The sequence below is a fragment of the Panulirus ornatus genome, chromosome 18, assembly GCF_036320965.1.
Source record: "Panulirus ornatus isolate Po-2019 chromosome 18, ASM3632096v1, whole genome shotgun sequence".
In the NCBI taxonomy this organism is placed as follows: Eukaryota; Metazoa; Arthropoda; class Malacostraca; order Decapoda; family Palinuridae; genus Panulirus; species Panulirus ornatus.
In genome coordinates, this window is record NC_092241.1 from 56,240,417 (window position 1) to 56,345,416 (window position 105,000).

The 105,000-nt window shown below is 41.1% G+C and overlaps 1 protein-coding gene across 2 annotated transcripts; it reads left to right on the forward strand.

Annotated features, from left to right (window-relative positions):
* The first annotated feature begins 18,591 nt into the window (after nucleotides 1-18,591).
* Nucleotides 18,592-97,212, forward strand: 14-3-3zeta (tyrosine 3-monooxygenase/tryptophan 5-monooxygenase activation protein zeta). Of its 2 annotated transcripts, none has more exons than XM_071673268.1 (7): nucleotides 18,592-18,727; nucleotides 53,098-53,202; nucleotides 73,037-73,194; nucleotides 73,417-73,455; nucleotides 87,700-87,823; nucleotides 93,815-93,978; nucleotides 95,350-97,212. In XM_071673268.1, the coding sequence occupies exons 2-7, from the start codon at nucleotides 53,103-53,105 to the stop codon at nucleotides 95,506-95,508; spliced, it is 744 nt and encodes a 247-aa protein (XP_071529369.1). In that variant the 5' UTR covers nucleotides 18,592-18,727; nucleotides 53,098-53,102; the 3' UTR covers nucleotides 95,509-97,212. The 2 variants fall into 2 exon arrangements, with proteins under 2 accessions (XP_071529369.1, XP_071529370.1); XM_071673269.1 differs by lacking the exon at nucleotides 93,815-93,978 and adding an exon at nucleotides 94,133-94,296.
* Nucleotides 97,213-105,000: the final 7,788 nt, after the last annotated feature.

Here is a 105,000-nt window from a genome sequence, read left to right on the forward strand (position 1 = left end):
GCACAACTCTATCCATAGCCCACGCCTCGCAACCATACAACATTGTTGGAACCACTATTCCTTCAAACATACCCATTTTTGCTTTCCGAGATAATGTTCTCGACTTCCACACATTCTTCAAGGCCCCCAGAATTTTCGCCCCCTCCCCCACCCTATGATCCACTTCCGCTTCCATGGTTCCATCCGCTGCCAGATCCACTCCCAGATATCTAAAACACTTTACTTCCTCCAGTTTTTCTCCATTCAAACTCACCTCCCAATTGACTTGACCCTCAACCCTACTGTACCTAATAACCTTGCTCTTATTCACATTTACTCTTAACTTTCTTCTTCCACACACTTTACCAAACTCAGTCACCAGCTTCTGCAGTTTCTCACATGAATCAGCCACCAGCGCTGTATCATCAGCGAACAACAACTGACTCACTTCCCAAGCTCTCTCATCCCCAACAGACTTCATACTTGCCCCTCTTTCCAAAACTCTTGCATTTACCTCCATAACAACCCCATCCATAAACAAATTAAACAACCATGGAGACATCACACACTCCTACCGCAAAATTACATTCATTGAGAACCAATCACTTTCCTCTCTTCCTACACGTACACATGCCTTACATCCTCGATAAAAACTTTTCACTGCTTCTAACAACTTGCCTCACACACCATATACTCTTAATACCTTCCACAGAGCATCTCTATCAACTCTATCATATGCCTTCTCCAGATCCATAAATGCTACATACAAATCCATTTGCTTTTCTAAGTATTTCTCACATACATTCTTCAAAGCAAACACCTGATCCACACATCCTCTACCACTTCTGAAACCACACTGCTCTTCCCCAATCTGATGCTCTGTACATGCCTTCACCCTCTCAATCAATACCCTCCCATATAATTTACCAGGAATACTCAACAAACTTATACCTCTGTAATTTGAGCACTCACTCTTATCCCCTTTGCCTTTGTACAATGGCACTATGCATGCATTCCGCCAATCCTCAGGCACCTCACCATGAGTCATACATACATTAAATATTTTTTCCCCTCTTGCCCCCTTTCTTTTTTGACCCTTCTTTTTTCTTTCTTTTATACTTCCCCCACTCAATTGCTTTTTTTTTCCCTTTGAAAAAACCCCTTTTCCAAATGCCTCCCCCTCTTCTCTTTCACTTTTTACTCTTTATTTCTTCATCCCACCACTCACTACCCTTTCAAAATTAAAAACCCCACCTCCCATTTTCCCTCATGCCACAAGCATTTTTTGCCCCAAAACCCCATCATGATTCCCAAAATACACCCCCAATTCCCCCCCCCCACCCCCCTTACTTCCATTGTTCTCCCCTTTTTCCCAATTCTGTACTCAAGTTTTCTCCTGGTACTTCCTCACAGGGGGTCCCCTTCCCAAGCCCCTTTAAACTCTCCCCACCTCTTCACCCCAACTTTCACTTTTCCTTTTTCTAAAAAAACCCATACAAATTTTCCCACCTTAGCCTCCACAAGATAATGTTTTTCAGACATCCCTCCAGTTGAAACCTCTCAGCCCCATTAACACCCAAAAGTCTCTTTCCACGCCTGGGGTGAGAGAGTATTTTTTGGGGTTTTAAGGAAAAAAGGGGAAGGGGAGGGGGTTGGAAGGGAAGGGGGGTATTGGGGGGGAAAAGGAGTAGTATATTTTGGGGGTTTTTGAAGGTTTTAAAAAGTTTGGGTTTTTTGGGGAGGGGTGGGGTAATTAAAAAGGGGTTTTTAAACAAGGGAGGAAAAGGCTTTAAGTTGAAAGGGAAACCGGTTTTGGTTTTGGTTTTTAAAAAAAAGGGGGGAACGAATTTTTGGGGGGAAGGGAAAGAAGTTATTGGTGGGGCCCTGGGGTTGGGGGGAAATTGGTGGGGTGATTGAAAAAAAGGGGAAAAGGGAGGGGAAAATTGGGGAAAAGTTTTTTGGTTTTGGTTTTTTGGGATTTGTTGAGGGGGGAAGGAAGTGGGAAAATTAAAATGTTTTAAATTTAAAGGGGAGTGGGATAGGTGTTTGCTTTTTTTAAGAATGTATGTGAGAAATACTTAGAAAAGCAAAAGGATTTGTATTAGCATTTTGGATCTGGGAAGGAAAAGGCATATGATAGAGTTGATAAAAGATGCTCTGTGGAAGGTATTAAGAATTTTATGGTGTGTGAGGGGAAGTTGTTAGAAGCAGTGAAAAGTTTTTATCGAGGATGTTTAAAGGGATGTGTACGTGTAGGAAGAGAGGAAAGTGATTGGTTCTCAGTGAATGTAGGTTTGCGGGAAGGGGGTTTTGTGATGTCTCCCTGGTTTTTTTAATTTTTTTATGGATGGGGTTGTTAGGGAGGTGAATGCAAGAGTTTTGGAAAAAGGGGGAAGTATGAAGTCTGTTGGGGATGAGAGAGCTTGGGAAGTGAGTCAGTTGTTGTTCGGATGATACCCGCGTTTGGGGGCTGATTCATGTGGGGAAAATGCAGAAGCTGGTGACTGAGTTTGGAAAAATGTGTGGAAGAAAAAAAAATTAAGAGTAAATGGGGAATAAGAGCAAGGTTATTAGGGACAGTAGGGTTGAGGTCAAATTTAATTGGGAGGTGAGTTTGAATGGAGAAAAACTGGAGGAAGTGAAGTGTTTTGATAAACTGGGGGTGGATCTGGCAGCGGATGGAACCATGGAAGCGGAAGTGGATCAAAAGGGTGGGGGGGGGGCGAAAAAATTCCCGGGGGGCCCTTTAAAAATGTGTGGAAGTCGGAACATTATCTCTTGAAAGCAAAAAAGGGTTTGTTTGAAGGAATAGTGGTTCCAAAAAATGTTGTATGGGGTTTCGAGGCGTGGGCTATGGATAGAGTTGTGCCAGGAGGTGGATGTGTGGGAAATGAGATGTTTTTGGGGCAAATTTTGTGGTGTGAGGTGGTTTTATTTGAGTGAGTAAAGTAAGGGTAAGAGAGGGTGTGTGGAAATAAAAAGAGCGTGGTTTTAGAGAGCAGAAGAGGGTGTTTTTAAGTGGTTTGGGCACATGGAGAGGTTTGAGTGAGGAAAGTTTTGACCAAGAGGATATATGTGTCGGAGGTGGAGGGAACAAGGAGAAGAGGGAGCCCAAATTGGAGGTGGAAAAAAGGGAGTAAAAAAGATTTTGTGTAAATGGGGGCCCTGAACATGCGGGGGTGAAAGGAGGGCAAGGAATAGAGTGATTTGGGAAAGCGATGTGGTTACCGGGGTTGACGTGCTGTCAGTGGATTGAATCAGGGCATGTGAAGCGTCTGGGGTAAACCGGGGAAAAGGGGATTGTTTTTTTTAGGTATATTTTTTGGGGGGGGTGGGGACCGTTTGTTTCCTTGGGGGGGGGGGGGGGGGGGGGGGGCGGGGGGGGGGGGTACCTCGAAACGCGGAGACAGCGAAAAAGCAAAATAAAATAAATGAAATATATAAAAATATATATATTTTTTAATTTTTATATATTTATATATATATTTTTAATTTATATTTTTTAATATATATAATATATATAATATATTATTATATAAATTATATATATTAATATTTATAAAAAATTTTTATATTATTTTTATTATTTTTTTTTTTTAATTATATATATATATGTTTTTTTTTTTTTTTTTTTTTTTTGCTTTGTCGCGTCTCCCGCTTTTTGCGAGGTAGCCCCAAGGAAACAGACGAAAAAAAAGGGCCCCAACCCCACCCCCATACACATGTATTATACATACGCCACCACGCAAATATACATACCTATACAGCTTTCAGGGTTTTCCCCCAGACGCTTCACATCCCCTGATTCAATCCACGGGCACCCGTAAACCCCCGGTACACCACATCGACCCAAATTTCACTCTTTTCCTTGCCCCCCTTTTTCCCCTCCTGCATTTTTCGGCCCCGGTCACAAAAAAATCTTTTTCACCCCATCTTTCCACCCCCAAATTTTGGGTCCCCCAACTTCTCCTCGTTCCCTCCCCCTCCGACACATTATCCTCTTGGTCAATCTTTCCTCACTCATTTCTCCATGTGCCCAAACCATTTCAAAACACCCTTTTGCTCTTTTCAACCCGCTCTTTTTTTTTTCCCAACCTCTATTTTACCCTTCGTTACTTACTCGATAAATACCTCACCCCCAAACACATTGTCCTCAAAAACTCTTTTTCCAGCACATCCATTTTCCCTGCGCACAACTCTATCCTAGCCCCCGCCTCGCAACCCTACAAAAATTTTTGGAAAACCCCTATTCCTTCAAACATCCCTTTTTTTCTTTCCGAGATTTAAAGTTCTCGACTTACACACATTCTTTAAGGCTCCAGGATTTTCGCCTCCTCCCCCACCCTATGATCCACTTCCGCTTTCCCTGGTTCCATCCGCGCCAGATCCACTCCCAGATATCTTAAAAAACCCTTTTTCTTCCTCCAGTTTTTTCCAAATTTAAACTTACCTCCCCCAATTGCTTGACCCCCAACCCTACTGTAACTAATTTAAACCCTTTCTCTTATTCACATTTACTCTTAACTTTTTTCTTTCACACACTTTCCCCAAAATCAGTCCCAGCTTCTGCAGTTTCTCACATGAATCAGCTTCCAGGCTGTCCATCAGCTAAAAATGACTCACTTCCCCAAACTCTCCCCAAACCCCAACGACTTCATACTTGCCCCTCTTTCCAAAACTCTTGCAAATTTTCCCCCTAAAAACCCATCCATAAACAAATTAAACAAAAACCCTGGAGACATCACCCAATCCTACCGCAAAATTTTCTTTTATTTGAGAACCCAAACACTTTCCTCTCTTCCTACACGTACACATGCCATACATCCTCGATAAAAAATTTTCATGCTTCCAAAAACTTGCCCCCACACCCATAAATTTTTTAAAACCTTTTCCCCGAGCCTCTCTTCAAATCTATCTATGCCCTTTCCCGATCCATAAATGCTTCTACAAAAACCCTTTGCTTTTTAAGTTTTTCACAACATTCTTCAAAACAAACCCTGATCCAAACATCCCCTACCCCTTCTGAAACCCCCTGCTCTTCCCCAATCTGTGCTATGTACATGCCTTTACCCTCTCAATCAATACCCTCCCATATAATTTACCAGGGAAAAATCAACAAACTTTTACCTCCCGTAATTTGAGCCCCTCACTCTTTTCCCCTTTGCCTTTGTTTTTTCAAATTGGCATATGGGACGCGTTCCGCCCCAAACCTCAGGCACCTCACCTTTAGTTAGTACATTTTAAAAAACCTTACCAACCCGTCAATAATACAGTCACCCCCTTTTTTTTTAAAAAATTCCACTGCAATACCATCCAAACCTGCTGCCTTTTCCCGGGTTTCATCTTTCCCCAAAGCTTTTACTCCCTCTTCTCTGTTTCCCAAAAATCTTTTTTTCCCAAACCCTCTCATTTTGCACCCCACCTATATATTTTTATAATATATATAAAATTAATATAAATCTATTATATATATATATTATATATTTTTATTTTAATTTATAAGGGGAAAATTAAAAATTTTATATATTTTTTTTAATTTTTCCAAAAAGAAGGAACAGAGAAGGGGGCCAGGGGGGGGTTATTCCCTAAAAGGGCCCCAGCCCTCTGTTTTTAAACGCTACCTCGCTATCGGGGGGGAAATGGTAAATTAGTATGAAATATTTTAATATATATATATATAAAAAATATATATATATTATATATAATATATATATTTTTTTTTTATTTATATATATCTATTATATATATTTCCCCCTGGGGTTGGGGGAAAAAGGAAACTTCCCGGGTTTCCCCTGCGTGTCGTAGACGGCGACTAAAAGGGGGGGAGCGGCGGGCTGGAAATCCTCCCCTCTTTTTTTTTTTTTTTTTCTTTTTCCCAAAAAGAAGGAACAGAAAAGGGGGGCCCAAAGGGGGAGGATTTTTCCCCCCAAAGGCCCAGTCCTCTTTTCCTAAGGGCTACCTTGCTGATGGGGGAAATGGCAAATTTAGTATGAAAGAAAAGAAAAAAAAAGAATATTATATATTAATATATTATATATATATATATTATATTTTATTATTATATATATTATTTTATAAATATAAAATATTATTTTATTTATTTTTAAACTTTGTCGCTGTCTCCTGCGTTTGCGGGTAGCGAAAGGGAAAAACAGAAAAAGAAATGCCCCCCCCATACACATGTATTACATACGTCCACACACGCAAATTTTACATACCTACACAGCTTTCCATGGCTTACCCCGGGGCCCTTCACTTGCCTTGATTCAATCCATTGACAGCACGTCAACCCCGGTAAACCACATCGTCCAATTCATCTTTTCCCTTTTCCCCTCCTTTCACCCTCCTGCATGTTCGGGCCCCCGGGTAACAAAAAAATCTTTTTCACTCCATCTTTCCACCTCCAATTTGGTCTCCCCTTCTCCTGTTCCCTCCACCCGACACATATTTCCTCTTGGTCAATCTTTCCTCACTAAATCCTTTCCATGTCCCCAAAACCCTTAAAAAACCCCTTTCTGCTCTCTAAACCCCACGCTCTTTTTATTTCCACACATCTTTTCTTCCCCCTACTTTAAACTCACTCGAGGGAAACCCCCTCACCCCACACATTGTCCTCAAACTTTCTCTTTTCCCAGAAAACCCACCCTTCCTGCGCACAACTCTATCCATAGCCCACCCCCTCGCAACCATACAACATTTTTGGAATCCTTTTCCTTTAAAAACATACCCTTTTTTTGTTTTTCCGAGATAATTTTCCCGGGGACTTCCACAATTCTTCAAGGCCCCCGAATTTTCCCCCCCTCCCCCCCCCTATGATCCATTTCCCGCTTCCATGGTTCCTTCCGCTGCCAGATCCCCCTCCCAGATATCTAAAACACTTTACTTCCTCCAGTTTTTTCCATTAAAACTCACCTCCCAATTGACTTGCCCCTAAACCCTATGTACCTAAAAAATTGCTCTTATTCACATTTACTTTTAAACTTTTTCTTCCACACATTTTACCAAACTCAGTCACCGCTTCTGCGTTTCTCACATGAATCCCGCCACCCGCGCTGTATCATCAGCGAACAACAAATGGGCTCACTTCCCAAGCTCTCTCACCCCCAAAAGACTTCCCTAATTGCCCCTCTTTCCAAAAAAATTTTGCATTTTCCTCCATAACAACCCCATCCATAAACAAATTAAACAACCATGGAGACATCACACACCCCCCGCCCAAAATTTCATTCATTTAAAAACCAATCATTTCCCCTTTCCTCCCCGTACACATGCCTTACATCCCCCGATAAAAACTTTTCACTGCTTTTTAACAACTTTCCTCCCCCACCATATATTCTTAATACCTTCCCCAGAGCATCTCTATCCCAACTCTATCATATTTCCTTCTCCAGATCCAAAAAATGCTAAATAAAAAATCCAAATTTTCTTTTTAAAATATTTCTCAATACATTCTTCAAAACAAAAAACCCGATCCACACATCCTCTACCACTTTTGAAACCACACTGCCCCTTCCCCCAAACTGATGCTTTTTTACATGCCTTCACCCTCTTCCCAAAAACAAAACCCTCCCCTATTTAAATTTTCCAGGGAAAATCAAAAACTTATAAACCTTTTGTAATTTGAGCACTCACTCTTTTTCCCCCCTTTTCCCCTTTTTACAATGGCACTATGCAGCCCTTTTCCCCCAATCCTCAGGACCTCCCCATGAGTCATACATACATTAAATAACCTTTCCCAACCCGTCAAAATACAGTCACCCCCTTTTTTAATAAATTCCACTGCAATTTCCCTCCAAACCCGCTGCCTTGCCGGGTTTCTCTTCCGCAAAGCTTTTTTATACCTTTTTCTTTGTTTTTCCAAATCATTTTTTCCCCAACCCTCTCACTTTGCACCCCCACCTCGACCAAAACACCCTATATCTTCCCCTCTTTTCATCAACACATTCAACAAACCTTGAAAAAAACTCACTCCATCTCCTTCTCACTTCACTACTTGTTTTTTACCTCCCCTTTGCCCCCTTCAGATGTTCCCATTTGTTTTCCCCCTCTTACGACTTTATTTACCTCCCTTCCCAAAACTTTTTTATTTTCCCCAAAATTTTTTGATGATACTCTCTCACCCAACTCTCATTTGCCCTTTTTTTTTACCTCTTGCACCTTTCTCTTGACCTCCTGTCTCTTTCTTTTATAAATCTCCCCCCTCAATTTCATTTTTTCCCAGCAAAAAAAACGTCCAAATCCCCTCTTTCTCTTTCACTAATACTCTTACTTCTTCATCCCCCCATCACTACCTTTCTAATCAACCCACCTCCCACTTTCCCCATGCCCAAGCATCTTTTGCGCAATCCCTACTGTTCCCTTAAAAACATCCCCTTCCTCCCCCCCTCCCCCTTTCTTCCCCCTTTTTCCACCTTTTTCCATTTTTGTACTCAGTCTCTCCCGGTACTTCCCACAAGGTTCCTTCCCCAAACTCACTTTTTCTCTCACCCCTCTTTTACCCCAAAATTCACTCTTCTTTTCTGAAAAACCCATACAAATTTCACCTTAGCCTCCCCAAGATAATGATCAACATCCCCCCAGTTGCACCTCTCAGCAAAATTAAAAATCCAAAAGTCTCTCTTTCGCACCCGCCTGTCAATTTTTAAAACGTAATCCCGTAACGCTCTCTGGCCATCTCTCCTACTTACATAAAATTACTTATGTATATCTCGCTTTTTAAACCCCGGTATTCCCCAAACATCAGTCCTTTTTCGCACATAAATCTCAAGCTCTTCACCATTTCCATTTACAACACTGAAAACCCCATGTTTTACCTTTTTTCCCCCAATGCCACATTATCCCTTTGCATTCAAATCACCCCTCACTATAAAAAAGGTCTCGTGCATCAAAACCATAACACATCATTTTAGCTGCTTCCCCAAAAAACTTGCTCTCTTGATGTAAGGCATGTGTACGTGTAGGAAGAGAGGAAAGTGATTGGTTCTCAGTGAATGTAGGTTTGCGGTAGGGGTGTGTGATGTCTCCATGGTTGTTTAATTTGTTTATGGATGGGGTTGTTAGGGAGGTGAATGCAAGAGTTTTGGAAAGAGGGGCAAGTATGAAGTCTGTTGGGGATGAGAGAGCTTGGGAAGTGAGTCAGTTGTTGTTCGCTGATGATACAGCGCTGGTGGCTGATTCATGTGAGAAACTGCAGAAGCTGGTGACTGAGTTTGGAAAAGTGTGTGGAAGAAAAAAGTTAAGAGTAAATGTGAATAAGAGCAAGGTTATTAGGTACAGTAGGGTTGAGGGTCAAGTCAATTGGGAGGTGAGTTTGAATGGAGAAAAACTGGAGGAAGTGAAGTGTTTTAGATATCTGGGAGTGGATCTGGCAGCGGATGGAACCATGGAAGCGGAAGTGGATCATAGGGTGGGGGAGGGGGCGAAAATTCTGGGGGCCTTGAAGAATGTGTGGAAGTCGAGAACATTATCTCTGAAAGCAAAAATGGGTATGTTTGAAGGAATAGTGGTTCCAACAATGTTGTATGGTTGCGAGGCGTGGGCTATGGATAGAGTTGTGCGCAGGAGGATGGATGTGCTGGAAGTGAGATGTTTGAGGACAATGTGTGGTGTGAGGTGGTTTGATCGAGTGAGTAACGTAAGGGTAAGAGAGATGTGTGGAAATAAAAAGAGCGTGGTTGAGAGAGCAGAAGAGGGTGTTTTGAAGTGGTTTGGGCACATGGAGAGGATGAGTGAGGAAAGATTGACCAAGAGGATATATGTGTCGGAGGTGGAGGGAACAAGGAGAAGAGGGAGACCAAATTGGAGGTGGAAAGATGGAGTGAAAAAGATTTTGTGTGACCGGGGCCTGAACATGCAGGAGGGTGAAAGGAGGGCAAGGAATAGAGTGAATTGGATCGATGTGGTGTACCGGGGTTGACGTGCTGTCAGTGGATTGAATCAGGGCATGTGAAGCGTCTGGGGTAAACCATGGAAAGCTGTATAGGTATGTATATTTGCGTGTGTGGACGTATGTATATACATGTGTATGGGGGTGGGTTGGGCCATTTCTTTCGTCTGTTTCCTTGCGCTACCTCGCAAACGCGGGAGACAGCGACAAAGCAAAATAAAATAAATGAAATATATATATATATATATATATATATATATATATATATATATATATATATATATATATATATATATATATATATATATATATGTATATATATATATATATATATATATATATATATATATATATATATGTATTGTTTTTTTTTTTTTTTTTTTTTTGCTTTGTCGCTGTCTCCCGCGTTTGCGAGGTAGCGCAAGGAAACAGACGAAAGAAATGGCCCAACCCACCCCCATACACATGTATATACATACGTCCACACACGCAAATATACATACCTATACAGCTTTCCATGGTTTACCCCAGACGCTTCACATGCCCTGATTCAATCCACTGACAGCACGTCAACCCCGGTACACCACATCGATCCAATTCACTCTATTCCTTGCCCTCCTTTCACCCTCCTGCATGTTCAGGCCCCGGTCACACAAAATCTTTTTCACTCCATCTTTCCACCTCCAATTTGGTCTCCCACTTCTCCTCGTTCCCTCCACCTCCGACACATATATCCTCTTGGTCAATCTTTCCTCACTCATTCTCTCCATGTGCCCAAACCATTTCAAAACACCCTCTTCTGCTCTCTCAACCACGCTCTTTTTTTATTTCCACACATCTATCTTACCCTTACGTTACTTACTCGATCAAACCACCTCACACCACACATTGTCCTCAAACATCTCATTTCCAGCACATCCATCTTCCTGCGCACAACTCTATCCATAGCCCACGCCTCGCAACCATACAACATTGTTGGAACCACTATTCCTTCAAACATACCCATTTTTGCTTTCCGAGATAATGTTCTCGACTTACACACATTCTTCAAGGCTCCCAGGATTTTCGCCTCCTCCCCCACCCTATGATCCACTTCCGCTTCCATGGTTCCATCCGCTGCCAGATCCACTCCCAGATATCTAAAACACTTTACTTCCTCCAGTTTTTCTCCATTCAAACTTACCTCCCAATTGACTTGACCCTCAACCCTACTGTAACTAATAACCTTGCTCTTATTCACATTTACTCTTAACTTTCTTCTTTCACACACTTTACCAAACTCAGTCACCAGCTTCTGCAGTTTCTCACATGAATCAGCTACCAGCGCTGTACCATCAGCTAAAAACTGACTCACTTCCCAAGCTCTCTCATCCCCAACAGACTTCATACTTGCCCCTCTTTCCAAAACTCTTGCATTTACCACCCTAACAAACCCATCCATAAACAAATTAAACAACCATGGAGACATCACACACTCCTACCGCAAAATTACATTCATTGAGAACCAATCACTTTCCTCTCTTCCTACACGTACACATGCCATACATCCTCGATAAAAACTTTTCACTGCTTCTAACAACTTGCCTCACACACCATATACTCTTAATACCTTCCACAGAGCATCTCTATCAACTCTATCATATGCCTTATCCAGATCCATAAATGCTACATACAAATCCATTTGCTTTTCTAAGTATTTCTCACATACATTCTTCCAAGCAAACACCTGATCCACACATCCTCTACCACTTCTGAAACCACACTGCTCTTCCCCAATCTGATGCTATGTACATGCCTTCACCCTCTCAATCAATACCCTCCCATATAATTTACCAGGAATACTCAACAAACTTATACCTCTATAATTTGAGCACTCACTCTTATCCCCTTTGCCTTTGTACAATGGCACTATGCACGCGTTCCGCCAATCCTCAGGCACCTCACCATGAGTCATACGTACATTAAATAACCTTACCAACCAGTCAATAATACAGTCACCCCCTTTTTTAATAAATTCCACTGCAATACCATCCAAACCTGCTGCCTTGCCGGCTTTCATCTTCCGCAAAGCTTTTACTACCTCTTCTCTGTTTACCAAATCATTTTCCCTAACCCTCTCACTTTGCACACCACCTATATATATATATATATATATATATATATATATATATATATATATATATATATATATATATATATATATATATATATATATATATATGGAAAATTATAAATTATATATTCTTTTAATTTTCCAAAAGAAGGAACAGAGAAGGGGGCCAGGTGAGGGTATTCCCTCAAAGGCCCAGTCCTCTGTTCTTAACGCTACCTCGCTATCGCGGGAAATGGTGAATAGTATGAAATATATATATATATATATATATATATATATATATATATATATATTCTCCCTGGGGTTAGGGGAGAAAGAATACTTCCCAGGTATTCCCTGCGTGTCGTAGACGGCGACTAAAAGGGGAGGGAGCGGGTGGCTGGAAATCCTCCCCTCTCTTTTTTTTTTTTTTTCATTTTCCAAAAGAAGGAACAGAGAAGGGGGCCAGGTGAGGATATTCCCTCAAAGGCCCAGTCCTCTGTTCCTAACGCTACCTTGCTGATGCGGGAAATGGCGAATAGTATGAAAGAAAAGAAAGAAAAAGAATATATATATATATATATATATATATATATATATATATATATATATATATATATATATATATATATATATATTATTTATTATTATACTTTGTCGCTGTCTCCTGCGTTTGCGAGGTAGCGCAAGGAAACAGACGAAAGAAATGCCCCCCCCCATACACATGTATATACATACGTCCACACACGCAAATATACATACCTACACAGCTTTCCATGGCTTACCCCAGACGCTTCACATGCCTTGATTCAATCCATTGACAGCACGTCAACCCCGGTATACCACATCGCTCCAATTCACTCTATTCCTTGCCCTCCTTTCACCCTCCTGCATGTTCAGGCCCCGATCACACAAAATCTTTTTCACTCCATCTTTCCACCTCCAATTTGGTCTCCCTCTTCTCCTTGTTCCCTCCACCTCCGACACATATATCCTCTTGGTCAATCTTTCCTCACTCATCCTCTCCATGTGCCCAAACCACTTCAAAACACCCTCTTCTGCTCTCTCAACCACGCTCTTTTTATTTCCACACATCTCTCTTACCCCTACGTTACTCACTCGATCAAACCACCTCACACCACACATTGTCCTCAAACATCTCATTTCCAGCACATCCATCCTCCTGCGCACAACTCTATCCATAGCCCACGCCTCGCAACCATACAACATTGTTGGAATCACTATTCCTTCAAACATACCCATTTTTGCTTTCCGAGATAATGTTCTCGACTTCCACACATTCTTCAAGGCCCCCAGAATTTTCGCCCCCTCCCCCACCCTATGATCCACTTCCGCTTCCATGGTTCCATCCGCTGCCAGATCCACTCCCAGATATCTAAAACACTTTACTTCCTCCAGTTTTTCTCCATTCAAACTCACCTCCCAATTGACTTGACCCTCAACCCTACTGTACCTAATAACCTTGCTCTTATTCACATTTACTCTTAACTTTCTTCTTCCACACACTTTACCAAACTCAGTCACCAGCTTCTGCAGTTTCTCACATGAATCAGCCACCAGCGCTGTATCATCAGCGAACAACAACTGACTCACTTCCCAAGCTCTCTCATCCCCAACAGACTTCATACTTGCCCCTCTTTCCAAAACTCTTGCATTTACCTCCATAACAACCCCATCCATAAACAAATTAAACAACCATGGAGACATCACACACCCCTGCCGCAAACCTACATTCACTGAGAACCAATCACTTTCCTCTCTTCCTACACGTACACATGCCTTACATCCTCGATAAAAACTTTTCACTGCTTCTAACAACTTTCCTCCCACACCATATATTCTTAATACCTTCCACAGAGCATCTCTATCAACTCTATCATATGCCTTCTCCAGATCCATAAATGCTACATACAAATCCATTTGCTTTTCTAAGTATTTCTCACATACATTCTTCAAAGCAAACACCTGATCCACACATCCTCTACCACTTCTGAAACCACACTGCTCTTCCCCAATCTGATGCTCTGTACATGCCTTCACCCTCTCAATCAATACCCTCCCATATAATTTACCAGGAATACTCAACAAACTTATACCTCTGTAATTTGAGCACTCACTCTTATCCCCTTTGCCTTTGTACAATGGCACTATGCACGCATTCCGCCAATCCTCAGGCACCTCACCATGAGTCATACATACATTAAATAACCTTACCAACCAGTCAACAATACAGTCACCCTCTTTTTTAATAAATTCCACTGCAATACCATCCAAACCTGCTGCCTTGCCGGCTTTCATCTTCCGCAAAGCTTTCACTACCTCTTCTCTGTTTACCAAATCATTTTCCCTAACCCTCTCACTTTGCACACCACCTCGACCAAAACACCCTATATCTGCCACTGTATCATCAAACACATTCAACAAACCTTGAAAATACTCACTCCATCTCCTTCTCACATCACCACTACTTGTTATCACCTCCCCATTTGCGCCCTTCACTGAAGTTCCCATTTGCTCCCTTGTCTTACGCACTTTATGTACCTCCTTCCAGAACATCTTTTTATTCTCCCTAAAATTTAATGATACTCTCTCACCCAACTCTCATTTGCCCTTTTTTTCACCTCTTGCACCTTTCTCTTGACCTCCTGTCTCTTTCTTTTATACATCTCCCACTCAATTGCATTTTTTCCCAGCAAAAATCGTCCAAATGCCTCTCTCTTCTCTTTCACTAATACTCTTACTTCTTCATCCCACCACTCACTACCCTTTCTAATCAACCCACCTCCCACTCTTCTCATGCCACAAGCATCTTTTGCGCAATCCATCACTGATTCCCTAAATACATCCCATTCCTCCCCCACTCCCCTTACTTCCACTGTTCTCACCTTTTTCCATTCTGTACTCAGTCTCTCCTGGTACTTCCTCACACAGGTCTCCTTCCCAAGCTCACTTACTCTCACCACCCTCTTCACCCCAACATTCACTCTTCTTTTCTGAAAACCCATACAAATCTTCACCTTAGCCTCCACAAGATAATGATCAGACATCCCTCCAGTTGCACCTCTCAGCACATTAACATCCAAAAGTCTCTCTTTCGCACGCCTGTCAATTAACACGTAATCCAGTAACGCTCTCTGGCCATCTCTCCTACTTACATAAGTATACTTATGTATATCTCGCTTTTTAAACCAGGTATTCCCAATCATCAGTCCTTTTTCAGCACATAAATCTACAAGCTCTTCACCATTTCCATTTACAACACTGAACACCCCATGTATACCAATTATTCCCTCAACTGCCACATTACTCACCTTTGCATTCAAATCACCCATCACTATAACCCGGTCTCGTGCATCAAAACCACTAACACACTCATTCAGCTGCTCCCAAAACACTTGCCTCTCTTGATCTTTCTTCTCATGCCCAGGTGCATATGCACCAATAATCACCCACCTCTCTCCATCAACTTTCAGTTTTACCCATATTAATCGAGAATTTACTTTCTTACACTCTATCACATACTCCCACAACTCCTGTTTCAGGAGTATTGCTACTCCTTCCCTTGCTCTTGTCCTCTCACTAACCCCTGACTTTACTCCCCAGACATTCCCAAACCATATATCTGTTTCCCATTTTAGAAAGTTAAAAAAATACAAGGAGGGGAGGATTTCTGGCCCCCCGCTCCCGTCCCCTCTAGTCGCTTTCTACGACACGCGAGGAATGCGTGGGAAGTATTCTTTCACCCCTATCCCCAGGGATGATATACATATATATATACACATACACACACATGGACAATGACATGTTTACCAAATGGCGTCCTAGCTTCGCCTCTTCGATGTATATCAATTGACTGTTATAGTTCTCTCTTTTGTCTCCCCTGATGATGTGATTATTACACGAAAGTGCACTTGGGAACTTTTCGTGTTTCATTTTCCCCGTGGACTCATAGGAATATCTTGATCACGCGCAAAATTGTGATCCTTTCCTATATATATATATATATATATATATATATATATATATATATATATATATGTAAGGCATGTGTACGTGTAGGAAGAGAGGAAAGTGATTGGTTCTCAGTGAATGTAGGTTTGCGGCAGGGGTGTGTGAGGTCTCCATGGTTGTTTAATTTGTTTATGGATGGGGTTGTTAGGGAGGTGAATGCAAGAGTTTTGGAAAGAGGGGCAAGTATGAAGTCTGTTGGGGATGAGAGAGCTTGGGAAGTGAGTCAGTTGTTGTTCGCTGATGATAAAGCGCTGGTGGCTGATTCATGTGAGAAACTGCAGAAGCTGGTGACTGAGTTTGGTAAAGTGTGTGAAAGAAGAAAGTTAAGAGTAAATGTGAATAAAAGCAAGGTTATTAGGTACAGTAGGGTTGAGGGTCAAGGCAATTGGGAGGTAAGTTTGAATGGAGAAAAACTGGAGGAAGTAAAGTGTTTTAGATATCTGGGGGTGGATCTGGCAGCGGATGGAACCATGGAAGCGGAAGTGGATCATAGGGTGGGGGAGGAGGCGAAAATCCTGGGAGCCTTGAAGAATGTGTGGAAGTCGAGAACATTATCTCGGAAAGCAAAAATGGGTATGTTTGAAGGAATAGTGGTTCCAACAATGTTGTATGGTTGCGAGGCGTGGGCTATGTATAGAGTGGTGCGCAGGAGGGTGGATGTGCTGGAAATGAGATGTTTGAGGACAATGTGTGGTGTGAGGTGGTTTGATCGAGTAAGTAACGTAAGGGTAAGAGAGATGTGTGGAAATAAAAAGAGCGTGGTTGAGAGAGCAGAAGAGGGTGTTTTGAAATGGTTTGGGCACATGGAGAGAATGAGTGAGGAAAGATTGACCAAGAGGATATATGTGTCGGAGGTGGAGGGAACGAGGAGAAGAGGGAGACCAAATTGGAGGTGGAAAGATGGAGTGAAAAAGATTTTGTGTGATCGGGGCCTGAACATGCAGGAGGGTGAAAGGAGGGCAAGGAATAGAGTGAATTGGAGCGATGTGGTATACCGGGGTTGACGTGCTGTCAGTGGATTGAATCAGGGTATGTGGAGCGTCTGGGGTAAACCATGGAAAGATGTGTAGGTATATATATTTGCGTGTGTGGACGTGTATGTATATAAATGTGTATGGGGGTGGGTTGAGCCATTTCTTTCGTCTGTTTCCTTGCGCTACCTCGCAAACGCGGGAGACAGCGGCAAAGAAATATATATATATATATATATATATATATATATATATATATATATATATATATATATATATATATTATCCCTAGGGATAGGGGATTAAGAATACTTCCCACGTATTCCCTGCGTGTCGTAGAAGGCGACTAAAAGGGGAGGGAGCGGGGGGCTGGAAATCCTCCCCTCTCTTTTTTTTTTTTTAATTTTCGAAAAGAAGGAACAGAGGGGGCCAGGTGAGGATATTCCAAAAAAGGCACAGTCCTCTGTTCTTAGCGCTACCTCGCTAACGCGGGAAATGGCGAATAGTTTAAAAGAAAGATATATATATATATATATATATATATATATATATATATATATATATATATATATATATATATATATATATATATATATATATATATATATATATATATATATATATATATATATATATATATATATATATATATATATATATATATATATATATGTGTGTGTGTGTGTGTGTGTGTGTGTGTGTGTGTGTGCCGACCTAACTCCTCCCTACTAACTTACATCCACCAAATATTAGCCTCCCGTCTAGTATATTGTAGTTCCTGGGGAATGAAAGTAAAGTATACATATTCCTTCATATATCAGTAAATCCTTTTTTGCATATCGTGAGTGAAAAGATCTTCATAGAATACATCATGTCACGTGACATCCCATTAGTAATTTTTCTAATGACTCGAAAGACAAGGAACTACAAATTCATTTACTCTGATTCATTGCTTGGGAAAGTTGATTCTATTCACGGTACTTCACGTAAGCAATCAAATGGTCTTATGCGTTCATGAAAGTTTTGTAGCTATTGGCTGCAAGCCACGGTAGGGTAAATAAAAGAAATAAAGGGGACGAGGGAAATTGTTAAGATTGTTGTCCGAATAACCCGTTACATGTAACCAAATTCATAGCACATCTTAGGAAAGTAGTTTTCCACGACAGTCGTGTAACGGTTAGCAATAAGAAATGACATCTTTTCATGTATAGTCAATTACGATGAACGATATATATATTTTCTGTCTATTTTACGTGGATATTGCATACAGTCTGATAAAAACAGAATCTCCCGCCTTCTGGTGCGCACGCGCAGGTGCTGTAGTATTTTGTATACATTACACTTCAGCTAATGAAATCTTTTAAACGATATTTTTGAAATTGAAATATTTTGAATTTTATCTTCATTTTTCTATATGAAACTAGTAAGGTTGATTATTTCACAAATAGATAAATCAATAAACATGAGTATGGAATAGTTTCATGAATATAATAGACAAAAATCTAAATCTTTTTTATATGGAAATAAACATATATTACTGTGATAAGAAATGAAAAAAATCACAAATTGTTTTCTAATTTTATTGTAAATTGTAAGAATTAAAAGTTAGGTTGGGAGCTCATTTGAAGGGTGGAGTCCGTGGGCGACCAATGAGAACCCCGTAGACCGGGAAGATTCCAGTCGTCAAGAGGGTTTGGTAGTGAGTGGGTCGCTCTACCCTGGGATATACTTTATATTTGTGTAAATAGCACCTATTTTATAAAACAGGTAAGACTGAACTTCTCTTGTTCTTGCCATAGTATAGAGTTGATGATAAAATGGTTTGTGGGTTTCTTAATACATTTTCAGCAGCTTGGAAAGTTCAGGTAGGTGTGGCAGGGGTCGGCAGCCGGCGAGGGACTATGCCGGTACTCGTACCCATATCTTGATATATTACGTAACTTGGAGAAATTCTTGTCTATTAGTACATTACTATTACGAAATTGATTATGTAAAAGTGTATTTTGCTGGAGGTTGTGGGCGTGGCGCGGGCGGTTGTGGAGGGGAACCATGTGATCGTGGGGAGGGCCAGGCCAGGCACGGCCCAGGCCGCCATGTCTTTTAAGTTGTAGCCATCACAGCTGATCCCCTTTCTGCATGTCCCATGACGAATGGAATAAGCTATTATGCTCGATCACGACGGTACGACTTTTGAATACATTAACGACCATTTGGGATGATGGCGTGGCTTATTTGCGTAATCCTTAAGGGCTGGGTCAAAGGTCACTCCATACCGTGTGAGATAAATGGTTTTGAAAGTCATGGTATGTGTAGCTAATATCTCCAAGCGGCGATAGTTATGCTAGAGGGTAATAGTTCCCTTCGGCAGGTAACGTGGTCGTCAGTAGATGTCTGCAGCGGGAAATGATAGGTAAGGGAATAACGAAAGCTTTAGTTTAGACCAGAGAGCTATGCGGAGTAGATAGATGTACCTAGGGAGGGGCTAGTGAAAAGGCGAACTCTCGGGCAACTACTGCGTTATGTAGGTGTTGCAGGAATTGGAAAGGAAAAATCTGATAAGGCGTTTCACGAATTTATGCGTGGTGATTTGTCATTGGTACGAAGTATGTCGGTTGGAGGATGAGCATTAGTTGTGTTGAATGTGCTCGCAGAGTAGAGCATGAAGGGTGAACGAGATCCAAAGATATTTTTTGGCGGCGTAAGTGGTTATTTAGTCATAATTTCGTCGTAGACAGCAAGTATAGTATAATATATATATTACAAAAGTCTGTTCTAAATGCTTTTGATGCTGGATTTAGAAATAGTTGAAATAGGTATATAATTGTCAAAACTTAAAACTCGTATATCAGTACAATTGCTATCCTTCGGTAGATAAATGTTAAACTACAAATTTAAAATCATAATCATGGATTTGAAAATCCGTTTTTTTTTTTTTTATTATTGGGAGCCAGTTTATGTAGTGTCCCATCCTTAGACTGTTCTAGCAATGTACAGACATTTTTGGCGAGAAAAACAGTAAAGTAGTCTAAGATGAAAATGTTTTTTATGTGGGGCAAAGGGAATGCCTGTTCATGTAAGGAGGGTGAAGGAGAAATACAAAAATGTGTACATAATAAGGGAAACCTTTTTACATGTGGGGAGGATGAAGGGAAAATGTCTAGTTTTTGGGATGGTTAAGGGACATTTTTTGAACATACAGGGGAAGGTGAAGGGAAATCCTGATTACACATGGGGAAGATGAAGGGAAAGCTTCATTACAAGGCAAAATCTCCTTATTCATGGGGAGGGTGAAGGGAAAACCTGTTTGCAGATGGTGGTGACAGGAAAGCATGGTGGCATATGGATGAAGGAAAGACTTAATAAATGTTAAGGCTTGAAGGGAGAACCGGTGTATGTGTGGGGAGGGTGAAGGGAAACCGTTAATATGTTGAGGGTGGGGATGTACCTCTTTATGCATGATGGGGGTGAAGGGGAAAAAACGGAATTCTTATGCCCCACAGTTTATATTTTTTTATATACAGTTGATAATTTTTTTTTAAAGCTCTGCTAGGAACTCATATCCTTGGTTAGGATATTAGTTGATTACATGAGGTTCTTCACAGTAGGATGAATACCGTTGCTTACCAGAAAATCTCTATCGTGTTGAAACTAAAACTTCCTGGAAAACTTAAGGGAAGGGTCCAAGTAAATCTTGAGAGGGCTAAGGGAAAGAAAGAAGGTGAGTGTCCTGCAGATGGCTAACCAAAAACATGCACCTGGCACTTGTTCGAATTCTAGTGATATCTACCCAGTTTGTATTCTGATATTCAAAGGGTCTGATGCCTTAATAAAAAAAAAAGTACTTTCCTGTAGAGAGTAGAAATTTCTAGTATCTTTTTATTTATGTATGCATTCCAGTGAACGGTACCATGCCTCGTAACATTTTATCTGACAATCATATTTGTGCAGATTGGTGAGTTCATATATGTGCATTGATTTAGGGCTAATATGATCCTTCCTGCTCAGGATCAGATTCTTGCATATCTCAAGACATATGAACTTTGGTTACATTGCTAACTAAAGGAAAGAACTTGGAGGCATGTGAAATGCATTATGAATTTTGCAAGTGTGTAAGAATAAAAAGATGGTATCATAGATGGTCTTTAAATGTAAAAAGTGTATTTAATGTCTTAGTATTGTTAAACCCCACTTTTTCCTTATCCCTCATGACCCAAATAAGAAAGAGGCAATGTAGTAAGATATTTTTTTAAGGTTCTAAAGCAAAATTTCGTATCATTTCTTGTATCATTCCTTCTCCCTCATGACCCTAATAAGAAAGAGGCATCGTAGTAAGACATTTTTTTAAGGTTCTAAAGCAAAATTTGGTATTTCTTGTAAGAGTAAACTTGAAGATATCAAACCAATATAAGTGTTCTCGAAACTAGCCTTGCTTTACCTAAATCTGATAAAATTGTAGCTTTCTTCATTAGTGTCAACTGAGGATGTATTGCAGTGCAATTAAACTTACTGCATTATGTCCACAAATATACAATCTCAATTTTACACAATGCTTAACTCGCACAACTTATTCTTCGTAACTAGATTTTCCTGCAGTGAGCGTTATGCGCTAGCCCAGCCTTTTGGTAAAATATCAGGAACATTCAGGCTTGAGCATTAGGAAGATGTTATGTAGTAGTAGCAGTAGTAGTAGTATGAAGGAACATTAGGTGGGAGCATAATGTAGTAGCAGTAGGTTGGAACATTATGTAGACCCAATAGGAAGCAGTAGTTAGTAGGAGCCTTTGCAAACACTGGACTGGAGTTGCCTTCTGCCAGTGGCCTGTTAAGGGTAAAGCATTAAAAGCCAAGAAGTGGCATTGGAGTTGATTTGAGGTTAATGCACTAAAGGCCTAGAAGTTGCGTTGGAGTTTGCTAGTTAGATACACTTCAACCCCCACTCCCCAGAGTTCCATGAGGGAAAGGCATTAGTGATATAGATAGAGCTGAGCATGAATGTAAGCATTATATTTTATTGAATGTAAAGGCGATAATAGTATAAAGATGTAGGGCTGATGTAAGAGTTGCCAAGTTGAAAATCAGAACCTACAGAAACTTCATCTTGTTTGCTCTGCACTCATTTTAACTAGTTAGGTTTTTTGTGGATGATTTTAGAATGTTAGGTTAGATTAACGCATTTGTTTTCATAAGCATAGTCCATATTAACTTTTTTTGATAATTGTAATGCTTGTATGCTCTGCAGCAGTTGTCAGAAACTGTATTATCACTGACCAAAATCAGTAATATCCAGGGCTACTGAAAGTAAAACTAGGGGATATAGGATTAATTTAGTTAAGTTTACTGAAGGGAAATTACATATACATTCCCCATAAATGAAGATATTTGCATGAATTGGGCTAACTTACATGGGTATATAACCATTGAAGAAGTATTAACTTTGAGTTGTTAAAAACTTGATCATGGTCAGAAAATAGTAATAGTGAAAAAGGTTAGCATTTGTTGAATGTTCATAGTAAACTAGTATGTAATGTGACAAGCAATTTTGTGTTCCATGACAATTTATTGATTAATGCTACATTCCGATTTTCTCTTGCTTTTTTGGCTCGTAATTTCAGCAGTCAAGCAGACTTTACAATCAGTGGCTATTGGTCAGCAGGTGAAATAACTTAATTTGGGTTCATTGTGCTTTCATGAGTGTACAGTTACTTTTTTTTTAGCTAGTTTGATTCCTGGAAGATTCAGTGACTGACCTTTTAGCTAACAGTGATGGGGAAGCAGGTGATGTAAATGATTCTGTAGATTATATACTACAAAATATATATGTAATGTAGTCCAGTGCATGTAAGTAATGACATTCCCATTGTGCCCACATTTACGTAATGTTGATAGGAACTACTTTCACCATAGATTTACCAGTTGGAACGGTTGATTAATGGGTTGCATTCTTGCTCTGGAACACAATTACAGGATGGTCTTGCTTGCATTTTTGCTGAAAGATTTACATGCTGAGTGATTGCACCCAAGCATATGTCTTGCAATGGATCAATACTATCACCGTGTGATGGAATGCAGCAAATGCCATTGATGTTAGTGTATTTTAACTGCAGCACTAAAGTTAAGGGTTAATCTCTTCAAATAGCTGTTAGGTTTTCAAGAGGCTCTGTTGATAGCTAGTAGTATTGTATATCATGTGTGTCACATTTTCTTTAACTTTCTCCCCTCCTCACAGGATTGTGGTCATTCAGTTTTTAAAATTATTTCTTGTAAGTTTGTGCCCATAGGTATGTAACTAACAATGCTTTTGGCTTACAACATAAAGCCAAACATTACTGGCATTGATGAAATTTCTTCAATATTAGGAAGTGTGTATTGCCTCAATTACAGATTACCATTTACCTATGTATTAAGACAAGTTTTTCTGTTGTGAAGTTGTTCTCCATTGGTAATGTGTTGTTTTTAGAACCAAGTGAAAGCTGCAGAGCTTGATTTGGAGTATCGTATAATGTACATTTGTAAATGTGATTGTAGAGTGGTTTTTATATAATGAGGAAAATGTGTTTAATCTGCTCAAAGTTAGGTTAGACCTTTCGGAAATTACAACAAACCCATGAAAACTGTCTTATTCTCCTCTGGCTGTAGAGGTTTATAGAAATACCAGCAATGTGGTCTGCTGTTAGGAACTGATGGAGTTGTTGCATGTAGGGAGGTTAGGCAAGGACACATGAAGGATGTCTGGAATATTGAAAATTAATTGGAATTTCGGCATAATAGTTTGGGTAAGGTTTTCATGGATTTCATTGATTTAAAAGTTTTCCTTGAGATTTTTAAGCCATATTGCCCCTTTAATAGTAAAGAATAAAATGTTCAAAATCTTGCTTTGATATTCTCCAAACCCTGTTTTACAACCATTGGAACAAAGTTCATAACCAGAGATAGTAATAATGTATATAATATGGTAGCTAAATTGTTTAATTTCTGGCTTCGTTGATGATATTGTTTGATCTCCAGGTGGCCAACAAATGTATATATAACTTACCATCAATATAGCTATGTATCTTTGATGCCTGTTCCCTCTGGGAACTCGCATTAAGGGGGTGTCCATGGCAGAAGAGTATCATCTGAAAAGTCTTTGCATGCCTAATACATTGGAAATATAATTAAACCATGAAAAGTTCCTAGAATGCTAAAGGAAATGAGAATTTGTGTATAACAAAGATAAAGTATAGCCACTTTACGACATGGCAATTCCTATACATCATGCAACAAGTATTTAAAGAATTTGATGGCTAGGTCATTAGTTTATTTAAAATGAGACTGTAACTACCCAAAACATAACCTAACATTGTTTAAAAGGATTGCAGCAGTTGAAATACAGTTCATACAACTGTTATGGTTCGAATAAGATTTTTCAGTACTTTAGTATTGGCAAGTTAGTTGCCTTCCTTGTAAAGTAAATGATTTCAGCTGGATTTTGATATATGTATGGCAAATTTTTGTAAATATTTGATTATGAATTTTATTTCTATAGTAACAGGATATTTGGGTGATTCCAGACTTTGAAAACTTAAACCTTGGATGAGTTCTCTTAGCCACTTAACCCTACAGTATTGAATATATTTGGAGGAAACATTGTGCTATTAGTTTAGCTAGGTTTAGTGTAGGATTTTTAAATGTTTTATGTGCAAATTTTTGCGAATGGGTTTATTGATCTGGGATTAGTTCGTCAGAATAGACCTTTTTAAAAATGCTTTGAGACCATGGCAATTTTGTTTGTTCTATATCAGAATCTAGGTAACTACATACATGATTACCATGGCCTCTCATTTTGACATTGTATGGTTATACAAATCATTAGAATGGATTAATTAATGTCCAAAAGATGAAACTGAATGTTTAGATAAATGATGTATATTGTACATGGTGAAACTTCTGTAACTTTGAAATTGTACCATGCATTGAGAATAACTAGCTGAGGAGTTATTTAGGGTCTTAAAGTTAAAGCATTGGGATTGAAGGAAAAAAAATTGGAAACATAATGTCTTCAGAACATATTTTGTTTAAATGGAAATTTTAGAAGTGTTATATTCTCGTAACACTAACATGCTAATTATATTTTTGCATTTGGGAAAGTTTCCCCCATTGTGCAAAATTCAGAAATTGCATGCCATAAATGTCCACATGATTTTAAAACTTTATCAGTCTTGTTACAAGGGAACATTGCCCCAGAAACCCCAGGGCTAGCCTTTTTTAGCATAATTCAACCAGGAATAATGTAGCAGATCACATGAAAGGTAATGCATTAAAGCTCTAAGTGGCCCACCCAACAAGGTCCTTTTTTCAGTTTTTTTTCTGACTGGTAAGTTAGGCAGTGATTGTTTTTTTTGTGGTTGATTAGCATCTAGTATTGCAGTAAAGGTGTACCATTTTACCCAAGATTACAATGAACTTCTTTGAGGTGGTGAAAAAGCTTCAGTATGGCTGGATTTAGTACTTTTGTTTTGAATTGACTTAGTATGACCCATTGTGGAGAAAGCATCCAGGAATTGTTCCTAAGAAAAAAAGGTTTAGGTATAGCAGCATGTGGCATATGAAGCAAAATTGATAGTGAAACTGAAGTTAAATGTATGTTGGGAATGGTTTGTGTTCAAGGAAATGGATTTTGTAATGAATTGGTTGGCTACAGTTTGTAGTATGCTGTATGGACTAGGATATTGTAGCTGATATTAATGAATAGAACATAGTATGTTCTGTGATGTAAGGTTCAGGACTATGTGGATGGTATTAGTTTGATAATCATAGTATGTTTTCTTTAGAAAAGATTTATGAAGGCTGCTTGCATTAGCACCTTGTACAGCTACCGTACTTTTGGCAGAGCATACTGATTGCAATATGTTTTAAATGAGTATTCCTTAAAGGTCTATGAATGGTGTATAGTTGTGTCTTATGGTTTGAAGTGTGTTCCAGCCAGGAATGATATTGGAGAGTCGTCTATCCCTCGCAGCCCAGTTGGGCCCAGGCTGCTGGGTTGATTTGTTGATCGACAAAGCTATAGTAAGCCTTGGTCAGCTGACTTGCAATATGTAGCCACCGCAGACTGGTTGGTCTGATACTTATTGAGTATTTGTTGAGAGCTGCTTTTAATTTCTTTAGCATGCATCCCATAGTTTTTTCTGATTGGGCCATGAGTGTTTGTATTTCCCCTTATTGTGCTCAATGCACCTTTTAGACATATTTTAGTCTTCCATGCCTGTTAGAACATTTTTTCCAAGTTTGTAAGTTGGGGACCATGCTTTTTAGGATTATCATGGTGTGTAAAGCATATACATTACATCTGTCAGCTCTTCAGAAACTGGGCAGCCTGTGATTTCATCCATTTACTAATAGTGATTGGGGTTTTACCATGTTAAAATAGGCTTGAAACATCTTCAGAGCCCTTGCAATTTAGTGTTTTGTTCCTTGCAGGGTGGGATTACACAGATACAATATTTTTTTTTTTTAAGAAAAATTGGGCCTTGAAAATATAAAAAATTTTTCTTCATGTCATGAAAGTCCGTTGGACCCTTCCCACCATCCTTCAGGAGACACTTTGGTTTGTTGTTTCAATGAAGGTAAGTTTGTGAGACATTTTTACTGATAGGTATTTTCCATAAGTCATTTGCGTTAGGACAGTGCTTCTGTCCAGTATTGTCATTGATTTCTTTAATTTCCTCCTACTCGAGGAGTTGAATCCCCCTTTAAAAGCATGTTTTCCTTGGTGACCTTGTGATAGTCTCTTATGTCCCTTCCAACATCCTTATCTGATGAGATTTTCATAATTCTTGTATCTGCAAAAGATATGAAACTGATGTCATGTCAGTGTTAGTTGTAGGAGCAAGGAACAGTAGGGGTGCAAGTACAGCATTTTGTTTTTCCAGAGCTTAACCGGTCATACAGTAGTCAAGTGGTGGAGACTGCAAGACAAACCATTTTGTCTTTATGTATTTTCGGTTCCATTAATTGTAAATTTTTCTTTTAATGCACTCTTGAATTTAATATGCCGTTATTGGTATCCATTGATATTTATTTTGAGATTGCTTTTCTTCCCTTTATGGAGGGGGATGAGTCATTTTCAGACTCGTGGGGAAAAATAATGATTCAGTTGTATACATAAAAAAAAATGTGTGGGAACTACTAGAAAGTGAAAATTATCTTGTGATAAGATTTATAAGATTTTTTGCCAGTATGTTAATGATGTGATCAGAGGCAAAATACAGAGTGAACCAACCACTTCTAATTGTTTCTGTGATGTATGAGGGAGTTATGGTAATCAGCTGAAAATTACACCAGTCAGTAGGTGAAAGTGATTATGATTATTTTTTTTTTTCATTTTCCAAAAGAAGGAACAGAGAAGGGGGCCAGGTGAGGATATTCCCTCAGAGGCCCAGTCCTCTGTTCTTAACGCTACCTTGCTAACGCGGGAAATGGCGAATAGTTTGAAAGAAATATATATATATATATATATATATATATATATATGTTTTGAAATGGTTTGGGCACATGGAGAGAATGAGTGAGGAAAGATTGACCAAGAGGATATATGTGTCGGAGGTGGAGGGAACGAGGAGAAGTGGGAGACCAAATTGGAGGTGGAAAGATGGAGTGAAAAAGATTTTGAGTGATCGGGGCCTGAACATGCAGGAGGGTGAAAGGAGGGCAAGGAATAGAGTGAATTGGAGCGATGTGGTATACCGGGGTTGACGTGCTGTCAGTGGATTGAATCAGGGCATGTGAAGCGTCTGGGGTAAACCATGGAAAGCTGTGTAGGTGTGTATATTTACGTGTGTGGATGTATGTATATACATGTGTATGGGGGTGGGTTAGGCCATTTCTTTCGTCTGTTTCCTTGCGCTACCTCGCAAACGTGGGAGACAGCGACAAAGCAAAATATATATATATGTATATATATATATATATATATATATATATATATATATATATATATATATATATTTTTATACTTTGTCGCTGTCTCCCGTTTTTGCGAGGTAGCGCAAGGAAACAGACGAAAGAAATGGCCCAACCCCCCCCATACACATGTATATACATATACATATATATATATATATCCCCAACAGACTTCATACTTGCCCCTCTTTCCAAAACTCTTGCATTCACCTCCCTAACAACTCCATCCATAAACAAATTAAACAACTATGGAGACATCACACACCCCTGCCGCAAACCTACATTCACTGAGAACCAATCACTTTCCTCTCTTCCTACACGTACACATGCCTTACATCCTCGATAAAAACTTTTCACTGCTTCTAACAACTTGCCTCCCACACCATATATTCTTAATACCTTCCACAGAGCATCTCTATCAGCTCTATCATATGCCTTCTCCAGATCCATAAATGCTACATACAAATCCATTTGCTTTTCTAAGTATTTCTCACATACATTCTTCAAAGCAAACACCTGATCCACACATCCTCTACCACTTCTGAAACCACACTGCTCCTCCCCAATCTGATGCTCTGTACATTCCTTCACCCTCTCAATCAATATCCTCCCATATAATTTACCAGGAATACTCAACAAACTTATACCTCTGTAATTTGAGCACTCACTCTTATCCCCTTTGCCTTTGTACAATGGCACTATGCACGCATTCCGCCAATCCTCAGGCACCTCACCATGAGTCATACATACATTAAATAACCTTACCAACCAGTCAGCAATACAGTCACCCCCTTTTTTAATAAATTCCACTGCAATACCATCCAAACCTGCTGCCTTGCCGGCTTTCATCTTCCGCAAAGCTTTTACTACCTCTTGTCTGTTTACCAAATCATTTTCCCTAACCCTCTCACTTTGCACACCACCTCGACCAAAACACCCTATATCTGCCACTCTATCATCAAACACATTCAACAAACCTTGAAAATACTCACTCCATCTCCTCACATCACCACTACTTATCACCTCCCATTTGCGCCCTTCACTGAAGTTCCCATTTGCTCCCTTGTCTTACGCACTTTATTTACCTCCTTCCAGAACATCTTTTTATTCTCCCTAAAATTTAATGATACTCTCTCACCCCAACTCTCATTTGCCCTTTTTTTCACCACTTGCACCTTTCTCTTGACCTCCTGTCTCTTTCTTTTATACATCTCCCACTGATGATACAGCGCTGGTGGCTGATTCATGTGAGAAACTGCAGAAGCTGGTGACTGAGTTTGGTAAAGTGTGTAAAAGAAGAAAGTTAAGAGTAAATGTGAATAAGAGCAAGGTTATTAGGTACAGTAGGGTTGAGGGTCAAGTCAATTGGGAGGTGAGTTTGAATGGAGAAAAACTGGAGGAAGTGAAGTGTTTTAGATATCTGGGAGTGGATCTGGCAGCAGATGGAACCATGGAAGCGGAAGTGGATCATAGGGTGGGGGAGGGGGCGAAAATTCTGGGAGCCTTGAAGAATGTGTGGAAGTCGAGAACATTATCTCGGAAAGCAAAAATGGGTATGTTTGAAGGAATAGTGGTTCCAACAATGTTGTATGGTTGCGAGGCGTGGGCTATGGATAGAGTTGTGTGCAGGAGGATGGATGTGCTGGAAATGAGATGTTTGAGGACAATGTGTGGTGTGAGGTGGTTTGATCGAGTAAGTAACGTAAGGGTAAGAGAGATGTGTGGAAATAAAAAGAGCGTGGTTGAGAGAGCAGAAGAGGGTGTTTTGAAATGGTTCGGGCACATGGAGAGAATGAGTGAGGAAAGATTGACCAAGAGAATATATGTGTCGAAGGTGGAGGGAACGAGGAGAAGAGGGAGAACAAATTGGAGGTGGAAAGATGGAGTGAAAAAGATTTTGTGTGATCAGGGCCTGAACATGCAGGAGGGTGAAAGGAGGGCAAGGAATAGAGTGAATTGGAGCGATGTGGTATACCGGGGTTGACGTGCTGTCAGTGGATTGAATCAAGGCATGTGAAGCGTCTGGGGTAAACCATGGAAAGCTGTGTAGGTATGTATATTTGTGTGTTTGGACGTATGTATATACATGTGTATGGGGGGGTTGGGCCATTTCTTTCGTCTGTTTCCTTGCGCTACCTTGCAAACGCGGGAGACAGCGACAAAGTATAAATAAATAAAATATATATATATATATATTATATATATATATATATATATATATATATATATATATATATATATATATATGTGTGTGTGTGTGTGTGTGTGTTTGAAATGAATATGTACATGTGTATATATGTACGTCTGTGTATGCATATGTATGTATACGTTGAAATGTATAGGTATGTATATGTGCATTTGTGGCAATTTATGTATATACATGTGTATGTGGGTGGGTTGGGCCATTCTTTCGTCTGTTTCCTTGTGCTAATGTGGGAAACGGTGATTAAGAAAAATATATGTTTTTATACTTAACCGTTGTCTCTTGCGTTAGCAAGGTAGTGCAAGGAAACAGACCAGAAATAGCCCAACCCACCCACATATATATATATGTATTATGTTTATACATAAATGTCCACACATGCACATATACATATACATTACAACTTATATATATACAGACATACATATAAACACATGTACATATCCATGCTTGCTGCCTTCATTCATTCCTGTCGCCGCCCTGCCCCACACACACGATAGCATTTCCCTCCCTCCATCGAGGCAGACAAAAAGGCCTCTCGGTCTCTAGCTGTCTTGTATAAAGCACCAAAACCACAGCAACCTTTCCACATCCTGGCCCCACAGACCCTTCCATGGTTTACCCCAGATGCTTCACATGCCCTGGTTTAATCAACTGACAGCACGTCCACCTCGGTATACCACATCATTCCAATTCACTCTATTCCTTGCACGCCTTTCATCCTCTTCTATGTTCAGGCCCAGATTGCTCAAAATCTTTCACTCAATCCTTCCACCTCCAATTTGGTCTCCTGCTTCTCCTTCCCTCCACCTCCAATTTGGTCTTTTGCTTCTCCTTCCCTCCACCTCCAATTTGGTCTTCTTCCCTCCACCTCCAATTTGGTCTCCTGCTTCTCCTTCCCTCCCTCCAGTTTGGTCTCCTGCTTCCCCTTCCCTCCACTTCTGACACTTGTATCCTCTCTGTCAATCTTTCCTCACTCGTTCTCTCGATGTGTCCAAAGCATTTCAAGACACCCTCTTCTGCCCTCTCAATCACACAAATTTTATTTACACAATCTCTCTTACCCTTTCATTACTTATTCGTTCAAACCACCTCACACCACATATAGTCCACAAACATTTCATTTTCAATATATTCACCCTCCTCCGCTCAACCCTGTCTATACCCTACACCTCGCAACCATGAAACAGTGTTGGAACCACTATTCCTTCAAACGTACCCATTTTTGCTCCGAGATAACATTCTTCAATGCTCCCAGAACTTCACTCCCTCCCCCATCCTGTGACTCGCTTCCGCTTCCATGGTTCCATCCACTGGTAAATCCACTGCCAGATATCTAAAACACTTGACTTCCTTCAGTTTTTCTCTATTCAAACTTGCCTCCCAATTAACTTGTCCCTCGACCCTACTGAACCTAATAACCTTGCCCCTATTCACATCGAACTCTCAACTTTCTTCTTTCACACACTTTACCAAACTCAGTCACCAACGTCTGCAGTTTCTTGCCCGAATCAGCCACCAGCGCTGTATTATCGGTGAACAACTGACTCGCTTCCCAAGCCCTCTCATGCAAATCAGGCTGCATACTTGCCCCTCCCTCCAAAACTCTTGCATTCACCTCCCTAACCACCCCATCTATAAACAAATTAAACAACCACAGAGACATCACACACCCCTGCTTCAAACTGACATTTACGGGGAACCAGTCACTTTTCTCTCTTCCTACTTGTACACATGCCTTACATCCTTGGTAAAAACTTTTCACAGCTTCTAGCAACTTACCTCCCACACCATATACTCTTAAAACCTTCCACAAAGCATCTCTATCCACCCTGTCATATGCCTTCTCCAGATCTGTAAATGTTACATACAAATCCATCTGTTTTTGTAAGAATTTCTGGCATACATTCTTCAAAGCAAACACCTGATCCACGCATCCTCTACTACTACTGAAACCACACTGCTCTTCCCCAATCTGATGCTCTGTACGTGCCTTTACCCTCTCTGTCAATACCCTCCCATACAGTTTCCCTGGAATACTCAACAAACTTGTACCTCTGTAATTTGAACACTCTCCTTTATCCTCTTTGCACATTGGCAGTATGCATGCATTCTGCCAATCCTCAGGCACTTCACCATGATCCAAACATGCATTGAATATCCTTACCAACCATTTGACAACACACATCACCCCATTTTTTATAAATTCCATAGCAATACCATCCAAACCCGCCACCTTTCTGGCTTTCATCTTGTGCAAAGCTTTCATTACCTTTTATCTGTTCACTAAACCATTCTCCCTGACCCTCTCACTTAGCACTCCACCCTGACCAAAACACCCTATATCTTCCAGTCTATCATCAAAATATATATATATATATATATATATATATATATATATATATATATATATATATATATATTTTTTTTATTTGTCGCTGTCTCCCACGTTTGCGAGGTAGCGCAAGGAAACAGACGAAAGAAATGGCCCAACCCACCCCCATACACATGCCTTGATTCAATCCACTGACAGCACGTCAACCCCGGTATACCACATCGCTCCAATCCACTCTATTCTTTGCCCTCCTTTCACCCTCCTGCATGTTCAGGCCCCGATCACACAAAATCTTTTTCACTCCATCTTTCCACCTCCAATTTGGTCTCCCTCTTCTCCTTGTTCCCTCCACCTCCGACACATATATCCTCTTGGTCAATCTTTCCTCACTCATCCTCTCCATGTGCCCAAACCACTTCAAAACACCCTCTTCTGCTCTCTCAACCACGCTCTTTTTATTTCCACACATCTCTCTTACCCTTACGTTACTCACTCGATCAAACCACCTCACACCACACATTGTCCTCAAACATCTCATTTCCAGCACATCCATCCTCCTGCGCACAACTCTATCCATAGCCCACGCCTCGCAACCATACAACATTGTTGGAACCACTATTCCTTCAAACATACCCATTTTTGCTTTCCGAGATAATATATATATATATATAATCGCTACCTCGCTAATGCGGGAAATGGCGAATAGTATGAAAAAGAAAAAATATATATATATATATATATATATGAAGTGAAGTGTTTTAGATATCTGGGAGTGGATCTGGCAGCGGATGGAACCATGGAAGCGGAAGTGGATCATAGGGTGGGGGAGGGGGCGAAAATTCTGGGGGCCTTGAAGAATGTGTGGAAGTCGAGAACATTATCTCGGAAAGCAAAAATGGGTATGTTTGAAGGAATAGTGGTTCCAACAATGTTGTATGGTTGCGAGGCGTGGGCTATGGATAGAGTTGTGCGCAGGAGGATGGATGTGCTGGAAATGAGATGTTTGAGGACAATGTGTGGTGTGAGGTGGTTTGATCGAGTGAGTAACCTAAGGGTAAGAGAGATGTGTGGAAATAAAAAGAGCGTGGTTGAGAGAGCAGAAGAGGGTGTTTTGAAGTGGTTTGGGCACATGGAGAGGATGAGTGAGGAAAGATTGACCAAGAGGATATATGTGTCGGAGGTGGAGGGAACGAGGAGAAGAGGGAGACCAAATTGGAGGTGGAAAGATGGAGTGAAAAAGATTTTGTGTGATCGGGGCCTGAACATGCAGGAGGGTGAAAGGAGGGCAAGGAATAGAGTGAATTGGAGCGATGTGGTATACAGGGGTTGACGTGCTGTCAGTGGATTGAATCAAGGCATGTGAAGCGTCCGGGGTAAACCATGGAAAGCTGTGTAGGTATGTATATTTGTGTGTGTGGACGTGTGTATGTACATGTGTATGGGGGGGGGTTGGGCCATTTCTTTCGTCTGTTTTCTTGCGCTACCTCGCAAACGCGGGAGACAGCGACAAAGTATAAAAAAAAATATATATATATATATATATATATATATATATATATATATATATATATATATATATATATTATCCCTGGGGATAGGGGAGAAAGAATACTTCCCACGTATTCCCTGCGTCTCATAGAAGGCGGCTAAAAGGGGGGGGGGGGACTGGAAGTCCTACCCTTGTTTTTTTTAATTTTTCCAAAAGAAGGAACAGAGAACGAGGCCAGGTGAGGATATTCTCTCAGAGGCCCAGTCCTCTGTTCTTAACGCTACCTTGCTAACACAGGGAAATGGCGAATAGTATTAAAGAAAGATATATATATATATATTATTTTGCTTTGTCGCTGTCTCCTGCGTTTGCGAGGTAGCGCAAGGAAACAGAAGAAAGAAATGGCCCAACCCACCCCCATACACATGTATATACATACACGTCCACACATGCAAATACACATACCTATAAATCTCAATGTACACATATACATACACACACAGACACATACATATATACCCATGCACACAATTCACACTGTCTGCCTTTATTCATTCCCATCGCCACCTCACCACACATGGAATACCATCCCCCTCCCCCCTCGTGTGCGAGGTAGCGCTAGGAAAAGACAACAAAGGCCCCATTCGTTCACACTCAGTCTCTAGCTGTCATGCAATAATGCCCGAAACCACAGCTCCCTTTCCACATCCAGGCCCCACACAACTTTCCATGGTTTACCCCAGACGCTTCACATGGCCTGGTTCAATCCATTGACAGCATGTCGACCCTGGTTTACCACATCGTTCCAATTCACTCGATTCCTTGCACACCTTACACTCTCCTGCATATTCAGGTCCTGATCACTCAAAATCTTTTTCACTCCATCTTTCCACCTCCAATTTGGTCTCCCATTTCTTCTCTTTCCCTCCACCTCTGACACGTATATCCTCTTTGTCAATCTTTCCTCACTCATTCTCTCCATGTGACCAGACCATTTCAAAACACCCTCTTCTACTCTCTCAACCTCACACTTTTTATTACCACACATCTCTTTACCCTTTTCTTACTTACTCGATTGAACCACCTCTCACCACATATTGTCCTCATACATCTCATTTCCAACACATCCACCCTCGTCCGCACAATTCTATCTATAGCCCATGCCTCGCAACCATATAATATTGTCGGAACCACTATTCCTTCAAACATCGCAATTTTTGCTTTCCAAGATAACGTTCTCACCTTTCACACATTCTTCAATGCGCTCAGAATTTTTGCCACCTCCCCCACTCTGTGACTCGCTTCCACTTCCATGGTTCCATCCGCTGTCAAATCCACTCCCAGATATCTTAAACACTTCACTTCTTCCAGTTTTTCTCCATTCAAACTTACCTCCCAATTAGCTTGTCCCTCAACCCTACTGTACCTAATAACCTTGCTCTTATTCACATTTACTCTCAGCTTTCTTCTTTTGCACACTTGACCAAACTCAGTCACCCGCTTCTGCAGTTTCTCGCCGGAATCAGCCACCAGCGCTGTATCATCAGCGAACAACTGACTCTACAGTTTACCCCAGACGCTTCACGTCCTGTTTTAATCCATCGACAGCACGCCAACCCTTTATAGCACATTGTTCCAATTCACTCTATTCCTTGCACGCTTTCATCCTCCTGTATGTGTAGGCCCTGATCACTGTCTTTTTCGCTCTATCCTTCCACCTCTAGTTTGGTCTCCCACTTCTCGTTCACTCCACCTCTGACACACATATCCTCTGTCAATCTTTCCTCGCTCATTCTCTCCATGTTACCAAATCATTTCAGTATATATATATATATATATATATATATATACATTCGCATTTTCTCGTCTTATGCACTTTATTTACCTGCTTCCAAAACATCTTTTTATTCTCCCAAAAGTTTAATGATACTCTTTCACCCTAACTCATTTGCCCCCTTTTTCACCTCTTGCACCTTTCTGTTGACCTGCCTCTTTTATACATCTCCCAGTCATTCGCACTACTTCCCTGCCAAAATCTTCCAAACTCCACTCTCTCTCACTAGCAGTCTTACAACTTCATCCCACCACTCACTATCCTTTCAAATCTGCCTTCCTCCCACCTCTTTCATGCCACAAGCATCTTTTGTGCAAGCCGTCCTTGCTTCCCTGAATACATCCCATTCCTCCCCTACTCCTCTTATATCATTTGCTCTTCTTTTTCCATTCTACACTCAATCCCTCATGGTACTTCCTCATGCAAGTCTTCTTTCCAAGCTCACTTACTCTCACCGCTCTTCATCCCCAACATTCTCTCTTCTTTTCTGGAAACCTCTACAAATCTTCACCTTTGCCTCCACAAGACAATGAAGACATTCCTCCAGTTGCCCCTTCAGCACATTAATATCTTAGTCTCTTTCACGCGTCTATCAATTAACACGTAGTCCAATAGCACACACTGGCCATCTCCAACTTACATACGTATACTTATGTATATCTCTCTTTTTAAACCAGGCATTCCCAATCACCAATCCTTTTTCTGCACAAATCTACAAGCTTTTCAGCCATTTCCATCACTGAGCACCCCACGTACACCAGTTATACCCACAACTGCCACATTATTTACCTTTGCTTTCAAATCACCCATCCCTATAACTTGGTCTTGTGCATCAAAGCTACTAACACACTCACTCAGCTGCTCGCAAAACACATGCCTCATGATCTTCTCATGACCAGGTGCATAGGAACTAATAATCACTCCTCTCTCTGCATCCACTTTCAGTTTTACCCATATCAATCTAGAGTTTACTTTCTTGCACTCTATCACATATACTCCCTCAACTGCTGTTTCAGGAGTAGTGCTACTCCTTCCTTTGCTCTTGTCCTCTCACCAACCCCTGACTTTACTCCCAAGATATTCCCAAACCACTCTTCCCCTTTACCCTTGAGCTTTGTTTCACTCAGAGCCAAAACATCCAGGATCCTTTCCTCAAACATACTACCTAACCCCTTTTTTCTCATCTTGGTTACCTCCACACACATTTAGACAACCTAATCAGAGCCTTGGAGGAGGATGAGCACTACCTGCAAGACTCCTGTTTCCCCATTTAGAAAGTTAGAAGTTACAAGAAGGGTAGGGTTTCTAGCCCCCTGCTCCCATCCTCTTTAGTCGCCTTCTGTGACACGCAGGGAATGTGTGGGAAGTATTTTTTCTCCCCAATCCCCATAGTATTATATTTAACTGCCATTTCCTGCTTCAGTTTGGTAGTGCAAGGAAACAGATGAAGAATGGCCCATCCCACCCACATACACATGCATATACATAAATGTCCACACACGCACGTGTTTATACATTTCAACGTATACATACATATACATATGCAGATATATATATATATATATATATATATATATATATATATATATATATATATATATATATATATGGCTGATTCATGTGAGAAACTGCAGAAGCTGGTGACTGAGTTTGGTAAAGTGTGTGAAAGAAGAAAGTTAAGAGTAAATGTGAATAAGAGCAAGGTTATTAGGTACAGTAGGGTTGAGGGTCAAGTCAATTGGGAGATAAGTTTGAATGGAGAAAAACTGGAGGAAGTAAAGTGTTTTAGATATCTGGGAGTGGATCTGGCAGCGGATGGAACCATGGAAGCGGAAGTGGATCATAGGGTGGGGGAGGGGGCGAAAATCCTGGGAGCCTTGAAGAATGTTTGGAAGTCGAGAACATTATCTCGGAAAGCAAAAATGGGTATGTTTGAAGGAATAGTGGTTCCAACAATGTTGTATGGTTGCGAGGCGTGTGCTATGGATAGAGTTGTGCGCAGGAGGATGGATGTGCTGGAAATGAGATGTTTTAGGACAATGTGTGGTGTGAGGTGGTTTGATCGAGTAACATAAGGGTAAGAGAGATGTGTGGAAATAAAAGGAGCGTGGTTGAGAGAGCAGAAGAGGGTGTTTTGAAATGGTTTGGGCACATGGAGAGAATGAGTGAGGAAAGATTGACCAAGAGGATATATGTGTCGGAGGTGGAGGGAACGAGGAGAAGTGGGAGACCAAATTGGAGGTGGAAAGGTGGAGTGAAAAAGATTTTGTGTGATTGGGGCCTGAACATGCAGGAGGGTGAAAGGAGGACAAGGAATAGAGTGAATTGGATCGATGTGGTATACCGGGGTTGACGTGCTGTCAGTGGATTGAATGAGGGCATGTGAAGCGTCTGGGATAAACCATGGAAAGCTGTGTAGGTATGTATATTTACGTGTGTGGACGTATGTATATACATGTGTATGGGGGTGGGTTGGGCCATTTCTTTCGTCTGTTTCCTTGCGCTACCTCGCCAATGCGGGAGACCAACAAAGATAATATATATATATATATATATATATATATATATATATATATATATATATATAAGGGAGCGGGTGGCTGGAAATCCTCCCCTCTCGTTTTTCTCTTTTTTTTTTTCCGAAAGAAGGAAGAGAGAAGGGGGTCAGGTGAGGATATTCCCTCAAAGGCCCAGTCCTCTGTTCTTAACGCTACCTCGCTATCGCGGGAAATGGCGAATAGTATGAAAAAAATTATATATATATATATATATATATATATATATATATATATATATATATATATATATATATATATACAGATATCCATACTTGCTGTCTTCACCCATTTCTGTTGCCACCCCACCACACATGAAATAGCATCCCCCCCATTAAGACAGTGCTAGGAACAGGCAAAAAAAAAAAAAAAAAAAAGCCACATTTGTTCACACTCGGTCTCCAGCTGTCATGTGTAATGCACCAAAACCATAGCTCCCTTTCCATATCCAGGCCTCACAGAACTTTTCATGGTTTACCCTAGATTTTTCACATGCCCTAGTTCAGTCCATTGACAGCATGTCGTCTGCAGTATACAAGATTAATCCAGTTCGATGTATTCCGTGCACACCTTTCACTCTCCTGCATTCTTAGCCCCTGATCACCCAAAATATTTTTATATCTTTCCTCCTTCAATTTGGTCTCCTGCTGCTTGTACTCTAAACCTCTAACACATACATCCTCTTTGTCAAGCTTTCCTCTCCCATTCGTTGTATATGTCCAAACCATTTCACCACTCCCCCCTCTGTTCTCTCAACCTCATTATATATTAACACATCTCTTACCCTTTTATTACTTAATCTAACTACCTCACACCACATTCCATTTCCAACACATCCCCCCTCATACACCCTTCTCCATACAATCCTATCTATAGTTCATGCCTCCGTACAACCCTATCTATAGTTCATGCCTCCGTACAATCCTATCTATAGTCCATGTCTCAACCATATGATATTGTTGGAAACTCTTAACATGTGATTTGGAATTATATGAAGTCCAAGCTAAAGCCAAGAAGGGTAAACCTAATCCAAAGGTACAAGTAGACAGTCCTCAGCTAATTGATTACAGATGATAAAAGAAAAAGCAGTGGTATTAGCTGATATCTTTAGCCCTGTTTACACAAGAATTGCCTAAAATTATACCAAAAATGGAACTAAAACGCACACACTGTGCAGATCTAGATTTTTCAAAACATCCTTGCTTGTGTAAGGATGTTTTGAAAAATCTGGAATCATCGGATTTGTGAAGACTCCTGGCCCACACAATTTGCCTGGAAAATTGAGGAAATGTGAGTGATTTGTCAGTGTTGAGAAATGTGCCAAATGCATGGAAGGAGGGAAGGTTTAGAGCCCTACATAGTAAACGTAATATAACTTGATCAGGAAATGACAGATGGTAATAGAACTTGATCAGGAAATGACAGACCTATCAGTTTGACCTGTGTAGTATGTAAAACATTTGAGAGCATAATTAGACTCTGTATTGAAATGTGAAAGGTAAAAGTATTGAGTAAGAAACAAATTAGAAATTTTGATGAAGGACGGGAAGTGGACTGTGTACTTTGATATCATGAAGGCTGTTGACTTCGTTTATCATGCACTTCTTTGAATTGAATTAGTGGCTAATATTTGTATTCCTATTCTTGGATGGATAGCTTCATTTTGAGAAACGATGCAAACTGGTAAAAGGTGAAGACTCGTCTTAGAAAGATGTAGTTAGTGGAATACCTTGGGGAGCAGTGCTTTTTCCTCTTTTAATCAATTTGTTTATCTTACTAAAGTTAATGATTAAGGCTCCCCCTTGACAGTTATGAGAAATGCCTTGGTAAGTGGAGAGGAGATGAGTTATTTTATGACCTTGGAGCTCAAGTTCCAGGACTTTGTGCAGACCTGACCGAATTATTTTCATAAGGCAACATAGCTAAATAAATCATGCTAACCTGGTCTGAATCACTTTTACCAAGTTTAAAGTACATTGATTTTTTTTTTTTTTTTTGTCCAAAATCTCTTTATGGTACCTATAACTGATAATTTACTGGTTTAGGTTTTGTGGAGTATTGTTTCAAATGAGCATTTAAATTAATGCAGGATCAAAATTAGGACTGAGCTTAGGGATCATTCTTAAACCATTTCAAAACATCAATATGGGTGTTTTAAAGAAATTTTAAATGGTAAATGAATGCTCGTCATTTTGGAGTATTTGTACAGTTTTGTAAGACCTTCACAAAATAAGGCAGCTATATTGTACATTGATGGTGTCTACGGAGAAGGACAATGATGGTAAATGCAAAAGAGGGAAGGCAAAGATGGTGATTGTTTTGTGGATGTGGAAATGAAACCCTTACAAATGTTGAGAAACCGAGAGAGGAATTCCTGATATTTAACATTGAGTGTTGTCTTGAGAAGATAAAAAGAAAAATGGAAAAAGAATCTGGTATTGCCTGAGAAAGGGAACCATAGAGAAATATGTAGCAGAATTATTAGTTGTGGCTGAAGCAAAATCTCGCCATAGGTGAGTGGAAGGAAAGTTCCAGGATGGAAATGAATAAACAAAGCACCAAGTCAAATAGACTGTGTAGGATAAGCAGGTCAGTTTTAGGAAGACAGTTGAGAATTGTAGAGAAATTGGAACAAACATTCAGTTTGTAAACAAGTTTCAAGATGGAAATAGACATGAAAAGTCTGAAGTAATTAGGAAGAATGTTAAACATATTGTGGATGCAAAGAGAGAGTTGAATTCATGAGAAATATCGAACTGGGTGTTGTTTGATTGTGTAAAGGAATTGACTTTTATTACAGACCATTTTTAAACTTATACAAATCAAATTACCATGAGTGTGGAAATGAGCAACCATTGTACCATTATACAAGAAAGGAGAGAGAGAAACCACTAGCTTGCACTTTTTTCCCTTACAAGTATGGTTTGTAATTTATTAGGAGAAATAGTCTGCCTTAAGCTATCGTGCAGTCAGGTTTTATACAGAGAATTGATTTTATTTATTAGATTATTTTGCAATCCTTACAATTCAAAATTCAAAAGAAAATGTGTGTTACTATATTAAAAAGGCCCATAGGTTACATTCAATTTAATGAACTTTCAGCAGTAATGGACCTTCCATCTATTAGTCCATTGAATTGAAGGTTTACTTTGGAACTAAGAATTTTGCAAAATGATAATTTGCACATGAAAGGTAACACTAATGTATCTTGTAAAACTCACTGTAGTGGTGCTTTTGGCATAAGATAACTATTTGGCATTGCATGTAATGCTGATAAATCATTTATGAGCAAAAGAATTGAATTAAGGAAGCTGTAAAACCAAAACAGTATCATAGATTTATGATTACCATCAACAGTGGTGGATAGATTGATTTATAATTACCCTAGACGGTAGTAGATAGCTGATGGCAGGCTATATATATGCCACTTGTACCTAAATGGTACCAACACGGTTGACCACTTTCATAAATTTATAACTACCATAAACAGTAATGGATAGCTGATGGCTTGCTATATATGCCAACTGTACCTAGATGGTACCAAGAGGGGTTTACCTCTTGGTTTATGAAAGTGTGCATATATGCTGAATGTGTGATTGTACAGTGTTCTACATGTGCCAGTTCCATGATGTTTGACCAAGTCTACAAAGTCCAAGAAATGAAGGGAGGAATTTCATCATGGTAATGTGCATTTAATTTGAGGGATACATAGTTGTACCTATTATAGTATCACACATTTGATAATTCATTTGTGCAGGGTAACATAATGTGACCTCTTGTAGATTGAAAACCAGAAATATGGGCAAATTTTTCATGAATTGACCTAATGTGGATTGAAGACCAAAGGTTACTGATGGCTTTGAGGAAAAACTTCAGTCAGATATGGCTTAGAGATAATGTTTGCACAGAGAATTGAAATATGCCTGATTTTGCATGGAAATTTAAATGAATTGTAATATGAGTTAGTGAAATGTAAATGATTTTGGTTTCTAGTATATCCTTGCATTTTGCATGGTTTTAAACTGTTTACGTTGGCCTCATGTCACGTTTTGAGGACATTCATCTGTTCATGAGGAATTTGGTATTTTGTGAAATATTCATTTTGGGTGTATTTGAAAGGATTATATTGTTTTACCAGAGCTGGTGTGACATTCCCCTAGAATAGTCTAGCCAATATTATCTTAGACATAGCCAAGCATTCAAAAGTAAGGGGAAATGTAAGGTGTTGAAGCATATTCAGATAGCCAAGTTGATGTAAGAGGAGTATAGTGAAGGGGAATTTTACAAGGACAGTGTATGATTATATGATTAAAGGTGTTGATAGAGGAAGACCATCTGCAACGTGAGCAAATAGTGAATGAATACTGGAGGAAGAGAAATGTGTGAAGAATTCATGAAATGGTATGCCAGAGAGGCACGTAAGGTTGGATAAGTGGAGACTATTTTATTGTGGCCATCCCCTTGATTGGAGTTCCTGGGGGGTAATGGGGCTCAGAGAGGTAAATAATGTTTTTGTGAGGTGTCTTTGATAGCCTATTTATGATGTATGGGGAGGAAGTTATATACTCTTGGAGCAAGCCCTATCTCGTGAATTGTTGTAAATTATTTTTTTTATGTATGTTGTCAACATTTGTAGTTTTGTGTGAATATTATTTGCAGTATGGGAGACTGATAATAAAAAGAATAGAAAAATTATATATATATGTATTTGTTTATTTTGCTTTGTCGCTGTCTCCCGCGTTTGCGAGGTAGTGCAAGGAAACAGACGAAAGAAATGGCCCAACCCACCCCCATACACAATGTATATACATACATGTCCACACACGCAAATATACATACCTATACATCTCAATGTACACATATATACACACACAGACACATACATATATACCCAAGCACACATTTCACACTGTCTGCCTTTATTCATTCCCATCGCCACCTCGCCACACATGGAGTACCATCCCCCCTCATGTGTGCAAGGTAGCACTAGGAAAAGACAACAAAGGCCCCATTCGTTCACACTCAGTCTCTAGCTGTCATGCAGGATTTCCAGCCCCCCACGCCCTCCCCTTTTAGTCGCCTTGTACGACACGCAGGGAATACGTGGGAAGTATTCTTTCTCCCCTATCCCCAATGAGTGAGGAAAGATTGACCAAGAGGATATATGTGTCGGAGGTGGAGGGAACGAGGAGAAGAGGGAGACCAAATTGGAGGTGGAAAGATGGAGTGAAAAAGATTTTGTGTGATCGGGGCCTGAACATGCAGGAGGGTGAAAGGAGGGTAAGGAATAGAGTGAATTGGAGCGATGTGGTATACCGGGGTTGACGTGCTGTCAGTGGATTGAATCAAGGCATGTGAAGCGTCTGGGGTAAACCATGGAAAGCTGTGTAGGTATGTATATTTGCATGTGTGGACGTATGTATATACATGTGTATGGGGGTGGGTTGGGCCTTTTCTTTCGTCTGTTTCCTTGCGCTACCTTGCAAACGCGGGAGAGCGACAAGGCAAAAAAAAAATATATATATATATTTTTTTTTTTTTTTTGCTTTGTCGCTGTCTCCCGCGTTTGCGAGGTAGCGCAAGGAAACAGACGAAAGAAATGGCCCAACCCACCCCCATACACATGTATATACATACGTCCACACATGCAAATATACATACCTACACAGCTTTCCATGGTTTACCCCAGACGCTTCACATGCCTTGATTCAATCCACTGACAGCACGTCAACCCCGGTATACCACATCGCTCCAATTCAATCTATTCCTTGCCCTCCTTTCACCCTCCTGCATGTTCAGGCCCCGATCACACAAAATCTTTTTCACTCCATCTTTCCACCTCCAATTTGGTCTCCCTCTTCTCCTCGTTCCCTCCACCTCCGACACATATATCCTCTTGGTCAATCTTTCCTCACTCATTCTCTCCATGTGACCAAACCATTTCAAAACACACTCTTCTGCTCTCTCAACCACGCTCTTTTTATTTCCACACATCTCTCTTACCCTTACGTTACTTACTCGATCAAACCACCTCACACCACACATTGTCCTCAAACATCTCATTTCCAGCACATCCATCCTCCTGTGCACAACTCTATCCATAGTCCACGCCTCGCAACCATACAACATTGTTGGAACCACTATTCCTTCAAACATACCCATTTTTGCTTTCCGAGATAATGTTCTCGACTTCCACACATTCTTCAAGGCTCCCAGAATTTTTGCCCCCTCCCCCACCCTATGATCCACTTCCGCTTCAATGGTTCCATCCGCTGCCAGATCCACTCCCAGATATCTAAAACACTTCACTTCCTCCAGTTTTTCTCCATTCAAACTCACCTCCCAATTGACTTGACCCTCAACCCTACCGTACCTAATAACCTTGCTCTTATTCACATTTACTCTTAACTTTCTTCTTTCACACACTTTACCAAACTCAGTCACCAGCTTCTGTAGTTTCTCACATGAATCAGCCACCAGCGCTGTATCGTCAGCGAACAACTGACTCACTTCCCAAGCTCTCTCATCCCCAACAGACTTCATACTTGCCCCTCTTTCCAAAACTCTTGCATTCACCTCCCTAACAACCGCATCCATAAACAAATTAAACAACCATGGAGACATCGCACACCCCTGCCGCAAACCTACATTCACTGAGAACCAATCACTTTCCTCTCTTCCTACACGTACACATGCCTTACATCCTCGATAAAAACTTTTCACTGCTTCTAACAACTTGCCTCCCACACCATATATTCTTAATACCTTCCACAGAGCATCTCTATCAACTCTATCATATGCCTTCTCCAGATCCATAAATGCTACATACAAATCCATTTGCTTTTCTAAGGATTTCTCACATACATTCTTCAAAGCAAACACCTGATCCACACATCCTCTACCACTTCTGAAACCACACTGCTCTTCCCCAATCTGATGCTCTGTACATGCCTTCACCCTCTCAATCAATACCCTCCCATATAATTTACCAGGAATACTCAACAAACTTATACCTCTGTAATTTGAGCACTCACTCTTATCCCCTTTGCCTTTGTACAATGGCACTATGCACGCATTCCGCCAATCCTCAGGCACCTCACCATGAGTCATACATACATTAAATAACCTTACCAACCAGTCAACAATACAGTCACCCCCTTTTTTAATAAATTCCACTGCAATACCATCCAAACCTGCTGCCTTGCCAGCTTTCATCTTCCGCAAAGCTTTTACTACCTCTTCTCTGTTTACCAAATCATTTTCCCTAACCCTCTCACTTTGCACACCACCTCGACCAAAACACCCTATATCTGCCACTCTATCATCAAACACATTCAACAAACCTTGAAAATACTCACTCCATCTCCTTCTCACATCACCACTACTTGTTATCACCTCCCCATTTGCGCCCTTCACTGAAGTTCCCATTTGCTCCCTTGTCTTACGCACTTTATTTACCTCCTTCCAGAACATCTTTTTATTCTCCCTAAAATTTAATGATAGTCTCTCACCCCAACTCTCATTTGCCCTTTTTTTCACCTCTTGCACCTTTCTCTTGACCTCCTGTCTCTCTTTTATACGTCTCCCACTCAATTGCATTGGGTAAAACTGAAAGTTGATGGAGAGAGATGGGTGATTATTGGTGCATATGCACCTGGGCATGAGAAGAAAGATCATGAGAGGCAAGTGTTTTGGGAGCAGCTGAATGAGTGTGTTAGTGGTTTTGATGCACGAGACCGGGTTATAGTGTTGGGTGATTTGAATGCAAAGGTGAGTAAGGTGGCAGTTGAGGGAATAATTGGTATACATGGGGTGTTCAGTGTTGTAAATGGAAATGGTGAAGAGCTTGTAGATTTATGTGCTGAAAAAGGACTGATGATTGGGAATACCTGGTTTAAAAAGCGAGATATACATAAGTATACTTATGTAAGTAGGAGAGATGGCCAGAGAGCGTTATTGGATTACGTGTTAATTGACAGGCGCGCGAAAGAGACTTTTGGATGTTAATGTGCTGAGAGGTGCAACTGGAGGGATGTCTGATCATTATCTTGTGGAGGCTAAGGTGAAGATTTGTATGGGTTTTCAGAAAAGAAGAGTGAATGTTGGGGTGAAGAGGGTGGTGAGAGTGAGCAAGCTTGGGAAGGAGACTTGTGTGAGGAAGTACCAGGAGAGACTGAGTACAGAATGGAAAAAGGTGAGAACAATGGAAGTAAGGGGAGTGGGGGAGGAATGGGATGTATTTAGGGAGTCAGTGATGGATTGCGCAAAAGATGCTTGTGGTATGAGAAGAGTGGGAGGTGGGTTGATTAGAAAGGGTAGTGAGTGGTGGGATGAAGAAGTAAGAGTATTAGTGAAAGAGAAGAGAGAGGCATTTGGATGATTTTTGCAGGGAAATATATATATATATATATATATATATATATATATATATATATATATATATATATATATATATATATATAGCGGACGGAACCATGGAAGCGGAAGTGGATCATAGGGTGGGGGAGGGGGCGAAAATCCTGGGAGCCTTGAAGAATGTGTGGAAGTCGAGAACATTATCTCGGAAAGGAAAAATGGGTATGTTTGTAAGGAATAGTGGTTCCAACAATGTTGTATGGTTGCGAGGCGTGGGCTATGGATAGAGTTGTGCGCAGGAGGATGGATGTGCTGGAAATGAGATGTTTGAGGACAATGTGTGGTGTGAGGTGGTTTGATCGAGTAAGTAACGTAAGGGTAAGAGAGATGTGTGGAAATAAAAAGAGCGTGGTTGAGAGAGCAGAAGAGGGTGTTTTGAAATGGTTTGGGCACATGGAGAGAATGATTGAGGAAAGATTGACCAAGAGGATATGTGTGTCGGAGGTGGAGGGAACGAGGAGAAGTGGGAGACCAAACTGGGGGTGGAAAGATGGAGTAAAAAAGATTTTGTGTGATTGGGGCCTGAACATGCAGGAGGGCGAAAGGAGGGCAAGGAATAGTGAATTGGATCGATGTGGTATACCGGGGTTGACGTGCTGTCAGTGGATTGAATCAGGGCATGTGAAGCATCTGGGGTAAACCATGGAAAGCTGTGTAGGTACGTATATTTGCGTGTGTGGACGTATGTATATACATGTGTATGGGGGTGGGTTGGGCCATTTCTTTCGTCTGTTTCCTTGGGTTGAGTGTGTAAGGCAGCTGCTTGAAGGGTCATTTCCAGTGATATTGAGTGGCAAATTCGAGGTTGATTAACAGCTTTTGGGACTGCTTAGCAGCTTGTTGGTTCATCGGGCATCATGGTTCCTCCGAAAATAAAGAAAAAGCATTTGGCCACATTCTTTTGAACATATATACCAGATAGAATATATAGCACATTGTTAGTTGTACTTTTTTGGGACTTACGACATGCATGATAATAAAGTGTGCGTGCTGCATAAATACGACTTAGTACTAGAAATTGTACATGGAGATTGCCTTTGAAGAGCTAAAAGCAGTCTTGTGAAAAGTGGTAATTAGTACAGATAACTTTTTGGTCATTAAGATGTCAAAATCCTTGATGCAAATATTCAGGTGGATTGTTCTTTTATCTTGGTACAGTATTAATGTGGTACAAAGAAGGAAGCTGATTCACTAACTTGTACAGTTTTAAGTGTAATAGCATATCCAAGTCTTTGTACAGTTTTAAGTGTAATATATCCAAGTCTTTGTACAGTTTTAAGTGTGATAGCTCTAAGTCTTTGTACAGTTTTTAGTTTGATAGCAGGTCTAAGTCTTGCACAGTTTTATCAGTGTAATAAAGCAGATGTAAGTCTTAGAAGTCGAATGTCATAAGTGATGTCCACCAATGGACACTAAACTATGCTTTCTCGTAAGGGTTCTATAGAATTTATTCTGTTAATGGGTGATTACATTCATTGTTACTTGTTCTGCATAAATTGAGTAAGATCATCATGGTCATTTTGGATTATTGTATATGACAATTCTGTTTGTAGATAACTATACCATAGCTAGGAATGAGAGAATTTTGTAATAGTTTATGAGGCATCATAATATCTTTAAATCAGAAAATGGTTATGGTAGGGGTACTGTTTTAAGCTCATCATGGCCTGGGATTAGGCTACTTGGCTCGAACACAGTTTGAATGATGTTTCTCAGGTTTAAGTGCTAAATTATTTGCATAATAAGGGATATTAAAATCCATACTGTAGCAAGCATTTATTTGAACTTCACAAGTGCCACTAATGAAATGTTTTGGGATTTATCAGATCTGCAATGATTGTACAAGGGAATAATTTTATTGGGAATAGTGAAAATGTAATGTACCAAAGTAACAAAATAAGGATTTTAGTAACCTTGAAAACACAACCTGTAATTTAAAATGTGTAATTGATAATTTTAATAGTAATGTACTATGACAGTACACAACAGAAAACTGTTAAAATCATAGGGTACAAAAATTGATCAGAGCTGATAACTCAAGCTAATGTATTGAATTATGTAGATGTAAACAATTGAGAAATATGTCTGTAACTTGAACAGAATGTATTGTGGTGATGTATGCCATGGATTTGAGGTAGAATTTTAATCATATAATCATAAAATTAAGCACAAATTGACATTGCATTCAAATCATGGTGATAGAATAGGAGTTATTTTGAACACCTTCATTCAAATCATGGTGATAGAATAGGAGTTATTTTGAACACCTGATCATTGTTTTCTGTAGTAAAGTTTGCTATAAAACGTCTTTTGAATATGCTGATTTTTCATAGAATTTTTAAGTAAAATTGCCAGCCGCCCCAGGAGGGTATTGTCAAGGTCAAGTGGGTGGTGGGAACACTGTTAAACTTTTGCTTGAAACTGTTTGTTTTTCATATTGGTCAGCTTTGAATGCTGGAGAACTGTGTTCATAAAATCACTTTCCCCACAACCTGAAGTAAGATCTCAAGTAATTTGGTCATTCTGTTTTGTCCTAAATCCAGCTAAAAGCTGTTCAGTTTCCTTGAAAATTGGAAAATGTGTTCTCATTTGTATGTATGACTGATACATACCTGGTGAAGTCTTCAAGGGTGTTCCACAGCCCAGGCTGTTGAATTAGTTATTGATTGACCAGGTTGTTGGAAGCTGCATCCCTCAGGCCTATATAGCCCCCACAGCTTGGCTGGTCAGGGGGCAATAACTGTGCATTTCTATTTTGCCAAGGTAGCTCTGCTAGGAAACATGATACGTGTAGATTACATGTCACTGTTGTGATTGGCCAGGGATACTCTTGGTATAGAAACAGCAGTCAAATTCAGGTACAGAACTTGTCAAAATAATTGATGAAGTAGAGAATATGCAGATAACCCATGGAACTAAAATATTAAAAATTGTGGACAAGATAAATTTACTCTTGATATAAAAACCAATTTTTGATTTTAAAAAGATTTAAAGGGACCTTTTCCACAAGAGGGTGGTTCTTTTATTACAATAGGCTTAATTTCAATAAGCTTTACACATGGCATTAATTTTAATTTGTTTCCAAAGTTTTGCATAAATGCATTGTCTGCCCAGAATGGTAGACCTGATTTGAGTTATTGAATGTTATTGCAGTTGAATTAAGAAAGTGGGTGACTGTTGTTGATAGGTTGGTTCAATGTATGTATGGATCATGGTGAAGTGCTTGAGGATTGGCAATCCAAGTATATCGCCATTGTAGAGGCAAAGGGGATTATGGCGTATTCAAACTACAGAGGCATAAGTTTGTAGAGTATTCCTGGAAAATTGCATAGGGATGGTTTTGATTGAGAGGGTGAAGGCATTTACAGAGCATCAGATTGGGGAGGAGCAAAGTAGTGTTAGAAGTGGTAGAGGATGTGTGGATCAGGTGTTTACTTTGAATAATATATGAGAAATACTCAGAAAAATAGATGTATTTGTATGTGGCTTTTATGGATCAGAAGGCATATGATAGGGTTGATAGATATGCTGTGTGGAATGTCCTTAGAATATATGGTGTTGAAAGGAAGTTGCTTACTAGAAGCTGAAAAGTTTTTATCAAGGGTGTAAGGCATGTGTGTGAGTAGGAAGAGAGGAGAGTGATTGGTTCACAGTGAAGGTCGGTCTGCAGCAGGATTGTGTGATGTCACCATGGTTGTTTAATTTGTTTATGGATGGGGTGGTTAGTGAGGGAAGGGCACGAGTTTTTGAGGGTGGTGAGTATGTAGTCTGTTGGGAATGAGTGCCTGGGAAGTTCACCTATGAGACCACTGGTGGCTGATTTGAGTGAGGACCTGCAGAAGTTGGTGACTGAGTTTAGAAAAGTGTGTGAAAGGAGAAAGTTGCAAGTAAATGTGAAGTAAGAGCAAGTAAGAGGGACTAGTTAGTTGGGATATTAGTTTGAATGGAGAAAAATTGCTAGAAGTGAAGCGTTTTAGATTTGTAAGAGTGAACTTGGCAGTGAATGGAACCATGGAAACAGAAGCAAGTTATAGGGTAGGGTATGGGGCGATGAAGAATGTGTGGGTATGTGAAGGAATAGTAGTTCCAGCAATGTTGTATGGTTGAGGCATAGGCTATAGATAGGGTTGTATGGAGGAGGGTGGATGTGTTGGAAATGAAATGTTTGTGGACAGTATGTGGTGCGAGGTGGATTGGTTAAGTAATGAAAGGGTAAGAGAGATGTGTGGTAATAAAGAGTGGTTGAGAGAGCAGAAGAGGGTGTGTTGAACTGGTTTGGACATTTGGAGAAAATGAGTTGGGAAAGATTGACATAGAGGATATATGTGTCAGAGGTAGAGGGAACAAGAAGTCGGAGACCTAATTAGAGGTGGAAGGATGGGGTGAAAAAGCTTTTGAGCAATCCGGGCTTGAACGTAAAGGAAGGTGAAAGGCATCCAAGGAATAGAGTAAATTGGAATTATGTTGTAAACGGGTTGACGTGCTGTCAATAGACCGAACCAGGGTATGTGAAGCGTCTGGAGTAAACCATGGAAAGGTCTGTGGGGCCTGGATGTGGTTAGGGAGCTGTGGTTTCGGTGCATTGCACAAGACAGCTAGAGACTATGAATGAATGTGGCCTTTTTTGTCTGTTCCTAGCACCACCTCAATGAATGGTGGGGGGATGCTATTTCATGTGTGGCGGGGTAGTGACAGGAATGGATGAAGGCAAGCAAGTATGAGTATGTATGTGTGTATGTATGTTATGTAGTTATATGTGTGTGTATGGGGAATTACAATGTATGTATATATATGTGTATATGAGTGGATGGGCCATTCTTCGTCCGTTTCCTGTCGCTACCTCACTGATGTGGGAAATGGCGATTAAGTATGATGAATAAATGTAGACTATGTTTGTTGACATGCTGTCAATGGATTGAACCAGGACATGTGAAGTGTCTGGGGGTAAACCATAGAAAGCTCTGTGGGGCCTGGATGTGGAAAGGGAGCTGTGGTTTTGGTGCATTACACATGACAGCGTTGCCTCACTGGAGAGGGGGGTGAATGCACTTTCATGTGTGGTGGGTTAGTGATGGGAATGGATGAAGACAGCAAGTATGGATGTTAATGTACAGTATAAATGGATGTATGTATACGTTGAAATGTATATGTATGTGTGTGTGTGGGTGTTTTATGTATATACATGTGTATGTTGGTGGGTTAGGCCATTCCTTGTCTGTTTCCTTGCGCTACCTTGCTAACGTGGGAGATGGTGACTAAAGTATAATAAATGAATGAATAAAATATTTTATATATAGCGTTAATGGGATGGCCTTAGTTAATGCCTCAGCATTTCGTACCATCTTGGCTAACATTGAAAATATACTTGTGTGTATTTTTGTGTTAAATGCAGAAAGTTAGGAAAATTCATGGATATTTGCATATTCAGAAAAAGAAAATGATTAGTTAGAATTCCCAGGTACATTTGGTTCAAAATATTCAAATTACTAATAGGTGAATATGGGAAATTTCATCTTTCAAAGATTTTTTCTGCAGAGTTTGCTTTGGTTGGCTCTTAACTAAATCCTGAGTTAATGAGTATCTATATAGTTGGAATATATATAGGAGGAGCAGTTTTTTTTTTTTTTTTTTATTTAGAATATTACATTGTGTAACCTAAGGGTGCAGACTTATTGTAGGCTAATTTGACATATCCACATACTGAGCAGTATATGAAAATGTTTAAGCTGTAGTATCTGGATGTGCAATGCCACTGCATCCATTCATTACTATGTTTTGCTTTGAACTTGAGACAGTTGATTTAAGGAAAAGAAAATAACTTGCACACTTGATTCAAGGAAAAATGTAATAACTTACACCCAGACACCAATGGCTGGGTTATCCATTTCTGTTTAACAAAACATTTATGTTGCCAGTGTTAGTCTTGCTACATAATGCATAACAGCATTTTATTGTGAAAAGGAGGTAAATTGATATGCAGTTAATGCATGTCATGTTTCTGGGTAACTGATACATGTAGATACTTATTTGTAAACAAAACTTGTTTACTAATTGGAAGTTTAGATTAAAATGAATATCACAAGTGATATGATTTTTCCTTTTAAACTTACAGAAAAGAATTTTTTTGATAAACTGATGATAAAGTGCAGTAGATTGGTAATCCATTCATGTTTTATGTTGGACCACTTTACTGGAGGGATGGAATGAGAATATACTTTTGTAAGCAAACAAGACTATACAGAGTTGTGGTTTATAGCACTCTGGATAGGCAGTTGTGTCATCTTTGAAGAGATTTTTGAATATTTTTTTAAATACCTTAAGACACATTAAAATTGATTGCTAAGAAAATTCTTTCCTAATTTCAGACACAATGGGAGACAAGGAAGAACAAGTGCAGCGGGCCAAGCTTGCCGAGCAAGCAGAGAGATACGATGATATGGCTGCAGCCATGAAGCAAGTCACAGAAACGGGTGAGTGTTGGTACTTGATCCCACATTCCTCCACCCCCCCTCCTTTTTTTCTTTCTTGCTTTCCAAAATTACATGCATTGTTTTTCCTAATGGGAACTCACTTTGGAGAGGTTGCTGTGGTAGAAAAGTTCCTAGGCTGGCATGTCCAAATGAAACCTTACATGCTACATAGCTCACACCTTCATAAGTCCTTGATATTATTATTTTCTCCCAGGATGCTAGCTCTTTTACCCCCATACTATCTATCTCTACATTCCTGCTGCCCATTACTTCGAGAACTCCCTCTAGGAGGTAACCACGTCAAAAGTCTCTCCATAATTGGAGAACTCCAGTTAAAAGTTGAAGTGTGGTATTGCGAGTTTGTGTAAAGTGAGTGGAGAACATTTAACTATTAACCCCTTTTGGTGCTCAGTTGATGTTTTTTAAGCCTTGCGTTCAATTGATATATTTTTTAAGCCTCCTTCGTTGTTTAAAAGATGTAAAAAAGAAAATTTTTTTTTTGAGTGCAAAGAAAAAAATGCAGTATTCCAAGAGTTGAGAAAAGGCTCTCGATCTCCCACTGTGGTCATTAGTTGGTTATGGGGTCTCCAGGCAGCTCCAGTGACTTTGCCTTTATTTGCATTTCCACCAATGGCCATCCAAGTGATTGCTGAGGGTGCGGAATTCAACTTAGTCATGAAATTGCACATGCCGATTGATGTTCATAGCACCCAGTTAACAATAGTAGATTTATGTTCTTGGAAATTGAAACAGAGGCCCTACTCCAAAAAAAGAGAAAAATGTGGGTCCTGGGGACTAAGGGTTAATGACTAAGAAGTAGGTTAATGACTAAGAAATAATAAGTTTATGGGAAATATGAAAAGTGGTAGTTTGTAATTTCTGCCTGAGTTGTATTTTATATTTTTTGTGTGTACATTGGAAACTTTTAGTTTTGTACAGTGAATGAATGAGAGAGAAATTGGCATAGGTAGTTAGGATTTTTCTTGATTTGTTAAGATTTGGCAAAGAGGAATGTGTCTCATTCTAGATGCCATTGAACCAAACTTTAGGGCAAGATTTTGCAAAGAGGAATAAATGTCTCATTCTAGATGTCATTGAACCAAACTTTAGGGCTGCAGTTGTTGTTGCACCACCTTATGAGAATTGGGTCATTCTTATAACAAGAATCACTGGAGGTTTTGCTTGAAGATTTAGGAGTGACAACCAAGGGTATTCGACTTCCAGTGCTCTCCCTTGGGTTTGCATTCAAAGAATTATCTTGGTCCAAATGGGCAGTTTTGCTATATATTTCTCTTAATTATGAGGAGTTATCCCAATGGGTTTGTTTTGGCTAGGGTTTGCGATGGTCCTGTTGGTGGAACTGGGGTTATGTGAAGAAGAGTTGGGATATCTTTTCATTTCCAATAGATTTACTCATTACTACAAACCCTTTATGGAGGAGAACCCATTCTTAGAGAAAGTGAAGTGACCCTTGATAATTTTACTATAGAAATTGCATTTGAACCTTGCCACAGCTGAATTTTTAACAATTCCAACTCAGGAGTATGTATGTAGCACAGCAGAAGAGTATGTACCAATACCATGACCATAACATTCAACAGCCTGGATATCCCAACATAGGGTCAATTTTGGCTGGGATGAAGCTGTTTTATTATATAATTTCCATCTTAATTTTTATGAATGTCGTTTAATATGAGCATGTAAAGGGCAAATGCAAGAGTAATAAAAGTAAAATGTATGTTTTTTTTTTATTTTTGTTGGAGACGCACCAATTGTGTAGAGCTTTTGTAATTGTATAGGTAAACTCGACTCCAATGGCAAAATGTAAGTTGAATTTAGAAGGAAAGAATTTTACTAGGATATAAGACCCCCCCCCCCCAAATGATAAATGAAAAGAAAAAGGATAGAAACAGAACATTCCTAAGGAGAACTGTGTAATAGATATTTAGCTCTCATGGAAGATTACCATCTCATTTATTTCAAGCTGTTACTCTGAGAGGACAAAATGAATTGCTGACTCCTAAACCTTTTCACCCTCATTGTGGTGGGAGATAGTGGTTTTTCTGATGCCTGTTGAATATTTGAAGTCTTTGGAGGGTTGTCTTCTGCCTAGGCACTTGTGGTGGGTTGTTGGTCAGCCAAGTTGCTGGAAACTGCTTCCTGGAGACCTACATAGTCCCCACACACCCTCCTGCTGGGGTATCATTTGGATGCTTCCTCTGGGAGGAGGTAGTTCTTTTTAACCATGCAGAGTCCCAGAACAGAGAAATGTGTGTTGAAGACGACCAATTTGCCACATTAAACGTGCAACAGACAGATGCCTGTGAGAAGAGAGCAGTTTTCGGGCAATAAAAGAAAGATGGGCACTATACAGGAGGAAGAAATATAGACCTACAAGAAAAGCCACTTATAAAAAGAGTATGTTGAACATAAATTCAAAATATTTCAATTTCAGGAAAAGAGGAGAGTCTTTAATGAATTCAGAAATAACTAACAAAAGAATACTCTTTCTATTTTGTAACATGTATATTGAAGACCTAAAGTTGGCCTCCTCCTCTGTCTCTCTCTCTCTCTCTCTCTCTCTCTCTCTCTCCCTCTCTCTCTCTCTCCCCCCCCCAAAAAAAAAAAAAAATCGTGAAAGATGTTACAAATTTATGAAAAAAGTTTTTTGAGATGACCTGAGACACTCCTACACATTAGTTCCCCGTTATGCAGTAGATATCACCTACTCCCCAGAGGATTTCAAGAGGGTCATTAAGAGCAAAATACCTCATTTGTGAGAACTGGATATCCTTTGGAGAGAGTCTCGTATGGTTTGGCATCATCTCCCAAGAGTTTGGAACTGACTTTCATTACCCTACCTCTAAAAAGGTTAAAGCAAAGCAGTCCCAAACATCTGTCACTGAGAGCACTGATGCCACACATTATTAAGATTTTGAGAAGAGTCCTGAGAAGCAGATTGACTGACTTTTGTGGATCAGAATGAAGTACATAACCTAGGTGAACGTGTTGTTTTAAGATGGGAAGATATTATCTCTAGGTTGGTCACAACAGTTATTTAGTTCAGGTCCTGGAGGACAGATCAAATACTGATGGTAGTTTACACAATCATTTCTGAAGCATTTGCCAGATGTGACCATGGTGGTGGCATAGCACAGAAAATGCATAAGATAGGGAATGATGGGAAGAAATGAGATGGATCTACAAATTTTTTAACTAGTATACCAGGTCACTTCCATTGCCTCCACGGCAAAAAGCTCACTTCCTAAAGGAACTGTACACTTGCACACTTTTTCATATTTTTACATTTGACATTAACATAAAAGATAAGTTGGTTTCATAACCCTTGGAGATGACACTAGAATGGATATAGATATCATATCAGTAGAGCATGTTAAGAGGCTGCAAAGAAATATAAGTGGTCTTCCACTGAGCTCCCCTGGATTGGGGAAAATGAAGAAATTCAAAAAGAGAACAAAAGTGTGATAGTAAAGACTAGGATAAGTGGAGACAAGCTGTGGCCACCCTCCCTGAGGGAACAAGCATCAGAGATGTAGGTAGATGGACATGCAGACACACTGTCAAGCCAAATGAATGATGATCTCAAAGACCTTGGATGAATGTCTTAACTTAACCTTCAGCAAATGCAAAGTAACAGTTGCTTGCAAGAAGGATGGTGGGATGTATTCAGCTGACCTTCATGATTAGGGAAGAAAATGGTGAGCAACTTGAACCTCCAGGGCTTGGGACATTTCAGTACCTTGCCTACAATCATCAGAAAAACACCATTGGGTACATATTAGAAAAGTTTGTTAGTCTTAGACAAGTACCTCTGTGTGTCTGTGGACTGTAGCTTCCAACAGCTTAGTTGACCAACAACTTAGGACCAGTTTGGACTCAGGAATATAGAAAGCTCAAAAGAACTGCATTAGGTAATCGTCAGATAATTCTTTGTGTTTAGATGGGGGGGGGGGGTGGAGCATCTCCTTTTGTTTAGGAATCCTTCAGGGAGAAGACCATAGTAATGCCAATAAAATGCTTGGAAGAGCCAGAAATCGAGGACATGTAAAAAAGAAAACCCAGCTGGTGCTAATTTGAGAAGTCCTTGGATGAGTGTGAGATCCACCATTTATATATCCCTGGGGATAGGGGAGAAAGAATATATATGTATTTTTTTTTTTTTTATTATACTTTGTCGCTGTCTCCCGCGTTTGCGAGGTAGCGCAAGGAAACAGACGAAAGAAATGGCCCAACCCCCCCCCCCCCCCATACACATGTATATACATACGTCCACACACGCAAATATACATACCTACACAGCTTTCCATGGTTTACTACAGACGCTTCACATGCCTTGATTCAATCCACTGACAGCACGTCAACCCCGGTATACCACATCGCTCCAATTCACTCTATTCCTTGCCCTCCTTTCACCCTCCTGCATGTTCAGGCCCCGATCACACAAAATCTTTTTCACTCCTTCTTTCCACCTCCAATTTGGTCTCCCTCTTCTCCTCGTTCCCTCCACCTCCGACACATATATCCTCTTGGTCAATCTTTCCTCACTCATTCTCTCCATGTGCCCAAACCACTTCAAAACACCCTCTTCTGCTCTCTCAACCACGCTCTTTTTATTTCCACATCTCTCTCTTACCCTTACGTTACTCACTCGATCAAACCACCTCACACCACACATTGTCCTCAAACATCTCATTTCCAGCACATCCATCCTCCTGCGCACAACTCTATCCATAGCCCACGCCTTGCAACCATACAACATTGTTGGAACCACTATTCCTTCAAACATACCCATTTTTGCTTTCCGAGATAATGTTCTCGACTTCCACATATTCTTCAAGGCCCCCAGAATTTTTGCCCTCTCCCCCACCCTATGATCCACTTCCGCTTCCATGGTTCCATCCGCTGCCAGATCCACTCCCAGATATCTAAAACACTTCACTTCCTCCAGTTTTTCTCCATTCAAACTCACCTCCCAATTGACTTGACCCTCAACCCTACTGTACCTAATAACCTTGCTCTTATTCACATTTACTCTTAACATTGAGATGTATAGGTATGTATATTTGCGTGTGTGGACGTGTATGTATATACATGTGTATGGGGGTGGGTTGGGCCATTTCTTTCATCTGTTTCCTTGCGCTACCTCGCAAATGCGGGAGACAGCGACAAAGCAAAAATATATATATATATATATATATATATATATATATATATATATATATATATATATATATATATATATATATATATATATATATATATATAAAGATGTTCTGGAAGGAGGTAAATAAAGTGCGTAAGACAAGGGAGCAAATGGGAACTTCAGTGAAGGGCGCAAATGGGGAGGTGATAACAAGTAGTGGTGATGTGAGAGGGAGATGGAGTGAGTATTTTGAAGGTTTGTTGAATGTGTTTGATGATTGAGTGGCAGATATAGGGTGTTTTGGTCGAGGTGGTGTGCAAAGTGAGAGGGTTAGGGAAAATGATTTGGTAAACAGAGAAGAGGTAGTAAAAGCTTTGCGGAAGATGAAAGCCGGCAAGGCAGCAGGTTTGGATGGTATTGCAGTGGAATTTATTAAAAAAGGGGGTGACTGTATTGTTGACTGGTTGGTAAGGTTATTTAATGTATGTATGACTCATGGTGAGGTGCCTGAGGATTGGCGGAATGCGTGCATAGTGCCATTGTACAAAGGCAAAGGGGATAAGAGTGAGTGCTCAAATTACAGAGGTATAAGTTTGTTGAGTATTCCTGGTAAATTATATGGGAGGATATTGATTGAGAGGGTGAAGGCATGTACAGAGCATCAGATTGGGGAAGAGCAGTGTGGTTTCAGAAGTGGTAGAGGATGTGTGGATCAGGTGTTTGCTTTGAAGAATGTATGTGAGAAATACTTAGAAAAGCAAATGGATTTGTATGTAGCATTAATGGATCTGGAGAAGGCATATGATAGAGTTGATAGAGATGCTCTTTGGAAGGTATTAAGAATATATGGTGTGGGAGGCAAGTTGTTAGAAGCAGTGAAAAGTTTTTATCGAGGATGTAAGGCATGTGTACGTGTAGGAAGACAGGAAAGTGATTGGTACTCAGTGAATGTAGGTTTGTGGCAGGGGTGTGTTATGTTTCCATGGTGGTTTAATTTGTTTATGGATGGGGTTGTTAGGGAGGTAAATGCAAGAGTTTTGGAAAGAGGGGCAAGTATGAAGTCTGTTGGGGATGAGAGAGCTTGGGAAGTGAGTCAGTTGTTGTTCGCTGATGATACAGTGCTGGTGGCTGATTCATGTGAGAAACTGCAGAAGCTGGTGACTGAGTTTGGTAAAGTGTGTGGAAGAAGAAAGTTAAGAGTAAATGTGAATAAGAGCAAGGTTATTAGGTACAGTAGGGTTGAGGGTCAAGTCAATTGGGAGGTGAGTTTGAATGGAGAAAAACTGGAGGAAGTGAAGTGTTTTAGATATCTGGGAGTGGATCTGGCAGCGGATGGAACCATGGAAGCGGAAGTGGATCATAGGGTGGGAGAGGGGGCAAAAATTCTGGGGGCCTTGAAGAATGTGTGGAAGTCGAGAACATTATCTCGGAAAGCAAAAATGGGTATGTTTGAAGGAATAGTGGTTCCAACAATGTTGTATGGTTGCGAGGCGTGGGCTATGGATAGAGTTGTGCGCAGGAGGATGGATGTGCTGGAAATGAGATGTTTGAGGACAATGTGTGGTGTGAGGTGGTTTGATCGAGTAAGTAACGTAAGGGTAAGAGAGATGTGTGGAAATAAAAAGAGCGTGGTTGAGAGAGCAGAAGAGGGTGTTTTGAAGTGGTTTGGGCACATGGAGAGAATGAGTGAGGAAAGATTGACCAAGAGGATATATGTGTCGGAGGTGGAGGGAACGAGGAGAAGAGGGAGACCAAATTGGAGGTGGAAAGATGGAGTGAAAAAGATTTTGTGTGATCGGAGCCTGAACATGCAGGAGGGTGAAAGGAGGGCAAGGAATAGAGTGAATTGGAGCGATGTGGTATACCGGGGTTGACGTGCTGTCAGTGGATTGAATCAAGGCATGTGAAGCGTCTGGGGTAGACCATGGAAAGCTGTGTAGGTATGTGTATTTGCGTGTGTGGACGTATGTATATACATGTGTATGGGGGTGGGTTGGGCCATTTCTTTCGTCTGTTTCCTTGCGCTACCTCGCAAGCGCGGGAGTCAGCGAAAAAAAAAATATATATATATATATCCCTTATTCCTGGGGATAGGGGAGAAAGAATTCTTCCCACGTATTCCCTGCGTGTCGTAGAAGGCGACTAAAAGGGGAGGGAGCGGGTGGCTGGAAATCCTCCCCTCTCGTTTTTCTTTTTTTTTTTTTTATTTTCCAAAGGAAGGAACAGAGAGGGGGGCCAGGTGAGGATATTCCCTCTAAGGCCCAGCCCTCTGTTGATAATGCTACCTCGCTAATGCGGGAAATGGCGAATAGTACGAAAGAAAGAAAAAGAAAAATGTATATCCCTGGGGATAGGGGAGAAAGAATACTTCCCATGTATTCCCTGCGTGTCGTAGAAGGCGACTAAAAGGGAAGGGAGTGGGGGGCTGGAAATCCTCCCCTCTTTTTTTTTTTTTTTTCCAAAGAAGGAACAGAGAAGGGGGCCAGATGAGGATATTCCCTCAAAGGCCCATTCCTCTGTTCTTAACGCTACCTCGCTAATGTGGGAAATGGCGAATAGTATGAAAGAAAAAAGAATATATATATATATATATATATATATATATCCCCTTTGCCTTTGTACAATGGCACTATGCACGCATTCCGCCAATCCTCAGGCACCTCACCATGAGTCATACATACATTAAATAACCTTACCAACCAGTCAACAATACAGTCACCCCCTTTTTTAATAAATTCCACTGCAATACCATCCAAACCTGCTGCCTTGCCGGCTTTCATCTTCCGCAAAGCTTTTACTACCTCCTCTCTGTTTACCAAATCATTTTCCCTAACCCTCTCACTTTGCACACCACCTCGACCAAAACACCCTATATCTGCCACTCTGTCATCAGACACATTCAACAAACCTTCAAAATACTCATTCCATCTCCCTCTCACATCACCACTACTTGTTATCACCTCCCCATTTACGCCCTTCACTGAAGTTCCCATTTGCTCCCTTGTCTTACGCACCCTATTTACCTCCTTAAGTGAGTGCTCAAATTACAGAGGTATAAGTTTGTTGAGTATTCCTGGTAAATTATATGGGAGGGTATTGATTGAGAGGGTGAAGGCATGTACAGAGCATCAGATTGGGGAAGAGCAGTGCGGTTTCAGAAGTGGTAGAGGATGTGTGGATCAGGTGTTTGCTTTGAAGAATGTATGTGAGAAATACTTAGAAAAGCAAATGGATTTGTATGTAGCATTTATGGATCTGGAGAAGGCATATGATAGAGTTGATAGAGATGCTCTGTGGAAGGTATTAAGAATATATGGTGTGGGAGGCAAGTTGTTAGAAGCAGTGAAAAGTTTTTATCGAGGATGTAAGGCATGTGTACGTGTAGGAAGAGAGGAAAGTGATTGGTTCTCAGTGAATGTAGGTTTGCGGCAGGGGTGTGTGATGTCTCCATGGTTGTTTAATTTGTTTATGGATGGGGTTGTTAGGGAGGTAAATGCAAGGGTCCTGGAAAGAGGGGCAAGTATGAAGTCTGTTGGGGATGAGAGAGCTTGGGAAGTGAGTCAGTTGTTGTTCGCTGATGATACAGCGCTGGTGGCTGATTCATGTGAGAAACTGCAGAAGCTGGTGACTGAGTTTGGTAAAGTGTGTGGAAGAAGAAAGTTAAGAGTAAATGTGAATAAGAGCAAGGTTATTAGGTACAGTAGGGTTGAGGGTCAAGTCAATTGGGAGGTGAGTTTGAATGGAGAAAAACTGGAGGAAGTGAAGTGTTTTAGATATCTGGGAGTGGATCTGTCAGCGGATGGAACCATGGAAGCGGAAGTGGATCATAGGGTGGGGGAGGGGGCGAAAATTTTGGGAGCCTTGAAAAATGTGTGGAAGTCGAGAACATTATCTCGGAAAGCAAAAATGGGTATGTTTGAAGGAATAGTGGTTCCAACAATGTTGTATGGTTGCGAGGCGTGGGCTATGGATAGAGTTGTGCGCAGGAGGATGGATGTGCTGGAAATGAGATGTTTGAGGACAATGTGTGGTGTGAGGTGGTTTGATCGAGTAAGTAACGTAAGGGTAAGAGAGATGTGTGGAAATAAAAAGAGCGTGGTTGAGAGAGCAGAAGAGGGTGTTTTGAAATGGTTTGGGCACATGGAGAGAATGAGTGAGGAAAGATTGACCAAGAGGATATATGTGTCGGAGGTGGAGGGAACGAGGAGAAGAGGGAGACCAAATTGGAGGTGGAAAGATGGAGTGAAAAAGATTTTGTGTGATCGGGGCCTGAACATGCAGGAGGGTGTAAGGAGGGCAAGGAATAGAGTGAATTGGAGCGATGTGGTATACAGGGGTTGACGTGCTGTCAGTGGAGTGAATCAAGGCATGTGAAGCGTCTGGGGTAAACCATGGAAAGCTGTGTAGGTATGTATATTTGCGTGTGTGGACGTGTGTATGTACATGTGTATGGGGGGGGGTTGGGCCATTTCTTTCGTCTGTTTCCTTGCGCTACCTCGCAAACGCGGGAGACAGCGACAAAGTATAAAAAAAAAAACATTCGCCATTTCCCACGATTGCGAGGTAGCATCATGAACAGAGGACTGAGCCTTTGAGGGAGTATCTTCACTTGGTTCCTTTATCAGTTCCTTCCTTTGGAAAAGTAAAACCTGGAGGGGAGGATTTCCAGCCCCACTCCCTCCCTTTTTAGTCATCATCTGCGACATGCAGGGGATATATGGGAAGTATTCTTTCTCCCCCTAACCTCAAGGAAAAAGAATACTTCCCACGTATTCCCTGTGTGTCGTAGAAGGCAACTAAAAGGGAGGGAGCAGGAGCTGGAAATATTCCCCTTCCGTTTTCAGTTTTCCAAAAGAAGGAACAGGGAAGGGGGCCAAGTGAGAATATTACCTCTAAGGCTTGGTCCTATATTTCTTGATGCTGCCTTGCTAACTTGGGAAATGGCGAATATGTATGAAAAAGATTTATATATTTTCAATATTTACTTATTAGGGATTGTATTCTACAGTGGAACAGTATGAGTATGGTCCCAATTGGAAGAGGTTTGAGTTGATCAGAACTTTCCCAGAAATATTAACCTTCAATAAAGCAACCTTGGAGATGAGGGCTTAAACCTTTGACATGACTGAATTTTGTAACCCTCCCCATGGCAGCAGGGCTAAGGATGATGATTTTGTGGATGGTAGATTTATTTATCAAAGCATCTGGGTTGGGTTGGGGAGAGAGAGACAAGAGCCTTTCCCATGTCTCTAAATAAGGAAGACTTGACTTGGATGAGCCATTTTGCAAAAGAAAGGGTACAGCAGCTTCGCCAAATACAACTAAACTTACTGCTCGAGAGAGAGAGAGAGAGAGAGAGAGAGAGAGAGAGAGAGAGAGAGAGAGAGAGAGAGAGAGAGAGAGAGAGAAGAGGGGGGGATAAATATTTTGTAGTGAAATGTCCATAGTTTGGCTTTGCCTGGACCAGTCACTGAACTGGTGATATATTTCTGAAGCATAGATATTGGACATTTCCAAGAATGCTGATGGTTCAGCAAAGCATAAAATCCAGAAATTGCATGCTGACCATTTTGATTAAATGTGCTCATGAAATTCACGGCATTCTTTTACTACAGGGATTCCTTGTTTAATGTATTAGATGCAGTGCCTGAATAGCTTAGAGGTTAGAATTCTTGATCATTTATCATATTTCCTCCCATGTGATTTGTGTGGTATTTAATGTTAAGATTACCACCATGTGGCAAAATAGTTTTACAAGTTAAGGCCACCATTCACAATTATATTGCTTTTATCACTAGGCATTTAGTAGCGTATCATAGGTGGTTGATATATCTGATGAAGTGTTGGTTTGGGTTGTTGGTTGTTTGAAGTTGAGGTTGTAGCTCTTGGCCAAACACAGCCCCCTACATCCTGACTGGTGTGGTACCCTAGTAGGTAGTAGTCCATGCACTCTGACAATTGTGTGCCATGCATCCCATGTTGCCTCTGATTGTAGATGGCAAGGTGTTAGAGTCTTGGGACCCCAGTTGTTTAAGGTATTTACATGTTCACAACTACTACACTAGATGCTGGGTGGTTCATACTCATTTTAGCAGGGCTATTTTATATGGTTATAAATAAGGAAGTCTTGGGTACTTAGCTCTAACGTAACAAGTGGGGATAAGCACGGGAGGACTGGAGCACTTTACATCCAGTATAGGATACACACACACAAAAAAAAAGTGTCATGGGAAGTGCCTGTTTATCAATCATAACATTATAACCTCAGGATATGTGAAGGTGATTTGCCTTTTTGGCAAGACTGGAATAGCATATTTGGGAAAATATAGTGTTAAATGCATCCAAAATGTTTAGACTTGTTCAAGAAAGGTAAATGATTTTGGAGATGGTATAATTCTTACCACTGAAAATTATACGAATTATTTCTAAGAGTTTCGGCACTGCCTGAGTGAGTATTGCGAGGACCACCACGTATCAGGAACTATGTGACATATCCCTTGAGACATTCACAGAATATGCTCCATTTCTTGGACCTCGCAGGACCAGACAGAGGCAAGGCAGAACTGCAGCAGGGGGGAAATGTTTTTGGCTTCCCTCTGCAGAATGATTAAGAGGATGTAAAAGAACTGGGCATAGCTCAGCAAGCAAGTATGAATATGTACATGTGTATATATGTATGTGTATGTGTTTATGTATGGGTGTTTATGTATATATGAGTGGATGGGCCATTCTTTGTCTTTTTCCTGGCGCCACCCACTGACGTGGGAAATGTCGATCAGTAAATATATTATTTATTTATTATATTTAATCGCTGTTTCCCGCATCAATGAGGTAGTGCCAGGAAACATGTAGAATGGCCCATCCACTTTCATACACATCATTATGTATGCATACACACACACACACACACACACACACATATATCATTTATACAAACACACACACACGCTATACATATTCATACTTGCTTGCCTTGCCTTCATCTATTTCAGGTGCTACCCCACCCCACAGGAAACAGCATTGCAACCCCCTGCTTCAGTGAAGTAGCGCCAGGAAAACTGACAAAAAAGGCCACATTTGTTCACATTCAGTCTCTAGCTGTCTTGGGTAATATATAAATTTGCCAGGACTTGCTTGAAATATCCTTGTTGCTCCTGCTGCCATCAAGTTTTTTATGAAAAGGATCTAGTCCTAGGCAAAAGTCCACATCAGGGCTGGGCCGTAATTGAAATGGAGAAAATTATGAAACGGAAAAACAAGAGACAAGGGAAAGCATTTATGAATTTATTGGAGGAAGTGAAATAGTCTTAATGTGCCAGGTCATAGTTATTGGGGAAGACATGAAAAGGTTGAGAGTTCCAAAGCTTCGACATGTAGTGAAGGAAGCAGGTACCAAAATGGTCCACCCTTGTGTTGCCATTGGCCTCAGTAATCATGTGACAAGGCAGCTTGCTGAGTATTGTGTGGTCTAGCTAGTGGTGGGGGCACACAAGCAGCCAGCTCTTGGGAGCAAACCTCTGGGCCTTTGCTTTTATTGTGAGTTTGGTGTTTGATCCATGTTAACATTCATTCTATTCTCCATAATCTAGCTTTGGGAATTTTTGATGTACTGATTAATGTTCCACTCTTTGCGCTCTTCTTGATCTCTGCATTATCACGAACACTCCTTAAACTTCATTCACATTAAGTCAAAGGGTACACTTAGTATCACCTGATCAGTCACCTCTCCTTTCTCATAACGTTTTAGTATGCCCATCTTATCTGTAGTAATGGCATTGCGCTTCTTGAGATCACTTAAAAAATATTTTGGTGGAATGATGCAAGTCAGGTGTTATATCCTTTGCTAATGATGCAAAAATAAGCATGAAAATAAAGCTGGTCGAGGATGATGGAAGGCTACATAAGGACATGGAGAGACTGTAACTGAGCAAAACTTGATTTTCGAGGGGCGGCAGATCCTGTGAGCTTTCGTGTGTGTGTGTGTATATATATATATTTATATACATAAATATTATACTTAACGCTGTCCCCCACGTTAGCGAGGTAGCGCAAGGAAGCAGAGGAAGAATGGCCCAACCCACCCACATACACATGTATATACATAAATGGCCACACACGCACATATACATACATATACATATATACACATGTACATATCCATACTTGGTGCCTTCATCCATTCCCGTTGCTACCCTGCCACACACGAAATAACCCTGACCCCCTTGCGTGCAGCAGCGCCAAGAACAGACCAAAGAGGCCATGTTCGTTCATGCTCAGTTTCTAGCTTTCATGTGTAATGCATTGAAACCACAGCTCCCATTCAACATCAAGGCCCCACGCACCTTTCCATGGTTTACCCCAGACGCTTCACACGCCCTGGTTCAATCTATTGACAGCACATTGGCCTGGTGTACCACATCGTTCCAATTCACTCTATTCCTTGCATGCCTTACACCCTTCTCTATGTTCTGGCCCTGATCACTCAAAATCTTTTATCACTCCATCCTTCTATCTTCAGATTGATTTCCTGCTTCTCCTTCCCTCCATATATATATATATATATATATATATATATATATATATATATATATATATATATATATATATTTTTTTTTTTTTTTTTTTTTTTTTTTTTATACTTTGTCGCTGTCTCCCGCGTTTGCGAGGTAGCGCAAGGAAACAGACGAAAGAAATGGCCCAACCCTCCCCATACACACGTACATACACACGTCCACACACGCAAATATACATACCTACACAGCTTTCCATGGTTTACCCCAGACGCTTCACATGCCCTGATTCAATCCACTGACAGCACGTCAACCCCTGTATACCACATCGCTCCAATTCACTCTATTCCTTGCCCTCCTTTCACCCTCCTGCATGTTCAGGCCCCGATCACACAAAATCCTTTTCACTCCATCTTTCCACCTCCAATTTGGTCTCCCTCTTCTCCTCGTTCCCTCCACCTCCGACACATATATCCTCTTGGTCAATCTTTCCTCACTCATTCTCTCCATGTGCCCAAACCATTTCAAAACACCCTCTTCTGCTCTCTCAACCACGCTCTTTTTATTTCCACACATCTCTCTTACCCTTACGTTACTTACTCGATCAAACCACCTCACACCACACATTGTCCTCAAACATCTCATTTCCAGCACATCCATCCTCCTGCGCACAACTCTATCCATAGCCCACGCCTCGCAACCATACAACATTGTTGGAACTACTATTCCTTCAAACATACCCATTTTTGCTTTCCGGGATAATGTTCTCGACTTCCACACATTTTTCAAGGCTCCCAAAATTTTCGCCCCCTCCCCCACCCTATGATCCACTTCCGCTTCCATGGTTCCATCCGCTGCCAGATCCACTCCCAGATATCTAAAACACTTCACTTCCTCCAGTTTTTCTCCATTCAAACTCACCTCCCAATTGACTTGACCCTCAACCCTACTGTACCTAATAACCTTGCTCTTATTCACATTTACTCTTAACTTTCTTCTTCCACACACTTTACCAAACTCCGTCACCAGCTTCTGCAGTTTCTCACATGAATCCGCCACCAGCGCTGTATCATCAGCGAACAACAACTGACTCACTTCCCAAGCTCTCTCATCCCCAACAGACTTCATACTTGCCCCTCTTTCCAAGACTCTTGCATTTACCTCCCTAACAATATATATATTTTTTTTTTATACTTTGTCGCTGTCTCCCGCGTTTGCGAGGTAGCGCAAGGAAACAGACGAAAGAAATGGCCCAACCCCCCCTATACACATGTATATACATACGTCCACACACGCAAATATACATACCTACACAGCTTTCCATGGTTTACCCCAGACGCTTCACATGCCTTGATTCAATCCACTGACAGCACGTCAACCCCGGTATACCACATCACTCCAATTCACTCTATTCCTTGCCCTCCTTTCACCCTCCTGCATGTTCAGGCCCCGATCACACAAAATCTTTTTCACTCCATCTTTCCACCTCCAATTTGGTCTCCCTCTTCTCCTCGTTCCCTCCACCTCCGACACATATATCCTCTTGGTCAATCTTTCCTCACTCATTCTCTCCATGTGCCCAAACCACTTCAAAACACCCTCTTCTGCTCTCTCAACCACGCTCTTTTTATTTCCACACATCTCTCTTACCCTTACGTTACTCAATCGATCAAACTTTTATATATATATATATATATATATATAAGTTTGTTGAGTATTCCTGGCAAATTATATGGGAGGGTATTGATTGAGAGGGTGAAGGCATGTACAGAGCATCAGATTGGGGAAGAGCAGTGTGGTTTCAGAAGTGGTAGAGGATGTGTGGATCAGGTGTTTGCTTTGAAGAATGTATGTGAGAAATACTTAGAAAAGCAAATGGATTTGTATGTAGCATTTATGGATCTGGAGAAGGCATATGATAGAGTTGATAGAGATGCTCTGTGGAAGGTATTAAGAATATATGGTGTGGGAGGCAAGTTGTTAGAAGCGGTGAAAAGTTTTTATCAAGGATGTAAGGCATGTGTACGTGTAGGAAGAGAGGAAAGTGATTGGTTCTCAGTGAATGTAGGTTTGCGGCAGGGGTGTGTGATGTCTCCATGGTTGTTTAATTTGTTTATGGATGGGGTTGTTAGGGAGGTGAATGCAAGAGTTTTGGAAAGAGGGGCAAGTATGAAGTCTGTTGGGGATGAGAGAGCTTGGGAAGTGAGTCAGTTGTTGTTCGCTGATGATACAGCGCTGGTGGCTGATTCATGTGAGAAACTGCAGAAGCTGGTGACTGAGTTTGGTAAAGTGTGTGAAAGAAGAAAGTTAAGAGTAAATGTGAATAAGAGCAAGGTTATTTGGTACAGTAGGGTTGAGGGTCAATTCAATTGGGAGGTGAGTTTGAATGGAGAAAAAACTGGAGGAAGTGAAGTGTTTTAGATATCTGGGAGTGGATCTGGCAGCGGATGGAACCATGGAAGCGGAAGTGGATCATAGGGTGGGGGAGGGGGCGAAAATTCTGGGAGCCTTGAAGAATGTGTGGAAGTCGAGAACATTATCTCGGAAAGCAAAAATGGGTATGTTTGAAGGAATAGTGGTTCCAACAATGTTGTATGGTTGCGAGGCGTGGGCTATGGATAGAGTTGTGCGCAGGAGGATGGATGTGCTGGAAATGAGATGTTTGAGGACAATGTGTGGTGTGAGGTGGTTTGATCGAGTAAGTAACGTAAGGGTAAGAGAGATGTGTGGAAATAAAAAGAGCGTGGTTGAGAGAGCAGAAGAGGGTGTTTTGAAATGGTTTGGTCACATGGAGAGAATGAGTGAGGAAAGATTGACCAAGAGGATATATGTGTCGGAGGTGGGGGGAACGAGGAGAAGAGGGAGACCAAATTGGAGGTGGAAAGATGGAGTAAAAAGATTTTGTGTGATCGGGGCCTGAACATGCAGGAGGGTGAAAGGAGGGCAAAGAATAGAGTGAATTGGAGCGATGTGGTATACCGTGGTTGACGTGCTGTCAGTGGATTGAATCAAGGCATGTGTATGGGGGTGGATTGGGCCATTTCTTTCGTCTGTTTCCTTGCGCTACCTCGCAAACGCAGGAGACAGCGACAAAGCAAAAAAAAAAAATATATATATATATATATATACACACACACACACAAATGATTGTGTAATATTGCTATTTCCTACATTAGTGAGGTAACACGCTTCCTCCTACATTTTCGTTCCAAGCTGTCAAAACATCTTTCATTCCATTGTTGCACACCTTTCCTTTCAGTTAATGTGCCTTTTCCTAGTTGCCACTGCTACTGACTTGCTTATGCACTTGGTCATCCTCATGACTCATCCTTTTTTTGTCAACTATTTGTGTGCCCTCTTCAGCTCTTGAACTCTTACATTTACTCCTCTTACTACCAGGCCTCTCTCTTACCTAATATCTCATTTGATCAACATTTGATACACCTCATTTTGTCCTAAAACATTCCCTTTCCAACTCATCCTTCCATACTGGGGCAGGAGTTGTTGTTTGTGGCATTCATGGGCCATAAGAAAATGTATGATACAGTGGGTTGATAGAGATACTTTGGGAAGTTTGTAGAAATATTGGTGTGGGGGAAAAGTTGAAGGAAATGGTTGTTTGTAGATATCTGAGTAAGTTGAAGGAAATGGTTGTTTGTAGATATCTGTGTGTGGTCATGGCAAGTGGAAAGCACAAAGTGAGCTTTAGTGTGGGTAAAGGGGTGAATTGAGGGTTGTATTGAAAGAAAAGTCACAGTGGGTGTGGGTAAAGATGGTCATATTTGATGGTATTGCATACTCTTGATGGTGGTGTTTGAATGCGAAGTGTGGGCTCTTGGATGATAAAGTATGGTAGATGGCGAATGTGTTGGAAATGAAATGCACAAGGACAGTATGCAGTATGAGTGTTGATCAAGTATGTAATGGTAAGGTAAAAGACAGATTTGGTAATTTATGAGCATGGTTGAGATGAAGGCAAACAGTTTCTGTGGACTTGAGGGAAGGATGAGTGAGGAAAGGTTGACAAAAAGAGGGTGTGTGTGGGTCATTAGTTAAGGAGACCAAACTGAAGATGGAAGGATTGTGGAAAAGTTTAATGGAAGCCTAAACCTACAGGAGTGCATAAGGTGTTCACAGGACAGTGAATTGAGGAATGGTTTCTTTAGAGTGAAAAACTGTCAGAGGGTAGGACCATAGCTCATAAGACTGTCAGATTGTGAATATGGGGGCTCTGGGTTTAATGTATTGTGCACGGCAGTTAGAGTGTGGTTGTAAGCCAATGATGTTTCTATTGTTCTTGGCACTACTTGTTAAGTGAACAAGTAAAAATGATGAATGTCATAATTTGCTGATCAGCACAACCCCCACTGCTCCTTGATGGTCTTTGCCTGGCACCTCCACCTATGCCACCACTGTCTTGTACGATTATGAAACTGTGCTTCCTTACTTGTTAGCAGTTTTTGTATTCAAGAGAGTGCCAGGAACAAATGAAGAAAAGGCGTAAATTTTGCACATCTATTATCAAGCTGTCATGCATGATGTTTTGTAACCACTGCTTCCCTACCTACAACCATGCCCTACTTTTTTTTATGCTGCTGCATTGTATGCCCTGGTTCAGTCCATTGATAGCACATTTCCCTCTGTATACCCCATCGATTCAGTTCATTCTTTATTCCATGCACCTCTTATGCCCTCCTGCATGATCATGCCCCGATCACCTTAAACCATACTCACACCTTTGTTATATCTTCAATTTGGCCTCCCCCTTTTCCTTCTCTCCTCCACCTGTGACACATATCCTTTTAGTTGCACTCTCTCTCTCTCTCTCTCCACAGGTCCAAATTCTTCATATGATGTACTTAATTCTCTTACCCTATCATATCTTAATCCTGGTTATGTCTGACATATGATTTTCTCTACATTCTCGTCTGTAGCCCATGCTTTGCATTCGTACAACACCATTCGACTACTGTGCCTTCAAAGATACCCATCCATCTCCGCCTTCCCATATGATGAGTATGTCTCTACACATATGCATGCATGTGTGCACACACACAAAAAAGTGTGTGCAGTAAGGCAAGTGGATGATTGGAATGATTTAATGAAGGGTGCTATGAATCCTGCATAGATTTTAAAATCTTGATGGTACAAAAAGTATGAAAGATGGGGGCCCCATATTTGTAAAACCCCCTTTGTGTGAAAATTGTCAAAAAAAAACGAAGGTTCAATAGAAGTCGAAACTAGGAGTGTTGACTCGAGTTGTTTCTGTTTGGTTGGCACTTTTGGTCACTCATTTCTTTTATTCTTTTGACTGAAATGTTTGGAGAAGAAATAAAACTACTTTGGTGATATTTTAAAAAGCCTTTGCCCTACTCATAAAGCAAGAACAAAATGTTGAGGCTGCTGTGTGTATGTACTGACTCTCATGTGGTCATTTAACGAGGGAAAGAAGTTGGCTGACTGACATCACAAGAAAATCCTGCAGTTTTGCTGGGGTTTAGTGTAATGAAGTTAGACGTAAATGTGGTGGTGGGAATCGTTAAAGCTTTGCATGGTAACGAGCCTTTAATTACAGGACTTGAATGACCATTAAAATCCAAGAGATAGGCATTGATTCACAATGTATAGCTGGATAAGATTTGGAGTCGTGTATGGCTGTTACATCTCATTCCATTCATCAGCGAACTTGTTTGGAGAAAAACTTCAGAAATAGAGACCACATGAAATGTTTATGAAATGTGATTACTTGGAATATAACTGCAGTGTCATTGTTCTTGAGTTATTTTGGAAATTTCATATATTTCTAATAATCTTTCATTGTTATATATTTGATTTTAGTCACATGCCTTGTTTTTTCTCAAATTAGATATTCAAGGATATTTGACTAACAAGAAAAGCTTTTAGCACAGCATTGTAGAAGTATCTGTTAATTCCACAATGTAAGTTTCTCCACTTCAGTAATGTGGGATACTTTCATATGGAGTTTTGTTAGTGCCAATGCCAAATACAGATAGTTAATATGCCAAAATACTTGACAGCATAGAACATATAAAAACTTTTCATCTAGGATGTTTCAAGTTTAGTGATAGATATATTTCTTTCTTTGTTGGCTGCATATTTTAGATGTGTGTTATAATGCATTTTATCTTTTTCCTTCTAGGGGTGGAGCTCTCAAATGAGGAGCGAAATCTTTTGTCAGTAGCATACAAGAATGTTGTAGGAGCTCGGAGAAGTTCCTGGAGAGTTATTTCCTCCATAGAACAGAAGACAGAGGGTTCAGAACGAAAACAACAGATGGCAAAGGAATACAGAGAGAAGGTTAGTATTTAGTGTAACCCCTGTTGACAAATTGAGTGTTTTAGTGTGGTTGAACAGGGATCCTGCAGCTCCATATCTCGTGTGTTTCTACCACTATGATCTTAGTAGCATGTCCATGGACACAACAGTTTTCCAAAAATGCTTAAGGATATTTTTCTGAAAGTGTTCATAAAAACTGTTCTGAGTGTCTGATTTTAATCATTTTTGTTTTATCATCCACAGGTCGAAACAGAACTTAGGGAAATTTGCCAGGATGTTTTGGTAAGTACAATCCTAATTCTGATCGTGCATGCATCACATGGAATTGTGCATTTGATGATGGAAAGTTACTGCAAATGTCGAAAGTTACTGCTTGTGGTATTTTGGCAAGATTTGATTCCAATATTTTCTCTTTCTGGAATAAAATGTAGGATGAGGTAGATGTTATGTTGGTAAGCCTTGAACTAAGAATTACTAATAGTCTTCAGTTTTGCAAATTTAATCAGAGAATTTGGTGTATGGATATTTACTAATAGTCTTCAGTTTTGCAAATGTAATCGGAGAATTTGGTGTATGGATATTGATTAAAACACACTGTAGATAACGTTGGCAATGATTATGGCTGTATTAAATTTTTTTTGTATGGGTATCTATTAAAAATGTGTTGGTTCACCATTAAAGAAAGGAAAAGCTACTGTAGATGCATATTTTGGATTTGTGAAGTGTTAAACAACACTTCCTTTTGGGTAAGACGACTCTGGTATTTTATAATAGAATTTTGTTTATTCAAGGCCATCTTTGGAGTTATGGCAGTTATGAAAGTTTAAGTAATTGACACTCGTAATACCTTAGATTTACCATTAGTTGGCCATGGTTTTGGTTAGTTTGAGAAACCCTGATCTGAGTATAGGCTTTCGGTTGAAGGTCACTAAATGCAAGTTTTCCCTCTTTCACAATTTGATGTAGTGGTATGAATATCGATCTTTGGTCATTGATCCTCTTGAGATGTTTGCTTTTTTCTCAACCCATAAGATGGGTGGGCAGACTAAAATCCTTTAGCCCAGGCTAAGTCTGGCTCACAGATATATGTAACCCGGCCAACGAAGTAAGAATATCTATATCTATATATATATATATATGTATATATTATTATTTTTATTTTTTATTATACTTTGTCGCTGTCTCCCGCGTTTGCGAGGTAGCGCAAGGAAACAGACGAAAGAAATGGCCCAACCCCCCCCCCCCCATACACATGTATATACATACGTCCACACACGCAAATATACATACCTACACAGCTTTCCATAGCTTACCCCAGACGCTTCACATGCCTTGATTCAATCCACTGACAGCACGTCAACCCCGGTATACCACATCGCTCCAATTCACTCTATTCCTTGCCCTCCTTTCACCCTCCTGCATGTTCAGGCCCCGATCACACAAAATCTTTTTCACTCCATCTTTCCACCTCCAATTTGGTCTCCCTCTTCTCCTTGTTCCCTCCACCTCCGACACATATATCCTCTTGGTCAATCTTTCCTCACTCATCCTCTCCATGTGCCCAAACCACTTCAAAACACCCTGTTCTGCTCTCTCAACCACGCTCTTTTTATTTCCACACATCTCTCTTACCCTTACGTTACTCACTCGATCAAACCACCTCACACCACACATTGTCCTCAAACATCTCATTTCCAGCACATCCAACCTCCTGCGCACAACTCTATCCATAGCCCACGCCTCGCAACCATACAACATTGTTGGAACCACTATTCCTTCAAACATACCCATTTTTGCTTTCCGAGATAATGTTCTCGACTTCCACACATTCTTCAAGGCCCCCAGAATTTTTGCCCCCTCCCCCACCCTATGATCCACTTCCACTTCCATGGTTCCATCCGCTGCCAGATCCACTCCCAGATATCTAAAACACTTCACTTCCTCCAGTTTTTCTCCATTCAAACTCACCTCCCAATTGACTTGACCCTCAACCCTACTGTACCTAATAACCTTGCTCTTATTCACATTTACTCTTAACTTTCTTCTTCCACACACTTTACCAAACTCAGTCACCAGCTTCTGCAGTTTCTCACATGAATCAGCCACCAGCGCTGTATCATCAGCGAACAACAACTGACTCACTTCCCAAGCTCTCTCATCCCCAACAGACTTCATACTTGCCCCTCTTTCCAAAACTCTTGCATTTACCTCCCTAACAACCCCACCCATAAACAAATTAAACAACCATGGAGACATCACACACCCCTGCCGCAAACCTACATTCACTGAGAACCAATCTCTTTACTCTCTTCCTACACGTACACATGCCTTACATCCTCGATAAAAACTTTTCACTGCTTCTAACAACTTTCCTCCCACACCATATATTCTTAATACCTTCCACAGAGCATCCATAAATGCTACATACAAATCCATTTGCTTTTCTAAGCATTTCTCACATACATAAGGGGAGTGGGGGAGGAATGGGATGTATTTAGGGAATCAGTGATGGATTGCGCAAAAGATGCTTGTGGCATGAGAAGAGTGGGAGGTGGGTTGATTAGAAAGGGTAGTGAGTGATGGGATGAAGAAGTAAGAGTAATAGTGAAAGAGAAGAGAGAGGCATTTGGACGATTTTTGCAGGGAAAAAATGCAATTGAGTGGGAGATGTATAAAAGAAAGAGACAAGAGGTCAAGAGAAAGGTGCAAGAGGTGAAAAAAAGGGCAAATGAGAGTTGGGGTGAGAGAGTATCATTAAATTTTAGGGAGAATAAAAAGATGTTCTGGAAGGAGGTAAATAAAGTGCGTAAGACAAGGGAGCAAATGGGAACTTCAGTGAAGGGCGCAAATGGGGAGGTGATAACAAGTAGTGGTGATGTGAGAAGGAGATGGAGTGAGTATTTTGAAGGTTTGTTGAATGTGTTTGATGATAGAGTGGCAGATATAGGGTGTTTTGGTTGAGGTGGTGTGCAAAGTGAGAGGGTTAGGGAAAATGATTTGGTAAACAGAGAAGAGGTAGTAAAAGCTTTGCGGAAGATGAAAGCCAGCAAGGCAGCAGGTTTGGATGGTATTGCAGTGGAATTTATTAAAGAAGGGGGTGACTGTATTATTGACTTATTTAATGTATGTATGACTCATGGTGAGGTGCCTGAGGATTGTCGGAATGCGTGCATAGTGCCATTGTACAAAGGCAAAGGGGATAAGAGTGAGTGCTCAAATTACAGAGGTATAAGTTTGTTGAGTATTCCTGGTAAATTATATGGGAGGGTATTGATTGAGAGGGTGAAGGCATGTACAGAGCATCAGATTGGGGAAGAGCAGTGTGGTTTCAGAAGTGGTAGAGGATGTGTGGATCAGGTGTTTGCTTTGAAGAATGTATGTGAGAAATATATATATATATATATATATATATATATATATATATATATATATATATATATATATATATATATATATATATATATATGTAAGGCATGTGTACGTGTAGGAAGAGGAGAGTGATTGGTTCTCAGTGAATGTAGGTTTGCGGCAGGGGTGTGTGATGTCTCCATGGTTGTTTAATTTGTTTATGGATGGGGTTGTTAGGGAGGTGAATGCAAGAGTTTTGGAAAGAGGGGCAAGTATGAAGTCTGTTGGGGATGAGAGAGCTTGGGAAGTGAGTCAGTTGTTGTTCGCTGATGATACAGCGCTGGTGGCTGATTCATGTGAGAAACTGCAGAAGCTGGTGACTGAGTTTGGTAAAGTGTGTGAAAGAAGAAAGTTAAGAGTAAATGTAAATAAGAGCAAGGTTATTAGGTACAGTAGGGTTGAGGATCAGGTCAATTGGGAGGTAAGTTTGAATGGAGCAAAACTGGAGTAAGTAAAGTGTTTTAGATATCTGGGAGTGGATCTGGCAGCGGATGGAACCATGGAAGCGGAAGTGGATCATAGGGTGGGGGAGGGGGCGAAAATCCTGGGAGCCTTGAAGAATGTGTGGAAGTCGAGAACATTATCTCGGAAAGCAAAAATGGGTATGTTTGAAGGAATAGTGGTTCCAACAATGTTGTATGGTTGCGAGGCGTGGGCTATGGATAGAGTTGTGCGCAGGAGGATGGATGTGCTGGAAATGAGATGTTTGAGGACAATGTGTGGTGTGAGGTGGTTTGATCGAGTAAGTAACGTAAGGGTAAGAGAGATGTGTGGAAATAAAAAGAGCGTGGTTGAGAGAGCAGAAGAGGGTGTTTTGAAATGGTTTGGGCACATTGAGGGAATGAGTGAGGAAAGATTGACCAAGAGGATATATGTGTCGGAGGTGGAGGGAACGAGGAGAAGTGGGAGACCAAATTGGAGGTGGAAAGATGGAGTGAAAAAGATTTTGTGTGATCGGGGCCTGAACATGCAGGAGGGTGAAAGGAGGGCAAGGAATAGAGTGAATTGGATCGATGTGGTATACCGGGGTTGACGTGCTGTCATTGGATTGAATCAGGGCATGTGAAGCGTCTGGGGTAAACCATGGAAAGCTGTGTAGGTATGTATATTTGCGTGTGTGGACGTATGTATATACATGTGTATGGGGGTGGGTTGGGCCATTTCTTTCGTCTGTTTCCTTGCGCTACCTCGCAAACGCGGGAGACAGCGACAAAGCAAAAATATATATATATATATATATATATATATATATATATATATATATATATATATATATATATATATATATATATATATATATATATATATATATATATATATATATATATATATATATATATATATATATAATAATATATATATATATATATATATATATATATATATATATATATATATATATATATATATATATATATATATATATATATATATATATATATATATATATATATATATATATATATATATATATATATATATATATATATATATATATATATATATATATATATATATATATATATATATATATATATATATATATATATATATATATATATATATATATATATATATATATATATATATATATATATATATATATATATATATATATATATATATATATATATATATATATATATATATATATATATATATATATATATATATATATATATATATATATATATATATATATATATATATATATATATATATATATATATATATATATATATATATATATATATATATATATATATATATATATATATATATATATATATATATATATATGCGCTAGTAGCTGATTCGGGTGAGAAACTGCAGAAGCCGGTGACTGAGTTTGGTAAAGTGTGAAAGAAGAAAGCTGAGGGTAAATGTGAATAAGAGTAAGGTTATTAGGTATAGTAGGGTTGAGGGACAAGTCATTTGGGAGGTAAGTTTGAATGGAGAAAAACTGGAGAAAGTGAAGTGTTTTAGATATCTGGGAGTGGATTTGGCATCGGATGGAACCATGGAAGCGGAAGTGAGTCGCACGCTGGGGGAGGGGGCGAAAGTTCTGGGTTCGTTGAAACATATGTGGAATGAGAACATTATCTCAGAAAGCAAAAATGGGTATGTTTGAAGGAATAGTGGTTCCAACAATATATATGGTTGAGGCATGGGCTATAGATAGAGTTGTGCGGAGGAGGGTGGATGTGTTGGAAATGAGATGGTTAAGGACAATATGTGGTGTGAGGTGGTTTGATCGAGAAAGTAATGAAAGGGCAAGAGAGAAGGGTGGTAATAAAGTGTGGTTGAGAGAGCAGAAGAGGGTGTATTGAAATGGTTTGTTCACATGGGGAGAATGAGTGAAGAGAGATTGAGAGGGGATATATGTGTCAGAGGTGGAGGGAACGAGAAGTGGGAAACCAAATTGGAGGTGGTAGGATGGAATGCAAAAGATTTGGGGGGGGGGGTGCCATTTCATGTGTGGCGGTGGGAATGGATGAAGGCAGCATATATGAATATGTACGTGTGTATATATGTATGTCTATGTATATATACATATGTATGTGTTGAAATGCATAGATATGTATATGTGCGTGTGGGTGTTTATGTATGTACATGTGTATGTGGGGTGGGTGGGTTGAGCCATTCTTTCGTCTGTTTCCTTGCTCTACCTCGCAAACGCGGGAGACAAAGTGTAATATAATATATATATAATATATATATATATATATATATATATATATATATATATATATATATATATATATATATATATATATATATATATATAATTATAATAATTGATATGTGTGTAAGAGAAACTTCTTGATGTAGATGTGAGAGGAGCAAGTTGGTGGGATGTCTGATCACTATCTTGAGGCGAAGATGAAGATTTATAGAAGTTTTCAAAAAAAGAAAAGATAATCTGTTAGAAGAGATTGGTGAGAGTAAGTGAGCTTGGAAAAGGAGACTTCCGTGAGGAAATACTATGAGAGATTGAGTGTAGAGTGGCTGAAGGTGAGAGCAAATGAAATGAGGGGAAGCAGTAATGGCATGTGCAAGAGATGCATCTAGTACGAGAAAGGTGGGAGGTGGGTAGATTGGAAAGAGTAGTAAGTGGTGGGATGAAGTAATGTTGCTAGTGAAAGCGAGAAAGAGAGGCGTTTGAACGGTACTTGGAAGTGAGGGGTGCAAGTGACTGGGCAGAGTATAAAAGAAAGCGGCAGGAGGTCGAGAGGAAGGTGTAAGAGCTAAATAAAGGGCAGATAAGAGTTGGGGTGTGAGTATCATTAAACTTTAGGGAGAATTGGAAAAAAAAAAAGTTTTGGAAGGAGGTAAATAACGTGCGTAAGACAAAGAACAAATTGGAACTCTGATGCAAGGGGGAAGTGATTACAGGTAATGATGTAGTGATAAAGTGGGTATTTTGAAGGTTTACTGAATGTTTGATGATATGGTGGCAGATGTAGGTTGTTTTGGTCGGGATGTGCGAAAAGAGTCAGGGAGAATGGTTTGGTGGAGAGAGAGGTGGCGAAAGCCTTGCGAAAGACGAAATCCGTGAAGGCGACTGAAGTGGATGGTATTGCAATTGAATTTATTATTAAGGGGTGACTTTTCTTGATTGGTTGATTAGGATGTGTGGCATGTATGGATCTGGAGAAGGCATATAATAGGGTTAATGGAGGTGCTTTGTGGAAGGTCGTAGAAGTATATGGGATAAGTGTGGGATGTAAGCTGCTAGGAGTGAAATTTTTATCAAGGGTGTGAGGCTTGTGTACACAGCAGATACAACCCTCTTAACACATGATATCGAGAGGGCCTGGCGGACTCATGGGTTTTTGTCTTCTTGAGGAATTGGAAGTCACCCTCACTCAGCAAGTGTGTGCATTAAGTATATCCTGGAAAGAAAAAGCCTTGATTCTGGCATCACTCCAGATAATCTGAAGCTGACCCATACCGATCCGTTTCGCAAAGGAGGGAGGGGAAACTGAAGGGTGTGCGGGAATGTTGTGCTGAGTCGTCAGCCAATTAATGCATTTTATTTGTAAAAGAAAGTAAATCGTAGATAAGGAGACAAAGTGTAGGGTACAAGACAAAACCTTAAGGGACACCGCTGTTGATGGAGAAAAGGAGAGAGGCTGACCCAACCACCACCACGGAGGATAGGACAGAGAGGAAGCGAGGTATGAGGGAGCAGAGTGAGGTGGGAAGCCAGAAGCGGGGAGCTTAGAGATAAGAACCCAATGCCACACCCTGTCGAAGTCGTTGGCCATATGTCATGGGCAATTTCATAGGATTTTCTCCAAATCTTCCCGGGTATGACGACTAGGTGTGAGGTAAGATAAGGGGAGAATGTCACCAGTGGCTTTCGCCTTACGGGAGCCATACTGGTGATCACAGAGAAGGCGAGTGAGATTCAAGATGTCCGAGGAAACGGGAGTTTGGATATTACAAGATGACTAAAAGCAACAAGTTTGAGAGATTGGAACTGTCACTCATCTTTAGGATATAGATGTACCAGCGTATGCCCTGCGGGGAGTAAATTCTGATTTTTAAAGAGAAACGAAACAGACGAGCAAGCACAGGTGTCATTTCAGAAGCACGCTCTTTCGGTACACGGGGTGGATGACATCAGGACCATAAATGTGCCTTGCTTGTGTTCAGAGAGAGAAAAGAGCTTATCGAACAGTTCGAGATGATTTAGGGAGGTGAAGGAATGTTTATTATCTAAGGCAGCGTCTGACATTGGCTACAGATTAAATGAAATCGAAAGCTTCCTAAAACTATCATTTATAAATGCTTGGGCTTTTGGGAGCAGATAGTCTCGTCTTGCGGGGGGGGGGGGATGATAGTCGTATTTAGTGGATTTACATCTAGATGCAAGAGAGTGATAAACGTGTGCCTATTTTTCGTGATCATAAAAAAAGGAGTTAAAAGTGTTTTCAGGTTATATATATATATATATATATATATATATATATATATATATATATATATATATATATATATATAATTTTTTTTTTTTTTTTTTTTTTTTTTTTTTTTTTTTTAGTTGTCGCTGTCTCCCGCGTTTGCGAGGTAGCGCAAGGAAACAGACGAAAGAAATGGCCCAACCCACCCCCATACACATGTATATACATACGTCCACACACGCAAATTTACATACCTACACAGCTTTCCATGGTTTGCCCCAGACGCTTCACATGCCCTGATTCAATCCACTGACAGCACGTCAAACCCGGTATACCACATCCATCCAATTCACTTTATTCCTTGCCCTCCTTTCACCCTCCTGCATGTTCAGGCCCCGATCACACAAAATCTTTTTCACTCCATCTTTCCACCTCCAATTTGGTCTCCCACTTCTCCTCGTTCCCTCCACCTCCGACACATATATCCTCTTGGTCAATCTTTCCTCACTCATTCTCTCCATGTGCCCACACCATTTCAAAACACCCTCTTCTGCTCTCTCAACCACGCTCTTTTTATTTCCACACATCTCTCTTACCCTTACGTTACTTACTCGATCAAACCACCTCACACCACACATTGTCCTCAAACATCTCATTTCCAGCACATCCATCCTCCTGCGCACAACTCTATCCATAGCCCACGCCTCGCAACCATACAACATTGTTGGAACCACTATTCCTTCAAACATACCCATTTTTGCTTTCCGATATAATGTTCTCGACTTCCACACATTCTTCAAGGCTCCCAGGATTTTCGCCCCCTACCCCACCCTATGATTCACTTCCGCTTCCATGGTTCCATCCGCTGCCAGATCCACTCCCAGATATCTAAAACACTTTACTTCCTCCAGTTTTTCTCCATTCAAACTTACCTCCCAATTGACTTGACCCTCAACCCTACTGTACCTAATAACCTTGCTCTTATTCACATTTACTCTTAACTTTCTTTTCACACACTTTACCAAACTCAGTCACCAGCTTCTGCAGTTTCTCACATGAATCAGCCACCAGCGCTGTATCATCAGCGAACAACTGACTCACTTCCCAAGCTCTCTCATCCCCAACAGACTGCATAGTTGCCCCTCTTTCCAAAATTCTTGCATTCACCTCCCTAACAACCCCATCCATAAACAAATTAAACAACTATATATATATATTGCTTGCCGTTTGTTTGGAGGCTTCACAATTCGTGTTGTCGGGCTTATCTGTCTTTTACGTTGTGTGCAGTTATTGCTGTCGGGTTTTTGTCGTTGGACTTGAGGGCTTGTTGTAATCGGCCCCGTTTGCAGGTTGTGTTGTCAGCCTCGTGCACAGTTTGTGTAAGGCGGCTTACCTGCCGTTCACTTTGAGCACGTGTGCGCCTTTGTTTTGGGTTAGTGCGTAGTTGTGTTTTGGTGGGTGTGCTGTTGTATCATGCGCATTTTGTCCTTAGGCTTGTTCGCACTTTGTTGTAAAGGTTTTTGTGGCGTTTGATCGGCCCCTTTTGAGGGTAAGGTTAAATGTTTGAGCTATGAAACCCAGGCGTCGCAGTCTTGATGTTGGGAACACGAAGATTAACAGCTATATTCGAGGCGCCTGGCATTAAAAATCACGAGTGCTGGCTGGTCTGGTGCCCGGAAAAGAGAAAGTAATTGGGTCTGGCAGATAAAGAAAAGCATTCTCAGGAAGACACCGTAGGATCGGCGAATGCCATGTCACCGACATCTCGGTGGATCATGAACGTATTCATCGACTCGTAAAAAGGATCGGGATCGTTCATTGTCTTCTGTCGAGTTGACAGGAGGTGTTAGGAAAAAATCCACAAAGCTGCTCTTCCGTAGTCCGGAACAGAATTGTCATTTCACGACGTAAGGGAATCGCGGCAGCCACACTCGACGGCAGAGCGCCTCGCGGTGGTCGGCGAACCCACCTAGCCACATTAGAGTGGCATGTTATTGGAAGGGAAGAGGGAGACTTGCTCGCACATCTTGAGAAACACACACCCACACACTCGCACTGGGTTATAGAACCTGATAAAGAAGCTCAGAGCATCTTTATCAGCAAAGATGGTACCAGAATCAAGAAAGCCACAGGATAAAGCTAGGAGTTTTGAATTTTATCCCTTGTAAAAGGAGAAAATGTATCATCACAACCTATTAAGTTATTAGATAGATCGGTGACATGACGGTGAATAGTTGCATATGTTTACACGGGAAGCATAGACTGGGGTTTCTGGAATAAAAAAATTTCAGTAAATGTAATTCCGCTCTGTATTTTCTTAAGCTATTATCGACTCCCCACTTCCGCACATAAGCCTTCTAGTGTCCCAGTTAACTCTGTCGTTTATACAGTTTATTTCTGGCGTTTTTTCTGAGTATATTTGAATTTATAAGATATTTTTTTTAAATGACTATTGAAGGTATTTATAGTCTTAGTATTCACTACATCTGGCGGGAACTTGTTCCAGTGCTCAACACACACACAGGAAAAGAATTTTCCCACGTCCCTACTACATCTTTTTGCTCTTGAGTTTATTCCATTTGTCCTGGTAACCGTCGTATTTTCTTGTATTTCGAAGACACTCGTGATTTACTTTATTGAACATGTTCAGAATTTTGAACATTTGGATTAAGTCGCCGCGGTCTTTTTTTTTTTTTTTTTTTTTTAAGGGAGAAGAGATCCAATCGTTTTGGCCTCTCTTCGTGTGCCAGATTTCTAAAGGATGGGATCATTTTTATCGCGCGTCTTTGTACTTGCTTTAATTTCTCCCCGTCTTTGATATATATATATATATATATATATATATATATATATATATAATGTATATATATATATATATATATATATATATATATATATATATATATATATGTATATATATATATATGTATATATATATATATATATATATATATATTATATATATATATATATATATATATATATATATATATATATATATATATATATATATATATATATATAATATATACAAATTTAATCAACAGTGAAGTTATCTAATTGGTATAGACCATCACTAATATTAAGATTATAATTCCTTGTGTATTTAATAATAGAAGATTCAATTATATTTCTCGTGGTAAGAGTTAGTTAATAACTACGGTGGCATTACTCCAGTCAAATACACAAAGAATTATAATCTTAATATTAGTGATAGTCTGTACTAATTAGATAACTTTATTGTTAAAATTTGTAAAATAAGTTTATGAACGCTCGTTGTCTGTCTTGGACAATAGCATGTTTACCAAATGGCGACCAAGCTTCGTCTCTTTCGATGTATATCAAGACTGTTGTATTTCTCGTGTCTCCCCTGATGATGTGATTATTACACGAAAGTGCACTTGGGAACTTGTTTCATTTTCCCCGTGGCCTCGTAGGAATATTTTGATCACGCTCAAGATTGAGATCCTTTCCAATATATATATATAAGGCATGTGTACGAGTAGGAAGAGAGGAAAGTTAATGGTTCTCAGTGAATGTCGGTTTGCGGCAGGGGTGCGTGATGTCTTTATGGTAGTTTAATTTGTTTATGGATGGGGTTGTTAGGGAGGTGAATGCAAGAGTTTTGGAAAGAGGGGCAAGTATGCCGTCCGTTGTGGATGAGAGAGCTTGGGAAGTGAGTCAGTTGTTCGCTGATGATACAGCGCTAGTGGCTGATTCGGGTGAGAAACTGCAGAAGCTGGCGAGTGAGTTTGGTAAAGTGTGGGAAAGAAGAAAGCCGAGAGTGAATGTGAATAAGAGTAAGGTTATTAGGTACAGTAGGGTTGAGGGACAAGCCAATTGGGAGGTAAGTTTGAATGGAGAAAAACTGGAGGAAGTGTTTTAGATATCTGGGAGTGGATCTGGCAGCGGATGGAACCATGGAAGCGGAAGTGAATCATAGGGTAGGGGAGGGGGCGAAAGTTCTGGGAGCGTTGAAAAATGTGTGGAAATCTAGAACGTTATCTTGGAAAGCAAATATGGATATGTTTGAAGGAATAGTGGTTCCAACAATGTTGTATGGTTGAGGCGTGAGCTATGGATAGAGTTGTGCGCAGGAGGGTCGATGTGCTGGAAATGAGATGTTTGAGGACAATATGTGGTGTGAGGTGTTTTGATAGAGTAAGTAATGAAAGGGTAAGAGAGATGTGTGGTAATAAGAGTGTGGTTGAGAGAGCAGAAGAGGGTGTTTTGAAATGGTTTGGTCACATGGAGAGAATGAGTGAGGAAAGATTGACCAAGAGGATGTGTGTGTCAGAGGTGGAGGGAACGAGGAGAAGTGGGAGACCAAATTGGAGGTGGAAAGATGGAGTGAAAAAGATTCTGAGTGATTAGGGCCTGAACATGCAGGAGGGTGAAAGGCGTGCAAGGAATAGAGTGAATTGGAACAGTGTGGTATACTGGGGTCGACGTGCTGTCAATGGATTGAACCAGGGCATGTGAAGCGTCTGGGGTAAACCATGGAAAGTTGTGTGGGGCCTGGATGTGGAAAGGGAGCTGTGGTTTAGGTACATTATACCTGACAGCTAGAGACTGTGTGAAGGAATGTGGCCTTTGTTTTTGCTTTGCGCTACCTCGCTCACATGCAGGGGGAGGGGGTTGTCATTTCATGTGTGGCGGGGTGGCGACGGGAATGAATAATGTACGTGTGTATATATGTATATGTCTGTTTGTATATATATATATATATATATATATATATATATATATATATATATATATATATATATATGTATACGTTGAGATGTATAGGTATGTATGTGCTTATGTGGACATGTATGTATATACATGTGTATGTGGGTGGGTTGGGCCATTCTTTCGTCTCTTTCCTTGCGCTACCTCCCCGACGCGGGAGACAGTGACAAAGTATAGTAAATAAAAGAAAAAAAAAAATATATATATATATATATATATATATATATATATATATATATATATATATGAGGGACACAGACAATGCTGGTAAGGTTATACCTTTGAACGGACAAGGGAAGTATAACAATCCATCGTAGTCGGTACAGTATATTCGGGCAAGTTTCGGCGCGTTTAGCAGGTATATGAAATTACGAAGTTGACTCTTTCTCTAATTTGGAGGGGGGGGGGGGTTGTTTGTGGAGAGGTCGTCGACTTTTTCCACGATATTTGGGTAAAGTTTTCACGTGGTGGGGGTTGTGGGTGTTGTAAGGCATCAGGAACGCGGGCTTTTGTGAGAGACGGCCTTGCGGCGGCTCTGGTATGCTAGGTTCCTCGCATGCCTCAGAGCCTCCCATACCAGCCTCCCATACCAGCCGCACGACTCTCGTCTCTCTCTCCCGTATCCTGTGAGAGTTTATAAATAGGGTACTAAGCCATCTCGAGCCTCGCGTCTTTCTTCTGCCATCTCTCTGTGCTTCCCACAAGGCTTGACTAGAGTCTATGAAACCTTGGCACGTTCGAAAGGGCATTAGGATTTTGCTTTCAGTTCGCTGATGCTGATGATTCGGTTTTACTTAAAATCAAGTGAATGACGGTTGATAATACTAATATTTTTATTCATATTTTTATTCACGGGTCGGCGAACTGTCTCCACATCTCGTATGTTAAATTGAAAGAATTAGAAACCATAATAAGGGGCAGGGGACAGGGTACCGTCCCTGGATGAATGATTGACGAGATTGGCCCGCGAGGCCCTTTTCACACCCACAAGGTTAGCGAAATATGGTTTCGATGTAGACGTTTTACACAGAGGCAAAGAAAGATCTCACTCTTAGCAGCTTTGGGAGGCTGTCTGCCCGCATGGAATGGCTTGGACAAACCATTGATGTCACTTGTAAACTATTGCGTCTTTATGAGAATACAGGTCGAGCGAGAGAGTTTAAAGGGGTAGGATGAGGGTGCAACGGATGCTTTAGGTATAGATACAGGTATATAGTACAGGATGGGAGGTGTGTACCTTATTTACGGACGGCAGTTTAGGGTAGAGGTGGGTTCAGTGGGTCCACTGTATTGGGCACATGAGCGCGCAAACCGTTAGGCTCGGTACCTGCATCATGTAGATTTTAAGATAGCAGATATGGAGACAATATAAAAATTAATGCCTTAAAAGTATAAATTTGAATGAAAAAAAAAATAATCATCAGGGTGTTGTGTTATTGTTGGTTCTAAGGTTAGTTTCTTTTCTTCCCCACAGGGTCTCCTAGACAAGTTCCTTATCCCCAAAGCTTCAAACCCAGAATCTAAGGTATTTTACCTGAAGATGAAGGGCGACTACTACAGGTACCTGGCTGAGGTGGCCACTGGCGACGTTCGAGCGGGTAAGTATTGGTTATATCACCTGTGTATAATGTACACTTTTTACCGCGAGGCTTTTTGCCCCTCTGTAGTTTTAACACACCCACAGTGCACAGGTTACGCTCCCCGGTCACTTCAATTACATTTTCCCCCCCTTCGGTATGTCAGAGTTCCTACACTGCTTTGTTGCTTACCTTTGGATCATTTTTTTGGGGGGTGGGTGGGTGTAGGTAGACCAGAGTTGTTTGTAGGTGTGGGTACCTCACACGTAGCTTCTTGATAACCCCCCCGGCACACGCCACAGCCTGGGTGTGCCTTTTGGAGTAATATTCTAACACGACGTTATCCGTCTGGTAAAAGGTTGGGGGGGGGGGGGGGGGCTGAAATATCACAAATGAACTCGCGGTCTTGATGCTGATATATTACCGTTGTTACTCTGGTGGTGTGCGTTGGCACCAAAAGCAGACCCAGGTAGTTTGTGATGTGGTCATTGCATATCCCCCCCCCCCCCCCCCCCCAACACACACAACACATTGACATCGGTGTAGGTGTTTAGACGTGTACACCACATCAAAACGTTGTTCCTCGTTTCGCTGTGGTTTAGTAACAACTTTCAGCCATGAAAGGAGAGCCTTTGAATTTTTTCGTATGTCATAAAATTCAATCTTTACAGACTCTCTCTCTTTTTTCGGGGGGTTATTGTCATACCCATTCTAGGATGTAGTATTAAGCGGATGCATTCCTCGGTAGGTAGCCTAGTTATGGGCCATATGTTTTCTCGTTCTCTCTGTATTTATGTGCGCGTGGGATGTGAAGAATAAAGTCTGCGACATCTGAAGTAAGAGTCAGTTTGGATAAGGAAGTTTAGATATATTACATAAACCCTACTGGCTGGCATGTGGGCTTGGTGGTGATTGAAAGTTAACACTCGGCTCTTAAAACAGACAGCTCTCCACCAGCAGGGACACAGTAATGCTTTTGTTAAGCAGAAGTTTAACACTTGCCGCAGCCACCCACTTAGGTTGACAGACACGGTCGGTTGGGTTACTTATGTGTGGGCTTGCCAGTGTGTGTGTGTGACGCGGAGTAACCCACCACTCACATTCCCAGCCAGGTTCAGGTTTCTGCTATGCCTTGACGCTCCCCCACCCCTCCCCCGGGTATGGGCGAGAAAGAATACGTTGACACCGAAGCCAGTTGGTCACAGTTGGCGGTACAGTTGCAGGGCGTGGCCTCGAGAGTCGTGACTCAGCCACAGGTCTGCCACTTTACCGCACCCTCCCTCCCCCCAATCCACCCCCCTCCCCCCCCCCCCCTCTCTCTCTCCCTCCCTTCACAGACTGTTGCACCCAGACTGGTCGCACCTCCTTGTGCCATCCTGGAGGGTAGATATCAGTATCAACTCGGGAGATTTTAGGTTTGTAAAGATCTTTTAAACGTGGGTATCTGAAGATGTATGTAGACGGCTGCTTAACACTTCCTCCACCACCACCTGAGAGGAGAGGTCCGGACTTTGGAGTCGAGGGCTTGAGTGTGGGCGTCAAGACAAACCTCCTCCTCCTCAAAGACTGCACAAGGTATCCACTTGTGATTTAGTGCGGCAGAGGGAAGCAGTTCTTGGTGTTGTATATGCCAGGTTCACTGGCAGTGAGAGGATATAGCTTTCAAGTTAAATTGTTGGATGTGTTTCATCCTGCATAGCTCTTGATGTGGGCCCCCACGTGTGCATTACCTGGTAATGTGTGGGTAAAAGTGCCGGGATGTACCATGTTTAAGTGTTACAGGAGTGTAGGTGTCTCGAACAGTGTGTATACTAGGATACTTACTGCAAATATATATATATTTTTTTTTTTTGCTGGAGAGTTAGAGGAGAGATGGGTGCTCGGGTTCAGTGTGTATCTGGTGAAGATGGGTGCGTGGATGTTAAAGGTCCAGACCAGGCTTGGTGCATCAACGACTTCCCCAGAGCGTGTGTGTCATGGTTCTCTGGTATATAGTCGGGACTTGGCCAGTGCACATAGGCATTTGAATTTTGTATGTGTTCCCTTTATAGATCAAGGTGAATGTGATGCATGTGTTTTTTCAATTTACTTTTTTTTTTTTTTTTGCCCATGTTTGTGGTCATTATCATGGTGGAATATGGGCTTTTAATGTTATTAGGCCCTGCGTTTACTGAAAATGTTGGCTTGACGTAACAGATGCAACGGTATGATGGATTGACAATGGTTACTTCAGGTGAGGGTATTAAAGGCCTTGTATGTGTGTGTGTGTGTGATGGAAGTGGTCTGGTAAATCACCTTAGGGTGCTGAAAAGATAGTAGAGAGATATTTTGAAAGTGCAAAGTCCAACTGTCACTTAAGTACACTGGACATAATAATTGGTGTAGGAGTGATTTTCATTGGTTCTACATATACTCGACTAGCTCCATATAAAACCGGGAATGAAGTAGAAAAAAATGGGGGGGGGGGGTCCAGTATTTCGTGCAGACTCTCCAGCTCTCGTTAGCATTATTTTGGTCGCTGTTTTAAGTTATCGCTGAAAAGGGGTTAAATGAATGTATTTTTAGATATTCGCGACTGTGTGTGTGGAGGGTGAGAGGGGTCAGGTAAGATGGCGTTTGGAGGTAGTGCCGGCCGGGAGTGACGTGGAGGCGGCAGCAAGACGAGTTTTCCGCCGCTTGGCCGGCCAGCTACCTACCTAGCTGGCTGGCTGGCTGGCCCCGCGCCCTTCTACATTTGGCACGGTTGGTGGCAACGAGAGAGGGAGGAGGTTGGGGGAAGCGTCAGCCCACACTCGGTGTACCCAGCCACGGTGATCTTCCACTTTGGGGTGGTGCCTGGCTTGCAAGGACTCTGATCCCACTGATTTTTTTTTTTAATGCAAAATTCGCATGGTTTAAGGCAATGGTAACCTTGCCAAGATGTCGTTGAAGCTATGGGAATGATGTATCCTGGCCTCTTTGTACTGATAGTATTTTGATTAGCTCCTTTAAATATGAGTCTCCTGCAGATGTTTGGCGCATGGAGCAGTTGGAGTGTAAGGCAAATTTGTCGAATTAAAACATGAACAGTCTGGATGACTGGGTGACATGTAGATTGAACATAAAAAAGATAACATTTCGGGCAGAACAGATGGATATGATTGAGTACGAGTGCGCGTGTGTGTGTGTGCCTTGTACACTGAGGAAGTCCTAACATTTGTCAGTCTATTCCTAGACGCCGTTCCTGGGTCTCTGCGAGTTAGCAGGCATTGTTTTAAATTGGCAATGGTTTCCCATAAGTTAACGGCGGTTTTAACATGGGTCAGGTCAAAGGTCAGGCCGCAATACTCACGGGTCGTAACGCGTCCGGCTCAAGAAATGAATCATCCTTAACCCACGACTGACTCTGAGCTTTAGTTTCTACATAGTAAACGGGTCCGAGGTGGTTGGCTGGTATTGAGAGTTTAGAGAGGGGAATTTTGGGCTGTCATTGCCAACTTGCTCTGATCAATGCCAAGTTCTATCCCGTGCCAGCAGCCTTGAATTTAACCACGTTAGTAAGTGTAGCGGGTAATTCTTTTGGTATGCACATAGCTTTATGTATTTTATCGTAATATTCTTGAATGTATGTTTGTATGAACGTGAATAGGAATAAGTTGAACTGCTACTGTCAGTGCCAAGTGTTGATGGCTCTTTAACATAAATCAATTTGGATGATTAGTTTATCAGATGTTCAGTGACGTAACACCCCCCCCCCCCCCCCCCCCCCCCGTGGTCAGATGAGACCAAGTGAGAGATGGAATAATGTAGCTTTCATTGTTATAGAACATTACTAGTTAACGTCTCCACATTATCCCAGCACACTGGCCTTTAAACGAGTTGATCTTAGTTACGGGTCGTAGAAAAGTATTCTGTAAATGTCATTAGTTTACGCATATAATGAGAACGAGTTGGGAAAAAAAAAACCCGCATAGTGCCATATGTAAACAAGTTTGTTCAGCTGGTTTCGCCCTTTGTGGGTAACGTGCACAGTGACTTATGGATATAATGAGTTGTTATATTGTAGTACATCTGCATGGGTGCGTGATGGTGGCACAGTTCACCACCATGTGGTGATCACATAAGTCCGCATGATTATTTGGGTTCCCCTCGTAGTGGACATGTACCAATCATAAACTCGTAGTTTGCTTTGTGAAGGTGGTATCTGAAAGTGGAATCGCAGCCAGAGAGAGAGAGAGAGAGAGAGAGAGAGAGAGAGAGAGAGAGAGAGAGAGAGAGACGGTAGCAGCTGCTCTGTGGGGGATGACTCATTCACCCCGCCTCATACTGAGTCATCACCGCAGACATGCTGTAGTGTCGCTTGTTGAAATTTTCTCCAGACCAGAAAGCTGTCTCTGGAGGAACATTTGAAATAGTTTTGCCGTGGTGGAAGCAGCTTGGGAAGGCGATAAAAGGACGGGTATAATCGTAATTATAGTGAATGTGTTGTTGAAGGCATATGAACGAACGGAATATATAGGGTTGAATGAATGTTCAGTGTTAGGTGGGTGGGTGTGCGGGGCTCAGGGAGAGGATGCGTCTATCGGTCACATACACCTCACAGTCATGCTGTTGTGTTACTGCGTACACACACGCGCGCGCGCGCACCACCGCTGGGAGTTGCCTCTGTGGCATATGTGCTGACTTTAGCCAAAAGTTTTGAGATTACTTACAGCATAACTCGGATGAGCTAAACATGCCGAAACTTGGTTTGGTTTAGTCTTTGAACCTGTGCATGGTTGTTTCATTACCAGCTGTGCCCATCTATGAGCTCAAAAATATTAAAAGTAGCAATGACGATGCATCGGTCTCTTAATTTTCCCGCCGACAGATAAGTTCTGTGGGTACGAAAAGGGACTGTGTGTGTGTGTGTGTGTGTGTGTTTCATCCTTTTTTTGAAGTATTAGTTCGTGTGTGAGTTGTTAGTCTAATGTAGTTATGTTCGTCAGAGTGGCTGTGTGACCTAGTTACAGCAGCAGCAGGTTCTGGCGGGTACCACATACCTCAGGTGGCGAGGTCACGCCGCCCTTCTCCTGCAAGTCTTGCGCCGCGTCGGGGCATTGAGCGACCAAATATGGCCTGGCCAATTATGAGTTGAACTTCTGGATGTAAGTAACTCTAGCGAGAGGTGTTTTAATGGAACTCAAGTATAGAAGATTCTGCGGTGCACCGGTGAAAACACCCCAAGGTTGCCATATGAAGAAGTCGAAGATATAGAACTATGTAGTAGTCGGGCTTGACAAAACCGTAATTAACTGTGTACAGAACTTTATAGCACAGAAATTAGACATTGTGTGTGTGTGTGAAATGGGAGGAGGGGATGGGGGATAAAAGCTTAAAAGGGGCCGTGGAAAAAAGATGGAATTGTTAGCGTTTTTGCCCTTGATGAATAGGCCTCAACCGCGGAAGACCGACTTAGTGAATTTTACATTTTGGGAACATTACAAAATTGGGGTCGTTGGCAGTCGGTCAATTCTCCTTATCGTATACGTCAATATATGTAAGGCAAGTAATTGTTGGCGGAATTTGATAAAGCGTCAACTTTTGGTAATGTAGCATATAAATGCTTCAAGTTTTAGGTTTGTACTGAAGGTGCACCAGCCGTACTTGGGCGACTTAATAACAGCGATTTGTTGCTTACATGACTTGAGTGGGCAGATGAACAACCCAGGTGGTATGATTAGTTGGGCTTAGTAAATTGCTTGTAAATTGTTTTGGCTTTAATGTAGGTTACTGAAATTTAGTTAATAATCGTAGAAAACTGTCGTAAATAGGTAGTCGAAACTGCAGGTGTATCAGTATAGACTTGGGTAGAGAATGTCAAGGACAGGCGTAGACGAGTTCAGTTGAAGGGGAATGATCTGTCTTGCGTGCTTTGCCTCTTCTATACTCGTTGGGTAATGAGCACTGTGGGTGGTTTATTCATTTAAGTTTTAATAACGGAAGGTTCCTGAATTCATATTTATATGTGCATGTATGTTTTGTTTTGTCCAGGTGTTGTGGACGACTCCCAGAAGTCGTACCAGGAAGCTTTCGATATCGCCAAGGCAGAGATGCAACCCACCCACCCCATCAGGCTGGGTTTGGCACTCAACTTCTCAGTTTTCTTCTACGAGATCCTCAACTCGCCTGATAAAGCATGCCAGCTAGCTAAACAGGTATTACAATTTTTCCCCCCTTCCAGGGCACCGGTGGCGACGGGGAGCAACACGTTTCAATGGTGACTGGCACCTCGTGGTTGCCACACGAGGAGAATCCCCGAGTGTATTAATTTCATTGTTTTGATCTCCCCCCCCTTCTTTGTTGTTTAAGTTGTGGTTGACGACTCCCAGAAGTCATACCAAGAGGCCTTCGACATCGCCAAGTCAAAGATGCAGCCTACCCATCCCATCAGGCTAGGCTTGGCCCTCAACTTCTCCGTATTCTACTACGAGATCCTGAACTCCCCCGACAGAGCGTGTCACTTAGCCAAGCAGGTAACGCGGCGTGGACCTATGTGCCGCTCTGTGACTCGCGTGACCACGCCACCCGCTAACTTGACCCTTGACCCTCTGCATGACCCCGCGTGTCATGGGATCAGCTCTCGCTAGCCGGGTAGATCACATATTAGATCATTAGATTTAACAAAAATCCTCTCCTGTGTTACACTAACATCACATCAGTGGAATGATTACATCAGTAGTGTGTGTGACTTGTGTTCCCAGTGTTACTGGTTTGCTATTTAGATGGCATCCAGTATTTTTTCTAAAATTATAGTTGAAGCCCCCATATAAATCAAGAAAATATCCATGGCGTGATTATTGTAAAAAAAAAAAAAAGCCATATATATAGGTGAATTCAAGATAATTCGCCGTTTATGGCAGGTGGTGTATATACACAATGGTCACGAGAGTGCACTGACGCACATAGGTGGCCTGCTGCATGGCTGATGAACCCAGGAAGTGAAAACATGTTGCTCTCCTTTGCCCCCGAGCTCCGGCGGTATTATTACTCTTAGAACTTTTCTTGTCTGATATTTCATGTTTTTGTAACCTACGAGTATCTTTTCATCATGGGTTAGGTTACCTTTTGAAACCATGTTACATAGCCTACTTCATGTTACGTAAAGCTAATGTGAAGTAGGGAGTGTGCTTGTATATATTTACTAATCCAGACCTTGAGAACGAATGTTTCAAGTATAGTGTAAGTGGAAAATCATCATATCTTGCCCTTGATGTGCATGCTGAAGAGATTGGAACCTCCGTATGTTATTAACACGATTTCGTGCTCAGTTTGGGTAAAAAAAAAAAAAAAAGTCAGCATTACAGAATGGCTTGGAAATCCAAGGCTGTGTAATGTATACTGAATTGTGTAAGGGGTTTATTGCCTGTCATAAGGAATGATCTTCGTGTAGCAGTTGACATTATCAGTAAAATATAGGCTATAACCTTACTTGGTATTTGAAATACCAAGATTACGTCGATATTTAAGGTAATCCTGCTTGCTGTGATTTTTTTCTTTTTACATTTTTAAATTTATTTTTCCACCAGGCATTCGACGATGCAATCGCGGAGTTGGATACGTTGAATGAAGACTCGTATAAGGATTCTACGCTCATAATGCAGCTGTTGCGAGACAACCTGACGCTTTGGACGAGTGATACGCAGGGCGAGGGGGAAGATGCTAACGAAGGTGGCGACCAAAACTGATGAACGCAACCCCTAATAGCATGCTCCACTCGACCCTCCACACTCCTGTCTACAAGTCATGATGCCTAAGGGTCGACCATTCCTCACACCTCACTTTTCACACCGCCAGCGTGGCTATCAGTAGTCGAGGCTGCGGCTGGGCGCTCCTCAGTGAAGCTACGCTCACCACCTCGATACTCACGGCCGCAACACCATCACAACGGTCGCCCCTCGGCCTCTCTGCTGCCTGTAAGACCTCCTCGAACTTGATGGATCGAGTAGGCTTTATATTTTCTTTCCCAGTGCATTTGTGACTCACCATTGAGGAGCAGTCCCAGCTGTTAGGTTAACAATCGTGCACAGGCTACCCGGCGAGTGTGTCACAGCTCTTGCCCACCACCTTAGAGACTGTGAAGTGAATATGGACAGTGGGACTTAAACAGAGCTCTCTGGACCAGCGTGGAGAGACAATTTTGATAGTGTGAAAACAACGCTTGGGTCGGCTGGTCGTTTCTCCATAGTGGGCGGCCAGCCAGACTGCATTACTTATTGCTAAATGAACCACTTAGCATTTTGTACTTCCCATGGGGTCGGGCTCCCTCGGTCCCGCCTCTTTGTATGTAACGTTGCGTACCGACAGTCAGAGGACGAAACCAACAAGTATGAAGAGATTGTTACTGTATTAACCAGTGAATCGTGCGGTTGTAGCAAGAGAACTTTAATACCTTAATTTGCATGGAACTTCATTGGTGTCAAGTATCTAAATTTAATTCCAATTTACATACAATTGATATGTAGGTGCCGGGAATTCTCTTGTCATGTTACAACCCATGAGTTCACTGTACGTTTAAGATTAATACTGTATTACTTATTGGTTTATTAGATGTGACCCCTTCAAAATTGAGCTGATTTTCTGTTATGTCGTGGCCAGTTGGTGTCTACAAGATCAATAATAAATGCGGTAGATATTGACTTTGTTGGATGTAAGCATGGAGTAATGATGGAAGTATTTGATTACTTAAAAATTTTCTCACGTCGCTATTGAGAATGATCGGCGTTCAGGTGAGCTAACATGCGGGAATGGGAAGCAATTTGATTTATAGTAACCATCTCACCATCAGGGCGGGATTTTTTGATTTCAACATTTATTTACCATCAATGTCATCAGTTTGGCCAAGAAGCGGGCAGTACCACCACCACCACCACTACTCTTAGTAGCAGGGGAGATTCTCAAACACCCATCTAACGTCTTTAACATCAGCGTTTGTCACTACCAACCTTAAGTCATCCCACCTCTCCTGACGCCGAGAGTTCTCAGCTGCTTTATTTGAAAACCAGTCAACTGAGGAGCTTTGTTTTCTCTGGGTTTGTACTTATATTCACAATTGATTTGTAATAGGTAGAGCACCAAGGCGCTCTTCCCAGGCCTAGGCGAGCTTCTGGTTTGCCTAGTAGGTATTCAGTTTAAAGAATCGTATTAGATTTTTCTCATTTAATTATACCATCTGCATACATGGTAATCAACCGCCTCCCCATAATATTGGTAAATATAAAAGCATTCTAGCAAGTCACCAGTCATCAGCGCTTGAAATCGACTGCCAAATGTGAAATGTATTAAGAACGTAATGTTTTGGTGGTAGTTTAGGTCAAAATTTAACGAAAAAAATTCTCGCCCCTTTGTCAAAATTGCTTTCCTAAATCAACGTAATAAACGTTTCATATATATACATGTGTTTTTTTTTTACTCCTATATGTGAACCCAAACGCAGTGGAATAATTTCCACGAGTGGATTACCAGCCTAACCATGTACAAAAATTACTTGACATCTATGTACAACATTTAGTTGAACGCTCAAGGATATGTCTTCATGTCAAAGCAGGAATAAGGTAAGGCTTGAGCTCAAGGAACGGGAATGAAAGTATGGATGCTTAGGAAGTGAACGACAGCATGGGTTTTCATAACCTGGTCACGAGTGTGTAGTCATCACCTCGAGACGAATGATAAGGTTGTACGCAGCACGAGTCCCTGCTAAACCTTGTTATAGCCTTATAATAAAATACGTATGAAAAATTGTTTAGCATAGTTTTAAGAATAGTTTTGGAGATGGCAGGAAATGCCAATTTATTTCCCATTTAGAAGATTATTACATACACGCTTAATTTGTTTATGGATGGGGTTGTTAGGGAGGTGAATGCAAGAGTTTTGAAAAGAGGGGCAAGTATGCAGTCTGTTGTGGATGAGAGAGCATGGGAAGTGAGTCAGTTGTTCGCTGATGATACAGCGCTAGTGGCTGATTCGTGTGAGAAACTTCATAAGCTGGTGACTGAGTTTGGTAAAGTGTGTGTGAAAGAAGAAAGCTGAGAGCAAATGTGAATAAGAGCAAGGTTATTAGGTACGGTAGGGTTGAGGGTCAAGTCAATTGGGAGGTAAGTTTGAATTGAGAAAAACTGGAGGAAGTGGTTTTATATATCTGTTACTGGATTTGGCAGCGGAAGTGAATCATAGGGTGGGGGAGGGGGCGAAAGTTCTGGGAGCGTTGAATGTGTGGAAGTCAAGAACGTTATCTTGGAAAACAAAAGTGGGTATGTTGAAAGGAATAGTGGTCCCAACAATGTTATATGGTTGCGAGGCGTGGGCTATGGATAGAGTTGTGCGAAGGAGAGTGGATGTGCTGGAAGTGAGATGTTTGAGGACAATATGTGGTAAGGTGATTTGATCGAGTAAGTAATAATAGGGTTACAGAGAGGTCTGGTAATAAAAGTGTGGTTGATAGAGCAGAAGAGGGTGTTTTGAAATGGTTTGGTCACATGGAGAGAATGAGAGGAAAGATTGACAAGAGGTGGAGGGAACGAGAAGTGGGAGACCAAATTGGAGATGGAAAGATGGAGTGAAAAAGATTTTGAGTGATTGGGGCCTGAACATGTAGGAGGGTGAAAGGCGTGCAAGAAATAGTGAATTGGAAAGATGTGGTATACCGGGGTCGACGTGCTGTCAGTGGATTGAACCAGGGCGTGTGAAGCGTCTGGGGTAAACCATGGAAAGTTCTGAGGAGTCTGTATGTGAAAAGGGAGCTGTGGTTTCAGTGCATTATACATGACAGCTAGAGACTGAGTGTGAACGAATGTGGCCATTGTTGTCTTTCTAGCGCTACGTCGCGCACATGAGGGGGGGAGGGGGTTGTTATTTCATGTGTGGCGGGGTGGTGACGGGAATGAATAAAGGCAGACAGTATGAATTATGTACATGTATATATATGTTTGTCTGTGTGTATATATATATGTATACGTTGAGATGTATAGGTATGTATATTTGCGTGTGTGGACGTGTATGTATTTACATGTGTATGTGGGTGGATCGGGTCATTCTTTCGTCTGTTTCCTTGCGGTACCTCGATAACGCGGGAGACAGCGACAAAGTAAAATAATATTATATTTATATATATATATATATATATATATATATATATATATTACAGCAGTTACGAAAACTGCAATGTATACAATTAAAAGACAATGTTACCGTGAGAGTCGATACTACATTTAAGATTGGCATATGGACAACAGGTGTATTTGGTGCAGCAGTTGGGGTGTAGTTTCATGGCTTCTGGCAAGCCGATTTTAGAGTAGCCCTTTCCAAGATCTCATCTGTGGATCGAAGTTGGGTAAAAGATGAGAAATTGTTTCACCAAAAGATGAAGCTATACCCAACACTGAGGAACACACTATATAAACATCCTCTCCTACCTGTTACATTATACCCTACGCGTTGAACACTAACTGATGACACGAATCCTATTTTACACTGATCTGCAATTACACAGAACATACTATGGTTACTGGGCGGTTCAGTTGACCAAGTTAAAAAAAAAAAAGTTTCCTTAATTTCTCTAATATAATGAAAATGAGCAACATCGATTTCCCAGACCAGAGGTGGGTATGTACTAAAAGCTGAGATGTAATCACAGCCTGATCTGAGAAGTACAGGGTGAGCCAAAAGCCACTGTGCACATATACTACAAACTATGAAACCGCCTCGCTATTAGTTGTAGTGTTAGAACAGATAGCTACGCTTTGTGGCTAGCAGTTCGTGAGATAAACTGCTGGAGCTGGTATGCGAGTTACGTTTTTTGTGGTCAAGAGTAAACGTGAAGAAAATGCTATTAGGTTTAGCAGTAAAAGACAGGTTATTTGGAACGAGTCTGAACGCGGAATGCTGTCGACACCTAGGAGAGAGTATGGCTGTATCAAGAAGTGAAGTGAGCAATAGGATGGGTGAAAGGGTAAAAAAGGTGTTGGGTGCATTTAGGAATGTGTGTAGAGGTAACCGTCTTTTACGGGCAAAAATGGGTATGTTCAACATTACGAGTCCCGCCGGTTGTGTTGGGATGTATGCGAGGCGTAGGGCTTGGACAAAATTTAAGATGGGTGGAATGTGACAGAGAAACGCTGGAGGACTTGGGAGTGGTGTGTGGTTGTGTAGGGTTGATCGAATGAGAGGATAGGAAAACAGGTAATAAATATGTGTGAGGCCGTGACGAGTGTGTACCTTTGGGAAGGATGACTAGCAGGGTATACACTTATAAATTAAGCAAAAGTCGGAAACTAAGGTGGTGCTGGGATGATGGAATGAAAAAGGTTTTGTGTTGGGATATGAATCTGCAGGTGGGTGTGAAAAAAAATGTATAACATGGAGCAGTGATGTGTACGGAGGACGACGTGCTGTCAGTGAGATGAAGAAAGACATGAAACGATCGGAGGAAACCCCATGGAAGTACCAGGGGCCTGGCTGTGGATAGGGAGCTCTGGTTCCTGTATATAATGACAGCCGAAGGGTGTATGTGAAATGAATGAGGACATTTGTAAGTCTGTTGTCATTATCTCGCTAAAGCGATTAAATGGGAACATGCACTATACATCAAAGGACCGTCTTTGTGTCGCACAGCTCCTGAAGCTTGATTGCTGCGCTACTTCAAGTAGCAGGGAAGTGTTTGTCTCGGAGAGAAGTTCTTGGACGAGAATGGAATGCAGAGCACGGTAAGGTGATGGGAGGACCTTTGTTTTACTGTGTCGGTGCTGAGTGTTTGTGGTTGCTAGGTAGACAGTTGGGGACGATAAGGGGTAGAATTGGACATGGAGCGTGAAGGGTTTTCAGTTCTTGTGAACTGAAATTAATGAAGGGTGTCTGTTGTGCACGTGACAGACTGAATTAGAGTGATGTATACAGGAGGCGACGTAATGTTGAACTGAATCGGGTCATATGAAACTGTCGTGGTACTGCTTGTGCATTGGACGGCTCGGGTTAGGATGAATGATACATGGCAGCAATATATCAAGCACGTTGGGGGAATAAGGCAGTTATTAGCATGTTCCTGGCGCAAACGAATGAAACGCCGGACTACCGCCTGCTTGGAAGTTGCATCATGAGTGAATGTCTCCAAATAACGAGACTGTATCCTGGCTTTAACACGAGTTCAGACTCATTGCAACGGAGTGTAGTGCAGCCTTGGGATGCAGTTATCCATCGGATAAAGGATCCTGCGGTATATATATGGAGGGGATTCCTCTTCACTACTTCACCTAAATGATCTAGATGTGGTACGCTGCGATGGGAGGTTGGGATTAAAGTCCCATTCCGGCCATTACCTAAACTCTGAGTATATATATATTTTTTTTTTTTTATACTTTGTCGGTCTCCCGCGTTTGCGAGGTAGCGCAAGGAAACAGACAAAAGAAATGGCCCAACCCCCCCCCCCCATACACATGTATATACATACGTCCACACACGCAAATATACATACCTACACAGCTTTCCATGGTTTACCCCAGACGCTTCACATGCCTTGATTCAATCCACTGACAGCACGTCAACCCCGGTATACCACATCGCTCCAATTCACTCTATTCCTTGCCCTCCTTTCACCCTCCTGCATGTTCAGGCCCCGATCACACAAAATCTTTTTCACTCCATCTTTCCACCTCCAATTTGGTCTCCCTCTTCTCCTTGCTCCTTCCACCTCCGACACATATATCCTCTTGGTCAATCTTTCCTCACTCATCCTCTCCATGTGCCCAAACCACTTCAAAACACCCTCTTCTGCTCTCTCAACCACGCTCTTTTTATTTCCACACATCTCTCTTACCCTTACGTTACTCACTCGATCAAACCACCTCACACCACACATTGTCATCAAACATCTCATTTCCAGCACATCCATCCTCCTGCGCACAACTCGATCCATAGCCCACGCCTCGCAACCATACAACATTGTTGGAACCACTATTCCTTCAAACATACCCATTTTTGCTTTCCGAGATAATGTTCTCGACTTCCACACATTCTTCAAGGCTCCCAGGATTTTCGCCCCCTCCCCCACCCTATGATGCCTCGCAACCAAATAACATTGATGGAACCAATATTCCTTCAAACATACCCATTTTTGCTTTCCGAGATAATGTTCTCTCCTTCCACACATTCTTCAACACTTCCAGAACCATCGCCCCCTGCCCACCCTGACTCACATATACACATACATTATATATATATTCATTTATTTATCATACTTTGTCACTGTCTCCCGCGTTAGCGAGGTAGCACAAGGACACAGACAAAAGAATGGGCCAACCCTCCCACATACACACACACATATATATATATATATATATATATATATATATATATATATATATATATATATATATATATATATCGTGTGCAAAAGACTTTACATCAGAGCAACATAACACTGCAGGAGCAACAAACATGCAAAACTGGAATAAAGCCTTCCCAGAGCAGAACGTCTGCATCCCCACGGAAGTCTTGTGTCATCCAATTTTTGACCCCTAACAGACACTACTGCAAGTGCACCAGTCACCTTGAAGCAACAGAGAAGCAAATTGCATTTGACACTTATACCAAAGGTTGGCCCAGAACAGGGTGTTCGAGACAACGCACTAGTCTTCGGTCTCGCATATGACCCCAGACATTGATGCAACATTCATCCTTCCGTTATTTCAACATTTCAACACAGGACACTAGCTCATTCAAAATGGAATTCATGCATGTCACCTTGCCGACGCCACGCGCGCACACACACAGAAGAATTCAACTAGCACCTTCCCGTCGCCTTAATAACCAATCAGCTACTCACACACTACAGAACTACTGCTGTTCTAAACATACTATTTACTGGGTATACTCGCCTCGCCATGAACATCCAATTTGAACTGCCCTTCGAAAGATTAACTGGTACTGGAGATATATATATATATATATATATATATATATATATATATATATATATATATATATAGGGAGGTGAATGCAAGAGTTTTGGAAAGAGGGGCAAGTATGAAGTCTGTTGGGGATGAGAGAGCTTGGGAAGTGAGTCAGTTGTTGTTCGCTGATGATACAGCGCTGGTGGCTGATTCATGTGAGAAACTGCAGAAGCTGGTGACTGAGTTTGGTAAAGTGTGTGAAAGAAGAAAGTTAAGAGTAAATGTGAATAAGAGCAAGGTTATTAGGTACAGTAGGGTTGAGGGTCAAGTCAATTGGGAGGTAAGTTTGAATGGAGAAAAACTGGAGGAAGTAAAGTGTTTTAGATATCTGGGAGTGGATCTGGCAGCGGATGGCAACCATGGAAGCGGAAGTGGATCATAGGGTGGGGGAGGGGGCGAAAATTCTGGGAGCCTTGAAGAATGTGTGGAAGTCGAGAACATTATCTCGGAAAGCAAAAATGGGTATGTTTGAAGGAATAGTGGTTCCAACAATGTTGTATGGTTGCGAGGCGTGGGCTATGGATAGAGTTGTGCGCAGGAGGATGGATGTGCTGGAAATGAGATGTTTGAGGACAATGTGTGGTGTGAGGTGGTTTGATCGAGTAAGTAACGTAAGGGTAAGAGAGATGTGTGGAAATAAAAGGAGCGTGGTTGAGAGAGCAGAAGAGGGTGTTTTGAAATGGTTTGGGCACATGGAGAGAATGAGTGTGGAAAGATTGACCAAGAGGATATATGTGTCGGAGGTGGAGGGAACGAGGAGAAGTGGGAGACCAAATTGGAGGTGGAAAGATGGAGTGGAAAAGATTTTGTGTGATCGGGGCCTGAACATGCAGGAGGGTGAAAGAGGGGAAGAATAGAGTGAATTGGATCGATGTGGTATACCGGGGTTGACGTGCTGTCAATGGATTGAATCAGGGCATGTGAAGCGTCTGGGGTAAACCATGGAAAGCTGTGCAGGTATGTATATTTGCGTGTGTGGACGTATGTATATACATGTGTATGGGGGTGGGTTGGGCCATTTCTTTCGTCTGTTTCCTTGCGCTACCTCGCAAACGCGGGAGACAGCGACAAAGTATAATAAAAAAAAAAAAATAAAAAAAATATAGTACCTCTATCCTCTACAAACGATATATTGTTTCCTTACATTAAGTCTCTCTTGCTTGGTGATCCACCCCGTCGAAAATACATATAACAAAGCTGACGACACCACACTGGACACACAATCACTGGTTGCCCAGCAACCGTGAACACAAGGAAAACAGGGGGAAAAAAGTCAGTTAAGGTACAAGAGGTATTAAACGGTCAGTTAGGGTGGGAGTTACCATTACAGTCAGGTGAAAGGAGGTATAATAACGGTCAGTTTAGGTAGAGGAAGTACCATGACGGTCAGTTAGGGTAGAGGAAGTGTTATAACGGTCAGTTTGGGTAAAGTACTATAACGGTCAGTCTAGGTAGAGGAAGTATCATAACGGTCAGTTTGGGTAGAGGAAGTACCATGACGGTCAGTTAGGGTAGAGGAAGTACCGTAACGGTTAGTTTGTTAGAGGAAGTATCATAACGGTCAGTTTGGGTAGAGGAAGTACCGTAACGGTTAGTTTGTTAGAGGAAGTATCATAACGGTCAGTTTGGGTAGAGGAAGTATCATAACGGTCAGTTGGGGTAGAGGAAGTACCGTAACGGTTAGTTTGTTAGAGGAAGTATCATAACGGTCAGTTTGGGTAGAGAAAGTATCATAACGGTCAGTTTGGGAAGAGGAAGTATCATAACGGTCAGTTTGGGTAAAGGAAGTACCATGACGGTCAGTTAGGGTAGAGGAAGTACCGTAACGGTTAGTTTGTTAGAGGAAGTATCATGACGGTCAGTTTGGATAGAGGAAGTATCGTAATGGTCAGTTTGGGTAGAGGAAGTATCATAACGGTCAGTCTGGGTAGAGGAAGTATCATGACGGTCAGTTTGGATAGAGGAAGTATCATAACGGTCAGTTTGGGTAGAGGAAGTATCATGACGGTCAGTTTGGGTAGAGGAAGTATCATAACGGCCAGTTTGGGTAGAGGAAGTATCATAACGGTCAGTCTGGGTAGAGGAAGTATCATAACGGTCAGTTTGGGTAGAGGAAGTATCATAACAGTCAGTCTGGGTAGAGGAAGTATCATAACGGTCAGTTTGAGTAGAGGAAGTATCATGACGGTCAAGTCTCGAATAAGGGAGATATTTTTTAGCAAGTCGGGAACGAAGAGG

Excerpts from the sequence above, each read along its gene's own strand:
- 14-3-3zeta (XM_071673268.1), top strand. The coding sequence starts at position 53,103 with ATGGGAGACAAGGAAGAACAAGTGCAGCGGGCCAAGCTTGCCGAGCAA. Across the intron at positions 53,203-73,036 it reads GAAGCAAGTCACAGAAACGG|GGGTGGAGCTCTCAAATGAG; the intron begins GTGAGTGTTGGT and ends TTTTCCTTCTAG. Across the intron at positions 73,456-87,699 it reads AAATTTGCCAGGATGTTTTG|GGTCTCCTAGACAAGTTCCT; the intron begins GTAAGTACAATC and ends TCTTCCCCACAG.